This window comes from Ictalurus punctatus, chromosome 21 (genome assembly GCF_001660625.3).
Source record: "Ictalurus punctatus breed USDA103 chromosome 21, Coco_2.0, whole genome shotgun sequence".
Taxonomy (NCBI): domain Eukaryota; kingdom Metazoa; phylum Chordata; class Actinopteri; order Siluriformes; family Ictaluridae; genus Ictalurus; species Ictalurus punctatus.
The window spans coordinates 15,202,827-15,347,005 of NC_030436.2; the positions used below are offsets into that span (position 1 = coordinate 15,202,827).

General features: G+C 37.7%; 6 protein-coding genes and 1 pseudogene across 31 annotated transcripts; 3 read left to right on the top strand and 4 right to left on the bottom strand.

The window, feature by feature from the left end:
* The first annotated feature begins 9,353 nt into the window (after positions 1 to 9,353).
* On the top strand, positions 9,354 to 37,934 carry zmynd8 (zinc finger, MYND-type containing 8). 5 transcript variants are annotated; one of them, XM_053674217.1, is made up of 20 exons: positions 9,361 to 9,486; positions 16,128 to 16,198; positions 17,774 to 17,925; positions 19,132 to 19,353; positions 21,297 to 21,410; positions 21,545 to 21,637; positions 21,733 to 21,820; positions 22,712 to 22,767; positions 22,868 to 22,945; positions 23,377 to 23,492; positions 23,583 to 24,073; positions 26,446 to 26,583; positions 26,747 to 26,902; positions 27,501 to 28,052; positions 29,793 to 30,257; positions 31,306 to 31,508; positions 31,715 to 31,795; positions 31,888 to 31,966; positions 32,128 to 32,367; positions 33,069 to 34,951. In XM_053674217.1, the coding sequence occupies exons 1-20, from the start codon at positions 9,473 to 9,475 to the stop codon at positions 33,122 to 33,124; spliced, it is 3,465 nt and encodes a 1,154-aa protein (XP_053530192.1). In that variant the 5' UTR covers positions 9,361 to 9,472; the 3' UTR covers positions 33,125 to 34,951. The 5 variants fall into 5 exon arrangements, with proteins under 5 accessions (XP_053530193.1, XP_053530192.1, XP_017306394.1 ...); XM_017450905.3 differs by lacking the exon at positions 33,069 to 34,951 and adding an exon at positions 35,972 to 37,934 and having other exon boundaries at positions 9,362 to 9,486; positions 19,210 to 19,353; XM_017450903.3 differs by lacking the exon at positions 33,069 to 34,951 and adding an exon at positions 35,972 to 37,934 and having other exon boundaries at positions 9,363 to 9,486.
* A 3,877-nt stretch (positions 37,935 to 41,811) lies between these two features.
* Positions 41,812 to 67,254, top strand: dido1 (death inducer-obliterator 1). Of its 18 annotated transcripts, none has more exons than XM_047149594.2 (19): positions 41,812 to 41,946; positions 47,812 to 47,899; positions 48,737 to 48,831; positions 48,914 to 49,071; positions 50,256 to 50,348; positions 50,696 to 51,539; positions 52,336 to 52,750; positions 54,711 to 54,932; positions 55,366 to 55,603; positions 58,177 to 58,759; positions 58,973 to 59,132; positions 59,225 to 59,341; positions 59,538 to 59,699; positions 59,888 to 60,041; positions 60,137 to 60,641; positions 61,064 to 61,211; positions 61,302 to 61,391; positions 61,524 to 61,719; positions 62,909 to 67,254. In XM_047149594.2, exons 5-19 carry the CDS (start codon positions 50,270 to 50,272, stop codon positions 66,727 to 66,729), a joined length of 7,734 nt encoding a protein of 2,577 aa, XP_047005550.2. In that variant the 5' UTR covers positions 41,812 to 41,946; positions 47,812 to 47,899; positions 48,737 to 48,831; positions 48,914 to 49,071; positions 50,256 to 50,269; the 3' UTR covers positions 66,730 to 67,254. The 18 variants fall into 18 exon arrangements, with proteins under 18 accessions (XP_047005550.2, XP_053530190.1, XP_017305684.2 ...); XM_017450192.3 differs by lacking the exon at positions 41,812 to 41,946 and adding an exon at positions 44,825 to 44,885; XM_017450196.3 differs by lacking the exons at positions 48,737 to 48,831; positions 48,914 to 49,071 and adding an exon at positions 44,172 to 44,276 and having other exon boundaries at positions 41,851 to 41,946.
* Positions 67,255 to 68,313: 1,059 nt separating this feature from the next.
* Positions 68,314 to 71,751, bottom strand: LOC108254842 (opioid growth factor receptor-like protein 1). The gene is made up of 8 exons (XM_017450208.3): positions 71,571 to 71,751; positions 70,825 to 70,905; positions 70,310 to 70,348; positions 70,163 to 70,220; positions 69,994 to 70,072; positions 69,609 to 69,690; positions 69,067 to 69,215; positions 68,314 to 68,975 (listed from the first exon to the last, which is right to left on the bottom strand). Exons 1-8 carry the CDS (start codon positions 71,652 to 71,654, stop codon positions 68,660 to 68,662), a joined length of 888 nt encoding a protein of 295 aa, XP_017305697.1. The 5' UTR covers positions 71,655 to 71,751; the 3' UTR covers positions 68,314 to 68,659.
* A 1,784-nt stretch (positions 71,752 to 73,535) lies between these two features.
* On the bottom strand, positions 73,536 to 79,841 carry LOC108255127 (opioid growth factor receptor). 3 transcript variants are annotated; one of them, XM_017450824.3, is made up of 8 exons: positions 79,410 to 79,841; positions 78,370 to 78,441; positions 77,619 to 77,660; positions 77,435 to 77,492; positions 77,259 to 77,337; positions 76,475 to 76,541; positions 76,175 to 76,323; positions 73,536 to 76,064 (listed from the first exon to the last, which is right to left on the bottom strand). In XM_017450824.3, the coding sequence occupies exons 1-8, from the start codon at positions 79,629 to 79,631 to the stop codon at positions 74,210 to 74,212; spliced, it is 2,544 nt and encodes an 847-aa protein (XP_017306313.2). In that variant the 5' UTR covers positions 79,632 to 79,841; the 3' UTR covers positions 73,536 to 74,209. The 3 variants fall into 3 exon arrangements, with proteins under 3 accessions (XP_017306313.2, XP_053530040.1, XP_047005405.2); XM_053674065.1 differs by having other exon boundaries at positions 79,427 to 79,595; XM_047149449.2 differs by lacking the exons at positions 77,435 to 77,492; positions 79,410 to 79,841 and having other exon boundaries at positions 78,370 to 78,447.
* A 3,083-nt stretch (positions 79,842 to 82,924) lies between these two features.
* On the bottom strand, positions 82,925 to 87,970 carry LOC128628671 (opioid growth factor receptor). 3 transcript variants are annotated; one of them, XM_053674067.1, is made up of 8 exons: positions 87,602 to 87,970; positions 86,545 to 86,616; positions 85,794 to 85,835; positions 85,610 to 85,667; positions 85,434 to 85,512; positions 84,650 to 84,716; positions 84,347 to 84,495; positions 82,925 to 84,237 (listed from the first exon to the last, which is right to left on the bottom strand). In XM_053674067.1, exons 1-8 carry the CDS (start codon positions 87,641 to 87,643, stop codon positions 83,535 to 83,537), a joined length of 1,212 nt encoding a protein of 403 aa, XP_053530042.1. In that variant the 5' UTR covers positions 87,644 to 87,970; the 3' UTR covers positions 82,925 to 83,534. The 3 variants fall into 3 exon arrangements, with proteins under 3 accessions (XP_053530042.1, XP_053530041.1, XP_053530043.1); XM_053674066.1 differs by having other exon boundaries at positions 87,585 to 87,970; XM_053674068.1 differs by lacking the exon at positions 87,602 to 87,970 and adding an exon at positions 86,928 to 87,325.
* Positions 87,971 to 89,703: 1,733 nt separating this feature from the next.
* LOC108280998 (opioid growth factor receptor-like protein 1) lies at positions 89,704 to 94,720 on the bottom strand. Its single transcript, XM_017496521.3, has 8 exons — positions 94,541 to 94,720; positions 93,447 to 93,527; positions 93,228 to 93,257; positions 92,749 to 92,806; positions 92,520 to 92,598; positions 92,138 to 92,204; positions 91,643 to 91,791; positions 89,704 to 91,551 (listed from the first exon to the last, which is right to left on the bottom strand). Exons 1-8 carry the CDS (start codon positions 94,655 to 94,657, stop codon positions 91,077 to 91,079), a joined length of 1,056 nt encoding a protein of 351 aa, XP_017352010.1. The 5' UTR covers positions 94,658 to 94,720; the 3' UTR covers positions 89,704 to 91,076.
* Positions 94,721 to 99,312: 4,592 nt separating this feature from the next.
* Positions 99,313 to 104,287, top strand: LOC108281049 (potassium channel subfamily K member 15-like; annotated as a pseudogene).
* The last annotated feature ends 39,892 nt before the right edge of the window (positions 104,288 to 144,179 follow it).

Below are 144,179 nucleotides of genomic sequence, written 5' to 3' on the forward strand. Positions count from 1 at the left end.
ACAAGAAAATGAGCTGTTTGTGTGTGTGTGTGTGTGTGTGTGTGTGTGTGTATATATATATATATATATATATATATATATATATATATATATATATATATATATATACATACATAAAATTGCCCTATTTCCTCGTTTTGCCTTGAACAATGTAACAAGGTAAATTAAAAGTGAATCGAAGTGAACTGAGTGGTAAATAGAAAGAAAAAAAACTATGGCACCAAGGGCGATCCCCAAACATGTGATGATTGTTCATATCAATACTGTTTATATAATGGTGATGAGATTTTTTATTTTTTTTTAAAAAGAAGAATAAAATTTCAACCATTTATACATTTAGACTGCTGTCAAATCAGAATAGGTGTCATGAGACAGTTTGATGTTTTAGGTCAAGCCTAGAACCCTAGAATTGTGTTGTAGTTGTAGGAGTCTATAACAATGTTTCCTTATCAGAAAGGATTCCAAAGTAGAACCCTTTTAAGAAGCTGAGAACCCTTAAATATACCAAGGAATCTTGAAGAACACTTTTTCTAAGAGGATAGGGAATGTGTGATGCAGAATAATAGGTAGCCTCACATACTCACACTTTTGAAACATACAAAATATGAGTGAGTGTGCCTGTGTGTATATGTGTGTGTGTGTGTGTGTGTGTGTGTGTGTGTGTGTGTGTGAGAGAGAGAGAGAGAGAGAGAGAGAGAGAGAGAAACACCTCAATAACATTCCTCAGACACCCAGCAGAGGCCCATAGACCTGTTTGTACCCTTCCCCCATGTTCCAGCAAAAAAAAGACCCTTAGCAAACCCCCCCTTGTGAGTGAGAGATGCGTTCCATGTAGACCCCCCCCTCCCCCCACACTCACACACACACACACACACACACACACACACACACACACACACACACATACATTTCTTTCTGCAGCCTTTGAAAAGGACAACAGAATGGGGTTTGAAAGGACAGGAGATAGCCCCTAATCATGTGTGTCTATAGATCGTCTACCTGCAAGCATCCAATCACCCGTCTTCTTCACCTCAACACCCACCCCCACCCACTAACCCCCCCCCCCCCCCCCCCCCCCCCCCCAAACTCCGGCTGAATGTTTGAGAGTTTCACATCTAACCCTGATAGATACGTAGAATAGATTTGTGCATCCAGTAGGTAGCAGAGGATTATTGTTGGAAATAAAAGTTTGCTGCCTGTGTGTGTGTGTGTGTGTGTGTGTGTGTGTGTGTGTGTGTGTGTGTGTGTGTGTGTGTGTGTGTCTGTGTGTGTGTGTGTCTGTGTGTAAATGAAATATTGCAACCATCATCCTCTGTATAATTTTATGAGAGCCATGCCAAAACCTTTGGCCACCTGAGATATTTGACAGGGTGTAACAGAATTGCACTTGTCCTTCCTTTTAAATGGCAAGGATTTAACATTATTGATATCCAGAAAAATGACTTCTTCAGACAACACTTGATGTCATGATGTCATTTTTAATATAGAGGTAGGTAAAACGAATATTTCATTTATCTGTATCCCTGGTATAGAGTCTTCCTGTGTGTGTGTGTGTGTGTGTGTGTGTGTGTGTGTGTGTGTGTGTGTGTGTGTGTGTGTGTGTGTGTGTGTGTGTGTGTTTTGATTTATTAATGCAGCAGGGAGTCTCATAGACAGCTGTCCTCCACAAACACCACACTGACAGAGCCGACAAGGTGAACAGCTTCCTCTAGTGGTCAGGTTATAATATGAGCAGTCCCTCAAGCACAAATCTAGGCTGTTGTGTAGTAAAATTGGATGAGATTTATTGTGAAACATGTATATAAATGTGCTTGTCATGATCAGCATGCAGATATAAAGAGAAAATAGTGGACTGATATCTTTATATAGAGGAAACAACAGCTGTCAATGGCTGAATAAAATTCATGTGATAGGATCACACGGCCTACACAAATGTTTCCTAGAGTTGCACAACTCGACAGGGAGACACCATCAGGTCAATGTTTAATTGTAGTAATTGTTTTAATAATTGTTTAAAAAAAAAAAAAACCTTAACTGAAATAGAGTTTGAGCGAATTCATTATAAAAACATCTCAATAACCATGATGCCCATTATTTTGCCAAACCATGGTTATACCTTGGTTATTATGGTGTCATAGTTTTATGGCTATGACTATAGTCACAATTCAAGACTTAAAGGTAAGTAATGATTGCAGTTGCCTAAATGTATAAATCTTTCATTTATATTTTAATCTTGCAACACAAAGTACATTATATATTTGAACAATGGTACATATTTAAAACAACATATTTGTAGCAAGTTAGCCAAAAATATGTTAAATATTCTAATAAACATGGTAGAAATGTGAAAAATTATGGTCATCAGTATATTAACTCAATATCTAACGATGTCTTTCAACAGCAGCCTATGGTATGTCATCATAATAATAACAATACTATAACAGTTAACATGGGAACCACAGTAAAAGCATGCCAATATCAACGTCAATAATATAGTTATGATATTAAATTTGATAACTGTGTCAGTATTGTAGCTAAATATATAATAAACAGTTACAGTGCCCTCCACTAATATTGGCAGCCTTGGTAAATATGAGCAAAGAAGACTGTGAAAAACTGTCTTTATTGTTTAACCTTTTGATATTTTGTTAAAAAAAATTCACAAAATACTCTGCTCTCATGGATGTCAAACAATTGTAAATACAACGCAGGTTTATAAAAAAAAAAAGTGTGACTTGGAACAGAAAATTGTTCAACTATGACTTCCTGTTTCACAGGGGTATATATATGAGGTAACACATAGGCCAAATTCCCATAGTCATTCATAACAATGGGTAAGACCAAGGAATATAGCTGTGATGTGCGGCAAAAAGTTGTTGAGCTTCACAAAATGGGAAGTGGCTATAAGGAAATAGCACAAGCATTGAAAATGCCCATTTCCATCATCAGGGAAATAATTAATATGTTCCAGTCAACTGGAAATGTTATTAATCAACCTGGAATTGGACGTGTGTCTGTACTGTCTTAACGCACTGTGAAGAGGATGGTTCGAGTGGCCAAAAAATCTCCAAGGATAACAGCTGGAGAATTTCAGAAGTTAGTTGTGTCTTGGGGTCAGAAAGTCTCCAAAACTACAGTCCAAAGTCACCTATATCACCACAAGTTGTTTGGAAGGGTTTCAAGAAAAAAGCCTCTACTCTCATCCAAAAACAAACTCAAGTGTCTTCAGTTTGCCAGACACTACTGGAAATTCAATTGGCATCAGGTTCTATGGTCAGATGAGACCAAAATAGCTTTTTGCCGATAAACACCAGAGGTGGTTTTGGCATACACAGAGAGGTAATTATATGGAATAGTACCTCATGCCCACGGTTAAATATGGTGGTGGCTCTTTAATGTTTTGGGGCTGTTGTTCTGTCTATTTGACTGGTAACATTGAGTTGAATCCATACTTCACTAACTCAAAAATGATCCAGCCTGTAAATAACGCCACCGTGGGCCTAATGTGTTCTGTTGGTGGAAAGAATAAAATGTTATAAGGCAACACTAAATATTCAAATTCAAATAATTAGCCTAATATTTGAATAGTTACATAGTTTACAGTTAAAGGTGTCCCTTGCTACAAAACTTTATTTATATCTCTACCATAAAACCTTAGCAACATTGTCGTTAAATGTGTACATAATCTATAAATGTGTAATAAACATATAGCACCATATAAACCATGATGGTATTGTGATTTAACATGTGCTGCCCATTGTAGCCATAAAGTACCACAGTAAAATGATTATACTAGCATGAGTTCCAAGCATATCAGATAACTTGGAAATAAATACAGAGCTGCCAAATACAGTTTTCTACCAAAAACGTAACTATTAAAATATTAGGCTTCATATTTAAACGTGTGCAATCATGATCTGGTTATTTATTACAGCCATAAAACATTTCATTTTTCCAACTTAGCACTGACAGAACACATTAGATCCAAGTTGAACTTGATTTTTAGTTATGAGTTTTGGATGAATCCCTTTCACTTCCAGTTGGAACAATAAAAAACACTGGGTTAAAAACAACCCAAATTGGGTTATTTTTTTAACCCAATGGTTGTGTAAATATTGGACAGAACACATTTTGGGTTAAATTAACTCATCAAGTTGGGTAGTTAATTTGAACCCAACAAATGGGTTGATTTTCAACCCAAAGGACAGTTTAATTTTTACACCAACCCTGGGTTAATTTTATTTCATAAATGAGTTAATATTTTCAGGGTTATTTTTACCCTTAAAAATGTCAAATATACCACATTATAAACAAATATGTCAACACGATATCTCCTTTATTTATACACAAGGTGTTCAGAAATGTATTGCTAGAGCTGCTAAAGTGGTGTTTATATATAGACTTTGAAGTAAATTACTCAAATAAGTCATATATTTAGGACGAAAACATCAGATTTTGATCAAAGGGGACGTTTAATACATCCGAAAAACTGAGTAACCAACTTACGATCCAGTGGGCATTACAAAAAAGTAAGCCAAAGTGAACAAAGATAGCAGTGCATTTAATGTCATGTAAATTGGACTGTTATCACACCTTTTTGCTTTTTGTTGTGTACAGTAATGGTTTTATGGATAAATGTATTGATACAAACCTTCACTAAATCATGTGTTAACTTTTAATACACCTACTTGTCTAGTTAAGGACAACACATTTTGTGTTGCTTTTAACACAATCAGTATGTTATGTACATTTAACACATGCTGTGTGTTAAACCTTTCCACACAAAGATGTGTTAAGAATAACACACAAATAACACAGAGATGTGTTGTTTAAACTTTTTCCCTACAATTATCCCAAAATGCAATTTGTTTGTATGCTAAAATTCTACTAAAAAGCTCATAAAATAAACAAACAATTGCATGAAATTCAGGTGACATTTATTAAAATCATTTAAAAAAATTTGACAGATGTAAGAATTGGAGTTGATGCATTTTCTTACAAATCTCCCTGCCATCTGGGAAGACAAGAGTCCCACTCCCTTCCATCTGAAAACCTGTAAAAGAGAAAAATGAGTGTTGGTTAGTTGTTAGCTACAAAATATAGACAAATGCATTTGGGCTTTAACTGAGAAATTGTGTTACAGAATCCCAAATTGTGTAATTGTTGAAATGTGACCTCTACTCTCCTAATGAACCAAATGGCGCTGAAGACTTACCAGGAAAATCTAGCTAACTTGTGAATATTTATTTTCCAGCCTTTAGCAACTCACCACCCATTTTTTGCATAACCAAATTAAGTCAACCAACATTACAGAGATAGTGGAAAGCATTACAACCTACTGTAACTCCATCTTCCCTTTTTGTCACGTTAACCTTGTGAAGAACTTTTGGCCTCCGCATTACTGAGCTTGCTAAGTTCCTTTAGCCACTGACTGTCTGCACCTGTTAACCAGCATTAACATTCACCGAATGCATGAAGAAACATGGCCCTAACCCATCTCCCGAATGCTAATTACTACAGCTTGCCTTGTTCAAAACACTTGCTAAATAAAGTTAATGTTAACCCACTCTCTGTATTACATCATGGTGAGTAGCTGTAATGCTAGGTTATTGTTAACGCTTAAAAAGGTAAAGAGAATGTCTAACATTACTGCGAGCTGTATACTAAGCAATGTTATTAACTCAAGTGAGGGTCTAGGTTAGCATCACTCATACTTTTATTGGTGGCAGCATCCAGCTAGCTAACCCAAACTTGGAGCCTGGGATAAGATGCAGACCCAGAGAATGATAGAATAACCTCAGTCCATTGACTTAACTGTCAGTGGAAATGACCCAGCAAATAACCCAGTGTTTGGGTTACACAAAACTACCCAAAAACTGGGTAGAGACTGAATAAATAACCCAATTAAATGACCCAAAAGGCTTAACCCAACTTTTGGGTAGAAAAAAATAACCCAACATTTTTTTTGGAGTGACGTCAAACAGATTAATAACTCAATAATAAATATCATATTAATTTAATAATAACAATGGGTTGTGATTTCCACCACAAACCCCGACCATGCTTCAAGGACCCCACTTTGCGAACCACTGTTTAGCCTATTATCCGCTCTAACCCAAAACACTTTATGCTTTTTATCCTTTTATGGTTGCCTTTCATGTTAGTGGTTTGTTGAAGTGATGACCTGAACTTAGCTATAAAAACAAATGAGATTAACAGAATTATCTGAATTATTTGATACGTCTCATATATTGTGAAGAAAACAATCTTTACATTTACAACTTTGCATGTACTTTCACTAACAACCAATATCTAATGTTAGAACCTTACTCATAGCTAGTATCCTAGGAGAGTTCTCCTCCCTCAGTGGTTTCCTAAAAGGTTTACAGTGGGGAAAAAACTCATATGATCACACAACATATTTATTTTGTGAATATAATAAACCAATTTAAAATATTGGCATACAATCACCATTATATTTATATATTTGGAAGCATTAGAGCTGTTAACTCCAGAAATTTCCCACCAGAACCCAAATCACTAACACTGAAAAACAGTTGATCATATTTACAGGACCTTTTCTAATTTTAAATTAAAATTAAAATCAACGACATTAACATGTACATAATGTAAGCTTATTTTTACATTATTAAGCTTCTAAAATAAACAGCTGCCTATGACAGTGTGATTGGCATAATTTGATTATTTCAATTCATGAATTAGAGTTATAACCAATATACTCAGAGGGGACAACTTAGAGGACCAGGCACAAGTGTTGCAGGTTGACTAAATGCCTGAAATAAGACCTCAGCTCTACCCGGTATTGGACCGATGACAACGGGTGGTGTCTGATTATATTATGTTATGTTGTGTTATGACCATTTGTGATGTTTACTATATTTTTGTAATGCACAGATGTGTAACTGACCAATTATTTTTTACTGACAAAAATTTTTCTTGATACAACAAGATAAAAAAAGAAACAAACAAATCCGTTCTTGTTCATAAATTATCCAGAAGAAATCTGTTAGTGACTGTGATTTCTCTACAGAGTCGTAGCAGATTTTTACAAAGTTGTTCTCCACTGACTGTAACAACTTTTAGAGTAATTCACGGTGATCAACGTCATCAATTAAAAAAAAACTTCCCAGTTTAAAAACTATACCACACTGTCATGGGCCACTGGGAGTCACTGACCACTAATGGTGTAAACCTCAGGCATCCACATGATATGATACAATTTCAATTCATCAGGCAACAATTTAATATTTGACGAAACAGTGCAACCGAATCTGCGACAGTACAATACGATTCGATTTAGTAGCCTCAGATCAATATACGACCAACATTTTTATGGCCTATGCTCGCAAATGATGATGAAGTAGAGAATTCTTATTTTGAAAGTATCAGAGATACGGGAAAATCAACTTGCTAGAATATTTAATTATTTATATCAGTTTAAAAATACATCTAAAAACAAATCTTTGTTCTTTTTCGATAACAACTCTGTTTATGATTGTTGCATCAAGTTGCCTTTTAAATTGTTGCATTTCGTCAGATCGTTATACCCCTACTGACCACATAGCTAGGTAGTGCAACATTCACCTTGCTGGCTAGTTTAGCATAATATAAACATCATTGCCAAGTTTACATTTTTTCACAATTTATGAAGTCGTGTCCAGTAGGAAGCCAGCTCCTTCTCTTCTCTTGCACAGTGTTTCTGTAAAGTTATTGCTGATCATTGAAATTTCACCCAGGCTAATTGTCATGTCTGATGCAAATAAGCTATTACATTACGAGAGCGCTTTAATTAAATTCAAAATGCATTGTTTTTATTGTTTTAATTTTATAGACAATACATTGGTTGGCTGCACAACCGTGACAAAAAGACACCAGTCAAAAATTAGGTCTGACTTTGGACCTTATGGAATCCATGGCCTACAGTATTCATATATTTGTCCAGAATTTATTCACTGTGATTTATCAAGACACCCTCAACACACTCAGGTACATCTCAGTGTGCTTTAACGTTTCAAAATAGCACGTGTACTCTGCAAGCTATTTTGGTACATTAGAGACACAGATACAGTTACATTAGATACCACTTTAGATACATTACTGTCCAACATGGTGGCAACAGTAAAAAAAATAATCTTTAAAAGCCCACTTTTATACCACTTTGTCTTCATTAATAAACATTTTGAAATGTAATCCACTTATCTATTGTAGTCTACTCTGTTACCACAGGATAGTGGATATGCTTTGGCACTGTACTTTTGGAATCATTGTCAGTAACATTATATATAATATACTGTATTGATCTTATATTTCCGAAATAAGTTAAAATCAGTCCTGGATGTGGATAGAATATAGGCATTGTCAATCTGTTACAGCGTCCTACTTCCTGAAACATAGCTGATGATTGATGGCCTACTATGAAGTGGTTGGACTCCTTATTGTATACGTCTAAAATTCAGTAGGGTCTTGTTTATATTGGTTTGTTGATGCTCCCTCAACATTAGTGATTTCACATAAAAGTTTGGCTTTTTATTGATTATGTGTCAAGGATTTCATATTATAGTGGAAAGTAAATAGTACAGTAAATCTGGTTTATGGAGATTTATAAAGATAATGATGAGAATTTACCTAATACAATATACAAACTTTTTTTATTTAACAAAATGCCATAATAGTGTAACATTTTATTGACCATTGTTCTTTGCCAGTGTAAGTGTTGTTCAATTTTGCAAATTAATAAATAGTCAAAATAAAATCGAAAGGTTAAGGAACAATAGGGATTTGGGGGGCCTACGTGGGATAAAAGGGCAAAGTAGAGGGGTAGAATTAGGTTATAGGTTCCTGTATATTTGAGGTGGGCATTTAAAGGGTTAAAGATTTGTCTTCCATAAAATGACTAGTTCTGTCATCCAAGAGCTGTGGGCTGTGAAATGCTGAGAGTACTAAAAAACACAAAACATTATGGTGTAATTAAATTATTATAGATAAATGAACACTATTTGATGTTTTCTTGGTGTCTTATTTAACCTGGGACTGTGAAACAATTGCCTTTTTCACTGGATTGCTTTGAGCTTGTGTCAAGGATCCCCTTTTTTTCTTTTCTTTTTTTAAACTTAAACTCAGCCAAAATTATGGTTAAAAAATTCCCTGACAGTTCAGGTCTTGTTCCCAGATCAGTTGTGGTTTGTTCAATATGGATTCCTTGGTCAAGGCCTAGCTCTTCTTGTCGTGTCTGTAACCCAGCTTTGGCTGAACAAAAGACACTTAGCCAGGAAGCGTTTCGGCCAATCAGCTGCCACCTTCCAGCTTGCCAGCGAGCATTGTCCAATCACAGCACGCTTTTGGCTCGGCTGTCTCGGAGTGCCGAGGCTGTGCTTATGCAGTGAGAGAGGGCTGAGGGTTGTCCTCCATGTTTTAATAAGCACTGACATTAGACTCAAGTCTTTTCTAAGCCATGCATCCACAGAGGTAAGTTTGCTTTCTATGCTTTCACTTTCTGTTTAGCAATCCTGCTAATGTTGTATAAGTTGTTAACACAGAAAGATTATATTTTTATTCTGAGGTGGGGAGGGAGGTGGCAAAATCCTATTCCAACAGCACAGAGCTGGATCCTGACAGGAACAGGACTCCACAGTAATGTGTCTCATTTTCTGTCTGTCTCTGCTGTTTTTATAACCCCTTGTTAAGCTGTTAGTGTACCCAGGACAAGAATGGACTTCTGTGCTTTCTCTCAGCTGTAACATTGATCAAGCAAGGAGAGGAATACAGGAGTGGTGTAGGCCAAGACTCTCAAAATGGAAGGCCCTGTGTGTGTAAGGGGAAACCCAGGCTGCAGAATGGCTTGCATTATAAGCACTACTGCAAGTAAACAGCCGTTTATTGCTGATCTAGTCTTTTGGCCTAGTAATACAAAAAGAGGAGCAGTGGTTTGCTGAACTGATAACAGCCTATATGTGACACATATAACTGTATCTAGTGTAAGGACTTGGCTTTCTGTACTGTGCATTGATGGCACTGTGACACTGTTTTGTTTTGTTTTTGCATGGAGAGGAGTTGGCAGCCATTTCAGGTAGCTTCCCTTTTTATAGTATAAGCTTCCATATAGTATAAGGGCCTGGTCCTGTATACTTCACACACTCAGTGAGTTCAAGAAGCTGGAATATTTTGCTTAGAAACTCTATTATTAAGCTGAACTAGAGTGGCCATGAAGAGGCATCTTATGTGTCACAAATTAAAGAAGTATTACATTCAAAATGTATCACACTATATTGTGTCTGGACTTTGGAATCAGCTAGGATTGCAAAATATATAAATTGATAATCACAATTGGAAGTTTTTAGTTCTGACATCCTAGGCTGCAACATGCAACATGCAGTTCTTAGTTTTGTTGTGTGCTGAGAACATATTGACGTCTTGTTTGAGTATTTTTTAGTTGAACATAACGGTGTATTTCAACGAATCGCGGCATTCATGTGCTCTAAGATACAATTTCGGTTTAAAAAGAAATAAATAAATACTGTAGCCGAATCAAAATCACATCAGCAATGTGCTTTTAAGATACTGCTAGGAATATTGCAATATGTAGAGATAATACTGGATTTTGTACACATTTTGTACCATACATTGTAACATAAGGTATGTTCATATGGAAAGAGTTTGGAATGATTTAAACCTCTCTTGTCAGAGCTCCTGGTTCGAGGAAGCAGATACGAGTTGGTTATGTGTAGTACTCTGCTGAAATAATGTGAGTCTGGATACATGTTCTTCAAGAACAAAATCCTGGCTTGAGATTTTTTATGTATTCAATCCACAGATGGCCAAGCTACTCAAATTCATGTCGGTTGTTTGACAACGGCTGAACTGCCATAACCGATGAAAGCCTTCTGATTAATTCTACTAATATTCTGACCTTACCTGATTAAAGGCTGTGTTTATTTGCATGTCAGATCCTCTCAAATGTAAGCAAGGAGTTGATTAATTGCTTAATTATTTGAGGTTGTTCACAGTTGTCTGGATTTTATTAGTGATCCACTCAATTGACCCATTGGCAACAGTGATAGCACAACATTCAGTCTGTACAGGAGTTTTATTTGTGATTGTTGCGGGCAAAAACGGTTGATTTCGCTGCGGATTTTTTTTCAAAATGTGAGTTTTTTTTGTGCTTTTTTTTGTGGGAAAATTTGGTAAAATTGCAACTGCACAAAATGGTTAGTGGTTAGCACGTGTGCCTCACACTTCCAGGGTTGAGGGTTCGATTCCTGCCTTTGTGAGTGGGGTTTGTGTGTTCTCCCCATGCTTCGGGGGTTTCGTCCCCCAGTCCAAAGACATGCATTGTAGGCTGATTGGCATGTCCAAAAGTGTTCGTAGTGTATGAATGGGTGTGTGGCCTGCAGTGGAATGGCACCCTGTCCAGGGTGTCCCTGCCTTGTGCCCCATGCCCTGTGGGATAGGCTCCAGGTTCCCCGCGATCCAGTAAGGATAAGTGTTACAGAAAATGGATGGATAGGATAGGTTTTGCACGGACTTTTGCAGTGATGTTTGTTAGTAATCGAGTCCTTTTAGCTGTACTCATGTTCGACGCATGTGAATTGAAGAGGGCTTTGGCTGAATGCGCATTGCGATGACGTCACATGACGCGTCTTGGCCAAAATCTGTAGAAAAAAGTTTCCTTGATTTTGCATTAATTTCCGCGATAGCAAAATCCTGGAGAGACAGCAATATGTTGAAGATAATTATTATACAGTGCAGTTTGGGCTGCATCGATTATTCAACAAAATCAGTGATCAGTTATGAAATGTCATCAGCATAAATGTTTATTGTTGATGCTTTGTTGTATTTAACAACAACACAAACGCTCTACAATCCGAGACTGAATACTTACTTTTCTGTCGCTTTACAGTACAATTGGATAAAATATCATGTCAGTAGCATTGATAATATTGCTAATTCTGCCTACATTCTTTTCAGTTGTTAGGTGCTACGTCATGTATTTAGTGCTAATGTAGCACTATGGTTACCCTGCGTGTGGCTTCAAGGAGAAAAAGAAAGTGGTTTCACAATATTTTGGCTCGTTTGTAGCCCCTGGCAAAACGGTTTCAAAATATTTGTAATACTAAGGATCGGTCATGTTATAAGCTTTTACCAGTGGTCGATTCAATATGTGTGTGTGTGTGTGTGTGTGTGTGTGTGTGTGTGTGTGTATATATATATATATATATATATATGTATATATGTATAATAAATAAATAATAATCTATCTCGAGTGCTGATCAGAAGTGTGTGGGCATGTCAGATTGCTAATGGATTGACAGCGGTGACTTCCCATGAACAGCTCTAATGATGGAAAAGTGTGGAATGACTGAGTTGAGTTTCCAATATATATATATTTTTTTAGATATATGCACATTTATATGAACGTTGCACGACGTGTTGATGTATTTTCTACATGTATATATTGCTAGATCCAAAATGATTGAGGTTTGTGTGTGCAGACATTGATACTTCTACTTCAAAAATAACACATATGTACCAAATATGCAGTCAATAGTAAATTCACCAAAGAAGCTACAGCTAACTATAGTACTATAGATATTATGGAAAATAAGTCGACATGGGCTTTAAGTTGGAATATTACTTCCTCACCTCAGAATATTATAATGTTTTTCTATTCTCATGGATGCCTTGTAATTTTCTTGTTAGGTCCGTAGCTTTCGAGGAACAAAATAAATGGGATTATTGTATAAGCTTCAAATGATTACCATTGTCATTGAAACAGAGAAATAATCAAGTCTGTTGATTAAATGAAAATGAAGTCTATTTCATATTACATATAATCTATTAAAAAAAAAAAGCTGTAAAGCTGGCATTCATATAGATACCATGTGTATTTATTGTATGTGCAGAAGTCATCTGAACGAATGATAATACTGGGTATTTTTCCTGTAAGGCAGGTTACATTTTCCTTTTGGTTCTTTGTCTCTGTGTGGGAGTCAGTGTGTGTGTGTGTGTGTGTGTGTGTCCGAGGCCCTCACTGCATTCTTGCGGGCTGCTCTGCTGGCAAAGCTTGCGTTCTCACAGTTGCCACAGAAAGCTCTAGAAAATGGATGCCTGTCACTGCTCTTAGCAATTAGACGAGGCAGAGGGAAAGCAGGCAATCCGAAGCGATTGTCCTAGCTCTACAGAGAACATGTACATGTTGCCTTGTCAGTGAAGGCTTAAAGAAGAAGTGGAGTGTGATTCGGAGTGTGTTTTTGATGGCGGATGGCAGCAGCAGCCCTCCCTGCATTGCAGCAGTGGATCAGAGCAGAGCGGAGAGAGCAGGGAGAGCCAGCGTGCCACACAGCACCGAGCGCCCAATCACACGCCTCCGTGTGGCTCTCAAACCAATCGGCAGCCCACAGCTGAGGTTAAAGATTGACAATTGCACCGAGAGCGGCAGGGAGAGAGAGCAAGGCCCTTCTGGAAAATTCTGCACCCATCTTTGTCTCATCCCTTACCAGCTATTATAATTGAAGGGGGGGAAAAAATAAAAAAAAACAAGGCCCTGCCTGAAGAACCTGTTCACTGTGCACATAAAGAAAAATAAGGTATGCTGTTATTATGCATCACTTGTTTAACTTGATTAAATGCGATGGTTAGTGCGATGTCAGTTTTTTTTGGACGATAAAGAGGGTTACATGTGTGTCATGCTGCCTTGCCGTGTGAAGGGTTTGTGCCAGATGAAGTGGTGCTATTGATTTGCGAGGGGAAATGGCTGTTGCTGAGGATGGATGGTGCATGCAGGGTAGACGAGAGGAGGCCAAGATGGCAAGTGCACAGCCTCTGCAAATGCCGTCTTGTGTGTGTTTGTGTGTGTGTGTGTGTGTGTGTGTGTGTGTGTGTGTGTGTGTGTGTGTGTGTGTGTGTGTACTTTCATTTTTCTCCCTCAGAAATGCAGAGGGGGAGAAAAAGGAAGAATCAAGGCAGCATAAGAAGGCAAAATATTGCTGCCTCAACAGGAAGATGCTAATCCTTGAATTGGAGTTCTGTAGCTTAATTGTATCCAAAAGATCCTTATAATACCATGTTATTAACATTAATCGAATGACATTTTAAAAATTCGTGAGCCATGGGGTGCAGAATGTGTAGAAATACATGTTGCATTGCATTTTGTTTTTTTTTCCCTCTTCTTATGTTCAGACTGGACGAGTGCACAGGCTCAGCTGATAGCAGATGGTGGGTTTGTTTTGTTGATGGAAAGATCAGGGCATGGTATGGAGAGGAGGAAAACAGCACAACAGCAATGGCTGACTGTCATTTCATAACCTGTGAAGTTATAGAGACAACACCATTACGATCATGGTTCGAACCATTATAGTGGTCTGGGAATCTGATGCTCTGTATAGTAATAATATAGCTCGCTACATATGTTCACGTATAAGGCCTTCGTTTACTTTGCGTGTAATACGAAAATATTTGTTCCCAGGAGGCCGATTCAGTGTTATATAAACTACCTTTGTTTTTCTCAAGCTGTCCTTGTGACTAGCCTGTGTGTTGGTGGTGTTCTGGAGTGAGGGAAGGCAATATCACCCCACCCTCTGGATACATTATTCATTTTGCAGAGGCAATCGTTTCCTCCCTTGTCCACTGTCTGTTTACCTCCTACACTGATGATAGTTTTATAATGGTTAGTTGAATTTGCTCATTTAAGCGTGCAAATCCACATACAAACATGGCTCCACTACAGTGTCTAATTCTCAGGAATCCACATGTGTTTTTGTGTGGCATTCGAATAAGTTTGGCATCAGAAATTGTCCTTAATTTAACCAGAGACCAATTAAAGACTTTCTTGTCATTTGTAGCCTATGCATTTTTCGATTTCGACCTGATTGCAGCATGCATTTTGTCAGTGTGTTTGTCCATGGACTGCATACCTCTCTTGTTTTGAAAAGGCTCCTGCAGTGACACTGAGAGAGACCCTTTCACTGAGAAACCTCTCTCTCTGCTACACTCAAAGCAGTGGAAATAGTATACCGGAGAAGATGAAACCTCTTGGTTGAATCAAAGCTTCTGCTAGCTGTCCAACCACCCCACACTTTTACACAAGCTGTTCAACCGGTCGATTGAAAAATTTCTATGAAACTGCTAACAATTATGGCTGTTTCTATGCAGGCTTCATTTGTTTTAATAAGGGATAAGTAAAAGTACATGTTTTTGGTACTTGTTGAAACCGATACTGTTACCGAAATGATTAACCTACTTAGTATTAAACAATCCGAGGCGTCATGGAACATTTTATTTTGCTCTGTATATGTTGGTTGCGCCTATATGCTGCTAGCAATGAACATCTTGTATTCTGTCATCTTTACACATGAGGTTTATGTTTAAAATCTTATGATTAAACAGTATCTTTTAAAGCGAGCACAGGTGCATTGACCTTAGTGAGCATGGTCGTTCACAATGTGTGCAAGGTGCCGTGAATTGCACATTGACTCCCAAGTAAATTGCAGACCCCGGGGAAAGGATGCGTTCATGTCTCAGTGCGCACAGAAATGAAGTGCTCTCATGCACGACATTTCTCTGTATGCTAAGACTTGATAGCATTTTTGGTATCGATAACATCTCTAATTATAATCATAACGATTTCCACACTTATAACAAATCCCATTGTTGCTTCTCCCATGTTAGCACGCTTGCCTCAATACTTCCGGGGTTGTGGGTTCAATTCCCACCTCCGCCTTGTGTGCGCGGAGTTGGCATGTTCTTCCTGTGCTTTGGAGGTTTCCTCAGGGTACTCCAGTTTCCTCCCCCAGTCCAAAGTCATGCGTTGTAGGCTGGTTGGCATCTCTAAATTGTCCATAGTGTGTGAATGTGTGTGCGATTGTGCCCTGTGGTTGAGCTGGCACCCCATCCATGGTGTGCCCCGAGTTCCCTGGGATAGGCTTCAGGCTCCCTGCGACCCTATGTAGGATAAGCTGTACAGAAAACGGATGGATGAATCTCGTAGCAGTGTGGGAAACTAGCATTCTTGAGAACGCACTCACCCTGGAAAATGGCATGATCATGACTTCCATAATTCCCTACGTTCTGATCAGTATAAGTAATAAGTAAACATTCTTTGTGTACGGCAGTTTAGCAGAAGAGGAAGTGAAGACAGAGTCGGATGTGAATGAAGGAATGGAGATTGCCACACGATCCAAAGGTATGAAGAGCATAACATTTTATAATTTATTATATACAGAGCTGTGAAAAAGTATTTGCCCACATCCTGATTTCTTCAGTTTTTTTTATATTTCATACTAAATTGTTTCAGAAATTAATACAAAATCTAAGATAAAACAAAGGCAATCTGAGTAAACACAAAATACAGTTTCTAAATGATAATGTTATTTATTTGAAGCAAAAAATTATCCAATATCAACTGGGCCTGTGTGAAAATGTATTTGCCCCCGTACTTACTAATTCCCCAAATCTATGAAACTGCATTCATAATGGGGTTCAGCTGGACTAGACACAACCTGATTACTGCAAACCCTGTTCAATCAAATCAACACTTAAATAGAACTTTTTAAACAGCATGAGGTTGGTTAAAACGTCTTACCCATTAACACACTATGCCAAAGTTGAAAGAAATTCCAGAAATGATGATGAAGAAGGTGATTGAAATATATCCATCTGGGAAGAGTTACAACGCTATTTCAAAGGCTCTGGGACTCTAAAGAACCACAGTGAGAGCCATTATCTCAGCACAGTAGTGAACCTTCCCAGAAGTGTCTGACCTTCCGAAATTCCTCCAAGAGCACAGCAACTACTCATCCAGCAAGTCACAAAAGAGCCAAGGACAACATCAAAGGACCTATAGGCCTCTCGTGCATCAATAAAGGTCACTGTTCATGACTCCACTATCAGAAAGACACTGGGCAAAAATGGCATCCATGGAAGAGTGGCGAAGTGAAAACCACTGTTGACCCAGAAGAACATTAAGGCTCATTTGAATTTTGCCAAAACACACCTTGATGATCCTCAAACCTTTTGGGAGAATGTTCTGTGTATTGATGAGTCGAAAGTGGAACTGTTTGGAAGACAGGGGTCCCGTTACATCTTGCATGAACCAAACACCAAATTCCACAAAAAGATCAAGCATGGTGGTGAAAATCCTAAAGGAGAATGTCCGGTCTTCAGTCTGTAAGTTGAAACTCAAGCACAACTGGATTATGCAGCATGACAATGATCCAAAGCATAGGAGTAAGCCCACCTCTGAATGGCTAAAAAAAAGCTTTGGAGTGGCCTGGTCAAAGTCCTGACTTTTAATTGAGATGCTGTGGCAGGACGTTAAACAGGCAGTTCATGCTTGAAAACCCTCCAGTGTGGCTGAACTAAAGCAGAAGAGTGGGCCAAAATTCCACCACAGCGCTCTGAAAGACTGATCTTAAGTTATCAGAAGCATTTGGTTGCAGTTATTGCTGCTAAAGGTGGCACGACCAGATTTTAAGTTTAAGGGGGCAATTAGTTTTTCATATGGGTGATGGGTGTTGGATATCTTTTTTTGCTTCAGTTAAAACACTAAAAAATAAAAACTGTATTTTGTGTTTACTCAGGTTCCCTTTGTTTAATGTTGTATTTCATTTGAAGATCTAAAACTATTTAGTATGAGATATACACAAAAACAGAAGCAATCAGAACGGGGGCAAATACTTTTTCACAGCACTGTATGATACTCACGGCATATCAGTAGACCTGCATTTTTTTCTAATTGTCTGATTTTTGCTTTATGCAGTGTCTGATCCAGGGTCAGTGGAGCGCACCGCCCCAAAGCGCAAAGCACCCAGCCCACCGCATTCATCCAATGGACACTCTCCTTCAGAAACTTCTCCTAGCCCAGTCAAAAAGAAGAAGAAACCGGGAGCGGTCAACAGCAGCAAAGATCAGGTTCAGTGCTTTCTTAATCACTTCTCAAACCCTAACAATAGAGTAACTTACCTCTGTTTTTACCATGCTTTTTGTAATGATAATCCTGACATCATGTCATCTTGATTGTCATTGCATATCACTTATGAAGTATCTTAATGCTTTAAGTGGTTCCTCTATCTCCATGTTAGACCCCTGTGTCTTGATTTTCAGCCTACAAATTCAAACTGCTATAATAATAATAATAATAATAATAATAATAATAATAATTATTATTATTATTATTATTATGATTATTATTATTAATAAAAAAAATACCCAGAGAGTTACTGGAAAATCATTACATATTTAACAGTATTGCACCTTAGTTGATTTATTTTGCTTCATAGATGGAGTATCTTGGTTTTATCTGTGGACAAGAGTTGTATTGTGAAATGGCAGGTCAATTCCTTACCCACTCAAATAAGATAATGTGATACGCCTGCTCCCGATTTATTTTATCTGGCTGAAGAGCATAGTTGTGCTTTCTTTGATACTGACCAAGTGAAGCACGCAAAGTTTGCACAATACAGCAAGTGAGGTCAGCCGTTACTTTTGCTGGCATTTCCAAATTGTCCGTAGCGTGTGAATGTGTGTGCGATGGGTTGGCACCCCATCCAGGGTGTCCCCACCTTGTGCCCCGAGTTCCCTGGGATAGGCTCCAGGCTCCCTGTGTACGATAAGCGGTACGGAAAATGGATGGATTAAATGAATACTTATTCGAATCTGAAGATATTGTGAGCTTGCTGTGTCCTTCCCAATGTTTTTTCCCGAAATCCTTTGGTTATAAGAGTAACTGACGTTAGTTTAAGCTTGTATCGTTAGTCAAAAAATTATTTGCGCTTGCTTTTGCTCTGCAAACGTTAGATGCTCGCTGGGTAGATTAGATTGCTTATTTGATGAAGTTCAGTTAGGAAACATTTGCTCTTGTGGTATGTAGATGATAAGACTTTGGTCTTTAAAAAAAAAACAAAAAAAAAACCCCACACGTATGAAAAAGAAAAGAAAAAACAATCACTACAATTCAATGCAAGTGTATAGAGAGTGTGCACTTTTGGAACAGTGGCTTCGGTCATCTGTCCAGGTGTCTAATATGTACATATCATCAGTGTTACCTCTGTGTGTCATGAGCTGCAGTGCCTTTCTTTTGAAACCCCCGCTCTCTTGTTTTTCTTGCCTGCATTCCAGTCCGAACTAAGACATGGTCCCTTTTACTATGTGAAGCAGCCCGCACTCACCACAGACCCTGTTGATGTTGTACCGCAGGACGGCAGGAATGACTTCTATTGCTGGGTGTGCCACCGCGAGGGCCAGGTGCTCTGCTGTGAGCTCTGCCCACGCGTCTACCATGCCAAGTGTCTCAAACTGGCTGCTGAGCCTGAAGGCGACTGGTTCTGTCCCGAGTGTGAGGTACTGGCGCACACTAACACTGCCACCAGAATGCGAGACAAAATGTGCCTTTAAGCTATTCAGAATTATTTAATTAAACACTACTGTCTTATAGGTAGTTTGCGAATTGTAAATATTTAAAACTCCAGGCAACACGGTTACAAATGTTAAACCAAATTTTGGAAGAATGAGATATATCTTAAATAGGATTGAATTATAAATAAAAGTTACAAACGTCCTATTTTTTCGCCAGATCAGAAGTGTGTGGACATTACAGATGATTGACAGTGGTGCCTCCCCAGAAATATAAAGAACTCAACAATCAAGTGCTAGAAGAGTGTGTAAGAATGACAGAGGGGCACTTCCACAGTGCTTTTGTTTTCACACGTCTTGAGTCATTGCGTGGAATATTTGTGTGTTTTGTACATATTTCTAGCCACGCTTGCAGAAAGCAGCAAAATGACGTAAGATTATAAGTCTGTGTGCACTCCACTGCTACGGCCCGTCTTCCACCTAGCTTTAAAAGCTACAGCGGACTCGAGTGACACAGCAGGAAAGCATTCACCCTGTCGTCAATCTGTATGGGATTTGGTGGAGCTTTTTTGTGATTGTTGCAGCCAAAATTGCTTGCTTTTGCTGCAGCTTTTCTTGAAATGTTGCAGAAACTGCTCGAATTGGCTGAATTGCATTTGCACAAACTCGTTTCGCAGTGACGTTTGTTGGTAAATGAGACCTTTGACCTGTACTCATGTTCGATGCACATCACTCGAAGAGGTCAAATCAATTCAAAATCGGTGGTAATTTTGAAAAATCGCAAGCTCCTCAATTTTGCATTCATTTCTGAGAAATCCTGGAATTTGAATTACTATGATGTCACATCCATCTGTTGCCAGGGAACCAAATTTGGCCGTGCTCACTGGATGGGAGGGATGCGCTCTAATTACTCTCTCTCCTGTCAATCAGAGCTAGCCAATCATAGGCTTCTGTTAGCTCATGTATGTGGAAGAGGGCAGACAGCGCTATCCTCTGAGCGTGTTTGAACAGTTTAAAAAGGTGGCTGACTTGGAGGAAGCTCGTGCTCACCTTCGTCCTCACCAGTTGATAGCTGTCACGTGATAGTGGAAAGGCATGGGTGGGTGTGAAGTGGCAAATGACCAATGGCATTGCATCATTTATAAGGCGCACACATTATGTGTTGTGGTTTAATAAAATAGATTCTGATCAACTTTGGTGTCCTCTCATTTTTCTGCCTACTAAACACAGCATCAATCAGCTTATTTCTTTAGGGTCGCGAGTACAGCAAGATCAGACGAACTATATCAGGATTTGATCATGCATGAAAAATGTTCTGTAGCCTTGGCTTTTCAATATACCCAAGTGTAAATAATGAGCATAATGGGTTCATTAGACAAAAATACACTTACAGGCATTACACTTTACAGGCACTACTAGGCTGTGATGATCTCAACCGCAGTGCATTCTGCTAATACTTGTTCCTTTCAATGTTTAAAAGAACTACTCAGCATTACAACACTATAAACTACTACAAATAGTAATATACGGTAATATATGGTAGTAATATATTAGTATATAATCAGCATAGTGTACATAAAGTGAAGAACATTCTAACTAGATGCAGTTTTGCTCACAATTGCACCGACACAAAGAGGCCAAGTGAGCAGGTAGAAGTCAGTTTCTGTGGTTGGGGTAAATGATCAGAAATTGGTCCTCAGAGAGACCTGATGGCACGTCTATGAAATATTGTCCCTCTCGACTGAAGAAATCAGAAAACAAAACTCACAAAACAGAAATTGTTCTCTTCTTTGCAATTGATGGTAAATTTAGAAGCTATAGCTGATGGTATACTGACAGGGGCTTTGATGAAACATTGTTCATTTCTGAAAATATATAAATGCATTTATCTATAAATAATGCATTTTAACAATGCATCTACTTTTTTTCAGAAAATAACCGTTGCAGAGTGCATTGAGACCCAGAGCAAGGCAATGACCATGCTCACACTGGACCAGCTGTCTTACCTTCTCAAGTTCGCCCTCCAGAAGATGAAACAGCCGGGTGTAAGTGCTCAGCCGAGTTCGAACCGTGGAAATGTGCTCATGCCAGGTCTTTTCCTGACATAAATGTCAGCAGTTATCGGTCTGGATCTCTTTGTCTCTGTTTTACTTCTTTCTCACTCTCTCTCTCTCTTCAGACAGAACCGTTTCAGAAGCCAGTGTGTCTTGAGCAGCATCCGGATTACGCAGAGTATATTTTTCATCCCATGGATCTCTGTACGTTAGAAAAGGTAAACAAGAAACTTTCAGAAACTCACCTTGTCCTAACATGTCGTTTGCTTTGGAATGGAGATGTTTGAGGATTTTTTTTTTCATTTCTATTTAGAATATCAAAAAGAAAATGTACGGCTCTACCGAAGCTTTCCTGGCTGACGTGAAGTGGATTTTGCACAACTGCATCATTTACAATGGAGGTTAGACACAAAACTGATATATGTACAGCACCCTCCACTAATATTGGCACCATTGGTAAATATGAGCAAAGAAGGCTGTGATGAGTGGCTTTTTTTCTTGAAACCCTTCCAAACAACTTGTGGTGATGTAGGTGACTTGTAGTTTTGGAGAGTTTCTGACCCCAAGACGTAACTAACTGATCCAGCTGTGATCCTTGGAGACTTTTTGGCCATGCAAACCATTCTCTTCACAGTGCGTTGAGACAATATAGACACACGTCCAATTCCAGGTTGATTCATAACATTTCCAGTTGACTGGAACTTATTAATTATTTCCCTGATGGTGGAAATGGGCATTTTCAATGCTTGTGCTATTTTCTTATAGACACTTCCCATTTTGTGAAGCTCAACAACCTTTTGCCCCACATCACAGCTTTATTCCTTGGTCTTACCCATTGTTATGAATGACTAAGGGAATTTGGCCTATGTGTTACCTCATATTTATACCCCTGTTTCACAGGGGTATACATTTCCAGTTGAACAATTTCCTGTTCCTAGTCACCCAGATGTATTAAAAAAATTAAAACCATCTCATTCTCATATGAATTCATAGGGGTGCCAATAATTGTTGCACAGCTATATTTAACAAAAAAAATTTTTTATTTGACAAACCAGTGGGTTTTTTTTTTTCCAATTATTTGATATCCATGAGAGCAGAGTATTTTTGTGATTTTTTTTTTTTAACAGAAGATCAAAAAGGTTAAACAATAAAGACAGTTTTTCACAGCCTTCTTTGCTCATATTTGCCAAGGGTGCCAATATTAGTGGAGGGCACCTTATGATATTTTTTTGTCATTGTTGATTTGTGTGAAATAAAAAAAAATATATAATATACTTTCTCATATTTTCTAGGTAACCATAAGCTCACCACAACAGCCAAAGTTATCATAAAAATCTGTGAACATGAAGTGAGTAAAACAGGGTTTAAAAGTTTTTAGAATAATGCAGACATTAAAATGAAAATACAAAGTTTGGCACCAGCTTTTTCAGATGTTTTCTGTCTTTCAGATGAATGAAATCGAGGTCTGTCCAGAGTGCTACCTTTCAGCCTGCCAAAAGAGGGACAACTGGTTTTGTGAGCCGTGTGTAAGGAGCACTTTCTATGTATGGAGTTAAATTTGTGCCAAAAGTATTGAACGTAACTTGTCAAGAAATGACCAAAAATATATAACCAGAAAGAAGAAAAACATTCTGAAACTGAACACTCATTTAACTCTTCAAATAAACAGCGTTTTTTTGTTAAGTTTTCTAAGCTTTATTTTCGCTAATCATCGTTTAAGATTGCGCTGCCCGAGTTTTTGTTTATGCTCTGCAAGTTTTCAGTTTCAGAGTGTTTTTCTTCTTTCTGGTTGTATATTTCTGTTCGTTTCTTGAACGGTTACGTTCAATACTTTTGGCACAAATTTAATTCCATAATTGTGCAGTATAAATATGTAATTATTAATGTATTCAACATTAATATTACTCCAATCGTGTGAATTTACAGTCTCTTTTGTTTGACTTGCTGTTTATTTTAGAGTAACCCTCATCCCCTAGTGTGGGCCAAACTTAAGGGCTTTCCATTCTGGCCTGCCAAAGCTCTACGAGACAAAGACGGACAAGTAGATGCTCGATTCTTTGGACAGCATGATAGGTATGGAGTTCTGTCCCCAGAGGTCTTATCGTCTTCGGTTTGGCGTTCTATTCATTTACATTACATTCCTTTTTTTTTTTTTTTTTTCAGAGCCTGGGTCCCAATCAATAACTGCTACCTCATGTCTAAAGAGATTCCTTTCTCTGTAAAGAAGACCAAAAGCATCTTCAACAGTGCCATGCAGGAGATGGAGGTCTATGTGGAGAACATTCGTAAAAAATTTGGCGTCTTCAATTACGCCCCGTTCCGCACACCCTACACGCCGGACAACCAGTTCCAAATGCTACTTGACCCAGCAAACCCTGGGGCTGGCTCGGTCAAACCTGAAAAACAGGAGAAGGCCAAGTTCAGCGTTGATATGACAGCAGCACACGTAGGCAAGGGCATGTTGTCGGCCGGGATGTGTGGTGGAGGGGCTACTGGTAGGCGGATCTCTATGCCGGACATACCGCGATCACCAATGAGCACTAACTCTTCTGCTCATACCGGCTCTGATGGCGAGCAGGAGGGTGGAGAAAAGAGCCAGACCAGATCACTTCTGCAACACCACAGCACAGGAGAAGAGTCTCTCGACAGCACAGGTAGTAGCGTTATGGTACAGTGCCACCGCACATGATACTTGATACGGTCACTAAACGGATAGTCAGATAATGTTCATTAAAGTTCTCATATAAAGTTCTCATTTGACATGTGTTCATCTTTGAAAACATGCGCAGTTGTGCGCTTATCGAACATTCCTTTCAATATTTATTCTACAGCATTTTTAGGTTTGAATTGAGAAATAAATTAAAGCATGAGTTTCATCTTTCTTTTAACCATTTGCAGTCTATGACTCCTTCCAATGGAAAAAAAGTAAATAAATGATTGCGATGATCATTTCTACAACCCCAATTCTGAAAAAGTTTGGACAGTATGGAAAATGCTAATAAAACCAGAGAAGTGATTTGTAAATGTACTTTGATTTGTATTTAAACAAAAAACACATAAAGACAAGGTATTTGATGTTTTACCTAATCAGCTGCATAGTTTTTTGAAGGTAAATGTTTATTTTGAAATTGATGCATGCAACATGTTCCAAAAAAGTTGGGACAGGGTAATTCAGGACTAATAGCAATGTGACCAGTTGAAATAAGAGGGTGATGTGAATCACATGAGGTAATCGTCTAATCATAGTATTTAAGGAGCTTCCAAAAAAGACCTAGTCCTTCAAGAGCTAGGATGGGTCGAGGCTCGCCAACCTGTTATTAATGCAGAAAGATATGTACACATTTTGGAGCAACATATGCTGCCATCCAGAGCAGGACAACACCAAACCACATTCTGCACAGATTACAAGTGCATGGTTGCGTAAGCATAGAGTGCAGGTGCTAGCATGTCGATTGAGAATGTGTGGATTTATGAAGCAAAAAATAAGCCAACGGACACCGTGTACAGTTGCGCAGATGAAGAAATGCATAATGGTTGAATGGGGGACAATTCTGCTTGATAAACTTAACCATCTAGTGTCTTCAGTCACCAAATGCTTAATAAGTGTTATTAAAAGAAAAGCTGATGTTACACAGCGGTAAACAGTCGACTGTCCCAACTTTATTGGAGTGTGTTGCAGTCATCAGATTTGAAATGAATATATATTTTCGAAAATAAATTAAATTCACAGTAAAACATCAGATAATGTGTTAATAATGGGTTTTCAGTATAGTACAGGGTGAACTGAATTTTCAAATGACTCTTTTTGCTTGTTTGTTTTTTTGCATTTTCCATACCGTCCCAACTTTTACGGAATCGGGGTTGTATTTATTGGACACATTAGAGCTTTTTATTCCTAATGTTTTCAGAACTGAAACCAAAACCATTATTTTTAAACTGTAGATATGATTTTTCGATTGATGTACAGTCAACATTGTTTATACTTGTTTTGATGTTATCGAGATTTCGATTTAGCCCGACTGTGCGGATTGTTGATGGTGATCATTACTGTACTACCATTAAAACCTGCTGGCTACTTTGAGAACCAAGGACTGCTGTATCCTTAAAGGAGTAAAAAAATAAAATATAGATCTAAAAAAACATGTGTGTCAATAAATGATGTGCTATTAGATCACCCAAATTGAAATGCTTATAATAAGCATTATTATCTAGTTGGGAGTAGCTCTCGATTTTAATTCTCGATTTTAGTTCTATGTATTTTTTTTTTTTGTTTGTTATATCTTTCCGGCACCCACTTGACTAAGCCTCCTGCATATTTGAGTTGAGTTACAGTTATTCGTAAACTTACATATCTGTCTGTTCAGCCTGGTCTGCGTCTTCTGTATAGAAGTATTATTGAGCCGGTTCTTAGGTATTGTGCCATTTGTTTTTTCCATATGCTAACAGTTACCAATAAGAACAAATTAAAGATAACTAATTTAGCGAGGAAAAATTATTGGTATTCCCACCCCTAATTTATCGGACTGTGTCATTTCTTATACGCTCCAGAAGACACACAAAATTTTAAATGATCCAGACCACCCACTTTATAAATATTTCAACCCCCTTCCTTCTGGCCGCAGGTATAGACTACCCATGTGCAGAAAGGCCAGCTATGGTAGGAGTTTTGTTCCTATGACTATACGAGCGTTAAACACATAGGTAATCAGCCATTGTGATGCCATCTTATGCTCTGGCATTTGTTGTATGATCCTGATGTTTTCTTTATGTCCCCTTCTCCCCTTTATTTCTGTGGTTGTTTTTGATGGTTAATATGTATGGTGTTGTGTTTGTTTTTCTATGCACCCATGGTGTAAACAAATTTCCTCTTTGAGGACAAATGAAATTATCTTATCTATCTATATCTATCTATCTGTCACATTCGAACAAAGAAAGCACTTTAGTGCTTTTGTTTATCGTTACATTTTTAAGTGACGTAGTCCTTTTATAAATACATCCAAATTAAGCAGCCTGTTTGTGTCCACAGCATCCCCCGCTGCTCCGCGAGCTGGTCCTGCAGGCAGCACCATGGACAGCCCCAAACCATTTCACTCTACAGCCCCAAACACACCTGTTAAACAGGAGAAGACCCCCGGCACAGGCAGCATCTTAAACCTTAACCTTGGTAAACTGTTTCTCCTCTAATTAAAGCTGTATTTGAGTCAACAGTTTATAAAAGAAATCAGTGTTGCCCATGGCACGCTTTATAAAGTATAAAATAATAACATAATGTGCCGATCCCTACATGGTACGACGTAAGTCCGATGCGTATCCGTATCACGTTTCAGACCGCAGTAAGGCCGAGATGGACCTAAAGGAGCTGAGCGAGACGGTTCAGCAGCAGCAGGGCGCTCAGGCCTCACTCACTTCCCCTAAAAGGCAGATCAGGAGCCGCTTCCAGCTCAACCTTGACAAGACCATTGAGAGCTGCAAAGCACAGCTGGGTGAGCTTACAAACACCTGAAAGTCTTCTTTTTACATCACATTTTAAATATCAAAAAAGTAATAATGAGGTTATTTTAATTGATAATAATAGTACTAATAAAAAAAATGTAATCTGTTTGAGGTTTTATGTAAAATATCAGACACTATGTAAATAATAATCCGTTCAATTCAATACATTTATTAGAAGAACAAATCACAAATTTGAACAAAGTCAGTTCCCAAATTCACACAAATTTGCGTTCCCTTTCTTCTTTTCACCAAGGAACATGGGCAAACTAAAGCTAACCTTTTTATTTTATTATTATTATTATTATTATTATTATTTTTAGCTAGCATTATTACTCTGTTGATACAAACTAGCTGGTCAGATATTTTATATACGAGAAAATATTTAAAACATCAAAAGTAAACTTTTTTTTTTTTATCGTCCATTGTTTTTGGATGGGCAAGTTAAGTCACTTCCAGGAAAACTTAGATTTTTATAGTAACCAGTCTGTTTACTGTGTAGAAAGTATTCTTTTCTTTCATGGAAGATAACGTGGAAAAAAGAAGTCATACCTAAGAAAATGTGCTACTTGTTACCTCTGCTCTAATCAGGTATAGATGAGATATCAGAGGATGTGTACAAAGATGAGGAGCACAGCGACTCGGACGACTCTGACAAGTCTGACTCCAGTGACAGCGAGTACGCCAGTGATAACGACCAAAAACCAAAGAGCACCAAGGACTCTGCTGCTGCTGAAAAAACAGAGAAAGAACTATCTAAAAAGAAGCCCAAACCGCCATCCCCTGCTGGCGAAGACAAGGACAGCAGCACAGAATCCTCTGGTACATCTAGCTCAATGACCAAAGGTGAGATCGTGCAGAAAGTAGGAAGCAGCGTCTCTCAAGCAAAAGAGAAGCCAGCCGCTGAGACCGACAAAGAAGTGCCTAAAGCAGCACCAGCATCTCCCGGTACAAGAGACAAATCCAAGGTAGCAGAGGAAGCCAGGCAGCCTGTGTCTGTCGACGTAGACATGGACTCCGACTCAGAGCGAGAGCTGGTGATCGATTTGGGAGAGGAACCTGGAGGAAGAGAGAGGAAGAGGCGCAGGAAAGACTCAGTCGCCGTCACCGCACTCAAAGAGCCCACAGCCTCCAAGACAGAGGGTGAGTTACTGTCTGAACTGTTTCTGCATCAGTGCAACATCCAAAGACTGATCTAGGCATGTGTTCCTATCACGTCTAGATGTTACGCCATGTCGAGTTGATTTATAAAGCACGTTTAAAGAAAGACCTGCTCTTGGTGAAATGGTGAACATTTCATCACAGTGATATACAGTTCTGAGATGCATTCAAGTCACGTACTACAATTGTAATGGTTTTCTTATCACAATTGATCCTTTTTTTTTGTTTTTGTTTTGTTTTTAAACTCTTAAACCTACCAAAAGGTCTGAGTTTTTTTGATATGAGATTCAGATCATGACAACAGTCACAACAGCAGCTGCGCATGAAATCACTAAACATTGTTTTGACAGATGGTTTTGGCTCTGACATTCCTTCTAGTGGACCCTGCTTTTAATACTTCAGATGTACACAACCGGTCAAAAGTTTGTGGATACGCGACTGAAATGTTTCTTATGATCTTAAAAACCTTTTGATCTGAAGGTGTATGATTAAATGTTTAAAATCGGTGTTGTAGACAAAAATATCATTGCGCCAACATATTATTGTCTTTCATTGGAAAACTAACATTTTATTTACAAAAAAAAAAATAAATAAATTTTTTTAGCAAAATATTCCGCGAAATATTCTGGAAAAAGCAGCCAATAAGCATGCAGCGTAGGTGTGAACTCCTTTAATACTGTTTAAAAAGCATCTCAGGGGGATTCCTCAAGAACTCGGTTGAGAAAATGCCAAGAATACATTTCTGGAAATTTTAGGCAAAAAAGGCATCTACTTTGATGATGCTAAAATTAAATTATTTTTATTTATTTATTTATTTATTTTTATCACAACATAATTCCCATGTTCCATTTGTGTTGGGGGGGGGGGGGGGGAGTTAAATAAATAAAGAATGAGTGTCTAAGTGTGTACATGAACAACGCAGTTTGCGTAGCAGCTGATACTCATACACGTGAGAGTGTAACATATGTAAAGGACGCAGGATGTGAAAGACACACATTTGCTTGCAGTCGTGCTTACTTCCACTTCACACTGACTTCATCTAGGCGAACTTTGACCTTTGAATTCACAATCCTCAGTCTTGTGAGCCAACAGAAACAAAGCAGGCGGGACGTCATGTTGGTAGGTAAAAAAAAAATAATGGAGCAGCTGCTTTAATGTTAATGTAATGACTTTTGCCTTCTAGTACACCTTTTTTTTAGTAAAAGTAACATTTTCTTGTCCACAATTTTGGCATCTCTGAGAGTGACATCAAATAAATTGAAGCAAAAAAAAAAAAGTAAAAATTTGTTTTTAAAAACATCTTATATTTAATTTTTTAAATCTTAAATTTTATTTAAAAAAAAAAAAAAAAAAAAAAAAAAAAAAATATATATATATATATATATATATATATATATATATATATATATATATATATATATATATATATAGTAAATAAAATGTTAGTTTTCTAATGGAAGAAATTATATTTTTGTTTACAACACCGATTTCGAACATTTAATCATACACCTTCAGATCAAAAGGTTTTTAAGATCATGAGAAACATTTCAGTTGAGTGTCTCCAAACTTTTGACCAGTAGTGTATATACATTCTAATCATTTTCAAATCATTATTTGGTGTATGTTACCAGTGTGGTAACTTTTTTTTTTTTTTTTTTTTTTTTCCTTATGCTTTATTATACATGTATCTAATGTCTTTTTTGATATATTTGTATCCTCTAGCTAAATTACCTCCCGCAGGAAGTCTTGCTCCATCTCAAACCCCTTCAGCACCCTCTTCCACTCCAGGCCTCAAAGACCCCTCGCAGTCTCCCATGGCAGTTCCTCTAAACGTAGTCACCATCCCTGCTGTCCCTAGCAGCGCAGCCATCGTCTCTTCGTCTCTGCCTAACTCAGCTCCTCCTACAGCCCTGCCCTCCTCCACCCCCACCAGCACAGTGAAGAAACAGCGTCCCCTGCTGCCCCGCGAGAGTGTCCCGGTGGTGCAGCGGGCGGTTGTGTGGAACCCTGGTGCCAAGTTTCAGACGTCGTCTCAGAAGTGGCACATGCAGAAGGTTCAGCGGCAGCAGCAGAGCCACACGCAGCCTCACGCTCCGGCACAGACGTTACCGCAAGCACAGCAGGCGTCATCTTCACCGTCTTCTTCCACTTCCAGCACTCGATATCAAACGCGACAGGCTGTCAAGGGTAGGTAGGCCACAGCTGGGGTTAAGATCGATCACATTTAATTGCACTAAGGATTCTGTGATTAGTGTGAATAAGAACAAATCATATTTGAAAGAAATTAAATTAATATCCTTTGTTTTCAGACAGATACGGTCTTGAGGTTACATATTAGACTCGTAAGTAGCGGAGAACGCTAAAACATGCCGGCAGTTCAGATAAGTTGAAAAGCAACTGTTCACTTAAAACACAGTTGTAAATATACAGTAGTAATACGTGAATAAAGTATTGCTACCTGCCCTTTCTTCTTCTTCCTCTTATTATTATTATTATTATTATTATTATTATTATTATTATTATTATTATTAGAAAGAACTAATTGTGTGCAGGCTCTCTGAGCTGATAAGCAGCATATGAAAAAAGGAAGTGATACTGATAAACTCCTGATACACATCCTCAGTCATGAACTGATCATGTATGATAAAGATAGTGAGGCTTGAGATGCAAATTGAATTAAGATACTTCTACAATCTGTTTTGTTTTATTATTTTTTTTGCAGATTTTTGCACATTTGCTTAGAGTGACTTTCCTTGTTATCCTCATCCTACTCTGAGCCTCAGACTCGGGTTTAATGGGTTAGAGCATGTCTGATTTATTTGGTACACTTTTCTGGCCACGATCTTCAGTTCCCATCGGATTCACGTTCCGGTTTTCAGCAGGAAAGCAAACACGATGAGCATTTTGTAGCAAGGGGTAATCACTGAATTGAAAAAAAAGAATTTATTCAGTGCCGTTCTGTCTTTGAATGGTGTTAATGAGTTTTGGGTAAAGTGCTTAATAGTGAGTAAACGAAATAGTCTTGTGTGTTTGCTGGCAGTCTACAAGAAAGGATCTGTGGTCAGTCAACTCTTGCACCAATCAAATAGCCTCTTTCTGTTGCTTGTCACGTTTATTGTCCCAGACCCTCTTGCCAGACTATTCTTATCCATGCTCTAATGGCTTTCCCACTTGCACACTGAAGCTCGGCAAATCTTTCGTGGTACCAAATCTTTTGCGGTTTTATTTCTCGTAGCTGTGCAGCAGAAAGATTCCCCACACAGCACCTCGACCTCGGCGGTCACTCTGGTCACCAGCACCCCTGTGTCTGCAGCCATAATGGCAGGTGTCACGGTTAGCTCTTCCTCCTCGTCCTCATCCTCCTCCATGGCTGGAGATCTACAAATCCCCACCACCTCTGCCGACGTGGCAGCTGACATCGCTAAATATACCAACAAAGTAAGATGCCAGATCTCTTCCAGACTCGTTTAAATCTTTTTTCAGATTTAAACGAGTAAATCTGAATATTATACTTTGTGTGATCACTGTTTGTGTTTAAGATCGAATAGTAGATCAATACTGATAATACGAAGGTCATAAAGAGTTATTAATGCATTATTGAGATGTCACTGATTTGAGCAAATTATTATTTTGTGTATGGACAGATCATGGATGCAATCAAGGGGACAATGACCGAAATATACAATGATCTCTCCAAGAGCACCTCAGGAAACACAATAGCTGAAGTATGAAATCCTGAAAAAGGAATACAGTGGTATTATAGCGATATATTTGCCAATTTCAAGAACCAGTGACATATTCTTATTTTGCCTTTTAGATTAGGCGGTTACGGATTGAAATCGAAAAGCTGCAGTGGCTCCATCAACAGGAATTATCAGAGATGAAACACAATTTAGGTTTGTCATTTTCAGTCCATATAGCTCACATCGACCAATTCTGCATCAGTGCCCATTTGTGTCTTTTCTCACACAGGGAGTGCCGTAAAAATAAGGCAAAGCAAGTTACCCTAGGAAAACGTGTTTATTTTTATATTGATCTGTGTTACACTCGATCTCAGAGCTGACCATGGCAGAGATGCGGCAGAGTCTGGAGCAGGAGCGAGAGCGGCTGGTCGCAGAAGTGAAGAAGCAAATGGAGATGGAGAAACAGCAGGCTGTTGACGAGACCAAGAAGAAGCAGTGGTGTGCCAACTGTAAGAAAGAGGCCATTTTCTATTGCTGCTGGAACACAAGCTACTGTGACTACCCCTGCCAGCAAGCACACTGGCCAGAACACATGAAATCCTGCACGCAGTCAGGTAGGATAAAGAGCACCATCACACGCATTTACAAAAATGTGTAACCATACATTTTCTACAACTGTTGGTTTCTCAGGTTTCAGGGGTGGACAAATCACAAATCTATTGACTAGCCCACAGGACGAGCGTCAGTGGTTGGAAAACTATTCGACTAGAATAATATATACATATATATATATATATATATATATATATATTATTCGAATATATATATTATTATTATTTTTGCGTTAATAAGCTGAACAACATTGCTGTTATAACAACATTGCTGTATATATAAATTCTTTATTCTAATATTTTCCATGAGCTGTAAACCGTAATCTCATATATATATATATATATATATATATATATATATATATATATATATATATATATATATATATATATAATACATACACACACACACAGGTGCAATCTCAAAAAATTTGAATAGTGAATTTGAAAAGTTCATTTTTTCCCATAATTTAATTCAAAAAGTGGAACTTTCATATATTCTAGATTCATTACACATTAAGTAAAATATTTCAAGCCTTTTTTTGTTTTAATCTTGAGGATTATGGTTTATAGCTCATGGAAATCAAAAATCCAGTATCTCAAAATATTAGAATAAAGAATTTATAATACAGAAATGTCGACCTTCTGGAATGTATATTAATTTATGCACTCAACACTCGGTCGGTGCTTTAATATTGTTGCAGGAATTACTGCATCAATGCGGCGTGGCATGGAGGCTATCAGCCTGTGGCACTGCTGAGGTGTTCTGGAAGCCCAGGTTTCTTTGATAGCGGCCTTAAGCTCGTCTTTATTGTTGGGTTTGGTGTCTCTCATAGATTCTCTATGGGGTTCAGGTTAGGTGAGTCGGCTGGCCAATCAAGCACAGAAATACCATGGTCAGTAAACCAGTTACTAGTAGTTGTGGCACTGTGGGCAGGTGCCAAGTTCTCCAAATCTCCATAAAGCTTGTCAGCAGATGGAAGCAAGCTCTCTAAAATCTCCTGGTAGATGCTGCATTGACTCTCAAGTTCAGAAAACACAGAGTACCAACACCAGCAGATGACATGGCACCCCAAATCATCACTGACTCTGGAAACGTCACACTAGACTTCAAGCAACGTGGATTCTGTCTCTCCACTCTTCCTCCAGACTCTGGGACCTTGGTTTCCAAATGAAATGCAACATTTACTTTCAAGAGGACTTTTGACCACTGAGCAATGGAGTTTTTTAATAAAAAGGTGTTTTGCGTTAATTAGCTGAACAACATTGCTGTGTTATAATCAACATTGCTGTATATATAAATTCTTTATTCTAATATTTTCCATGAGCTGTAAGCCGTAATCATCAAGATTCAAACATAAAAAGTCTTAAAATATTTCACTTTATATGTAATATATGAAATTATGAATATATGAAAGTTTCACTTTTTGAATTAAATATGGGAAAAATTTAACTTTTCCCCGAGATTCAAATTTTTTGTGATGCACCTGTATGTAATATAACATAATAGCATATGGTGAGCTAGTTGTAAGGTAGTTGAGCATGAATACAGACTAAGGAAAACGAACAAGTACATGATCACTTAGGAAATTGCATTTGCACACTTTGCCTAAAATAAGTCGGCCAAAGTTTCAGCTTTTAAAAGTGTTTCCTCTTCGCATTGCATGTATAAAATACGCTGTAAATATTTACTGTAAAATGTACAGTAATTTTTCTTCATATAGGATAAAATAACACATCCAGTAAATCTGCTGAAGTGATTCACATTTGAGGCTCAAGGACCTTACTCTTGCTCAAGGACCCAACCAGCTTGGATTCGGATTTGAACAGGTGCTGCGATTTGAACACATGACCTTTTGACCTCTAACTCAAAGCCTTAACCACTGAGCAACCACAGTGAGCTCGACCGGCTTGCATTGGTTCAATCACCTCCACCGCTGAATTAACTCGCACTAAACGACCAGTTTCAGTTCATTACTAATACTAATCTAAAGTTTTTACTAGCATATAAAGTTAAACTCAAACAGGGTTTGTATTCGCCTAAAATAAAAAATATAAAGAATGTGGTGAAGGAGACATGTAATTGTTTTTGTTCAAATGTTTTGGTGTTTACACACATGTTGTACATGTTGTGTCATTTATTGTGACTTTGCATTGCTGCTACCTTGGCCAGGTCTCTCTTGTAAAAGAGATAATTCGATCTCAATGGGAAGTCCTGGTAAAATAAAGGTCAAAAAATAATTAAAATTATTCGCTAAAATAAAGGGTGCGAAAATGATACACCAATTTGCAGTTTGTCGACTCAAGGATAATTTTTACTATTCACACCCCTGACTATGCATTGAGTTTTCTGGCATTGTAATTGCCTAATCGTTTCCAGTACAATCCTCTGTAAAATAATAAAACTGTTACTGTAAACTTAAAGCAATTTTTTTATGTACCGGTTAGCATTTTGAGCAACTTTACTGTAGACTTTATATTTCACAGTTTGGTCAATATTTCCCAAATCTGTAGGTGCGTCTCAATCAGCTCCCTAGCTCCATATTTTGTGAATCGGTATATGGCAGGGGTGTCCAATCTTATCCAGAAAGGGCCAGTGTGGAATAAAAACCTGCACCCACACTGGCCCTTTCCGGATAAGATTGGACACCCCTGGGATATGGTGTACATGAGTTTGGGCACTGGTAAGGACCCTGGATCGCTACACATTAGGACACTGATGACTCAATTTCTGGCGACATGACTACAAACTTGCGTCGTAAAACGTCACGACTGGCATTTATCAACAACAGACAGAACTGAGCTCTTTCTGACATTATACGTCATTTAAATTTGTTCGCTTAATCACACGCGTTTCTGTCATGGTACTTCAAGCAAGATCGTAGGCTAGCTAGTGGATTTTTAAAAAAAATCATTAAACACTTAAAAGTCGTAGACTCAACGAAATGTCAAATAAAGTAAAAAGAACATCGCTAACGTAAGTAATCATTTGAGAGCTATAACAAGCTACTTACATTTGTAGATGAAAGTTGGCTGAGAGTTCGTTCGCCAATTTTTTTTCTCCAGAAAATATGATGTCATTTCTAGTAAGGAAACATAGTGGGCATCGATGTTCCCTGGTTTTTGCGGTGCATTGTGGGATTTTTTTTAAGGAGTGAACGTTCCAGTGCACTGGAAGTATTTTGCGATTGAGACCGCCCTTAAAATGGCCGACTCCCTGATCGGTGCCCTGACCACTGAACTATGGAGCCGATTGTGTTTTCAAGTGTGGAAAGATGGTCCGTCATCCTTTCACGCGAATTAATCCACCTAGTACAAATACTTTTACCGACAAAAGTTCACAACTAAGCCGATGTGTGTAGTGCTGATTACGAATTCATTTGTACTGTAGTTATATCATCGGAGTGCGTCACTCATCCAACATAGGCTACACCCCAGATAAGAAGTGGATTTCTTTCTGGTTGTAGAACCGACTTGTCCTAATTAAAATCAAATAGGCTGGACACGACATCTGCTTGACCTGCGTGCCCACTACTGATTTGTCCACTCCTGCTTTCACCATATCATCTGATTTCATCTGATAACACCCTTTTTTTTTATTTTGTAGCAACATCGTCACAGCAAGAGCCAGACACAGAGTCAAACACAGACGGCATTACTAAGGTTTCTGGCCATCCGAACAGCAGTCAGGACTCGCCTCGAGAGACTGCAGGAGCTCCTCCGACAGACAAGGGCAGCGATGTGGACAAATCGAAGGACAGTGTCACTGTCAGTATGTCCTAGCTCAAGACATACTATACTAACTACTGTAGAACTGCACTTAAAACTGCACATATGTACAAAACATAGTCAAGTTCCGTCACTACAACAAAATACTTTTCATGTTGTTGTCTTGCCAGGATCTGCTTTTAACACTTTGGGAGGCTGATTTAATTATTTCTATCAATGACAGCTCCATGTTCCGATCTCAGTTCAATATAGCATTAAAGACACAACCAGACCTCTTTAGTGACCTACTTACTTTACTCTGGTTTTTTTTTTTTTACTTGATTCTTACTTGAAGTCCATAACATTTTGTGATTGGCTTATTCATTTATCACCATAATACCAATGTCATTACAGCGTAGAGTCCACGAATGGGCCGCTGCAGGATTTCTACACAAAGCAGTAATCCTTTGGTGCTCAGTCCATATTTGTGGGGATTTTGTACAATTATTCAAATCCTATTTGGCTTTCAGTGCTGCACTCAAAACAAGAAGCTGTTTTCTCTCAAATCGTCTTACACAGAAGACAGAAAACCACTTTTTTTTTTGGTCACATCATTTTAAACGGTAAGCCTCTCGCCAGCTAGAGTGGAGTTATGAAGATGTAAACGCTTTAGTGATCCGAAAGTATCCTGGTAAATATGGTTTAGGCGTCATAACTGAAACATCCTGTAGGTATCACTGATATCTTAAAGACAGAAAACGATGAAGCGATGTTGTTCACTGTGTAAAGGCTCATTCTGAAACGGCAGTCATGTTGTGTTACATTTTTATTGCAGGTTGTCTATTTCCTAATATATGTGTGTATATATTTATATATAAGCTTTATATGGGGGTTGGGTATAAAAATGTGAGATTTTGTTTTTATTTTTTAATAGTTCACAAATTGTAAAGATGAATATTTGTTTATATTTAATTCATTCAACTTTCTGTTTGGTAATATGAAACTCAGAAGATTACATTATATTTTATTTTCTCTATGCATCCATTACTAAAAACATTTGCAATTTTGAGGGACAAAATAATAATAATAAAAAAAGCTTGACTATTGATCTATTAGTAGTAGTGTTCCGAAGTGTTGTTGTTGTTTTTAAACAATATTGTTTTTTGTTTTTTTTTATGAAAGTGTTTTAAATATGGCATGGTATGATACAGTCTCAATGTATCACAAGATACCAGGCTGATTACTGTTAAAGAATCACACACTTTATTTTAATTTTCATTTTAACACCTTTGCCTTCACTCGCACTTTTAAATGTGACCATTAAATTATTATTTTTTTAAACATTAATTACATCTGACCAAGCTATTTTGTTCTTATGTTTTGTTTTTTTTTTGCATTAAATTCAGATCAGTAATAATATTTTCATCTCATTCACTATCCTTAATACAGACTACAGAGACATTTCATTACTGCTTTTCTAATCGATGTTTATGTACTGTTGACTGATCATTCTGTAATCTTTCTGAATTTACTTTTTTATTTTCTGTTGGAACAGTTACCTTTATGTTTATGTTTATAATCCCCCTGTCCGATCGACAAAAATATAGCTGCCCAGCAAAGTTACCAAAGCTGAAGCTAGAAGGTCATAATTTACATCGTGATGCATTATAACAGGTCATTACAGTACAGAAACACCATTTGAGCAGCCTCCCTAATATTTACACTGACTGTTGACTGTTCAGTACATTCTTAGCGCTTAAAAAAGAACTGCTGTGTATATTACAACTTAAAAATAAAACACACAGACACACACACACACAAATGTTTACATATTGTACAGAAATAAAATTTGGTGGTCTTAATGTGTCTTTATTTATTTTTTGGGTTGGTGTCTGGTGCAAGATGATATGACATGAATGTCTTATGGCAGGTTATGTCACTATAAATGGTTAAACGTATGTTGTGTTGTTCATTAATGAATTAAGAATTTGGTGCTACTTTTGTAGGATATTTGATGTGTTTCATTACTGTTGATTTCTCAAATTTGCACGGAAAACAGGAACATAACAAAACAAGAAACATAAACAACGACTAGGAACTGGGAGCGGAAAAACCAGCAATGAACTAAACTAACATGGAACATAACATGGACAAAGACTATGACTATGACTAAGGTAAACTATCGTAAGGAATCTAAACTAAGTATCTTAACTATTCTAATCTATAATATTCCGCCCGTGTGCTGGGAGGCGCGCGGTATATATACAAACATAATCAGCGTCAATTGCTGACGGCTGACACCAATCTAAACACACGTGAAATAACTGCCAATGACAGAGCAGGGAGGACACATAACAGAAACATAACAAAAAGCACGTGTCCAATGTACACAATGTCACGATTGTCAACAAATGAAAAGCAGGTGCTCGCACACACATGCTCTCCAGCTCACTGCTTACAGGGGAAACCGTGACATAGTCTAAGGACAATAATAAACAAATTAAAGAACTGATGTTATTTAACAAACAAAAAAAAACATGTAATCGTTGATATAGTGAAGTTTTATATCAGGCAACAGATTTATTTATCATTTATGGATGGAAAGAGTCTCCAGTTTCAGCAGCCTGTAACAGTCAGTGAGTTTTGCTCCACTGGAAAGTCTTCAGGACAGATGAGTTTATGCAGCTGATTTTTTAAAATTATTAACTTGACTATTAAAAAGAGAGGCTAATGGCGGAAACATTGCTTATAGCTGTTATAAAGTAAGTGATGACAGGAACGAACTTGTCTCCTTGACATTCCACAACATTAAATATAACTATAAATGGTTAAACATGTTGTGTTGTTCATTAATGACTTAAATATTTTCGTCATCTGCAGATTGCTGTTTTATAAGTGGAATAAGACACTTCAGGATTTGCAGTTATTGGAAAATCAACTTTGAGGTGGTAATTGTAATGCCGCTTTATTATTGACCGCATCACTTCATACAGTTGATTACATTACATCCCAAAGTGTTTTATTTCTTAGATATAGCATTTGATCTCATGTTGATCGATTGTACAGCTGAGCAAACTATTAGTGAAAGGATATAACCTATTATAAGGTCCAGCACATTGGTCAGAGAGATAAACTCCTTTATAACACTGCAAATAAGAATAACATAAGTGGTTTATTTGTATAGTACTGTTCTAAACCTTAATTACAAAATGCTTTACAGTTCTTAAACACAACGCTTTATATGTCTTACTAAAAATAAGACACGAATACAAGTACACATAGGAGATTTATAATAAACAAAGCTACTACTAATGGCTTTTAAATGCAAGAATATAAAAGTGGGTTTTAAAATGTTGCTTAAAAATCTGGGGACCCCCAGGGGTCAGTGGTTATTAATATATTGTTACAGCAGTGGAAATGAGTTAACAAAGATATTACATTTATTATTGAACTCTTATAGTTATTTGTCTGTTTGACTGGTCATGTAAGTTGAACAGGTTTAATTCAAACCTCTATAACTGAAAACCAAGTTGGCCTTTCAAAAACGTTAACAAGTTTAGGAATAAAGAGCTATGGCTAAAATCTGTGGACACCTGACCATCACATTTATACAGTGAATCCCGAAAGTATTCACAGCGCTTCACTTTTTCCACATTTTGTTATGTTACAGCCTTATTCCAAATTGGATTAAATTAATTATTTTCCTCAAAATTCTACAAACAATACCCCATAATGACAACGTGAAAGAAGTTTGTTTGAAATCTTTGCAAATTTATTAAAAATAAAAAACAAACAAACAAAAAAAGCACATGTACATAAGTATTCACAGGCTTTGCTCAATACTTTGTTGAAGCACCTTTGGTACCAATTACAGCCTTTGAGTATGATGCTACAAGCTTGGCACGCCTATTTTTGGGCAATTTCTCCCATTCTTCTTTGCAGGACCACTCAAGCTCCATCAAGTTGGATGGGGAGCGTCGGTGCACAGCCATTTTCAGATCTCTCCAGAGATGTTCAATCAGGTTCAAGTCTGGACTCTGGCTGGACCACTCAAGGACATTCACAGAGTTGTCCTGTAGCCACTCCTTTGTTATCTTGGCTGTGTGCTTAGGGTCATTGTCTTGTTGGAAGATGAACCTTCGCCCCAGTCGGAGGTCCAGAGCGCTCGGAGCAGGTTTTCATCAAGGGTGTCTCTGTACATTGCTGCATTCATCTTTTCCTCAATCCTGACTAGTCTCCCAGTTCCTGCCGCTGAAATACATCCCCACAGCATGATGCTACCACCACCATGCTTCACTGTAGGGATGGTATTGGCCAGGTGATGAGTGGTGCCTGGTTTCCTCCCGAAAAGATGCCTACCATTCAGGCCAAAGAGTTCAATCTTTGTTTCATCAAACCAGAGAATTTTGTTTCTCATGGTCTGAGTGTCCTTCAGGTGCCTTTTGGCAAACTCCAGGTGGGCTGTGGCTTCAGTCTGGCCACTCTACCATACAAGCCTGATTAATGGTGTTCTGCAGAAATGGTTGTTCTTCTGAAAGGTTCTCCTCTCTCCACAGAGACATGCTAGAGCTCTGTCAGAGTGACCATCGGGTTTTTGATCACCTCCCTGACTAAGGCCCTTCTCCCCCGATTGCTCAGTTTGGCCGGGCAGCCAGCTCTAGGAAAAGTCCTGGTGGTTCCAAAATTCTTCTATTTACGTTTGATGGAGGCCACTGTGCTCATTGGGACCTTCAATGATGCAGAAATATTTCTGTACCCTTCCCCAGATCTGTGCCTCGATACAATCCTGTCTCAGAGGTCTACAGACAATTCTTTGGACTTCATGGCTTGGTTTGTGCTCCGACATGCATTGTTAACTGTGGGACCTTATATAGACAGGTGTGTGCCTTACCAAATCATGTCCAATCTGAATTTACCACAGGTGGACTCCAGTCAAGTTGTAGAAACATCTCAAGGATGATCAGTGGAAACAGGATGCACCTGAGCTCAATTTTGAGTGTCATGGCAAAGGCTGTGAATACTTCTGTACATGTGCTTTTTTTGTTTTGTATTTTTAATACATTTGCAAAGATTTAAAACAAACTTTTTTCACACTGTCATTATCGGGTATTGTTTGTAGAATTTTGAGGAAAATAATGAATTTAATCCATTTTGGAATAATGTTGTAACATAACAAAATGTGGAAAAAGTGAAGCACTGTGAATACTTTCCGGATGCACTGTATGTGCTTGTTGAACATCCCATTCCAGATTTACTCCCCATTTTACTATTATAAGAACCTCCATGCATCTGGGAAGGCTTTCCACTAGATTTTGGAGCATGGCTCTAGGGAAAATCTTGGCAAACCGTGTCTTCATGGAGATTGTTTTGTGAACAGAGGAGCAGGTTTGGGCCCCTTAGTTCTATCCATCCATTCATTTTCCATACCACTTGTCCTCCACTGTGTCACGGTGGGCACAGGGTGAGGGACACCCTGGACGGGGTGCCAACCCATCGCAGGGCACAATCGCACACCTATTCAGACACTGCTGACAATTTGGAAATTCCAATCAGCCTACAACGCATGTCTTTGGGGGAGAGAGAGAGAGAGAGAGAGAGAGATATTTTAATTATATTGTGCTGAAATGAACGAAATGACTTGAAAAAAGATTCAATGATCCGAACTTCCCATCAATAATTATGGTGTGCTGGAGGACCACATGTTTATTTCTAAGTATTGCACGCGCCTCACTCCAGGCCAGTAGGTGGCGGTGTTGCGCCAAATAGCGCGGTTCCCAACCGACATTAAAATAAATAAAGAAATAAAATAAAAATAAACTACTGCAAGTGAACGGCGAGGGCTCAGAAAATCCAAGCGTCCAATTCTTCCAACTTGTAAGATTATATTATTCGCAGTTTTACATTCATGAGAGTATAAATATCAGCCTATCTGTCGTTACCATCTTTTAAACGGCACCGAGCTGAGCTTGTTTATTTAATTTTGCATTTAGGCGAATTACAAGGTGGTTAGTCAGACTGTCTACTGAGAGCACGCGATGCGTAATTATAAACGTAGTGTAATTAGTTTATGTTTATGTTTAATGTGGTTTTACATATTGTACTTTTGGCGCATTTGAGAAATGGGATGCACTTGAACATTGAACACTTCTGGACAAGGCCTAGTCGCTTTGAATAACAACACCACTATAAATTAAAATAAACCTAATACATTTAGATATTTTTGGTGCACTACACCAAAGCTCAAATGTGTCTAGATAGATGGATACAAAACTTTAAAAAGTCACCAAAGGAAGAAATCTTGAATCTTATTCGGTATGGTATATTTCGTTTTTTTAAATAGCCTTTCCAAGTATATTCCATTTGACATGTACGCATGCGCGTTACGACAACATGCAATACCTCTCCTGGCCTACAAGAGTCAGTACAGAGCAGCAAAGCAGGTTTTCTGTGTGAAGAACGACAAAGAAGAATGCTTGCAATCTCATGCCACGATTAGCACACATACAAATCCGTATACTCTTTAAGGCTAAAATTATACAAATGCGGGTACTTTCTAGCCAGCACTCGTTTCCGTCTCTTCTTCGACTACCTTGAGAATCAACGGCCCTGGGTCACTGCTGCTACCTTGTGGAACAACTAAATAGTGCAAAAGAATTAAATGCTAGTGTGCGACCTGCACGTACCGTACGCGCATACTTTGCTGATAACAAAATTTGCGTCACGCTTACTGCACGCGGTTCCCAGCGTACGCGTAAAAAGTGACGCATACTTTCTGCTTCACTCAAATGCAGCTGCACTATATGGCTTTTAAAAAAAAAAAAAGAAGAAGAAGAAAAATCAAACAACCACACAGCTTCCCCATACTCGGTTTTAGTGCATTAAAGGCGCAGTAGTAGTTTTTTAAAAAATGTATATCTCTTACTTACAGATAAACGGTAAGATACATAAACATGATTTTAAAATAATTGTTTAAGCCAGTGGTTCCCAAACTTTTCCAGGGCAAGGCCCCCCCAAATGGAATTAACATTTGACAGAGGCCCCCCTTTTGCAAGATGTCTTTAAAACACATTAAAAATACAGACTTCTGAATATATCCCCCCCTTTTTTCTATTAATAGTTACATCTTGCATCTTTACATTACATTAGATTAGGAATTGATTGTGTGTGTGGTTGTCTGAGAGTGAGAAAGAGAAAATCATGTATTTATTTATTTTTCACACCAAATTGTTCCGGCCCCCACTTTGAAAACCACTGGTTTAAGCCATGGCCTCAGCATAAGTGTATTAGGTGGGTAAGAAAACCTGGGCTGGAATGCTTGTTTGCTTTTGGATGGGCCTTCATTTTTTATAAACAGTCTAGGGACCACCAGAGACCTAATCTTGTCAGAGGAAAAAAACGATTTAAAGCTACATCCACATTAATCCAGATTAATTTGAAAACGCATCCTTTTCTGTCCACACTGTCTGGCGAAAACAAAGCTTTTCGAAAACAGCCTCCCAAGTGGATATATTTGAAAAATGCAGTTTTCACATTGTAGTGTGGACTGAGAAAATAGAGATATTCAAAAATTATGTATTTTTAAGTCTAGCAGCCGTCACGTGACCCAGTCAGCTCAAAAACAAACAAGATGGTGGATGATGTACTGCAGTTGTTGTGCCTGCATTCCAGTTTGATAGCTTTCTTAAAGATGAATGTCACTTTGTACAACCTTCGGATTGCATTTTTAAATAAACGCCTGAGGGAAATGACGCAGGGCAAAGCTTATTAAGTTTTTTTTACGCATGTGCATTAGAGGGGTGTAAAGCAGTGTTTTCAGACATTTGAGTGTGGACGAGCAGTTTCTGGAAAATGTTTGCAAACGCCAGTGTAGACGGAGTGCGTTTTAAAACAAAAATGCAATTTTCAGATCTATCCGGATTAATGTTGAGTAATCTTACCTAATTCACCTTTACGTGAAACCCTTGTGTGTTTATGCTCTGTGTTTACATGCAAAACTTTTGACCAATCCAAATGAATTCACTGTGATTACAGGTACACTGTGTAAACAAAATCTGTATAAAGCCCCTGTTTACATGCACATTATATGTAATCCGATCCAGAGTTATGTGCACGCCTGGAACAAGTATAATGTGGATCAAGTCTCAGCAAAACCTCACCTATTGTTATTATTAAACGCACAGCGAGGAGAAGACTTGTGATTGCAGGTAAAAAAAAAAAGTATTCAGCATTTCACATTTGTTCGACAGCCCCGAACAAGGATGTTTTTGGAGTTGTTGAAAATAACATCAAATGCACACATCACGATGCATTTTCCTCATCAACATTAGGATTAACTGCACCAGAAATAAATGTTTCATCAAAGTTTTCAATTTTTTAAATAAAATATTCTAGCATTTTGCACAAGGAGCACATCGTTCAAACAAACGTGCATGTGCAAATTCTGAATGTGAAAAGTAATCAGATTCAAGTTTACATGGGTGTTATTCTTTTATTTAATGGATTATTAATAAAAGGATTACCCACTTGAATCGCTTGATAGAAATCTCACTATGATTGTCTTCAAGAGGTGTGTGTGTGTAGCTGTATCTATATAAATATCTAGATAGAGATTTAAGCTGCATGTAGCTATTACAGTTGTTAGCGCTGGAAGTGTAATTCCTCCCCAGTCCTGCGGTGGCGCTGTAACCTGCATCTTCACTCACAGCGCGTGCTTTCCTAGTACAGGCGTGCGCGCGCTACATATATCCCCAGCGAGAAGAGAAAATGGAGGAAGTCATTACGTTGACCGCGTTGCAGACTACCTATATTCCTAAGTGAGTATGCATCACTGAACGTTTCCGATAACAGCTAGGTAAATAAAAAAATATATATATATATTTACGACAGCAGGTTTAATCGGCTAACATCAAATTCCTTTAATTAAACCCTTGCGCGAGCCTAGTCACCGATAATGGCGTCACGGTCGAAGGCCACCATATTATCAACATAACGCTGTCTGCAGAATGAAAAGCTATTGTAAGTAAAATAATGCACAGGCTGCATTTATGGGTAATTCGCTCGTCCTGCATACTGCATGCAAATACACGGAGGTGGTCGTGAACGCGAGGTCTTCGTTGTGTGTCGCTATGGTGATTAGCTAACTAAGCTAACGGAAGAGAAAACTAGCATGGCGTTTGACCGTGTGGCTCGCGCACAGTTCGGGGTTGGGGGGAGTTTAGCTAGCACGAAGCCTTTTGGTCAATATTTTATATCTGAGGTGATGTACTATACATTGTAGTGGTTCTGTAAGTCAGCATTGCTTTGTAAATTTATTTCAATTTATCGAATGTTTGTTTAGCCGTTTTAGCAAAACTAATGGGTGTTGCGCATGCGCGTTGACTCGTTAGCGTGTCCCATAACAATAGAAAAACAGCGCGAGTGTTGTTAACAATTATAATAACGTTATTGAGTTATCACAACGATTTGAGTTTTTTGGGGGGTGGGGGTTAAAATATAAACTTATTACAGTACATCGAATTTTATTCTCTCGAGAAGATGAGCAGTATGTTTAGCTCGCTAGCATAGCTGTGCATGTAGCAGGTAGTTAACGGGTTTATGTTGCGTTCACGCGCTCCTCGGATTGTACGAGCTTTCATTTGCGTCCAAGTCGTATTGTTAGTCGTTAGCCTGATCTGTTTTGGTTTCCTCTTACCGTTCTCATCTATTGAAAACAAAATGGGTTACATGTATAAGTTGCTGTATGCGGCTTAGTGAGTACTGAAACTAAGTGATAACGTTATTCATTAAAAAACACATTACTTACGACTATTATAGTTCGTCTTTGGATGAAAGTGCAAAAGTTAACTATGGTTTAAAAATCATTTCTGACGTTGAAATTCGCTATTACGACTTCACGTGTAACGTTTAGGTCAGTAACTCTTGTGTAAAAGATTTCCGACCTCACATGACCAGACATGCCCTGAGCTCAATAACACAAAACAGGTCTATAGGTGAAGCCAACAAGTCAATAAGAAACTCGTGTGCATTCGGTAATATGGCGTCCCATCAGGACTACCTTGAGTTCTTCTTCAGAGGAAATTCATTTTCAAATTCTGCCTAAAATGCCTTTGTGTTTCAGTGGTCTCTGGGCGAGGTCACACGTTTCCCATAATGCTTCTGTTGTATTTTTGAAGTTGGTAGTTTTCTGGTGGAATAAAACACCACGGGGGCGTGATGCTCTGAAAATAATCACTGACCCAAGACTTGATGATTTCCTATATCCTATAAAAGCATGACAACTGTCTTGTGTTTTTCTTAACGAATATAGTTGTTTTTTTTTCTGTTTATTAAAGAATGACATCTTACTTTTTATTCGGTTTATGTTTACATTTAATGTTGTGGAACGTCCACGGGACAGAATAGTCCCTGTTATGAGTTACGGCTATAAACTGACCATCATATAAACACCCTCTTGATGCGAGAAATATGAAAGACAACTCATAACATAATTTGTTTCTGGGGATGGACAAGACGGCAGCCGAGGTATTCTGTTTTGTCTTCAGATAAAAATTTCTCTTTACTCAAAGCACAAAGTCCTCTGTCTGGACCGGTTTCCCCATGGCAGAACAGCTTGTCGTATAAATCCCTCAGAGTTAGCAGTTACCATATAGTCAGTACTATTGTCAGAGCCGCTGTTATAGAAAATTAATCAACACCTGACTGAAGAATTCAGCAGCACTGTGATATGATTTTGCCATGTGTCCGTCTGAGATTTTGACATTATGTAGGGAATACAAGTTATAGTAATTTTCCTAGTGGGGTAATATTGATGTCTTTCACATAAATCTGTTTTAAGTAAAAAAAAAAATGTTTCATAATTAAAAAAATGATTGCCAATTAGTTTGTAGGACACTTGATGATTGTACAGTCACAGATATCTGCTGCATTCCTTCTTTATCTTAGTGTATAACACGACCTGCTCTTCTATTCAAACAGCCGTATATGGGGTCAAAGCAAAGGAGAATGAAATGTAGTAGCCATGATAGTCATTCATCCTAATGCCAAGTTCATTCATCCAGACTGAATATTTTGGTTTACTAATAAACAAACAAATGTCATTGTCATGAATGTTTTTATTTGTTTATTCATTCATTCATTTTAATACATGAGCTATTTTGTCTATTTGGAGATCTTGAGATTTTGAAACATTTCAAATTGTGGATGTATGCCATTTTGCATCACACTGTATTCAATGAGATCACTGTGTCATGAGAATTGCAATCAGATTGCAATGGAATTAAGTCGATTGTGGGAAATTGATATTGATGCTAAGCAGTTTAAACATGTGTGGTTTTGATCTCCAATGTCTGTTGTGTTTTGAGTTGGATTTGATCTGTAAAAGGAAAAAGATTGATTCCAGTTTGTTGACACAAAGCCAAACGATACTGGTTTAGGGCAGGGGTGATCAGTCCAGCTCTGTGTTATTCAGCATCTTTAGCCAGATTTAACACTTGATCTGGTGAATGAATGTGTCGGAGCATCTGAACAACATATTAGAGGTAGAACCAAGTTCTACTAGTCAGCAGCTGCCCAGAAATTATTCAAAATTATTGAAGGACTTTACAAACTTTTCACACTTTGGTCAAACAGTATATTTGAGTATAGATGATCTTTGCTGTCTGATTTAAAAAATATATATATATTTTTTCCCTAGCTCTCAAGAAGTGTGGTGGTTGAGTTTTATTGTATTTTTCCTCTTAGATATCTCATTGTGATGTGAATGGCTCAGGAACTGCTCGTTATTAAACACTATTCCCAGTTCAGCAGAGCCTGAACGGCACCCAAACAGGTACTGAACTCCATTCTTGATTAAGGGTTTCTCAGGTGGTGATGTAACAAGATTGTGGTTTTAAGAACCATTTTGTTTGATATAAATCAGTTTGACATGTATTGATCCATCTTATTAATTTCTTTTATTTTCGCACAGTGTCAAATTGTGTGTGTGCTAATATAACCTTGTTTCCTTGATGCCCGTGAGAAGTTGACTTCTCAGTTGCGCTGGCATTTCACATCATGAAAAGCATGTCACTGTTTAATTTGTCAAGAAAAAGGGTTCACTAAGCTCATAAAAAAATCGTAACTGCCATCTACAGCAAGTAGTGCAAACAATGGGTCTTTTAAATAAAGAATATTTAAAGCACACCTATTATGCTTTTTCAGATATTACCTTTCATGTAGTGTTGTATAGCTGTTTGTGAATGTAAAAAAATGTCTGCAAAGTTTCAAAAATCAAAATGCATGACAAATTGAGTTATTGATTCCCAAAAGAAACCCGATTTTGAGCAGCTGAAACGAGTCTTCTGTAATTCCAGACTTACTTCCTGTACAAACCTGTAGGTTTGTAACCAAAACCCCCGCCTCTGGTCTTCATTGGCTTTTAGCGAACGTGTACTTTGACCCACTCTCAAACACTACACTACAGTAGTTGCGTCATGAAAGAGTTAGGTTCATGTCTAGAAGACGTTGGTTTCTGCGCTGCAGAAGTAAAAGCACTTTGCATGGACTCTCAGAGGATGAGGACGTAAAGCGTCAGTGGTTAGAGTTAATTTTTAAACTTCTCAGCGGTTCAGCTCTGACCTTCATTTGTGTTCCCGTCATTTCACTGACGACTGCTTCTCACATCTAGCTGAAGTCAATGAGGGATTTACGAAATGATTATTCCTTAAAGATGGGGCCGTACCCACTTTATTTGGACCATTTTGCGCCTCTGGATCACAACCTGTAAGTATGATTGGTTATTCATGTATATATTTTCTACTGAGTGTTCCAAATGCGTAGTTTTGTGGTGTTTATATGTGTACAGCCAGTGTACTGCTGTAGGCCTCTGTTAACCGGCTAACTCACATTATTGCCAAACTACCTACAAACCTACCACTGAGAAACATTCTGTTCTCATCGTGCTTGTGATGGTGGTTCGGGTTGATCTTCCGACGTATCAGACTCGGGGCTCAAATTGATGAGGTAAATCCGACAACATTATTACTGAGCTGAAATGATATAAGATATGATAGTGAGGGTTTCATTTCCAACGCGTTGTGAGCGGTATAACAATCACAACAGACTTGGGCATCTGACCAGTCAGAGCAGAGTAGACTCTCTGTAAGGAGGAGTTTAGTGTGAACAGATCCTTGAGCGAGTCGTTTGTAACCCTTTGAACAAGAGGTGATGCTGCAATGTAAATTATGAGAAAATTTGTGTTTTTTGACCTTGGATGCATGTAAACCTTTTGTTTGAGATTTCTAATACAAAATTAGACACTTTTATACAGCATAATAAGGGCACTTTAAAGAAAAGGTATTTAAAAAAAAAAAAAAAAAAAAACCTGTTTGCACTATTTGCTGTCAGTATTTTTACACCTCTGCATTTTCCAAAGTTCATTCAAATAAAGTGTTGAAAAATTAGTTTATTTGTAAATGCGCTATGTCAGAACAAAAATGAAATCATAATCACGAATCGTCAAAACGTTGAATTTTATTAATTTTTTTTGCGATATCGCCAAGCCCAAGATCGCAGCGATCTAATTCAATGATGAACTAATTAAACTAATAAAATTCTTGCTCAACAAGAATTTCTACACTTTTATTGCAGCGGGAGCTGATGTACATCTCATATGCCTCATGTTTTAAAGAAGTATAAGGTTTAATTAGGAAACATGCATCAGTTTTCCAAGAAAGCTTGCATTTCGACCTCATTATCGTGGACACTTTGATGAAGGGTGGCACAATAAGTTTATAATTTTATACTGTAGCGTTTATATCAATCATTTTTCTATCTGTGTGTTACTGTAATATGTATATTGTTTGTTGCTTCTTTGGATGAGCAAAAAGGAGTTCATCATTGACTGATGAATTTTAGCTTCTGGGTGCAGATATGATAAAATGCGTTATAGTGGACTGTGTTCCACTTTCAGCATGTACGCGTCGTATGTGTGTGTAATATATAATTAGTACATATATTTTTGGTGTTCACTCAAATATCAATTACAGAACTGTTCCCTTAAGTAAATCAACTAAAATGTTCAAAATAAATACTCGTCAACCTGTACATGGACCACGCCACCTTAACTGAAGTGGTGAAAAGCTCAACTCTGCATTGTATGTGTTGTGCTTCTCTCTTAACTATGGATAATTCTGTTTGAAATCTAGCAAGTGACTCCATCATGGAGGAGATTGTGAGCCCTGAGCTAGCTCAAAGTCCTGAGCCTGAGTCCAGCCAGGATTTGGATTCCAGTTCACAAGGTACCACTGACCTTGGAGCGCTGTATGAATGAGAGCTTCATTTACCTGGTTCGCAGCAGCTTGGTGGAACTTTAATCTGGCTCTGAATCAGTTCTACTATTGAACTTATTGTTGCAAACTGGTGTCTCAATTCAAATCTTGCACTCTAAATCGATTCGGGGAATCATTTCAATTCTGCTATTGGATCTTGGCCTCGCCGAATTCTGTATGGCGAATCTAGCCGATGAATGCCACTTGCTTAGTCACGTTTGCTTTTGCCAAATTCAGCTTGATTTTCCTTTTTGATTCTTTCAAAGTTAAGGCAAAAAAATTTCAATGTTTCTAATTTCCTTGCCACCATCTCACAGCTCCAGTTGTCGTGGCAGGGGAGGAAAGGGACCGTAAGGGTGACAAAGGCCAAAGTGATGCCGCTCGTAAAGAACTAGAGGACGTAGAGAAATCGGCCAAGAACTCTGGCGAGTTTAAGAAGACTTGGCGCTTCCGCAGGACCACTATTGAAAAAAGAGACATGACTGGAGAGACGGCAGGTATAACAGAGAGTCCTGGAGCACCGGTCCGACGAAGCGGCAGGCAGGCCAAGCGCACTGATAAGCTTGAGGAGTTCCTGGTGACAGTCAAGCGAGGGAGAGGAACAGGGAGACGTAGCACGCCCGCTCACCTGGAAAGTGGAGATCCACCGTCTGAGACCGCATCAGAGGCCAGCTTTGATGGAAACACCGAGCCTAAAGTGACTGAAAGCAAAGCGCCATCCCCAGTGAGGAGGACCAGAGGGAGGGGCAGGGGAAGGGCGACCCCCAAGCCCAAAGCGGACATGGCTGACTCGGCCAGTGACGACGATAGTTCCGAAAACGAAGAGAGCGCCACGAAAGAGACACAAGAGCAGCTTGAGATCGCGACTGGTGCAGAGGATGCCAAGTCGGAGGACGCAAAGGAAGAACTGAAACAAGAAGAATTTGAGAAACCAGCTGAAGAGACAAGCAAGGAGGAAGTGCCTGCCAACGCAAGGCCTTCAAGAAGCCCTTTGAAAACAGGCCCCAAAAGAGAAGCTAAGCCTAAAGCAGGGGGATGCACAGAGAAGGATGAGGATGAAGAGGAGGATGATGAGTCGTTGTCATCATCCAGCGAGTCTGATAATGACGGTTATGATCCAAATGCACTTTACTGCATCTGCAGACAGAAACACAACAAAAGGTTAGTGCCTTTTATAAAAACAAATAATTGTGTACACTCACCACCCACTTGAATTTGAACCCCTGCAAATTCCTACAGTTATCGATCAGCTAATCTTGTGGAAGCAGTATGATGCATAAAATCATGCAGATGCAGGCCAAGAGCTTTGTGCTGATTTTAAGTATTTCAGAAACTGCTGATCCGGGATTTTCATACATAACGATTTATAGAGCTTGCACAGGTGCAAAACCTTGTTCATGATTTGAAGTCGAAGGACCTGTTATGGCCCATCCACCTCTAAGTCTTTTCTGCTTGCCACGGTTGTAAAGAGTGGTTATTTGAGTTACTTCCTGTGGACTTCATGTCAGGGCAAACCATTCTGGCAGTTTTCCTTTGACATCTTTCATCAGCAACGCTTTCCCCCTTCTGCTCATTGGATGTTTTTTATTTTTATTTATTTATTTATCCCCCCCCCCCCCCCCCCCCCCTTCCCCCATCTCTCACTTGTGTCAACTCTGTAGACTGTGTGAAAATCACAGGGAATCGGCAGTTTCTGAAATATTCAAACCAGCCTGTCTGCACCAACAATGCAGGAAGACCTGTGTCTCATGATTTTATGAATAATTGCGTGAATGAGCTGGGATACAGGTGTTCTTATTAAAGTGGCCACCGAGTGTATTTGTGACCCTTTAAATATTTTGTAGAAGAATGTTGAATAATTTTTCCAATAGCAGCATCAAAAATGTACCTTTATTTGTGTTTAATATATTGACCGAATGAGAGAGCATGCTGTCGCTGTTTGTTAATGTGGCTGAAGCATGCAGTGTGTGCTCAGGTTCATGATCTGCTGTGACCGCTGTGAGGAGTGGTTCCACGGGGACTGTGTGGGCATTACGGAGGCACGCGGCCGCCTAATGGAGCGCAACAGTGAGGACTATGTGTGCCCCAACTGCACCTGCAGGAAAGCCCAGGGCGCCAAGCCTTCCACATCTACAGCAGGTGCCGAAACTGGCAAACGGCCTGTTACTCCCACTACCGCTCGCAAGTCAGAGCCCAGTCCAGCTCTTTTTAGCCAAGCCAATGTACAGACACCTACATCTGCTAGCGGTCTGCCTCCAGCTGCTTTTCCTGCTACTGCAGAAGAGAAGACCGGGGAAGAATTCGGCATCAAGGGCAGGATTGAGAAAGCTACTAACCCAAGCGGCAAAAAGAAAATAAAGATTTTCCAGCCGGTAGGTTGTTGTATAGTATCTGAGTTTGAGGTGTAACTCCAGTTGAGACCCTTTCAAATGACAAGTTTGGTTTAATGCACAAAAATATCAAAACATAAAATTGCCTTTTATATTATGCTATACAGTTAATCTGAGTAATTGGCTGAAACAGTTATTTAATTTATATATATGACTTGTAGAATATTTATAAATTGATTACATAGGCAGTATTGTTTTACGTTTCTAAGTTTACTGTAAGCACACTTTGTCAATGTTAGAAATTGCTATTGTTAGGTACTATAATTACTTAAATGTATAAATACTATAAACTGGAACAAAGCCTTTTTGTTAAAAAAAAAAAAAAGCTGATTACTTTCTGAGGGTGTATGATTGTTAATGTTGTGTTTTTAAAAAATGTTTTTTGAACTTGCATTATGAAAGTGTCGTGATTTTGATGCACTTCTTATTCTAAGACCTGCCTGGATATTTAAAATATAATTTTGTATTTATGCTACTTTAAAGACAACTGCCTTTTAAATTGATCATTTCTAAGAGGGTTTAAATTGTTAATCAAAGACAGGAAAAATTGCCCCATACCGTAACGTAGACCTTCAGCACATGTTGTTGGTTATACTATAAAGCAATGTAATGTGTGTGTTTGAGTGTGTGTATAATGTGTATATATAATTCCAAGTAGAACAGTTTAATTTGCTTGTTTTTAACACACCATTAAAACCAACCACCATGTGAAGTGGAAACCATTTAATTCAGTAACAAAAATATTATTTGCATTATGGTTATCAGGATAACCTACATGGAAACATTTGGGCACACCTGGCAAATGAAGCCTAACCTTTCCAGGTAATAATATGGGATGGATGTAGTTTGGTATCTACTAAATAGCAATGCAAATTATTACCATGAAATTAGCACACAACTTAAAGGTAAATGAAGAATATATATATATATTTTTTTACCAGCAGTATGAATTTAACAGACATGTTATATATAGAGTCCCTTTAAATTAGGGCAAGTAGTGACATTTCATTTATATAAAAATTTTATATAAAATATCCTGCATCAGGGAACCGGTGTTCACGATGTACACCATGTTATAATTTGCTTTTTATTTTAAGGGCAGTTCCAAAGAACATAGGCTACTAGGGTGTGACGATGTTGACATATCAATATTGCGATAAAATAATTACGACACACTTACCTGAGATCGTTGGTATGGTGATGTGCTTTTTATGTTTTTAATACTAACAAATTATATGGTGCAAAATGGATGCTGTTGATTTGATGTTATTAATTTTTATCTTTTGTCTTTGTAGGCATTAATGAAAAGTATCGTCAAGCTCAGTTTAACCTTTTTTTTTTGTTGTTGTTTAGTTTACTGTTTTGCAGACAGTTTGTTAGCTAAATTATACATCGTGATGTTTATCGTAGAAATGTCCTCAAGTATCATATGATATTTTTGTCATACCGCCCAACCCTAGATACCACAGTTTTAATTAGCTTACAGAGAAAAAAAAGGCTTAAGAGTAGGATGCTATTGTGACTTTATAAAATATTGTAATCGGGGAAGACCAAACTACAAAATGACGACTTTAAAACTCGCTAATGGTCATCACTAGACTGAATCTCGACTTTCTCGCTGTAGCCTGTTTAATAATTGCAGGTAGTGGTTATGAAGTCATTTACATCTCTCATTTTCATAAAGATTTTGAGGTTTTATTGCAGGTGATTCTTATGTACAAGTTGTTGCTTAATAGTCGCAAACTTGCCATTGTTGTATTCTGTGCTGCTACGTTTACATTGTGTTAGCAAGCCCTGTATTAAGAGCACTAGTGTCGTCTTGGGTATGTTGACATGATCATATTTGATAGCATTGCTTTAAGTGATAAAAAGGTGCACTGACTTCTGATTGGGGCTTTAATAGTTCCACAGCCTGATAGGTCTGACCAACGTGAGTTTTCAGCAGGTGATGGCGACTGCAGAGGAATCCTCTCTCCCTAAATGCATTGGTCCTGGCTGTGAGAGGGACGCTCTTCCCGACTCGGTCTACTGTGGTAATGACTGCATCCTGAAGCATGCTGCTGCTGCCATGAAGACCATCACTACTGACAGCAAGGAGACTAAACCCAAGGAGAAGCCCAAGCCGAAAATCCTGAAAAAGCCTGCAGTCATATCTACAGTCAAGGTATTAATTTCAGGACCGATGTATTAGTGAAGTTTCTAAAGCATCAACAGTGTGTATATTTTTATTGCTCGGTAAATTTCAACTCAAAACATTAACATAAACTGTCACTTTGATGAATGGAAAAATTGTAAAGGTGGTTATAGCAGTGATTTTTCTGAGGAGACTGATTGAAAATGAGGTATAGTATCTTTCTTTCCTTTTGTGTAAACCTTTTTGATTGCCAGACGCTTTTTTTTTTTTTTTTTTTTTTTTTTTTTTTTTTTTTAATTATGCGTAGGTTCCATATACCCCATAGAGAGGTGGTTTCTATAATTTTGAAAACGTTGGTTTGTGTTTGACGTCCATATACCATAAAAGTGGAGCTGTTGGGCCTTGTTTAGTCCTATCAATTTTATTAAAAAAAAATTTTTTTTTATGCTCGTTTCTTTTGAAGAGTTCGGGTCCCGAGCGAAGGAGCAGCAGGAGGTCCACCGACTCATCCAGCAAAGCTCAAGAGGAGGCCTTGGAGTCAGAAGGCCGCGAAGATGAAGATGAGGAGGATGAAGAAGACAGAGTTGCAGAGGAGCATCCGCCACCCCCAGCCATGTCGTCCTGGTCCAGCGACCATAATTACATTGCAGTAGCGCCAGAAAAGACTACAGCAATATCACCAACTGTGTTAAACAAAGCGTGTATGTATCTTAAAGGTTTTCCACACTTTAATCTTTGGTCTCTCTGTGACTTGTGGTGTAGAACTCATATGAGAAATGAGATGGCGTTCTGGCCCAGAAGCCCTCAGGCTGTTACACTAGAAATCTGAATGAAGCATATTGCCCGAAGACCTGAAATATTTGGCCGTGCAAGAAAGCATGTGTATTTGTGGAAGTTTTTAAATTGGTGGCCCAAATGAACACCTTAATTTATACAGAGCAATACAGAGGTCCTGAACAGGTAAGTATACATGCACATATAAACAGAAATGGTATTATGTACGTCAGGTTGTATAAAGGGGTCTGCTTTTTAAAAAATAACTTTTGTTTAAATGTCCAGTTTTCTGGGCATTGGCAAAGCCAACACCTAGACTTGAATTTTCAAAGCCACACTCCTCTTGTTATTTAATTAATTTAAGAGTTGGCTGAATCTGTCTTGAGAGATACCATCACAAGAGGTTTAAAGAGATGTGTAGTGCCTTGCCATGATGCTGTTGATCTGACATTTTCTGTCTGTGGAATATATAGTTTTGTATGAAAACTAAATTTTAATTGTGTGTATGAATGTCAACATTGCCTCCAACTTCCACTCTGATCTGGGAATAGTATCTTAAGAACAGGAGTACTGACCGCTCATCTGAACAGGTAGGTCACGGTGTCTTTTTCTCCTGCCACCTTTTCACCAAGAATAGAGCAGCGTTTCTGATCACATGGTGCCCGGCAGGGATATTCTCTGCGAGCACCGCAACCCTTTCTGTTACCACTAACGTTTTATGTTTTTTATATATATATTTTTTTTTTCTGACTTGCATGCCTTGCTTTTTATGAAATCCTCTTTTGCGAATAAGTGACTTCAAAATAAAGTGATTATTACAGATAAATATTCTGCTGCCCCTTGCTTCAATTTTGAGCAAAGTCTTGTTTTCTTTTGGGAGAGCTTTGGATATCTTGGCCTCTACCTGCTTTGGCCATCACCATCCAGCCAGCAGCTGATCAGCACAGATATTTGCACTCGAGAGAAAAAGGCCTGACACTCTGGTTGTGAAGTTTGAAGCCGCGAGGACTACACAAACTGGAAGACGACAGTCTGACAGACAGCACCCAGAAGCAGAATTCTCTTGTCATTAGTACAACACACAGGAAATGCCATGCCATAATTAGAAGAATATGCAGATAGCAGGCTTTTTTTTTTTTTTTTTTTTAAATAGAAGTTTGCTTTACAATCAGAAGTTAAGCCAGCGTTTGGTTTGAGCCTTGTCCATCTTTTGATGTGTTGATTATTGATTGATCAGGTTTTATTGCTTGACTTATTAAATAGAGGAATCCTAGCTATTCAGCTTAGGATGATTCACTTACAAATTCATTATTCATGAATATAAGCCTGCATTTTTGTATTCAATGTAGGAGGCTATGCTGGGAATAAATCTACTCATTAGATTATTTTTGGCACAAACAAATAATTTTCCTTCCTGACATTTTCATGCCAAAATGTGTTTTCTTTGTGTGTAGTAAATATGACCAATTTCATCTTTGACAAATTCAAGAATGACACAAGAGCCTTGTGGATCAGTCTAATACAGCACCACTTCACAATGAAAACACAAGCTTAATAAAAAGCAACACATGGAGGAGGACTGGAAATATGGATTCTTCTTGGATCAGTGCTGTTTGGGTCTTGGATGACCCTGTACTGTAGGAACTCACTTGGATTGGGATACTGCACTTTTATTTAGCATTAACAAACACAGTGAAACATTTGAATGTGGTTGCTCTTAGAGCATATAATCACATGCATGTCCTGTGATCATAGGAGCACTTGGGGTTAAAAAAAAAAAAAAGATTACACCTGTAAAATTAACAATTTCAGTGAATGGAAAAACAGTTGGGTGTAATAGAGATCCTTGAGCATGATCAGCAACAGGTAGGCCTGCCAGTTTAGTCTTCAAGACCAGCAAATGAACCATTTATTTTAGAATGCATCTGGTAGATATATGATGGTTGTTTCCAATCATTTTGAATATTATGGCATTTATCACTTGTTTGATGCATGTGAATGACTGTTGTAAATGTTTCATGCCATTGAAGCTTGTGGGTTAGAACTGGTTTCATACTAGTACACTCCAAATACTAGTTATATATAACTCAAATTTGGCTGAATTATATTTTTCTATTTGTCATCACATGTCACTGTAAATTGTTTATAGACATGGTCATTATGTTCATCTGTACTTTGTATGGCAACTGAATTTAAAACAAACAAACAAAAAATAAACACTTGATTTTTTTCAACTTTTTAGATTTGTGTATTTTTTTCCCCTCCAACTAATCTCATAGTATATACAATTGTACAAATTTAAAAAAAAAAAAATTTCCCCTTATTCGGAAAAATTATTAGAAACAGAATCAAGGCAAGGCACACATTTCATTTAAAAAACCAGTCCCTAATTAATCCTTTCATGCAAACATGCGATTGTTCTTTTCTATTTGTCCGTTTTAAGAGTTTAGTTTTTTAATGAGATTTTTTTAAAAATGTGTATTTTGCGTTTTGTTTGCAGCAGCTGCTCAGAAGGATGAAGAGGAAAAAACAGAACAAACTGAACCAGAAAAGAAAGAGCCAGCTCCTATTGAGAAGAAACCTCCTCCTGCAGCAACTATGTCTCCTAAAGGAGGCAAAAGGTCCCCAGGCCTGAAGATGGCCAAGCCTGCTCCAGTCTCAACGTCCAAAGGCAAAACAAGCACTACGTCCTCAAGTAGTGCAAAAGACTTGAAAAAACAGTCTCTATCCCAAGTGGTCAAATTGAAAAAAACAGGACCACCACCTCCTCCTCCCATTCCAGTCTTCTCTTCTTCTGGTCCTCCTGGATCATCACGGCTGCATCCCACTGGAGCTCTGAGTGTTGGCAAGAGCACCTTTACCATCCCCAAAAAGCAGCCACAGTCTGGGGTGAAGGAATCTCTTAGTTCTGGTTCCTCTCTGGCCTCCAGGATGCCTTCTGGATCCATGCCCACTAACTCCCAGAGCCAGCCACCGGCATCCAAGCCAGTGCTACCAGCAGCACCTCTCCCTCCACAAACACCTCCAAACAACCAGATGAGGTCCAACATTCGTCGTTCGCTCACTGACATTCTGTACAAGAGGTGAAAAAATTGCTTGATTTTCTCAATTGACTTGTGATTTTTATTCTGCATTTTATAGTTTGAGAAGAAAGTATCTGTAAAGTTTATTTACAAATGTGCACATTATGTCTTATTGTAACGTGTAGGGTTGTAAACACTGTACAAGTAGTTATTATTTAAATCTGCTTTTGAATAATCAATATTCACTACATGGCATGCTTACCTGTACTGTAGGGTGAGCGACAGTGATGATCTTTCCATGTCTGAGAGCGAGGTGGGCAAACTGGCTGTTAGCATTGAGAAAGAAATGTTCAATCTGTACATGAACACAGACAGCAAATACAAGAACAAGTACAGATCTCTAATGTTCAATCTAAAGGATCCTAAAAATAAGGTTGGTCAACAGTTCTTCGAGTTTCAGTACCACTGTATATTTTTGGACAGCATACATGAGGAAGTTGTTTGTCTGCTGTGTCTGTTCAACAGGGCTTGTTTTATCGTGTGATTGGTGGAGAGGTCAGCCCGTTTCGGTTAGTGAGGCTCAGCCCCGAGGAATTGCTCTCTAAAGAGATTTCTGATTGGAGGAAACCTGGTCACTCTGAGGTAATACTTCAGCAGTGAGGCATTTATAATGGATAAAGATGTACTGGAACTTGATTACTTGTAGAAGAGTGCAAGTTGCAGCTGGTCTCCATAAAAAAAAAACTTGTATAATAGCTCATTTTATTTATTTTTAAATTTATTATTTTTATTTTTTTTAATTCTTCATATTTTATTTATTTATTTCTTTAAAATAAAGTTTCTGGATGCTAGTGGAAGGACCCATCCAGGGCAGTCAAAAGCTGGATCCAAACAGGACGCAGCTCCCCCTGATGTTGACATGGAAGAAGCTCCTTCCATGTCTGATGGAGATGTATGTATCTCTGCTACTTCCCAATCTCCTCGCTTGGCTTCTGGGGCAGTAAGTGGTGGCTTTCTGTCTCTGGCTTTTTATTTATTTATTTATTTTTATTTATTTTTTAATCTTCTGGCTTTGTTCACTTTCCTTCTGTTTCTGCTCTTATGATTTTCAAAGTAATGTGTTTGTAAGGTGCTAATAAGCTTTTGGGGAGCCCTTCAGTTTGACCTGCATACTCTATCATTTCATAGGATCATCAGGAGTCCCACCCGTCTGCCACACCTCAGAGTTCTGCTTCAGCAGGAAAAAGCAGTGCTGTCCCAGACATCTTGAGCAACATGCTGAAAGACACCACGGCAGAACACAGGGCTCACCTGTTTGACCTTAACTGCAAGATCTGCACAGGTAGCACCTTTATTGAAATGCAGTCTGAATAGGTCTATGGACTTGTATTGTGTTACTGGAGTTTTATAATTACTCTTTTACATCATCTCTTTCAGGTCAGAAGTCAGCTGATGATGAGCCAGCAGCTAAAAAGCCCAAAATGTCAGCTCCTAAAAGACAAGACCCTCCCGAAAAACCCAAAACAGAGCAGCGAGCCTCCAAGTTGCCGGCAGACCAACCTAACGTCTCTTACTCTGCCAGTGACGTGTCTGTGCCTCATCAGCCAAGTAGCACAGACGACCAGAGCAGCATAGTGCCTGTTGTACAAGCCCCTATGGTCACGCCGGCAGTTTCTTCCGTCACTATAAGCCGCCGTGACCCTCGTACTGCCAGCCACCGCTCCTCTGCACCCCTCACTCAGACAGAACCTGATGTCAGTATGCCTGTTGGCGTACCAGTCAGTGTGCCTGTTGCCACCCCTACACCCTCTGAAGCTCCTGTGGTGGACGTGAAGGGGCCGTTGCCTATGCCGCCTCCAGCTCCAGTATCTCTGCCCAAACCTGTGATGCCAAAACAAGTCACTTCAACAGAATCACGGAACTACGGGACCAGCGCATCCAGGTAGGCTGCGTCTCAAATTTTCATGCTTCATAATATGCTCTTCAAATCCAGGAGATTTGTCAGTATGTCGTTGTTCATGTCCACAGATTTTTCTTTGTTATATGTTCTGTGTTAAAATGGGGTGCAGTTGGCATGCTGGTGTTTTCTGATTTGTACATTTTCAAAGGTGAGAGGGAAAGTTATTGTTGTACGTCACTTTTATCCTCTGGAACATTTGTCCAATTATAATAAATGTATACTGGGGGAAATGTACTCTGATGGCGGTATACACAAATTTAAAGAAAGCAAGCTATTTGAGACTTTTTTTTTTTCCACTATGTAAAATTTTGGGGTATCTGGTTACTGAGATTTGACTCCTTTGGTTGCTGAAGAGGTAAAACCACATTTAATATCGGTAATAACACATGGTGTTTTTTTTGCAGCATTACTGAGCCGCCTCCTGAAGGCGAAACAGCTCTGTTCCTGTCAGGACAGGAGATTATGTGGAAAGGATTTGTCAACATGCACGCTGTTGCCAAGTTCGTCACAAAGGCCTACCTGGTCTCAGGATCCTTTGAGCATCTCAAGGAGGTTTGTTCCTTGTGCTACCTGCAGTGTGTGTGATTGCTGGTCAGTAATTGTAAATTACATGCTAAGACCAGTATTTCTCCTTGCTTTTAGGACTTACCCGATACCATTCACATTGGTGGCAGAATATCACCACACACAGTTTGGGACTATGTTGGTAAACTGAAGACTTCACTGTCGAAAGTAAGAGACGTTAATAAATACTATTAATATCGATAAGTTGAGATAGCATAAGTGAAGACTGAAGTTTAAATAATTGCACATTCGGATTCATTTGTTGATTTGACAGTATCTTTGTGTCCTGTTGCTTTTCAGGAGCTTTGTCTTATTCGTTTCCATCCAGCAACAGAAGAGGAGGAAGTTGCATACGTGTCCCTGTTTTCTTATTTCAGCAGCCGCAAGCGGTTTGGCGTAGTGGCCAACAGCAACAAACGCATCAAAGACCTTTACCTCATTCCACTGAGCTCCAAGGACCCTCTGCCTGCTAAACTCTTACCTTTCGATGGACCAGGTAAGCTTGTGCAAGAAGATGGGGGGAAAAAAATGCTGTGTGCATTAGCTCTTTTGAAGTATTAATTAATAATGCAGGTGTGGTCTAATCCTCAGGTAAGTAATGCTTCTAGTCCCCTTTAATGGTGCCAGTATTGTGCATCAAAGGAGGGCTTGTTCCATGTCACCAGTGGTTTCTGCAAAAATGGGTTGTTTAGTTGTTTTGTTTTTTTAAACTCCAAAGGTGTATATATGATTGTTTAATTTTGGGTTGTGTTTTTATCTTATTGTAATCTGTATCATGTCATTTGTGTGTTTCTAATAAAGCACATTATGCATCCAAAATTGGTGCAACCAGAGATATTTGTCTCAGCCTTGTTCTTAGCTACACCATGTTTTGTAATAACTATTTATTCATGGTTAATCAGAGAAATTTGTTTAGATTTTAGTGCCATTCCAATCTGCACATACTTGCATAAAATTATAATCCATTATGTAGAAAAGAGACATGAGGTTATTGTCTTTGGTTATCGGATGTATAAGCACTGACTTAATCACTGCTGGATGCAGCTGAAACACCATGGTATCTATGGTAAGTCATCTGCTGGACCCAAGTGTTGGAAAATCATATCAAGTGGGACCAACTTGCAGAATCATAGAATTATTCCTTTTCTTCACATTGGGCTGCTTATCCATCGTTTCAGGTTCAGATGTGCTTGTTATAGAATGACTGACAACTGTCGCGCTGTAACTACAAACATAATGGCCTTCTATCTTCAGTGGTAGTATCATTTTGGTTGTGCCAAATTGTATATGAGGAGCGATAGAAGAGAAATTGTTATACATTTTACTGATAATATGAGATTATTTTATATATACACCGATATAAATATACTGATAACTTGTGTGGATGCTTATAGGTTGATTTGAAAATACATGGATATTATTTTACTACTGTTTTAAACTATATTACTACGTGTTTCTGACTATACCAAAGGAACACAATCACCTTGACTGCATTTCTCCAATTATATCTCCAGTGATACCGGTTTATACTTATTACATAGATAAATGGAACAAGCCCTCTTTTCACAAGTTATGCACATAAGTTTAGCACATAGAACAGTCCCTAGAGTCTTTTTTTCATTGATTTAAACATCAACAGGTGTTATCATTTTATTTTTTTAACAAACTATTTTTTTTATTGACAGGTCTTGAGCCAGCTCGTCCGAATCTCTTGCTTGGGCTGTTAATTTGTCAGAAAGACAAGAAACGTGCTGGAGCCCCTCTGGAAAGTGAGGAAAAACGTTCTAAAACCCAGAGAGATGAGGAGACTGGCCTCCCAAAACCAATCGTTGTTAGCAAAACTGACAAAGCCATGCGGCTCAATCAGGAGCCTATAAGCACAACTCCTCCTGGAACTCCGCCCCCTCTCAGCAGTTCAGAGTCATCAGTTGGTCCGTTTACATCGTCAGTGTTTTCCATCTTGTCCTCCATCAAGGCACCTGGTGTCTCCACAAGTGCAGGCAGTAATTCCCCATCAATTACGGCCACCCCAGCTGTTCTTGCCACATCTGCCACTCCACTTCAAACCATCCTGAAGACTTTGTTTGGTAAGAAGAAGGATTCTGATGCTTCTCAGTCCCCTTCAGATCGAAGTTCAACAGATGTTTCTGTTCCTCTGCTGGATCCGATAGTTGAGCAATTTGGCATTACAAAAAGTAAACAAGTAGATGAACAAGAGGATGATCGACCATATGACCCTGAAGAAGAATATGATCCCAGTGTTTCATATGGTAAAGAAAAGCCTAAGGATCCTGTGGTCTCTAAAAGCATCACGCAACCCGAGGTCAGAACTGCTATGGTAGATGATGTTGCATATGACCCTGAAGATGACTCTATTTTTGATGAGGTTAAAGGTGATCCAGGTTCCAGGAAGCAACTAGAGGAACAGGACCAGCAAATACCTGATGCTAAATCTCTCTTAGCCAACAGCCAGTTGCTTCAACTTGGTAAAAAGGTGGAGCAGATGGTTGCAAAAAGCACAACTATCGTCCCAGTTATAAATCAGAGAAGGGATCCCAGGCAGAGTAGGGATCCTAGGCAGGTAGCTGCCAGTCAGAGGCTAAACTCGGATGACTCTGTAGAGAAGGAAGAGGCTCCTGCTGTTACGTCTACTATTACTACTACTTTAAGTAACACTGATGCTACAGCTGCTCCTACTACAATAACAGACAATCCACCCGTTGACATTGCTGCAATACTAGACACATTAACATCACAACAGCCTAAAGTCATAGATACTCCATTATCGGATTCCTTAAATGTAGAACCAACAGAATCTTGTGCAACCACAGATGTGCCGCCATCACAAGATGACACGAACGTTGACAGTCAGCTGTTGCATCCAACTGATCCTGAGTTAGAGTCATCAAAGTCTGAAGAGGAAACAAAGAGTGAAGAGGTGCCTTTCCTAGATGCAGATAGCACAGAAATTCCACTTTTAGGGGAAAAAATAGACCCTGATCTTGTAGAAAGTTACCTGGACACAGAGCCTAAAGAAAGTCCCAAAGAAAATGATGTTCTGTTTGAATCAGAAAACAAGAGTTTTGAGGAAATTTGGCCTAATTCTGCCACCATTTTAAAAAAAGAGCCAATCTCTTCTGTTGGAGAGTCTACAGAATCTTCTACAACGACATATTACAACATCACAACAATTAGTACACCAATATCTTCTATGGGGAGGCCACAAGATGTGACGCAAGTTAGTTCATCTTATATAGATTCACATAGCTCTCATATGCCACACATGACTGGACCAAACTCTCAAACAGATTATCGAGGCCCCTCAGACATTCCACCTCCAATGTCTTTCCCTCTGCCGGTTGGGCCTCCACCTGCTCTTGGTCCACCACCAATGACTGTTCCACCCCCCATCATTATTCCACCTCCAATGTCAGGGCCACCTCCCATTTCAGGACCACCTCCAATGCAGATGCCCCCACCAATACAAGGCCCACCTCATGGGGAAAATGACCTGTCACAATATCCACCACCTGGCCCATATACACCTTACCAGAATCAGTGGGGAAGCAGTCCACAGTTTGATGCTTCAAGAGGACCACTTCCTCCAATGGTTACACCCAGAGGGCCCCCACCTTCAGTCCCACCATTGGGTCAAAGAGGACCTCCACCTCAAATATTTAATAACAACATGCCCCCACATCATATAGGACCTCGAGGGCCACCTCCTGGTCCTCTGCCACCTGGCCCACTACCCCCTCCTTTTGATGGACAAAGATTCAATGGGCCTCCTCCACCTTTCAACTTTCCTGGACCCAGAGGCCCACTACCACCATTTGCAGGCCCTCCCCCTGGTCATTTTGACAGCAGGGCACCACCACCATCCCACTTCCCTGGGCCAAGAGGTCCACATCCCCCTCACAACATTGGGGAACCTGGACCACTGTCTAACATCCCAAGAATCCCTGCTGACAATGATGGTGGAAGTTCTTATCAGTCAGGGATTGAGCAACCCCAGGTACAAACAGCCTCACACAATTACAGAGACAATCAGGGACCCTCACATGGACCTCCCTTTAGGGGACCTCCACCAAACCACTTTGATGGACGAAGAGGCCCACCTGGTTCTGCAGGAGATATTCCAGGGCACCGATTTCCTCATCCAACCCAATTTCGTGGTTCACCTCAGGATCGAGTACCCTTTGAAGAACCGAGAGGAGGGTCATCCCAAGATTTGGAAAGACACAGGGGTCCTGCCCCTCAGCATTTCGGAGGGCCAAGAGCTCCACTGCCAGGACACTACTCTGATAATGATTCTGGAGGTCAGACAGCACGTTACCAGCTCAATGACCATTTAAATGACATAAGACCTGTAAGGGGGCCTCTGTTGCCTACTCCTTCTGAAGGTCCCATCCCAGTACCAGGCCGCATGGGCGGGCATAGCCCAGAGTCCCATCGTGAGGACCACTGGAGAAGACACTCCCCTGAAATAAGAAGACGCAGCAGCTCAACTAGAGATGGTGCTGAACCTCAGGAAAGAACAAGCCGGTTTGACAGTGGCCCCCGTGACCGAGACGGCCCTTCAAGGTTGTCTGAAGAAAGGCAGCGAGATGTGTCTGAGGACAGGAGGAGAGACCGAGAACGGGATGGGCTGCATGGAGGCCGATCATGGGGCTGGACCAGAGACCGTGAATGGGATCGTGGTAGGGAGAGAGACCGTGAAAGAGAAAGGGAGAGAGATAGGGAGAGAGACCACAGCAGAGATAGGGAGAGAGACCACAGCAGAGATAGAGACAGGGATCGGGATCGCAGCAGGGAAAGGGACAGAGAGAGAGACCGCAGCAGAGAGAGAGACCGCAGCAGAGAGAGAGACCGCAGCAGAGAGAGAGACCGCAGCAGAGAGAGAGACCGCAGCAGAGAGAGAGACCGCAGCAGAGAGAGAGACCGCAGTAGAGGTAGAGACACTGACCGGCACCGAGAAGGCGATGGGGACAAGAGGAGGGATCGGGAACGGGATAGAGATCGTGGCAGGGAGAGAGAATCTGACAGGAAAGACCATGAACGAGAAAGAGGAAAGAACAGAGAAAGGGATAGAGACCGTGAACGAGATAGAGACCGTGAACGAGATAGAGACAGTAGAGACAAAAGACGAGAACGCTCAAGGAGCCGTGAACGGGACCGTGCAAGAGATAGACGAGATCGGGACAGAGAGCGAGACCGAGAGAGGGACAAGGATAGGGACAAGGACAGGGAAAAGGACAAGGATAGGGAGAGGGACAAGGATAGGGAGAGGGACAAGGATAGGGAGAGGGACAAGGATAGGGAGAGGGACAAGGATAGGGAGAAGGATAAGGACAGGGAGAAGGACCGGGACAGGGAGAAGGACCGGGAGAAGGACCGAGACAAGAGACAGAGGAGCAGAAGCAAAGACAGGAAGGAGGAGAAAAAAGACAGACCTGAGACCTCAAGAGACACTGAGAAGTCTACTGATAATGAAGTCATGTCCTGATTGCCCCCACCCCCACAGTGGTCATGGCATCCTTCATATTTGACAAGCTTTGGTACTTGGAATTCTTTTCTAAATGGATTTGCATGTATGTGAAACTATTATCCATGGGTAATTTAAAGTCCATTTTGAACATTTTTCGCAGCTTCCATGACATTTTGTGCTTTTGGTTACATTCAAGGACACTGAGCTTGTGAAATTCCTTTAAAGATCTTATTAGAGGGATAATGTCATACCATGCTACCCATCATCTGGTAAAATATATTTTAAAAGTACATAAAAAAAAAGACATGTAAATTTGTACTTGTGTATATACATGTATGTTTTTAACTGTTTTTTCTAGTAGATAAGTGAAGCCATATAGCTTAAAAGAAATTAATGTAAGAGGGATAAACTGTGCCCTTGATGAACAAGGTCTTTGTATGGTAAAACTTGTTTAGCACTCAATAGATATGCCCACAGGCTATCGTCAGTCAGATGTTCTGTAAGCTTTATCAGGTTTTGTTTATTAAACCCCTCTTTGTATGAGATTTGCATCTCTCTGATTTTTTGTTTTTATATTTTATATTATGTATGGCTCAAATTTAAAGTGGAAAATAATGTGTATTTGTGTTTATATGGCATTATTTATTACCACGGAAAACTGTTGGCTTGAGACCTCCACCTTGTGGCTGAAAAAAGAATGACAACCAATAAATCAGCCTATCAGTAGATGGTTAATGATGAAAAACTTCTTGTACAACATGGTAATCAGACATTAGTGAACTACTGTTGCCACAAAGTCTTATTAACTTTGGAATTAAAGTGCAGAATGTTAACTTTATTTATAATTATTCATACATCCATAATGGGTAATCAGTATTAGTTTACAGAATTGTTTATAAGTGCTTGTATGATGTGGCTAACAATTACTTATTTTTAAATCTAAAAACAATGTATGGGGTGCTGTTGCAGCATCCAGGTGAACTCTGATCAGCATATTGCATACACCATGTATTTTGAGTTTAAAGCATTTTCATCGCATATTAAACTTCATAGACTTATTGTTTCTGATGATTAGCTTAAGCTAGTTCAGAGGATCTGCTCTACCTAAAATCAATATAAAGTAGCTATTAGTTGAAAAGATAAACATTCTTTTTCAAATTGGCTATAATTGAGTTTTTTATTAACACATATTAGCAGCATGAGCATAAACAAGTCAAAAATGAGCAAAGTCATGTTTTTAATCTGTACCGTAGTAAAACATGATCCTTTTAAAATGTTGGTCAACCAACAATAGAAATATATTTTTAAAAAATGTTAATTCTTGTGTATATTGTACATCACAGTTTGGATATTTTACTTTTTCCAGTTCCTCCATCACTCACAAACCCAACTACCCCAAAAAACCCAATACGTCTTTTTTGACCTAAACAGATTTTCATATACTGCTCTCTGAGAGTAACTTTGTTTAGATATTTGTTTGAATATTCATCATAATTTAGCTTTTATTTCTTTACGGCTCCATGATTGTAGACATATCTTCAGTTTGTCTTAATGTGGTGATGTGGATCGTCTTTCCTGCCAGTTTATTGGTATTTGCTTCAGTTGTATTTTTTTTTTTTTTTTTTGGGTGATTTTGCATTTCATCCTCTTGCTTTCGGTGCTCATTCCCTCCAGTTGGAATCTGCTGGCTGTTTTCACTGGTAGTTTGATAATTATTGTACATTTTCAGCATGATGTGTGACCACATTTAGACTGACAGTAAATTAAAAGGTTTGTTGGAAGCTACCATTTTGATGCACTGGCCTGTGAGTATCTTTACTACTGTTCTTATCTGTGGATTTTTCTATAGTATGTTTCAAGTTCATCTCTGTTGTATACATTCTAAACCTTCTGAACAGTTGAATTACTTGCCGTTCCCTCAATCCCTAGCCTGTGTTCCACTTCATTTTTAATAGTGCTCGGTTTGTTTCTCTGCACGCTCAACCTCCTTCAAAAAATGAATTCGAATCCTCGTAGGACACCACACAAATTTCTCTTTTGGCTTGAAATAACACAAGGCAAATTTGATCAACTCTTTTCTTTTAGACTTGTCCACTACTGCGAACATAAAGTAGTCCAGAACGCTCTGTTTTACTTGGGGAAGTGTACCATTCACCAGAGTCTCCACAAGGAAGAAGTGAACCAGTGGTGCTTGATAGTGATGGAACCCCAGTAATCCCAGACACTTCAAAATGCGGGTAATGCGAAGATTGTTGTGTGTGTTTCTGTAATATTTGAAGAAAAATATCAACTGCAGCATTAAATTCTTTTGTATAAACTGTTTAAAGAAAATTAAAAAGTAAGAACAATATTTACCTGTTTAGGTTTTCAAATCGCTCTTTCCAGTTTACTGAACGTCTCACCTCTCCGGTTTCCTCGCTGACAAGTTCTATGCCGTAGAAATCCAACATGAGCTTGTAAGATGTCAACAATCTTTTCTTCATCACCTCATCCCTATGGAACAGCTGCAAAATATGCGGTTTTAACTTTACACTTCATACATTTTTCCTTCATGCTTTGTTGGATCATTATGATCACATGAAAAAAAAAAAAGATAAAATAAAAGATCTAAAACTGTTCTATAGCCGTATAGACCAATCTTATCCGGAAAGGGCCAGTGGGTGCAGGTTTTCATTCCAACCAAGCAGAAGCCACACCTGTGCCTATTGAAAGCCAAGATCAACTGATTAAACAGGTGGACTCAGGTGTGGTCCTGCTTGGCTTTTTTTTCCTTGTGATTTTGCTCAAGTATATTGACTTTATTAATAGGTACTGTTTCAAAGATGATCAAATATTATTCCATGGGGTGTACTTATTTTTTCACTTGACAGTTAGAATTTTAATATTTCAATACTTACCTTGATTGCTTTTGGGTTAAGCACATGCGACAGGTTTTGCACAGATGATGCATTCATTCCATTCTCCTGAGTCGGAAATAGCCTGTGAAGAAATGTTTAAAATGTCTGAAAATGTTACACTTGTGCACAAAATGTTTTCTGTTCATGAAATATTCACACCAATCAACATAAAACATTTCAATCCATTTACATGGTATGTTCACCATGGAAACAATATTCTACTAGACCAGACATATTCATGTAAACCTGTGATTTTCCGTGCAGCTGTCAGAGCTGCTGTTATAGAAGATTTCTTTTTCTGAATGTTCCCCATTTCTTTCCACTCTTTAGGTTTAGGACCACTCTTGGTTTGCTGAGCCAAAACGTGTGCCATTAAAATATTTACCATTGAATGTAGGAGTGCACATGTTCCAACTTCTTGTAATCACCAAACCAGCACATGTGAAAATCCTCAATGCACACGCCTAAAGACCAAAAAACAAATGCTAAACCTCCTCAAATAAATATAATTGTGTTAAACAACTCTATCTTCACTCATAAGAAGTATGTTTTACCATCAGCGTCGAAAGGGATCTTATTTTGGTAAAACCACAGATTTGGCAAGTCTTCATCCTGCAGCAACAATTAAAGAACGTTCAGATTAATAAAGCGATACAAATATGAGATAGGAAAAGCTAGAAATAGACAAATGTAATACTCACATTGTCTACATCTTGACCTTTCACATCATCAAGTTGGCTCTAAAGTGAAAATGAAATGCAGATGCTTTTCCCCCCAGAATAATTTATACAAAGCAGAATCCAATCCTAGCATTATGGGTTAAGAGCTTTGATCAAAAGCCCAGAAGCCTTCCAGTCACTGGCACAGAAACTAAAGTTTGCAGCTATCAAAACCTACTGACCACTCAGAAAATATCTGACTTTCCATAAAATCCACAGATTGATAAAATATCTGACTTTGTGTGCAAACTCAAAGCAAACACAAAGATAACTTTATGAAGTGAGGTGAATGTTCCTCATTACTTTCATGTGTTCAAGATAAGGGCCAATGTTGTTTTACTTTGTCGAAATCTCAAACTGTAGCATTAAGACTTTTACCATTGAATGTATGAGCGCACATAGTCCAGGTTTTTGTAATCACCAAACCAGTAAGGTTGGATGCCATTCCAAAATAAGTCTTAAAGACAGTAATGTATATGAAACCTGTTGCAACTTACCCGACACTCGCGTCTGTAGTTTCGCATGTCTTCTGCAGCATGTAGGTTTCTTTTTTCACGCCATGGCCACTGTTTAGAGAACTGAAAAAAATGCATGGTAGAGTTTATTTGGTGATGGTTTGTTTTAAACGTCACTGGATGTCGGTTAGTGTTTTGAACAAGGTAGACTAGCATTGTACTTTCCAAGGATTGCATAGAAATAGCAACTATGGCAACTGGTTAACACATTTTCTGTTTAGGTTTTGATTAATTTAAGTACAACTGAGCGACCCCACTTGTTTGATACAGATACAGGATATACACTTTCTGAAACTCTCAGTTGTGGGGTTTTACAGTGAATCTTAACTGTACTGTAATAAGAGTTCACCCAGAGGGACTCTATAAGGGTTTTAGATTTAAACATAATCATATTTTGATTTCATAACGCAAACAGTAGTTAACATTTAGCTTTACTACAGAAATGAAATTTTGAATTTTGAAATGAAGGCATTTCCCTTTTTTTATGAGACCCATTTCAGTAACCCTGCCCTACAACCCCCCCCCCCCTCTCTACATATATATATATATATATATATATATATATATATATATATATATATATATATATATATATATATATATATATACACACATATATATACACACATATATATATACACAAACACAGCACAAAATATAATCTATCTATTTATCTATCTACAGGTATATCTGCAATGCATAAACATAACGAAACCTAGTAATTTTACCTCTTTAGTGTCCTCACACACATCTTCATCTTCCCATGTCGAGTCATAGTCACTTAAAGTGTTTTCTGAGTTACCCATAAGCATGCCTTATCTCACAGAATGTCAAGATATATTGCACAGAGCCGAAAAGACAAGCAACGAGTAAGAAAAGAGGACAAGGAAGTCTAATAAAAAAGGCTGAATAGCAAACTGAAACACGCCCATTGTTTTCAAAGTGAAAGTAAAAGTTATTCTCGGACCACTTTTTATTTATGAATAGCTAAACAATGTGCCTACATATGATCAAACAAAGCAACCTAAACGAATTATGCACAGTTAAGCAGGTATCAAGGCAGCATGAGTCAAATCTTCAATCAAGCATGCTATTTAGATGTCATGTTGTTTAGAGTGTATCAAAGCGTATTCGCTTGTAAAAACGTGTCACGTGACATAGATCAAATTACGTGTAATCAGCTAGCTTTAGCATATACAGTTTGCACATTGCCTCTATTGCACAATACCTCATGTAAATATGACCCAGAGTGACCCTTAATATGCATATATACAGATGTATATATTTTCTAGACCACTGATATTTATACCGATAGGTTTACATTCATATTTCTGCGTCCATACTGTATTACAGTAATACAAAAAAATTATTATTATTATTATTATTATTATTATTATTATTATTATGGTTACCTCTATACTTTAAACACTGTGTTAAATTTACTTTATTTACTTTATTGAGCGTGAAAGCTAAGAATTGTTTGTACCTTGTGTATGTGACAGTAAAGTTCTTGAATCTTGAATCATAGTGGAAGCATTGTGAGCATTCTGGGTTTCAGCCACTAGGGGGCATTATAGGCCTCAGCCTTGAGAGGAGTTTATTGCGTTTTGATATACGTGTATATGTATCTGTAGCGTTGCCATGCAACTGATATACCGCCGTGCTAATCTTAAGAACCAACTGCAAATTATTTCAAAGCCCTTTTAAATGTCATCATTGGTGAGTCTGAATATTGTTTTCTTTAAATATGTTTTCTTTAATATGCAGCATTCATGGAAGATCTACGAGCGCTCGATGTCAAGTGGGATGATGTGGAAATCGACGCTGCCGACCGAGCCCGCTGGCGAATGCTTGTTGCCCGATGCGCCCCGCTGCGCGGACGGAACTAACTAACTAACTAACTAATATGCAGCACCGACTGCATTATATTCTTTACTGTACTGTTTTTAAGGGCTAACGCAGCGCCGCCTGCTGGACTGTTTGTTGAAGGGCTAACGCAGCGCCGCCTGCTGGACCGTTTGTTGAAGGGCTAACGCAGCGCCACCTGCTGGACCGTTTGTTGAAGGGCTAACGCAGCGCCACCTGCTGGACCGTTTGTTGAAGGGCTAACGCAGCGCCACCTGCTGGACCGTTTGTTGAAGGGCTAACGCAACGCTGACAGAATGTTGTTGACCATAGGCTACACGTAGCGCTTACTTGCACTAAACATATTTAAAATGTGATTATCCCTTAGTGGTTTGTGTGTGGGCATTTTCCAATGGTCTCTTTACGCAATGACCCGATGGCCTCAATTCCCCCAATGATAGCAAATTATCCTTTCTGCATATATATTCTAAAAAAATATGGTCCAAAGCAACCATTTATGCTACTTACAGCAAGAAGAAACCCTGCCTCAATTCCACTGAACACCTTGGGGATGAACTGGACCTCCTCACCCAGCATCAATGTCTATATATATATATATTTTTAATCTTGAAGAAGTTCAATATTTGAGCAAATCTAATGATCAAACATCTCACTGCAATATCATGCTGTTTGTTCATTTAAAAACTGCTTTCAGGGGACAGAGCAGACAGCTCTGATAGGACACCCATGAAGCATGGCTTATAGAGCCCCTTATGACCTAATCTTTTTCTAATTGATGAGAATAGTATTTTTCATTATGTCATATTTTGAGGTGAAGGGAGACAGAGTCATTACTTCATCCAGTGTTTATTAAGCACATTCTTTGACAGGATCAGAATTCCTACATTGTTATCACATCATTTATCACATCCACAGCACAAAAAGTTATTATTTCTATAAATTTTTCTTGTTCAGTTTATTAAAATAGGCTACAATGTAATGCCGTCCCATACAGGGTGTATTACCACCTGTTCTTGGAACAGGCTCTGGATTCACCATGACTTGGAAAAAAAATAAAAAAAATCTAATTAAATGTTTGCAATAAAAAACAATCATATTAAATGTAAGAACAAATTTCACAAAAAAAGAAGAGATTTTTTGTATTTTCAAAAAACAAGCAAAAGCATATCATCCCTTAAACATCTCTGGTCAAACAATATTTAAACCTCACTTTTTGTCAGTTCCTCCATCTCTCACACACCCAATTTCTGTCTTTTTGTCCTCAACAGACTTTTCTTTACTGTTCTCTCCTGTCTCTGAATCTTTACCAGGAATAACCTGAGATGAGTTAACATCACTCCTGTGCCTTGTGCCTTGTTCAGATTCAGTGTACTCTCTATTATTATCTTCTGTTGAATCTGAATTATCATTATTGTGTGATGTGACAGCATTATTATGCTCTTCAGTAAGCCTGTCTTCGGTATTATCTTCCACAGATTGATGTACTGAATCATCTTTTTTGTCATACGCTTGTTTCTTTTGTATTTGCTTCTGCGGTGGTATTTAACATTTCATCGCCTTGGTTTTGCTGTTCACTTCCGTTGTGCGGATTCCCCATGTTTTCATCTGATTCAGGCGTTTTCATCAGAGTAGTAGAATCTGGATTGGGACCACATTTAGATTGAGCATCTTTGTCAGGTTGACTTCTGCTGAAATTTGCCATGGACTTGGGTGCATTAAGCAATTCAGCTACTTGACCACTCTCTTGCTGCTGATGTTCTATGTTTCTGTCTGATCCAGGCGTGTGTATCCTTTTACTACTTACCGAGTTTTGATCAGAAGCATTATCCTGTCCAGGAGACGTAGTAGTATATTTATGACTATTCTTATCTGCTGATTTTTCTTCATCATAGCATGCAGAATTTGTCTCAGTGTTTGTGCCAGTTCCAGTCGCCACACTGTCTTTTGGTGATTCATGGCCACTCTTATGGATTTCTTCTGAAACAATTTCTTTGGAATCTCCATCAGTATACTGTGATTTTGTCTTATCTTTATTGCCTTGCTCAGCTTTGTCTCCTGGGTTTTCAGATTTGTATTTTTGGAATTCAGATTTGTCTCCTTGGTTTTCAGATTCGTCTCCTTGGTTTTCAGATTTGTCTCCTTGGTTTTCAGCTTTGTCTCCTTGGTTTTCAGCTTTGTCTCCTTGGTTGTCAGATTTGTCTCCTTGGTTGTCAGATTTGTCTCCTTGGTTGTCAGATTCGTCTCCTTGGTTTTCAGATTTGACTTTTTGGATTTCAGATTTGTCTCCTTGGTTGTCAGATTTGTCTCCTTGGTTTTCAGATTTGACTTTTTGGATTTCAGATTTGTCTCCTTGGTTTTCAGATTTGTCTCCTTGATTTTCAGATTTGTCTACTTGGTTTTCAGATTTGTCTCCTTGGTTGTCAGCAGTGTCTCCTTGGTTGTCAAATTTTTCTCCTTGATTTTGTTCCACACTCCCTGAGTTTCCCCCTGATGCAGGTGTTTCGTTTGCAACATTCTCGATTCTGGAGCTCTGATTAGAAGTTTGTGTTTGCTTTTTATTGGTGCTTTTATCAATGGCTGTGCTACTGTCAAAGGTTTCATCACCACTCAGAACTTTTGACTGCTCGGTAGAGTCAGCATATTCACTGCCATTCTCATCTGATTTATTTGTACCATTTTGTACAGAATTCGGGATCTCCTTATTTGTTGCTGTCTTGTCATCCTTCTGGATTGCAGCGTTACCATCTGAATCTATGTAAGCCTCATGCTGAGAATCAACTCTTGATGGTCCTTCTGTTCTTTTCTGTTCTTCATTAGTGACAATCGTATTTGCATTTCCTACAGCAGGGACAGGTGAAGCTTGTTCCTCAGAATCTTGACTCTCACCTGACACATTCTCATCATTTCTGCTTTCACAGCGAAGAGATTTATTATTTCCTGTGTCTTCATTAGTATCTGTTTTGAATTCATTTTTCTTGTGTACTCTGCTGTTCATCAGATCATTCTGTTCACTTTGAGAGGTTGAATCACTTGATTCTCCTTCATTGGAACCAGCATTTAATTTGTGGCTCACTGTTTCTTTTTCCAATTTATTACGAATCCTCCTAGGACACCACACAAAATCCTCTTTTGGCTTAAAATGACAGTATGCATATTTGATCAGGTCTTTTCGTTCATCTTTGTCCAGAACTGCGAACATAAAGTAGTCCAGAACGCTGTACTTTACTCGTGGAAGTTGGTTATTGACTAGAGTCTCCTCAAGGAAGAAATGAACCAGCGGTTTTTGATAGTGACGAAACCCCAGTAAACCCAGGCACTTTAGGATGCGTGTAATGCGAAGATTGTTGTGTGTGTTTCTGTAACATTAAAGACAAAATGTAAAACCACAAAATTATAGTCTCTTATATACACACAAACAATTTTATGTACTAAATTGGAAAAAAAAACAGTGAAGTGCAATATTGACCTATTTAGGTTTGCAAATTGCTCTTTCCAGTTTTTTGCACGTTTCACTTCTCCACTGTCCTCGCTGACAAGTTCTATGCCATAGAAGTCCAACATGAGCTTGTAAGACGTCAACAATCTTCTCTGCACCTCCTCATCTGTACGGAACAGCTGCAAAAGAAAACTAATGTTGCATTTTAATTGGACACTTCATAAGTTTTTCCTTTAAAAAGAATCTAAAAGTTTTGTTGGATGACATGACATTATGATCACGATAGTAAAAGGTGACAGCTATTTAAAAAAAATGTATTTCGATACTTACCTTGATTTCTTTTAGGCTAAGTTCACGTGATGCATAGTTCATTCCCTTCTCCTGAATTGGAAACAGCCTGTAAAGAAATTTGTACAATGTCTGAATGTAACACGTACATACAAGATGTTTCTAACAGATGTTAACAGCAGGAAACCCATTTTAGTTTGCATGAAATATTCACACCAGTTAACATAAAATCTGTTTATGTGGAGCATCCGCCATGCAAAGCCTTTATTAAGCGTTACCTACTGAGCTCTTTAGAAACGGAATGTTTATAATGTAATGTTTTATGATTACAACATTGAGGACGTTGTTGCACTGAAAGCTGATATGTCAGCTAGCCAGATGCCATGAACTAGTTTAACTGAAAAAATAAGCTAGCTAAAAGTGTCCATTATTGGCAACTGCTCAGTGAGAATATGACCTAGATATCTAGCATTAAATAGCTAGTTTATTTATGTAGATTCAAGCCAAGCTATGTAGGCTTGTTACAGCAATATAAGTTGGTAATTTTTCTATTTAGAAAGCTAAGCCTGTTCAAATTTTATTTAACTTTACTGATATAATGCTTAGCTACTTACCAGAGGTAAAACAGGCCCTGCAAAGGTGGGTATTTTTTCTTTCTTTAATTTTTCCAATTCTGACACCCAATAGCAATTTAGCAATTTATAAAATTTGTTGGCTAGTTCTCAAAAATCACTATAGTCTCCCGCAGTGTTCCTGATGTGTCTCACTCATGGGTCTATAGAAACAATAACGTATTAGACAGAATGGATTAATATAAACCTTTTACCATTGAATGTAGGAGTGCACATATTCCAGCCTGTCGTAGTCACCAAACCAGAAATTGTGAAAATCCTTAATCAACACACCTGAAGACAAAGAACAAATGATAAACCTCCTCAAATGTCTATTTGAAAATGATTATATTTAACATCTATATCATCACTCATCAAAAATGTGTCATACTATCAGGGTAGAAAGGCATGTTGTTTTGGTAAAAACGCAGATTCGGTAACTCTTCATCCTGCACGTACAACAATTATAGATCATACAGATCCACCATTAATAAAGAGGTACAAACGTATGAGATCAAAAATGCTGGGAATATGGCAAAAGAAAATAATGTTATATAGACTAATGTAATACTCACATCCTCCAAATAATCATCTGTACTGTCATCATGTTGGGTTTTCTGAAGTAAAAATGAAACGCACAGCTTTTATTAATTTTGCAGGTGCTTTAATCCGGAGTAACATGCAAGAAGCAGAATCTGATCCAAGCACACATGAGCAGTTAGAGGTTATAATATCTATTATTATAGACCATGGCTATGACTACCACCATAAAATGTTGAACTACATGTTTTGTTTTTTAAATTCATTTATGTGAAGCTTTTGCCATACAATTTCCTTTGTAAATTGTCTACTATAGAGTTGATTACGTATTAGAACAAGTGTATTAATATAAAACTGTGAGTTGGGTTGTAGCCTGAACTACAGTCTGAGGCGTGCTGTTATAAAAAAAATAACAGTGTACAAAATTTAGATATAGAAAACCTTCTGATCAATTAGAATTGAGAATTCAATAGTGCTGTCGTATGTAGTAATATTTTTTTCTCATAAAATATCTAAACTATATGTGCTAACAGATAACTCACTTTATGAGGTGATACTGTTCCCCTATTTCTGTCATGTCTTTAACATTTGGGCAGTGTCGCTTTGCTGAAAGCAAAATCTCAGATTTCAGCTCAGTGACTTTTACCACTGAATGTAGGAACTGCGCACAGTCACTTTACACATCCTTACTTTACACAGTGGGTATAACTGGAATGCATAAAGGTAACTTTGGATAGCAAAAAAATCTCAAAAATTCTATTGTATACCATGTGTGTTGCAACTTACCCGAAACTTGTGTCTGAAGGTTTGCATGTCTTTTGCAGCATGTGTGTTCCTGTGTGACCACTGCATAGAGGACTGAAAAATATGCATGGTTAGTTAGGTGATAAAGCTTGTTTGATTTAAGATGCAGTAGGCATAAAAATGTCACTACACATTGGTTAATGTTTTGAACAAAGTAGACTAGCAGTGTTCTTTACGAGTATTGCTAAGAAATAGCAACTACAACAACTTGGCTACCAAGTTTTTGTTTTATATTTCTGTTTCTACGTTATATAAGCTGGTGGCCAAACCTTAAGTTTTCCCTGTTTGTCTGTTTTGGTATTAAATTGTGTCAAAATATCATCCGATTCTCTTCTGTTAAAGATAAACAATACATTAAAGTACATGATGCAAGGCTTTTCAAGTACTCTTTGAACATTTACGAGTCCCTGCAGAGAGACAACCAAATCTACAAGATTTTTAGAGTTCGATCAGTTGTGCAACAGGGTGGAGCCCTCCTATCCGTTCAGAGAAACTGAAACTTGGCACAGGGGTAATTCAGAGAGACAGTCCCATCCAGGCTGAATTCCCTCGTTGTGCCCAGTGTTCCCGATGTCCCCGGTGTAGACTCCAGATAATAAATAAAATTAATCTGAAATTTATTTTACAGTTAAAGTTAGAATTTATTTTGTGCATTCACTTTTACACCAAGTAGGTCTGAAAAAACTTATGGGAGCTACAGAATTTACTGTGAGTTCAAACCTTTTAACCAAGCCTAATAAACAATTTCTCTGTCTGTCTGTATGTTTCCATTAGGGGTTAAATTCGGTTTGGTCAATTCTGAGAGACAAACGCTACTTTTAAGAACTTTTTTTTTTTTTTGATAACAGAAATGAAGCATGATAAAAACATTTGAAAGTATTCAGAGGTCACACAGAGGAGAAAAGGAATATTCTATGTACAGTATATCTCGTCAGTGACAAGGAAACGAAACGTTAAGATCGCTTGTATCATTAATATTACTCGTATACTTCGTATAATATAACCTCGAACAAAATTTTTACCTCTCTAGTCTCCTCACCATCACTTTCGTCTTCCCATGTTGAGTCATATTGCTCGTCATAGTCCTTGGAAAAGTTAGGTGTGTTACCCATAACCCGGTCCTGTCTCAGAGACCTCCGAGATCTGTCCATAGCTTTGAACCGCCGCGCAATGAAGGAGAAAACACGACCAGGAAGTATACTGAGAAATAACAGAAGGCGAAAGAGCAGCTGAAACACACCCATAATTACTGTTCAGAGAAAACGAAAGTAAAAGCTCTTCGCGCACCAACTTTTATTTACGAACAGCTTAACAATCCGCCTGCAAAAATAACTCATAATAGCAAACACAGCAATCGAAATGAATCATTATCCCTTAAAGAGGCATGACCGGAACAGGAGTAAGATCTTCCTGCAAACTGTGTGTGTGTGTGTGTGTGTGTGTGGAACAAGTGTCAAAGTATCACGTTTATACGTGTCACGTGACAAGGCTCATTTTTTTTTCCTTTTCTGTGCTCAGATTTACTAGGAAGTGTTCTGAGTAGGGGTGTAAACGATACATTCCAGTCACGATTCGATTCACGATACTACGATTTGATTCTCAGAATATTTTGAACAACAATGTAAAGCACACCTATTATGGTTTTGAAACGTGTCTAATTTTGTTCTAGGGGTCTCATACATAGATTTACATGCATCCAAGGTCAAAAAACATTTTAACGTGCTCATAATTTAAACTGCAGCATTACCTACATAGGTTTGTTCAGAAAGTAAGTCTGAAATTAGTAATGACTCCTTTCAGCTGTTCAGAATGGGTTCCTTCTTTTGGGAGTCATTAACTCCATTTGTCGTGCACTTTGATTTTTGAAACTTTGCAGACTTTTTACATTCACAAACAGCTGTATAAAACACACTACATGAAAGGTAAAAAAACATCACAGGTGCACTTTAATGAAGAAAAAAAAATAAAAGTCTCCTTTTTATTTATGAATCATAAACAATGCCTTTACATTTATGGCATTTGTCAGACGCCCTTATCCAGAGCGACTTACATTTATTTAATTTATACAGCTGAGCAGTTGAGGGCCCTGCTCAAGGGCCCAAAGGTGGCAGCTTGGAGGTAAAACAACCTTCTGATCAGTAGCCCAACATCTTAACCACTGAGCTACCACTGTCAATGCAAAAACACTGTGTATATTGTTTGTACAAATAAATAAATACTACAAAATTTTTATACATTAAAAAAATTAAATATCCAAAGCCTCAGATCCTGGGAAATGATCGGTTGAAACGTAATGAGCTCTGTAGCAACAAAGTCAGCTAAAGTACCCAACTTCTGCAGCCTCTTTCTCAGGCACTGTAGATTGTAGTGGTGGTGTGCTGGTGTCATTTTAAAGTGCACAGGTATAATGTGGTGGTGTAACTATATAACCTGTAACGCGTGTCCGTCATTGTGATACGGAGCTGTCGGTTACTTCACAAATGCAGATAATTCCTGGTAATGACACAGACTCTCCGTCAAAGAATGCAATCATTTGACTAGTGTTCTCTCTATACAGAGCTGTGAAAAAGTATTTGCTCCATCCTGATTTCTTCAGTTTTTGTGTATCTCTCATACTAACTTGTTTCAGAAATTAAAACAAAATCTGAGATAAAACAAAGGCAACCTGAGTAAACACAAAATACAGTTTTTAAATGATAATGTTATTTATTGAAGCAAAAAAAAAAACTTATCCAGTACCAACTGGGCCTGTGTGAAAATGTATTTGCCCCCATACTTACTAATTCCCCAAATCTATGAAACTGAATTTATAATGTGGTTCAGCTGGACTAGACACAACTTGATTACTGCAAACCCTGTTCAATCAAATCAACACTTACATAGAACTTTTTCAACAGCATGAAGTTGGTTAAAAGGTCTTACCCAGTAACACACTATGCCAAAGTTGAAAGAAATTCCAGAAGTGATGAGGAAAGTGATTGAAATTCGTCAGTCTGGGAAGGGTCACAAAGCTATTTCAAAGGCTCTGGGACTCATTATCACCAAATGGAAAATCTTAGCATCATAGTGAACCTTCCCAGAAGTGGCCGACCTTTCAAAATTCCTCCAAGAGCACAGTAAGTACTCATCCAGCAAGTCACAAAAGAGCCAAGGACAACATCAAAGGACCTACAGGCCTCTCTTACATCACTAAAGGTTAATGACTCCTCTATCAGAAAGACACTATGCAAAAATGGCATTCATAGTAGTGTGGCGAGGTGAAAACCACTGCTAATCCTGAAGAACATTAAGGCTTGTCTGAATTTTGTCAAAACACACTTTGATGATCCTCAAAACTTTTGGGAGAATGTTCTGTGGATTGATGAGTCGAAAGCGGAACTTTTTTGGAAGACAGGGGTCCCATTACATCTGGCGTAATCCAAAGACAGAATTCCACAAAAAGAACATCATACCTACGGTCAAGCATGGTGGTGGAAGTGTGATGGTGTGGGGATGCTTTGCTGCTTCAGGGCCTGGGCAACTTGAAATAACTGAGGGAAACATGAATTCTGGAGAATGTCTGGTCTTCAGTCCGTAAATTGAAACTCAAGTGCGACTGGATTATGCAACAAGACAATGATCCAAGCTTAGGAGTAAGTGAAAGACTAATCTCCAGTTATCGGAAGTGTTTGGTTGCTGTTATTGCTGCTTTGTTTTACACATGGGTGATAGGTGTTGGATAACTTTTATATGATTCAATAAAAATAATAATAAAAACTGTATTGTTTGTTTACTCAGGTTGCCTTTATTTTATGTTGTATTTCGTTAGAAGATCTGAAACTATTTAGTACGAGATATACACAAAAACAACACTGTATATTTTAACTCTATGGGTTGAGCAGACTGGGTCTTCTGGTGTTCATACAGTGCAATTTCATTAGTTGCATAATTAACAGAGTGCTGATTTCCATAATGTGCATCGCACATTTCCATTATACACATCTTCACATTTTTGCATCGCAATGCAATGTTACATGGATTCGGTCCATGTACTCTGTTATGCTGTAATTTTAGGCATGGTGTGGGTCACTTGTTCCCTTAAAAGGAAGAGTCACTGGTGAGGACCTTCACACAGCTCCTGTTAGAAAAAACACTAAAAAGTATGTAACTTTTTATTTATTTATTTTTTTAAATCACTTATTCCTTGCAATAGCTACCTCAAGCTTCATGGGATCCAGATTTGAGAATACAACAGCACTCTGGCGGTTGCTTTAAAGCTGCATGGGAAGTTCGGCTTCCCCTTAAATTTCATTCAGGTGTAAAAATGAAATGTTTGTTCATCAATCTCGATAAAATGCTATATTTTATCTCATGGCCATATCATGCTGTTTGTTCATTTAACACAAACAGTTTTTGGTGTACAGAGCAGCCAGCTCTGATAGGAATCCTGTGAAGCATGGCTTCTAGAGCCCACTATAGCCTAATCTTTTTCTAATTTCTGAGAATTGTATTTTTCATTACCTTCATATTTTGAGGCGAAGGGAGACAGAACCATTACTTCATCCACTGTTTATTACATTTACATTTATTCATTTAGCAGATGCTTTTATCCAAAGCAACTTACAAATGAGGAAATACAAGCAAAGCGAGAACAATACAACGATATCAAGCAGAGAACAATACAAATAGTGCTACAACAGAACATCTTTTAATTGAGTTCTAGAAAAGCAAAGTGTGCAGAGTAGAGGTGAAAGTGTCAGAGTAGGTTTTATTTATTTATGTAGTTATTTATTAAGGATAATGTGGGGTTTTCATTTTAGGGCTTAGTTAGGTGTTCACGGAAGAGGTGGGTCTTTAGCTGTTTTTTGAAGATAGTGACAGATTCTGCTGTCTGGATTGAGGTTGGAAGTTCATTCCACCACTGAGGGACAGTTATGAAACACATTCTTTGACAGGATCAGAATTCCTACATTTTATTTAGTCATAAAATACACACTCTGATATCAACAGATTTGCAGAAAACACAAAAACATTATTTCTATTCATTTTTTCTTGTTCAATTGATTAAAATAGACTTCATTAAGTAATTCATCCCCTCAATTGTTCTCTTTCTGCTCAATTTCTACGTTTCTTATCCAGATGTTTTGATCATAGGTTTGTTCATAGGTTCAACTTGATGCATTGGCCTCTCCAGGAGAGAAAGTATATTTAGAACTATTCTGATCTGATGATTTTTCTGCATCATAGTGTGTAGAATTTGCCTCAGTGTTTGTGGCAGTTCCAGTCGCCATACTGTCTTCTGATGATTCACTGTCACTCTTCTGGATTTCTTTTGAATCATTTTCTTTGGAATCTCTTTCAGTATGCTGTGAAGCCTGTTCCTCAGAATCTTGACTCTCACCTGACACATTCTCATCATTTCTGCTTTCACAGCGAAGAGATTTATTATTACCTGTGTCTTCATTAGTATCTGTTTTGAATTCATTTTTCTTGTGTACTCTGCTGTTCATCAGATCATTCTGTTCACTTTGAGAGGTTGAATCACTTGATTCTCCTTCATTGGAACCAGCATTTAATTTGTGGCTCACTGTTTCTTTTTCCAATTTATTACGAATCCTCCTAGGACACCACACAAAATCCTCTTTTGGCTTAAAATGACAGTATGCATATTTGATCAGGTCTTTTCGTTCATCTTTGTCCAGAACTGCGAACATAAAGTAGTCCAGAACGCTGTACTTTACTCGTGGAAGTTGGTTATTGACTAGAGTCTCCTCAAGGAAGAAATGAACCAGCGGTTTTTGATAGTGACGAAACCCCAGTAAACCCAGGCACTTTAGGATGCGTATAATGCGAAGATTGTTGTGTGTGTTTCTGTAACATTAAAGACAAAATGTAAAACCACAAAATTATAGTGTCTTATATACACACACACAATTTTATGTACTAAATTGGAAAAAAAACAGTGAAGTGCAATATTGACCTATTTAAGTTTGCAAATTGCTCTTTCCAGTTTTTTGCACGTTTCACTTCTCCACTGTCCTCGCTGACAAGTTCTATGCCATAGAAGTCCAACATGAGCTTGTAAGACGTCAACAATCTTCTCTGCACCTCCTCATCTGTACGGAACAGCTGCAAAAGAAAACCAGTGTTGCCTTTTTTAATTGGACACTTCATAAGTTTTTCCTTTAAAAAGAATCTAAAAGTTTTGTTGGATGACATGACATTATGATCACAATAGTAAAAGGTGACAGCTATTTAAAAAAAAAATTATTTCAATACTTACCTTGATTTCTTTTAGGCTAAGTTCACGTGATGCATAGTTCATTCCCTTCTCCTGAATTGGAAACAGCCTGTAAAGAAATTTGTACAATGTCTGAATGTAACACGTACATACAAGATGTTTCTAACAGATGTTAACAGCAGGAAACCCATTTTAGTTTGCATGAAATATTCACACCAATTAACATAAAATCTGTTTATGTGGAGCATCCGCCATGCAAAGCCTTTATTAAGCGTTACCTACTGGGCTCTTTAGAAACGGAATGTTTATAATGTAATGTTTTATGATTACAACATTGAGGACGTTGTTGCACTGAAAGCTGATATGTCAGCTAGCCAGATGCCATGAACTAATTTAACTGAAAAAATAAGCTAGCTAAAAGTGTCCATTATTGGCAACTGCTCAGTGAGAATATGACCTAGATATCTAGCATTAAATAGCTAGTTTATTTATGTAGATTCAAGCCAAGCTATGTAGGCTTGTTACAGCAATATAAGTTGGTAATTTTTCTATCTAGAAAGCTAAGCCTGTTCAAATTTTATTTAACTTTACTGATATAATACTTAGCTACTTACCAGAGATAAAACAGGCCCTGCAAAGGTGGGTATTTTTTCTTTCTTTAATTTTTCCAATTCTGACACCCAATAGCAATTTAGCAATTTATAAAATTTGTTGGCTAGTTCTCAAAAATCACTATAGTCTCCCGCAGTGTTCCTGATGTGTCTCACTCATGGGTCTATAGAAACAATAACGTATTAGACAGAATGGATTAATATAAACCTTTTACCATTGAATGTAGGAGTGCACATATTCCAGCCTGTCGTAGTCACCAAACCAGAAAATGTGAAAATCCTTAATCAACACACCTGAAGACAAAGAACAAATGATAAACCTCCTCAAATGTCTATTTGAAAATGATTATATTTAACATCTATATCATCACTCATCAAAAATGTGTCATACCATCAGGGTAGAAAGGCATGTCGTTTTGGTAAAAACGCAGATTCGGTAACTCTTCATCCTGCACGTACAACAATTATAGATCATACAGATCCACCATTAATAAAGAGGTACAAACGTATGAGATCAAAAATGCTGGGAATATGGCAAAAGAAAATAATGTTATATAGACTAATGTAATACTCACATCCTCCAAATAATCATCTGTACTGTCATCATGTTGGGTTTTCTGAAGTAAAAATGAAACGCACAGCTTTTATTAATTTTGCAGGTGCTTTAATCCGGAGTAACATGCAAGAAGCAGAATCTGATCCAAGCACACATGAGCAATTAGAGGTTATAATATCTATTATTATAGCCCATGGCTATGACTACCACCATAAAATGTTGAACTACATGTTTTGTTTTTTAAATTCATTTATGTGAAGCTTTTGCCATACAATTTCCTTTGTAAATTGTCTACTATAGAGATGATTACGTATTAGAACAAGTGTATTAATATAAAACTGTGAGTTGGGTTGTAGCCTGAACTACAGTCTGAGGCGTGCTGTTATAAAAAAAATAACAGTGCACAAAATTTAGATATAGAAAACCTTCTGATCAATTAGAATTGAGAATTCAATAGTGCTGTCGTATGTAGTAATATTTTTTTCTCATAAAATATCTAAACTATATGTGCTAACAGATAACTCACTTTATGAGGTGATACTGTTCCCCTATTTCTGTCATGTCTTTAACATTTGGGCAGTGTTGCTTTGCTGAAAGCAAAATCTCAGATTTCAGCTCAGTGACTTTTACCACTGAATGTAGGAACTGCACACAGTCACTTTACACATCCTTACTTTACACAGTGGGTATAACTGGAATGCATAAAGGTAACTTTGGATAGCAAAAAAATCTCAAAAATTCTATTGTATACCATGTGTGTTGCAACTTACCCGAAACTTGTGTCTGAAGGTTTGCATGTCTTTTGCAGCATGTGTGTTTCTGTGTGACCACTGCATAGAGGACTGAAAAATATGCATGGTTAGTTAGGTGATAAAGCTTGTTTGATTTAGTTGATTAGTATTTTGAAATTAGACAATTAGACAAAGTAGACTAGCAGTGTACTTTACAATTATTGCTAAGAAATAGCAACTACAGCAACTTGGTTACCAAGTTTTTGATATTTCTGTTTCTGCTTAATATAAGCTGGTGGCCAATCCTTAAGTTTTCCCTGTTTGTCTGTTTTGGCATTAAATTGTGTCAAAATATCATCCGATTCTCTTCTGTTAAAGATACACAATACATTAAAGTACATGATGCAAGGCTTTTCAAGTACCCCGTAGAGAGACAACCAAATCTACAAGATTTTTAGAGTTCGATCAGTTGTGCAACAGAATGGAGCCCTCCTATCCGTTCAGAGAAACTGAACTGAGGGAAGGCTGAATTCCCTCCATGTGTCCTGTGTTCCGATGTTCCCGGGGTAGACTCCAGATCCGGTGCATGCCAGACCTGGATAAAGTTCTTACTGAAGATGAATGATGAATAAATAAATGAAATGAATCTGAAATTTATTTTGCAGTTAAAATCAGAACTCCCCCACTCAGCAGTCTATGGGTCCGTATAAAGGGGTCTGTTATGGGTTCCTCCAAACAGACAACCGAGCAAACTTAACGGGTCAAGAGAATAAAATTTTTTAAAATGTATTTTGTGCATTCACTTTTACACCAAGTAGGTCTGAAAAAAAAATTATGGGAGCTACAGAATTTACTGTGAGTTCAAACCTTTTAACAAAGCCTAATAAACAATTTCTCTGTCTAAACTATGTTTCCATTAGGAGTTAAATTCAGTTTGGTCAATTCTGAGAGACAAACGCTACTTTTAAGATCTTTTTTGATAACATAAATGAAGCATGATAAAAACATTTGAAACTGTTCAGAGGTCACACAGAGGAGAAAATATAATCGTATAATATAACCTCATACAAAATTTTTACCTCTCTAGTCTCCTCACCATCACTTTCGTCTTCCCATGTTGAGTCATATTGCTCGTCATAGTCCGTGGAAAAATTAGGTGTGTTACCCATAACCCGGTCCTGTCTCAGAGACCTCGGAGATCTGTCCATAGCGACTAGGAAGTATACTGAGAAATAACAGAAGGCGAAAGAGCAGCTGAAACACACCCATATTTACTGTTCAGAGAAAACGAAAGTAAAAGCTCTTCCTGCACCAACTTTTATTTACGAACAGCTTAACAATCCGCCTGCAAAAATAACTCATAATAGCAAACACAGCAATCGAAATGAATCATTATCCCTTAAAGAGGCATGACCGGAACACGAGTAAGATCTTCCTGCAAACTGTGTGTGTGTGTGGAACAAGTGTCAAAGTGTCTTGTTTATATGTGTGTCACGTGACAAGGCTCATGTTTTTTTTCTGTGCTCAGCTTTACCAGGAAGTGTTCTGTAGCATACACATTGCACCCTGAATACACATCAAACAAACATGTATACATCACACACTTAATGAAAGCAAAATTCTTTTATTCTATATTTTAATTATTTTAGCCCATTTTTTCCCATCCTATTTATCTCAGTTACTTTCTTTCTTTTTGAAGTGAGTGGGTTCTCCCCAATTTGGTCATCTGCCAGTTCCGGGTCTCCAGGTTTCCTCTTCCCTCCTAAAAACATGGCAGTAGGTGGATTGGCTCCACTAAGTTGGCCCTAGGTATGAATGAGTGTGTGATTAGGTGTGTATATGTGTGTGTGTGTGTGTGTGTGTGTGTACGCGTGCATGGTGGTATGCGATGCACTTGCACCCTATCCAGTGTGTCTTACCACCTCATATATAATGAATAAATGAGTAATTGGGCCACATTTTATTCATGAATGAGTAGAGGCCTACCAAAAATGGCAAATTTCTAAACCAACTAAAAAATGAAGCCAATAAGAATTTTTTTTTTTTTTAACATACTAGATATGTAGGTAATATTTAAACTGTACTAGGGTATATTTGATCTATTTTTGAAATGATGGGGTGTATTAGATTATTAGAAATCTTATTTATAAATGACGTGGAAAATTTGTTCTATTACACATGAATGTCCCATAAACAGTCATTCATTTTGAAGTTTTATGTTGAATACCTTGGGTTTCTTCTGCTTTATTACAGTTTAATCACTGTTATTGCCGCAGACATTACATAAATAATTATATATATATATATATATATATATATATATATATATATATATATATATATATATATATATATATATATATATATATTTATTAAAAGGAAACCTTAATATTTGTAGAACTTAATGGAAGGCAGGTGAACATGAAGGGTGAAAACTGTTAAAGCTATAGATAGAAGACTCACCTAATATTAGCAGTAAAATATACAGCACATACAGTATATGTGTGATGTGTCTAAAGTGTCAAATTATAGTGATCCATTTTGGCCTTTTCTAATTAGATTAGATTGAGACGTTCCCAATTTAAAAAAAAACAACACTTATTTCTAACATTTCTAAGTTTATAACCCTCCTATTATGTTATGGGTCAATGTGACCCATTTCCACATTTGTCTGAAATAATGGTTAATTTCTCCTTGTCCTCATTTAGAGTCATGAACTTATATGCAAATACTTCTTCTTATGGCTTTTCTCAGACAAGCCGTAATAAAGATTTACTGTTTTAAGCCGTTCTTTGTTGTTTTTGTGTGTATTTATACTGTAGAAGTCATTTTGACCCATAACATAATGGATGTAACTTTTTTCCAACATAACAGGAAGGTTAATAATAAATATTCTTCCGTTCACTACCTATTGCTTAGTAAGATTTTCAAATCTGATTATTTTAAATAAGGTCGTTTAAAACAAAAATGCTAAATGATATAAGCTTTTGGCACTGTATTGGCAGTGTATGTAAATCTGTATGTCAGTTTTGAATCTGATTAATGTGGAGAAAGGATGAAACAGAGCCATATCTCACCTTTATAAAGTGATAAGGTCAACATGAAAATTAACCACAAGAATATAAGTGAGAATTGAGATTTGAGAATTGGCAGTAATGTGCAGTTATTCCACTTTATTAATACATTGGCTCATTAATAAAAGGTCCCTTCTGGAAGAACTCATGACTATTGTTAGTACATAAAATTAGTTTATTGTTTATTTTAATATAACTAATCTACAGTAATTAATAGCATTCATTTTATTTCTCTATTCCATCTTTTTTCATCTCTGTCCTCTGTTCTTCTTTTCTCATCTCTCCAGCTTCTCAGTCCCCTTTTACTCATTCAATAGAAATACTGTAGTGTGATCATAGAACTTCTCCAGAGTTTGATACACTGTCTATCAAAATATTGTTTTGATATTAGTGCACAAAAAATACACTGCACTTAGAGTGTAAACAGTTCACTCTAACAGCTCTTCACTACCACGTATAATGAATGAATAATTATAATAATAATAAAAAAAAACAGTACAGTGTTAGGTATTTGAAAAGACTTGCATCTTTTCATTTACTGTTTAATTACAATACCACTGTGTGTGTGTGTGTGTGTGTGTGTGTGTGTGTGTGTGTGTGACATATAGGCTATGTTTTGCTTTCTGATAGTGATGCAAATTCTCCTTTTCAGTGAGTCATCATTTGGTTCAGCTCGCCAGTAATCCACTCCCAAATGACTCAATGCCATTTTTTTTCAAAATTGGACAAGTAATTATTCTTCTATGCATAGCTTTGGCTAAAATTGTTTATTTGCAGATCTTACTCTACCTTCTAATTAAAGGGGCATTTTCTTTTTTCATAGTACAAATATTGTTTGTAAAAATAGTTTAAGCCATCAAATCAAAGGTGAATGTGCTCTATCCCAATTCAACACCTACATTGCTACACAGCTAAGTCTTTTATTCACACAGTGTAAAGAGACAGTGAGATTCAAAATGATACCAAACAATAGGAAATAATTCCCTCAGATAATATTTCATTCTTTAAAAAAGGCTCCCTATGACTAAAACTGCACTGCAATTACAGTTAGTGTTGACTGTTATCTAAACAACCATTGGTTTCAGCATACTGAAAAACTTCACCATTGCATCACAGCTTGTTGATATAACTGAAGTGCACCATTCACATGGAGTTTTGTTATAAATATGGTAATCACGACCGCTGTTGTACACAGGATAATGCTAGCTCACAGGTTAGACACACTGTCTGTCAGGAGGTGTTACTGTAAGTCACTTGGACACAAGTAACCATAGGAATGACTTTCATTTTCTATCTTTATCATTAGTTTGCTAAAGGATAAAAATTAGTGGACAAACAAGCTTGAATTCATGTGAGCTAACATTAGCTTAACTGTGTGCTAAGCAAATAAATGACACCTAAAATAGATTAGTTTTTACTGTACATATTGAGTTTGTTGAGTTGCTTATACTGGCAAGTTTGCCACCATAATTAAATCCACCAGTTCATACTGGTCACTCATGTTCTAGTTCTATGACTCTGCACTCTGTTATTCCCGTTATAGTTCTGTGCTGAACGATGAGCGTTCCTAGGATCTATTTTACTTTGGCCTGCATTTGGTACCTTACTGTTCCTTGAACTATTTTGACTTCCAGAGTGTGCCACCTTCACCCTTGGTTTAGAATATGGGTGCTGGTTCATTATGGGTGTGATTCTTTTCAAAAGCATTCTTTGAATCCTAATAGGGCACCACACAAATTGCTCTTTTGGCTCAAAATGGCAGAAGGCAAATTTGATCAGCTGTTTTCGTTCAGACTTGTCCAAAACGGTGAAGATAAAGTAGTCCATAACGCTCTGCTTGACTTGGGGAAGGTTGCCATGCACCAGGGTCTCTTTGAGGAAGAAGTCAACCAGCGGTGCTTGATAGTGACGGAAGCCCAGTAATCCCAGGCACTTTAGGATGCGAGTAATGCGAAGATTGTTGTGGGTGTTTCTGGAACATTAAAGACAAAAAAATAAAATGAGCATTCAGGTTTCAATGCTAAAGTGAGATAAATGATCTAGAAACAGAAGACAGCATTAACCTGTTTAGGTTTTCAAATCGTTCTTTCCAGTTTCCTGCATACTGCACCTTTCCAGTTGTTTCACAGACAAGTTTTATGCCATAGAAGTCCAACATGAGCTTGTAAGACTTTAACAGTCTTTTCTTTACTGTGTTATCCTTATGGAAATGCTGAAAAATAAAACACTCATTCAATTAACATTTCTTAAGATTTAGCCTTCTTCTATAGGTTGAAAAAATGATGAAGTTTGGCCTTTTTTTGTAATCAAAATAATAACTTTGCAGTATGTACAGTATATAAAGCTTACATGTTGTTTTGCATTTGCATTACAACCAATTCTTCAGAGTGTATTACATTAAAACTATTTCAAGAGAGAACAGGAAACCTAACCTTTACAAATCTAAACTATTAATAATGGCAAAACTGTCTTGACATTATAAATACCATTAACAGCCATGTTGCCCAGTTCAGGTAGTATATATCTAAAACCTTTCTCATAAAAAGAAATTTGCCTACCATAATTTCTGTTGGAGTAAGGACATGTGCACAATAATTTACCCCTGGCTCTTGAGTTGGAAACAACCTGTATAATGTAAAGTGGAAATAATTATAATATCTGACGGGCTTTTATATTTTAAGTCAGAAGTTACATCCATGAAAATCCATGTATCGTTTGCCACGTCCACTGATGATGTCGCTAACTCTACTGTAGTAACCGTTTCAGTGGGACTGCTGCTAGAAGTGGAATTTTACATGCCGAACACAGACGAGCAGAGTGATACAAACAGTGAAACGCCCCAGTGTGGTTATACTAAATATAAGCATTCTTGGCATGCCACTTGATCAATCAGAGGAGTGGACTACGTACAGTAATACATGACTATTACTATTCACTTACCACTGAATGTAGGAGTGCACTTTTTCCAGCTTTGTGTAATCACCAAACCAGTGTTTGTGAAAATCTTCAATATATACACCTTGGAACAAAATTATAATTGCAGATAAAAAATCATGAATTACTATTTAAAAATATTATAATTGCAAACAAGTAGATACATGAATGAAGGAATGAATGAATGAACAAATAAATAAATTCATTAAATTTATTTATCATCAGTATACCATACCATCAGGGCGAGATGGAGTTTTATTCTGATAGAAATCCAAATTAGGTAAACGAGATTCCTGCAAAAACAAAACAATAATGATTATATTTATATATATTATAAATATAAATAAAAAAATGCTTTTTCAGTAGTTTTTAGTCATAATCATTTATAACAGTATATATAACAATAAATAACTTCTTTGTTAAATATAGAGCTGCAACAATTATTGGCACCCCTGTGAATAATATATATATATATATATATATATATATATATATATATATATATATATATATATATATATATATATATAAGTATATATATACACAGACATACACACACACACACGCACACACACACACACACACACACACACACACACACATATATATATATATATATATATATATATATATATATATATATATATATATATATATATATAGTGTTTGAAGTACAGTACTGTTTTATGAACGTGCAAGTAAGTGAATACTCACTTGACCATGCTGATAAACTGGTCTGTTTTTCTATGAATAAAAATAAACAAATCATTGTGGCAGAAAACACAAACATTCCAAAGATGTCTTCCAATCAAAGGAGTGTGTATTGTACTAGCGTGTGACAGAGCAATGAGCAGTAGTCCTAGGATTTAGGATCTGGGCTTTAGAGTAGGTAACCTCTCCTCGATATGAGGGTTGTGATGGTGTTAAACTTACTTCACACCTATGCCTGAACATTTGCATATCTCTAGCAGCCACCAGGTTTCTTTGTGTTGTCCGTGTCCGATGCTTAGTTACCTAAAGTTAATACAGAACAAACATGCAATCTGAATTCAAAACAAAACTGAATTGTGAATGAGTTGAAGGAATCTTGTTATTGGTCAGACAAATGCATACTCTCATTATCTTTGCTAAAAGTACTTATAATAGCACCTGCTAGCTCAAGTGCATTATAGATATAAGACCTACTACAATTGTGAGTGTGGCAGGAGACTTAATTACTTAATTTTATCAGGGTGTATGAATTTGTATTATTTATTATTTCAGTTATTAATTGATCAATAATAATGTTTCAGATTTATTGACATAAACAAAAATCTTTTTCAGCTCAAAAGTCTTACACAAAATCAATACCCTGATAGAAAAGTCACATGAATTTTGCAAACTTTTCCTATGCAGGGCATGTGGTTTTATTTTTCCAAAGTTAATTAGTTTTCACATGGTTTTATCACACAACTAATTTATTTCCACATGGTGTGTACACACACACACACACACACACACACACACACACACACACACACACCACCCACTTTAATAGGAACAACAGTACACCTGCTCATTTATGTAGTTATCCAGTCAGTCAATCATGCTGCAGCAGTACAATGCATAAAATCTTGCATATACAGTTTAAGAGCTGTATCAAATGCACCTTCACAGGTTTTGCACTTGGGATTACATATTACTCATATTAACACGCAAAAACAAAAAACAAACCACATGATCACACATGAAATGAGATATTTGCACTAAAGCACAGGTTCCAATTCCAGTCCTACTTGTTCTGGACTACACCTTGTGTGCAAATTCGCTCTCTGCTTTACTTTCGCTTTAGACAGTGTCTAATGATAGAATTCTGTTTACTCTTCTGTTTACTCTAAGCTTACTCTTAAAAAACCCTACAAAATAAATAAATAAGTCTAGCCAACACTTTTATGACACTTTTGCACGTGATTGTGAGCGATATTAGAAAGTCAAACATGACATGAATATATAAAATAAATAAAATAAACAAGTACACATTACTCTACCCTCATCATGCTGAGCTTCTGATCTCCATACTCATCATCCCATGTGGAATCATATTCGTTATCAGGGTCCTCCATGACACTTCCCTCACAGCCCATTTTACAATCCGAGTAAAACATAGATCGCTACTCATAGAGCTCCAGAATGAACTCAAACAAGAAGTGAACTCACAGTGATGTATCAACGGCAGCTCACCATACTAGACCACACCCACTTAAAAAAGTCAAGCCTTACCTTTAAGGTTAATGAATAACATGCATTAAATTCATATTAAACAGCCACATAGAGTAGGACTCAGGGACTGAAATGACTGGTGAATACTGTAAATTATTTATTTAATATAATTATAGAGTATACAGTAGGCTCCAACTCTCTTAGGGGTTTATTTTTATTTTGCAAAATGTACTGTTTTGTATAGTGCTGGAGACAGGAAAGATGACCATGAATAAGTGAATAAATTAACGAATTAATAAATAAAAAATAGGTAGATAGATGGACAGATAAGCAAATAAATACAACTTAAAAAGTGTAAGTAACATTAAACAAATTCACACCATAAGGGGATCTAATTCATCTTAATCTATTCACCTTAGAAAATAAAAATGAAATAAAAACTGCATATATATATATATATATATATATATATATATATATATATATATATATAGAGAGAGAGAGAGAGAGAGAGAGAGAGAAAGAGACACACACACACACATACACACAGTGTTGCTGAAAAGTCTGAGACCATAGAAAAAATGCTTAAATCTTTTTTAATTTAGCACAACAAATTTCATTGAGACCTGAAAAGTAGAATCTTTGAAACACTGACATTTGGTCTGTCATCCCCCAGCCCCCCAAAGACTTTTTTTTTTTTTTGCTTTAATCAGTTCCTATAGGATTTTGTAATCTCAGAAATTAATGCAAAATCAAGGAAATCTGCAATATTCAGAGGAGCTTACAAGTTTTAAAAATTACCACAGATTTTCCACAGATTTGGCCCAAGACATGTCATGTGACATCATCCCAGCGCACATTCAGTCAAAGCCCTCTTTGATTCACGTGTGTTGAACATGAGTACAGCTACAAGGTCTCATTTACCAACAAACATCACTGCAAAAGACCGTGCAGAACAATTTCATGCAATTGCAATTTTGCCAATTCAAGTAGTTTTCCATAAAAATAGCACAAAAACTCAGCAAATATTTTAAAAAGCTGCAGCAAAATCAAGCTTTTTTTTTGGGCCGCAACAAGCACAAAAAAAACTAAGCAAAATCCTGCATGGACTGTTTAAAGACATTGTGCACTCATTAGCATTTGATATTAGCATTTGACAAGTTTGTGTAAAACCTTATGATCCATTTTGGATCTAATCCATCAGAGTGTCGTCTGAACTATGGTTCAGTAGAAGATAAAATCTGTCTGACCTTTTTTATAAAACAGGTAACATGGTCAACATCACACATTTGCTTACATTTAAATAGGGACCTATAAATAGTGCAGAATCTTCAATATTAAATATTCAAATTATTTATTATTATTTGTTTTAAATATTAAAAAATGTGGCTAGTCTCAGTAGTGTAACTATATTTCTTTGTTTGAATGCATTCTCGGGTAATCTTGAGCTGTGTTGATTTCGTTGCTTAGTTTCCTTATACTTAGCTTGTTTCTCCGTTGCTTTCATTGTTTTGTTTCTTCATACATTCATGTTTGCTCAATTACATCACAGTTTGACAAGTAACTAATAAATTCATTTCGCAGTTATGATTTTCTCTCATGAACAATTTCAATGATGTCTTGAATGAAAGTACAGTTTCATGGTGTAACATGGTAAAATGCAGTCACACTCACATGTTTTTGACATGTGAGCACATATTTACGTGTGAAATGTACAGTGTGTCTTTTTCACTTTTGGAGCAGATCAGTAAAGCATGCACACATAACACTCAAACACTAGTTCAGGTTTTCTCAGTAAGCAATTTACAGTAGCAGGTTGTAAAACCAGCTCAGTTTCCTGCATTTTTTGGGCAATAGGATATAGAACTGGTGGTTTAGGTAGTTTAGTTTAATATTGAACTGATAAGTGCTCTGATATGAACCCATTTTCACCATTCAGCAATAGGGAAGTGAAAGAAAAAACTGAGAGAGGGGATCAGAAAATCCAGCAGGCTTGTAACAGTAGTTATATCCAAATGTCTTGTGTTTACTAATGGTGCCACCCTTTTATCAATTAGTTTGAGAAAGTGAATAAGTAGATATGAACAAAGATTAACAAATACAAATGTAATAAATCCTTCACACACAGACACCTTAATTCATTTCTAGTAGCATCTGTGGCTAGTTTGTTTCAGCAGTGTAACTATATTTCTATATTAGAATGCATTGTACTGTAATCTTGAGCTGTGCTGCTTTTATTGTTTTGTTTCCTCATACTTTGCAGAGTTTCTGGTTTTGACCTAGTTTCTGTCTTTTGAAATATAACTCACCCGAGGCGTTCATGCTTGCTCTTTTACTGCACATTTTGATAAGTAAGAAATAAAAAAAACTTGGGGCATACTGTTATAGGAAAGTAATTAACAGCAGCAACAACAACAACAACAAAAACACTGCTTGTCATGTTAGAAAGAAACCAGAAAGTGTGTCTGTCTTGAGGACTTTCCCATGATGGAAAACTTACTAAGAGTTACAATGCACTGACACTGGAGACTCCTTCCAGAAATGTTAAATGAACATCTCCTTACGCAAAGTTTCAGCATGTCAACAATTATACACCTCTGTTGTAAATCTTTCTGGATGACCATCAAAACACTGCAGTTTCATCTGAAGAAACAGGAGACCAAGAGCCAGGTTATAATACAAAGAAATAGTTTACTGCATGCATGAAGACAACCTGGGCACTTTTTATACTGATGTGTATGTGCAAGACGGCCGTGCCAGACAATACAAATAATGTCCAAGGCTAAAATAGAAGAAAAATATGGGCAAAACCTACATAGATCATATTAAAGTGACTCGATCTTAAAATGAATAAATCATGTCTTCATTAAGCATAAAATGGATATAAAGCAGAATATATTAAAAAACAGTAAATATTAAAAATATATATATTTTTTAAAATATATGATTTATTGTTAGACGTACATTATGTGGCGCCTTCGCCATACAAGTCCCTGTGAATGTGCTGTTATTATAGAAACCATAACATTTAGAACGAGTGCATTATTATAAACCTGTGCTTTGAGTTACAGTCGGTTCTACTGTCAGATCTGTTGTTATAGAAAATTAATCAACACCTTCTGAGCAGTTAGAACTGAGAATTCAACAATGCTGTGATATAAAATATAATCAACGCTACATGAAAGTGTATATCGAAGCCCCAATGCTTCCTTTCCTCAGTCGTCTATTTAGACAGATACGAGATCGACAAAACTGTGACTTCTCACTTGTTAAGTGAACCAGTTTAATTAAAGTCTGTTTAATTAAGTGCAAAGAAACCAGTAAGACAAATGAAAAATGGAAGTTATGTAAAACTGGGGAAGGTGTATCATTTAATTAAAGGATATTGGAATGATAATTAGTTCAGAAGTACCTTGAACGTTACACATTACACATTACATGTCATTAGGAAATACAGCAAACAAAGGTCATGGTGCCTCGTGTTGGAAAATACCATATTTGTCTCTGAGTATGTATTAGGTTTTGCAATCTGTAGTATGAGTGAACAGCTTATTTGTTAACCAATTCCTGTTTCCCAAGCTACTGTACCTACCAGAAGTGCAGCTATCATCACATTACAGCTCTGTGTTTCTGTGTTTTGGGCCTTCAGATTTTCACAGAAAGCTTGACCGTTCATCAAATAAGCCACACGCTGATCAGTCATAACATTAAAAAAACTGACAGTTGAAGTGAATAACATCAATTATCTTGTTACAGTGGCACCTGTCAAGGGGTGGAATTTATTAGGCAGCCAGTGAACAGTCAGTTCTCGGAGTTGATGTGTTGGAAGCAGGAAAAATGGGCAATCGTAAGGATCTGAGTGACTTTCATAAGGGCCAAATTGTGATGGCTGGATGACTGGGTCAGAGCTCCTCCAAAACTCTAGGTCCTGTGGGGTGTTCCTGGTATACAGTGGTTAGTACCAGGGTTATTGTAGTTTTTGAAATATTGCTAGTTTTTATTTTTTATTTTTTTGTATTTTGGTTTTCAGTTTCATTTTTGTTTCAATTAGGTTTAATGTTGTATAAATAGTTTTGATTTCATTTTTATCTTTCATAAATCGTTACTTTTAGTTCATATTTCGTTTTAGTATCATTTTAGTTTTCAATATCATGGTAACATCGTACTAAAAAATCCCAAATTGGACTGTCTTTTTATGCCTACTAATTTTGCCATTAGCATTCCAATGCTACTCAGTCGCTGCTGGACCAAGGATTTCCAATACACAATATTCTACCATCTACTGGTCATTTATGATTCAGCAACGTTGCTGAATCCACTTCGATCAGCCTCTGTTCTTAAGTCAGACCACCCAACATTTAAAATGCGAAAATGTAGGTTTTATTCTCTGAAACTGTATTTCATTTTTGTTCATATTGCAGGTGGACATTATAGTTGCAGTTTAGTTCTTTTTTATTTGGAAACTCACATTTTTATTTTTATTTTAAAAATATGCAAATGTTTTTTCACTGATAGTTGTAGTTTTCATGATAGTTTTCCTTGGTTAGTACCTGACAAAAGCGGTCCAAGGAAGTACAACTGGTAAACCAGTGAGAGGGTCATGGGCTCCCAAGGCTCAGTGATGCGTGTGGGGAGCGAAGGCTAGCCCGTCTGGTCCGATCACACAGAAGAGCTACTGTAGTGCCATGTAGTATTACTTTTTAAGGAAGTAACCAGGATATAGTCAAAGCCAGTTTGGTTTAGATACTCTGAGTATTAAAATGAAAACAATATCAGAGATGTATATTTTTATTAACTTTTATATCTTATATTTATATATTATATTTTTAAAAAACTTTTTTGTTGTTCGAGCTGCAATGGCTCCTTTAAAAGATTATTGAATGTCAGTTATTCAATCAGCGTTCTTCTCATGTCTGCATGGGTTTCCTCTGGGTTCGCCGGTTTCCTTACACCCCCAAAAACATGACAGTTTGTAAACTGTGTACTGTAAATTGCCTGATATGTGAGAGAGTCTGTAAATGTGTGTGTGAGCATGGTGCCCTGTAATCAACTGACGTCCCATTCAGGGTGAATTCCCGCCTCACACCCAGTGTTCCAGGATTAGACTCCGGATCCACGCTGGGCAGATTTTATGAATCTTGTAGTCTGAGCATGTTGTGATATTTAATTCCATGCACAGGTTCCTACATTACAGCCATGCTTTTATGTTTGACGTGTGATTTAGACATTTATGTCTCAGTGCGGATCTTCACTTCCACTCTCTCGCAGCTCTGCCTCTCATGTTTCTTCCCAAGTTACCTTTGTTAATGATAACGTCCACGAAGGAGGTGCTACGGGCGTCTCATAAAAGGTCATCTCTGCCAGTTCTCAGTGCATTAGCTCATGTCATTAGCTGTGTGTGCAGTCTTTTTTAACAGTTTAACAGACTACATGCCTCACATGCAAAATAGTCAGCATCGCTCTGGACAATCGGAATCTCTTTTTCTATATTCAGTCTCTCCAGGATTTTGCGATTGCAGAAATGAACACAAAATCAAGCAAACTCAAGCAAACTCAAGCAATACTTTTTCAGAATTACCACAGATTTTCCATAGATTTGGGCCAAAATGCGTCACGTGACGTCATCACAACACGCATTCAGCCAAAGGTCTCATTTACCAGCAAATATCACTTCGAAAGACCGTGCAAAACCATTTTGTGCATTTGCAATTTCGCCGATTCAAGAAGTTTTCCGCAAAAAAAAGCGCAAAAAATCTAAATCAAGCATTTTTGGCCGCAACAATCACAAAAAAACTCCTCGAAATCCTGTACGGACTGAATATTGAAGTGGAAATGATTTTAAGTAGCTTCGTATGATATAATGTTAGATTATTGTTTGCATGTATACAGTTTTTATTATATAAGTTACCATTAATTTACTATTTTAATTTGACTGAAATAATAATTTGGATCATTGTTTTGATTGTTTATATAGTTTTCCTTGGTTTGATATTTGGAAAAGTTGCAGTTTAGACTGTTACTTGGTCAACTGAAGCAATTTTAGCATTATAAAACCACCAAAAACAACAGCTCAGGATTGACTGAGCGTAATAAAACATAATTAAATATTGCACGTGATGCAACTGGAAATTTCCTGCTTGCGTCCAATCAGACGACGCGAGGTGTCCTTCAGCACTATGTATTCTGTTGTTTCACAGCCTCGAGTCAGAAACCGAGAGCATCAGAGCCAAAGGTGTTGAAGAGAAACAATTGATGGTGAAATGCAAACACGATCTCTCACGATGATTACAACGAAATCGAGAAGCTTGTCCTATTGGCTAAAGCTCATCGCGAGTGGAAATTTTCTGGATCCTTTTACTTTGCCATGACCATCATAACGACGATTGGTAAGTTGTGCATCACTGTTCTGCAATTGACTTCACCTACAGGTCACTTTTTCCTGTAAAAAAATTAAATGTACTAAATACTAATTTAGTTAACAGGAAGTAGCCTTCACCTGGTCTCATTGGTGGCAAAGGATGGCAGCCCCTTGAAAAAAAGTCTTATCTTCTCACTTGCCACTATAACTCTGTCCACACAACACATTTCTGAGGTTTTATTACTCCTATGTAATTTGTTGTAGAGTTTAACCCTTAGACAGTATCAGTCCCCAGTGACAATATGTATGCAGACGATGAGAAAATGAACTGAGCGCTGCAGCTTTAACTTGATTATCAATGATAATATGTTTCTTTGTTAAAGATGGAGCATCTTTAAGAAGTGAAAAACTCTTTATTATCCAAAGAATCAATAAGGAACCCATTTTCTAGCTTTTCATTCAGGGTACATGGCCAAAAGTATATGGACACCTGGCCATCACACCCTTACGTGGTTCTTCCCCAAACTGTTGCCATAAAAGTTGGAAGCACACAATTATCTAGAATGTCTTTGTATGCTGTACAGTTCCCATGCACTGGAACTAAGCGACCCCAAACATGTTCTGGCATGACAGTGCCCCTATGCACAAAGCGAGCTCCATGAAGACATGGTTTGCCATGGTTGGAGTGGAAGAACTCAAGTGACCTGCACAGACCCCTGACCTCAACACTTTTAGGATGAATTGGAACGGAGACTGTGTACTGGCCTCATCACTTCACATCAGTGCCTGACTTCAATAATGCTCTTGTGGCACAGCCACGCTTCAAAACTTAGTGATTTAGTGGAAAGCCTTCCCAGAAGAGTGGAGGTTATTATAATAGGAAAGGGAGACCAACTCCATGTTAATGGCCACCTTTGGCCATATGTGTGTGTGTGTGTGTGTGTGTGTGTGTGTGTGTGTGTGTGTGTGTGTGTGTGTGTGTGTGTGTGTGCGTGTGTGTGTGTGCCTGGCACAAGTGTCCACACGTTTTGTATTCACACATTTTGTAGACTTACAGCACTTAACTAAAATAGATTTATTTGAATTTATATTGTATGTGTCTAAACAAAATAACCTAAAAATTATTTTGAAAGTTCGGTCTGGTTACATAGCACTGCTAACAGATGCTAACTTATAACACTAATCTAAGCTGGTCAGTGAAACTGTAAGGGTTTTATGTGCAATTAAACTTACTTTAGGCTTTGTGTCTGCATCTGAAAGGGTATCTTGTCCCACAAGGCTATTTTTACCATTTCAAAAAAAGAAAACATTGTTAGTCACTCTAAACTAAATAGGAGTAAAGAGGAGAGGGACCATCTGGCTTTTTATCAGCACTCAGTTCAAAATCCTGCATCTCTGATGGTATGGGAGTGCATTAGTGCCTATGGGCAGCTTGCACATCTGGAAAGGCATCATCAATGCTGAAAGGTATATACAGGTTTTAGAGCAACATATGCTTCCATCCAGATTCCATCCCATCTTTACTTCTGATTGACTCTGCCTCTCTAAGATACTCTTTTTATACCCAATCATGTTACTGACCTGTTGCCAATTAACAGAATTAGTTGCGAAATGTTCCTCCAGCTGTTTCTTTTTAGTAACACTCACTTTTCCAGCCTCCTGTTGCCCCGTCCCAACTTTTTTGAGACCGGTTGTGGCCATCAAATTCAAAATTACTTTATTTTCTTATAAAATGTATCTTAAAATGGTACATTTTAAACATTTGATATGTTTTCTATGTTCTATTGTGAATAACATATGGGGTTGTAACATATGAGATTTGCAAATCATAGCATTCTGTTTTTATTTACATTTTACACAGTGCCCCAACTTTTTTGGAATTGTGGTTGTAAATATCATTGATGTTATAGATATTATAAAAGAGAAAACTTTTTTTTTCAGCTTAGCTAACAATGCAGTCATCCAGCTGTTACTGAGCATAGCCAGCCAATATGGTAAGATTAAGTCAAACAATGTTTTTTTTTTTTTTTTTTTAATTTTATTTTTAAATATCAAGTTATATATTGGTAAAGGTAAATAGGCTACTTTCTGTCATAACATAAAATTGCCACCAGAGGCTGCTGTTTAAAAAGAAATCTGGTTCTAATTTTCAGTTGCAGATTTAATGAAATACTAACGTCCAGGCATTTTGTTCAACATCCAAGACTAATCAGCCAATAGTAAAATGTTGTAGCTAATGACATCCTATAGACAAAAATAGATCTTATTTCTAATAAGCCAATTAACATTGTATTTCATATTCATTATGTTTCTGTATATTATGACAGGTTATGGCCATTCGACACCATGCACTGATGCTGGTAAAGTGTTCTGCATGTTCTATGCTCTTCTGGGCATTCCCCTAACACTCATCACATTCCAGAGTGTAGGGGAGCGCATGAACACATTCATATGCTGTCTGATGAGGTGTGTCAGCAAGTACATAGGTGTGTGTGGTGTGTCGATGGTAAAAATGGTTTCAGTGGGCTTCTTGACCTGCCTTAGTACACTATTTGTGGGTAAAGTGGCGTTCTCTCATTTTGAAGGATGGATCTTCTTCCATGCCTTCTATTACTGCTTCATCACGCTCACCACGATTGGCTTTTTAGAATTTGTTGCTCTTCAGAAGAAGGAAGATTTGGAGAAAAATATTCTGTATGTGGCTTTCACTTTCCTGTATATCCTCATCAGACTGAGCGTGAGTGGAGCATTTCTGAATCTTGTGGTGCTGCGCTTCCTCACTGTAAGATCAAAAAAGGATGGAAGGGAGACAGAGAAACAAACAGAGCGCCCACCGTATGCAGACGAAGGACACGGTGAGTGCAGCGCCATCTCCTTGCCCATGGTTGAAGGTAACAGCTGCACCAACCTCATTGCCACCCCGTGTGAAGACCTCAAGACGACGGCTGATACTGCCTTGCTTCCTGTTTATCACTTCTGTTCTTCCTGTTCTTGGATGTGCTATGGGCTGACTTGCTGTAACAGCTTCAGGCTGACTTCATCAGACTTCTCAGTGCTTCAGGCATGCCAGTCAAACCCTCTCTTTTGCAATTCTGTGTCTTACAGTGTGGAAAGGACATCATTCTGCAGATTTGGATGCAGCTCAACTGCGAGTTCTCTGAACGGACCTCCAAAGCCTGTTCAGAATGGTTCCTATTCAAGAAGGCAGTCTATATAGATTTAAATCTTAATAAATAAGAAATTCACACGAGTGCAAATAAAAATTTGAATAAGCCGATTTACATAAAAAGTTAACAGTTATGTGAGTGTTTTTTTATTCAACTATTTATACCAAAAAGTCAAAAAGTTCATTTTCTATAACATCACAGCTCTGACAGCAGTGCCGTCTGTAATCTCGATCACAGGCTTGCATTAATGCACTAATTCTAAGTTAGTGTTTCTATATTGAACAACTCACTCACAGGGACTCGTATGGTGGAAAATCTGCATAATCTAAGATTAATAATGAACACGTAAAAAAATAAAGTGTTGCTGTTTAACAAAGAAAAACGTTTTAGCATTGATATGGTGAAATGTTTATGTCACATTCAAGGAAGGAGTCTCCACTGCGAGTGCTTTGTAACAGTAAGTTTCTCACCATGGGAAAGTCTTCAGGACAGAGGACTTTGCACTTTCCGGTGTTTCAGTAACATGGCAAACTGCATTTTTTTGTTTTATTAACTTCAAGAGACGAGACAATGGAGATGGAATGTTTTTTGATGGAAACTTTTTTCAACCAGGCCATACTCTGACTGATCCTTGTGGACACATAATATAACATAATACTGTATATAATGTATGATAATATATAATATTATATATATATATATATATATATATATATATATATATATATATATATATATATATATATATATATATATATTTATAATTTATAAGTAGTGTATACTAAATGTTTTCTAAAACCAACAGGGGTCAAAGTGTAATAAATTTTAAGTTCAGTATTCAGCTGTTCACATTGCTTTAACATTAACAGTGACGTTTTTTTGTACATCGACATGAACATTTCACATTACACACTGACATACACATTACATTTTATTTATCAGTGTTAAACTTAAAATTTAACTTTGTTTATTTATCCCATGAATGTTGCACCCAATGTAAATAATGTTAGCTCTAATAATGACACTGTGAACAGAGATCACTCCAGAATGAATACCTAGACTAGCAGTGAGAGAGTTGTGAATGCACATGACTAAGCATATAGGTATATTTAAAAACAACAACAACCAAAACCAGTAAGTCTGCGTTTCTGAATTTCAATGGGCCTAAAAACTGTATTTAACATATATTTTGAAATATTTAACAAAAATACCACTCATACATATAATTTAAAAATTTTTTTTTTTTTTAAAGAAACAATCCTACGGAGTAATTATGTTATTATGGCACTGACCACAAGGGGTCCACAGACCCCTGGTTGAGAAACACTGGATTAGAGCATGAATAATTACTAATGAGATTATTTGGACAGCTTCATTACTTTGAGTAATGAGGTTAAAGGAATAACAGATTCTCAGACTTATTCTCTACTACGCATGTATTCATGAAGTCTTCTACCAGTAGCTGAATCATGTCATACAAATGGGGAGTTACACTAAAATCTGGATTTTAAGGATGTAAAAGGACTTTCCTGAATCAAATCTTTATAGCTATACAACCTGCAATAGCAGTAAAAAAAATCTAGAAAGATCTAGAAAAAAATCTAGAAACTAATCCAGGACAGAATAATTACCAGACCTAGACAAAATATACATCCGACATATGCGGTTCGCAAACCTTTTACAACCAGTGACCCATTTGTACCCAACTGTACAATAAATAACACTGACCCCTCAAAGTTAGGAACAGAATGAGTCTGGAAAGATTAAGAATAATTATTAATATGAAGATTTTCCTCACAGTTTAAAGTCTTTACATATGCGGAAATGTTTTTTTGTAACATATTGTTTGCAATATCACTTTCCAAACTGAAGATGGTGATAGTGGTCTTTCTATACTATCTGTCTTATATGATATTTTTCAGTGGAAAACAAATTATAAGTGTGGCTGTTATAGTGAGAATCATTGCTAGTTGGTGGCAGATCTAGCTGGAACCATGAAATGTAATTTAGTTCTTTTGGTATCATCAGTTACAATATGTTTCCAAGGGTAAGAAGTCACTTTGTCAGTATTGTACTGAATCTTTAATCCAATTGCCTCCCTGTGCTGGTCAGACAATTCATGATAACATAGTAAAATGAAGAAAAAAAAAAAAATAATAAAAAAATCTGATGATATTACACCATTTATACTGCCATGAACTATGTTTTGAATGTTTATGAATATTGTTTTGCTAATAATTTTACTAATGTTACCTCATTTGGAGACCCACTGTTTGAATGTTCAGCAGCCAAACACACAGCTCTGAAATGGAGCTCTGAACATGACTCATATCTGAAGACAGCTATATAGAACAGTCATTTAGGAACAGTCTCATATGTCTATTGCAATGACATCTATTTCAAAATGAATCCCCATCCACTGGACCTTTTTTCATGTGGTTTATGTGATGCTACGCTATTGTGTGAAGTACATACAGCATTATTTTATATATATGGCTCTAAGTATATATATACAATTAATTAATATCATAATTTTCAGGAAAAGAACATATATGCCATAACCATAACTGATCAGCCATAACATTAAAACCACGGACAGGTGACATGAATATAAATGATTATCTAGTTACAGTGGCACCTGACAAGGGGTGGGATATATTGGGCAGCACATGAACTTAGCAACTTTGACAACCGCTGAACCGGCAACGGGGTCATGGGCACCCAAGGCTCACTGATGCGTGTGGGGAGCAAAGGCAAACCCGTCTTGTCGGATCCCACAGAAAAGCTACTGTAGCACAAATTGCTCTGTTCTGCTGGGAAACCTTGGGTCCTGGCATTCATGGTGATGTTACTTTGACATATACCACCTACTTAAACATTGTTGCAGACCAAGCACACCCCTTCATCTCTAATGGCAGTGGCCTCCATGGAGGCCCCACCTAAGAAAAGCAACTCAGAACGCATGAGTCAAACCTTGATGCAAATGATCTGCAACAGCAGAAGACCACATCATTCCACTCCTATCAGCCAAGAACAGGAAGGGTACAGGTTCTGCGAAACTGGACAGTTGAAGATCAGAAAGAACCAAAGAATAAAATAGGAGTATCTGCATTAGTGTTGTCTTGACAGGATTTGGGCTTAAGTGGTGCCTCATGCAGCATTTGTCGGTATTTTAATGAGCAAAAGCCATTGAGTTGACATCGATGCAAATACAGTCGATGTGAAGTGCTACAATTTCATACCATATCCTCACCCTAAGCCTAAAATTATCTAATGAGAGTTTGATATTAATTCAGATAAATGAGTGTGGTTGGATTTTGTTTGATTTTATACAAATGGTGTGAACATATTCCCTGCCTTTAATCTTAACCTTGTTAAGACCTGTCTTTTCATATGACTTGAGTTGTTCAAATTGTTGCAAATTTGTATATGACCATGGTGTCAATTTGACTACATCCTGCTATTTTGGGGACAATTTTGCCTGTACTGAATGTGTCTGTAGGAAATGCATCTTTGAATATCCAAGCTCATGATTTTTTCTTTCAGTCTGTTTGTTAATGGAATGATGCCTAGCTGTCACTCACTGCGGTGTGAAAAGTGCTGTGTTCAGAAGTCATGCTGTTCTTCTTTCATTTAATGAAAGACCACTTTTTTTTGTCAGCTATAGTGAATTTACTTCTAGATGCACAGTATAATTGGGAAAATTACCTTCAAGAGACCATTTCAATCAAATAGCATTACATTTAATTGGTTGCTTATCACATTTATTTCTCTGTGGAGAGAAAATCTGCTTCTGTGGTGGAAATTTGAATAACAAGCAACAGCCAGGGAGGATTAAATTCATTTAAAATTTTACAAAGGAAACCCAATGCATTTTTTGGTCAAATTTTAGAAGTAAACCCAAAGAGCTGAAGCAGCGGTAAACAGGTTCTTTCCAGGACAGCAACACACAAGTAGAGAATTATTCTACTACTATGATGTTTTGTTAATGTGGGAAAATCCACATCTATAGTGCATACTGCTAAATAATTCAACTTTACAGTGCCGGTTTTCTCCCGTTATCTTTTTCGCTCTGCGACAAGCATCAAATTCTTTCAGTGGTGTTTTGTCATCACTGCACAGTAAAGTTCTCTTTAACTAAAACAGTGATAAACAAACTTTTCTCAAAATAGAGCATATCTTGTTAGCATTATGACTCGAATCAGCGTGAAAAGATAATTTATTTAATGCTCTCTGTATGGGGTTGAATAGGTCCATTAATCATAGGTAGAGATTGTTTAATCATATGCTATATGGAGATTGTGTAATCATCTGGCTGTATGTTTATTCAGTATGAATTTGACTCTAGATGAAGCAGTGTAAACAGTCTTGTGAGGCAGGCTGGAAAAACTTGATGTCGCTGTGGCTAAATTCTGGAAAACAGCCCAAAATTTAATGAGATAAAAATCATTAGAATGATTAGAAGATTGTGCTTTATCATTTCTCCTCATTATCTATTACTGTATCTGTTTCCCAAGGCAATATTTAAAAAACAGTCATTAGTATCCGTTATTAGTATAACACACATGAGCCAGAGGGAGCTATGAAACAAAATTAGAATAGCTGTCAGAAAATATTATTTTAAACACTACAAATTACAAAAATTTTCCAACACTCATTTTTCATTGCACACTCATTTTCAGTAAGCACTTTATCCTGATCAAGGTCCTGGTGGTTTTGGAGCCCATCCTAGGAGCTAGAGGTCGACTGGTAGTAGATTTTACCGATACGGATAATTAAGTTGGGCGGTACCTGCCGATAACCGATTAATCAGCTGATAGTTTTTAAAATTGATACTGAATGAAAACACTTGAAGTAAAATATTGCTGAACTTTATTAAAAAAAAATAAAATGTACTGACTGCACCATAAAAATGTACTTTACTTTTTAAAAATTAAATAAGTAGATAAATATTAATATATATTAACTATTAAATTAAATAAAAGATATACCTCCAAACTGAATGAAAAAGTAACATTCCAAATAACAAATAAAAATAGGCATCCAAAATTAATCAAAAAACACTTCAAATAACACAACAAAATTTGTCAATGATGGTTTTTATTTCAGCTCTACAGGACGCTCTCGTACTGTATAATGACCCTTCTCAGCCAGTACTGCAACGGACACAACCGGGGAAAGCTAACGGTGTGGATTTTTGCAGATAACTGATACAAAACCTACCTCTACTGGGAACATTGGATGTGAGGCTAGAATTAACCCTGGATGGGACACCGTTCTACTACAGATGTTTCCAACAGTTTAGAATAATAATGAGGAAATGGCTGGACCAGATTTGCACGGAGTAAACTTGAGCTTGTCTGAGTGAATTTGAACTTGCCAGGCTGGCTGACATTGCTTTTGTCTGGTGTGTTAATGTAAAATGTTAATAGAGGATAAAAGTTTGTGATAAACTCTCTGTTGTCTGTGTTTCCTGTGTTTTGACAGGTAATAATGTGTGAACATGTAAATTGATATTTTGTTTACTCACTGGTGGATGGGTGCCACCACCTGTATTTTTGGCTTTTTGGACAAAGCCTTTTGTGTATGTGATATTAGTGTATATATAGCTGGTTTCTCTATATAGTAGGAGTTGCATATTTCTGTTTTATTTTCTTTGTGTCTCCACAGTCCAGGATTATGTCCCGAGGTGCAAACTTTGAGTCTGTAAATTTGGTCTCATTCACTTGCATTCCCTCTGAACCAAAAAAAAAAAAAAAATCCTAATCTCTGTGTATTCTCTGTCCCCCTATGCTCAGTCCATCCTACCTTCAGCTTTCCTTTCCGAGACCCGACCTGTGGAGGTGTAACACATGCCATCAGTTTTCTCTGACATGGCCTTTATGGTCTTGTAAACATTTAAAAATGGAAAGGTAATCTATTAGCAGTTCTGGGTCTGTTGTAATTGTGATAAAGTGAGTTGTTTTAGTGGCTGGTTTGAAATTCCTGTATTGGCATCGAATGGAGATGCTTTCTAGCCACGTCTTGAGCATGAGAAAGTGTGTGCGTCTGTGTATTTTCCATGCGGATGGCAGACAATCCCTACTTACATAAAGCGGTTCATGAACGAAAAAGAAGAACTTTAATGGGGTGCGAGTGTACTTAAAGTTCCTTTCTCTTTGACTGATCTCTATTGGTTAATCAACACGGACTGAAGAGAAGGAGCAGTTGTGTGTTTTGGAAAAGGCAAATATTTTTTGCACAGAATGCAACATCACACTCTGATTGTGCACGTTATACTGCTTTCATTAGACATTAGTTATACTGCTTGTGGCGGCTCATCCATGGGGCAGGTGGGAGAGAGCACCACCATTTATATCAGCCGTTCAACAAATATTAATCTTCATAAAGTCCTCATTCACAACCACGTGCATTGTATGTTTTTCCCCATTTAACTCCTTAAAAATATTATTGCATCTAGTGGTCAAAATGGGAACTGCAACAAGCAGTAATAGAGGCCCACTGGGGCAGGAATCATTTTGCCCCAGCATGAGCATGAGCATGACCTTGTTAACATTCTCCTTGGATGAGGAGCAGTGGACAGGACAGGTTTATCAAGGTCGTCTTTTTTTTAATGCCAGATTAGGCTAGTTTAAAAATACGTTGGTCCACCACGACCTTGTTTAACAGGAAATATTTGGAATTAAATCTAATATAAAGGTAAAGTGTAAGTGCAGACAGTGTGTCTAAGATATATAGGGCCATTTTTATGTAAAATATATTGCAAACGTGGGGGTGGGGGTGGGGTGGGGGTTATGGATTGGAAAATATGTGTATATCAGAAATGCATGTACACCACAGTGACTTTGATTCCCATTCAAAGGCTGAGAAAAAGAAAAAAGTGTCTTCCTTGTCCAATTTTTTGGGCTCGTTTCAGGTCTTTTATGTGGTTTAATTTGAGATGTAGTTGGGTTGGAAACTCTGCTGAAATCTGGCAAACTCACCTACTGTATTGAACACAGTTGAACAAAGATATGTCTAAAACCACTCAATTCGATCTGCCATACTGTATAGCATAAATCAAGTGTAATAGTCTCTTGACTTAAGGTTGCTTGAGGCTATGTCATTATTAATGTTATCCTTCCCCACCAAAATCTATGGTAACAAGCTCCTGCTGCACATTTGCTACATTTGTTTGATTACTAACTTTTTGGAATCTATGGGAATCCCCAAACCAATCTCGTGGATGTTCCTATAGCAAATCCAGTGAAGTCTCTTAGATAACCCTTGGAGAGATGAGCGATTGGCATCATTGCAGACCAGTGAGACATATTGTGATGTGATGCAATTTCCCTTTCCAGATCAGCAAACAATGTCTGTAGCCATCTCTCGTTTTTTGTCCTTATCTGCCTCTCTCAGTCTCTCTATTATCTTGAGACACTGTATCTGCAAAAACTTTATTTTTCATAGAGTACTTTGTGTTGTGCTGGCTTTGGAAGTATAATTGACTTGACACTCATACAACATAGTCGGCCATAAAATGTGCTTCTTGTATAATGCTTGGATCGCCATATGGACTTGTCATTTGTCCTTAGAATGAAGTGACCAGTCAAACAGGTAGACCAGTTCCTCTGCGGTAACAAAATATATAAATAAATAGATAGATAGATAGAAAGATAAATAAATAAATGGACTCCATGGCTATACTTCATTGACCACTGGGGTCCCTGCACACCACTTTGAGAGCCATGGCTCTGGACTAATAATGTTTTATCACCACCACCAGTGGGTCATTTGGGTTTATTTCTTTTCTTAATGATAAATAGATTTTCCAAATTCTCAGTGGCAGCCCATTGGCTAATAAACCATGGTATATGTTTTTGTGCAGTATGTGTGCTAATCAGCTAGTGGCATTAATGTGAGAAATAAGGACATTCACTGAGGTTAATATGGGCATATGCACTGCGAGTGTGTGTGCTACACTGTGAACAAATGACCTCCCACCATGGAACAGCACTCTTAGCTGCACTTGTGGGAGTCCCTCAGAGTGATCCCCCACTGGGCCAATTACCTCTAACAGCTCAAAAACGGGGGAGCCAGAAGAGTCTTTCTGCTCGACACCACTCTCTCTTTGTGACATTTATTCCTTTATCAGAACTGCTGTTTGTCAGAGTGCCAAAAGAAAAAAAATCGAATGGGTTCTCACACTGTAGGCGAACTCTTGCTGATATGTTGGAACCAGAGAAGAGATTCTGGGTAACGCTGACTAGCATGATTATATGTTATTAGATAGCATTTACGTGTTTATACTTGTATCACGATATACCTACTGTACCGAGTGCAGTGCAGCATGAGAGATGGCAAAGATGTATAATCTACATAGGGTGTGAGTTGCTGTCTTTCACATGATCTTGATACGTAGTATGTGATATGATACGATGCAAAAACAATACAGTTAAACAAGTTAACGAATCGACACATGTCAATTCACTACTGATCTGATACAATCTGGATTCCCAATCCAATAGTCCCAAATTGGTTCCATTAAATCTAAGTCTTACATAATGGGGAAATCTTCAGGACAGAGGGGTTTACACTTTCCTCTTTCTCACTAACATGACAAGCTGCACTTTTTGTCTTATTAACTTCAAGACAGGCTGTTGAGGGAATGATTGATTATAGCATTTAGAGCTGGCCTACAGTATAAATGATAACACCAGCTAACCGTTTCACTGCTGTTGGCAGAACATTAAACATAACTAAAAAAAAAAAAAATGAAACAAAAGTACAATGTGCCATTCATGAATCATTACAATTCTGTCTATGGCCAGTGAGAACACCCATGAAACAATTTTGGGGGTGACTACACACACACACACACACACACACACACACACACACACACACACACACTAATCTCCAATATCGTGCAACACTGAGAAGTTAAAAGTTTAGGTTGGTTACATCTAATTTGTGGTTGGTACCTCTGTGTGGCAACCTGGGAAAATCTTTCACACAGTGAAATGTATTTTTTACTTATTGCTCAGTGGTGTTCATAAAGCTACTGTATACACATGCCTACATATTCATATGAAATGAAATAAAAGGACAATAGAAGAGCTATACATTTTTTTGTAAGATGGGAAAAAAGACCAGGCGATGTTTGTCCAATCTTCAACCTTACAACTTTGCTAAGCTTGTTCTCACTGTAGCTTAAGATTCCTGTTCTTGGCTGACGGGAGTCGAACCCAATGTGGTCTTGGGCTGGTGTAGCCCATCTACCTCAAGGTTCTGCATTCTGAGACGCTTTTCTGCTTAGCACGGTTGTAAAGAGTGGTTAATTTAATTACTGTAGACTTCCTGTTAGTTTTGACCTTTTTCATTTCGCACCAATCTGTGTAAACTCTAGAGTCTGTTATGTATGAAAATCCCAGGAGATCAGCTGTTTCTGAAATACTCAAACAAGTCAGTCTGGCTTTAACAAGCATGCCATGGTCAAAGTCAAATTTCTTGACATGCAAAATATGTACATGATTTTATGAATTGTGCTGTTGCCACAACACAAGATACATGTGTTCCTAATAAATTGGCCAGCAGACTAATAAAATAGTAAAATAACTGATGTCACAATGGTGTGATCTGGCCCTTTGGGGAAGGTAATTTTTCAAATTACCACAGATTTTCTACAGATTTGGGCCAAGAGGTATCATGTGACATCACAAATCCCTCTTCGATTCACGTGTGTCGAACACGAGTACAGCTAAAAGGTCTCATTTGCCAACAAACATCACTGTGAAAGACTGCAAAACAATTTCGTGCAAATTCAATTATGTGAATTGGAGTTATTTTTCCACGAAAAAGCACAAAAAAAGTTACAACAATCACTAAAACACGTTGTGAAATCCTGTACAGAAAGTAGAACAAACATTATTAATATATGAATTCATATATCATATGAATTACAGCTGGCACTAGTATCAGAAATGCTTCCAATCAGATTTGAGAATTCAACAGCACTGTGGTTTAAGTATTAATATACGTAGCTATGTAAGATGTATATTTTTGTGTTATGTTATTTCGGAGAATTTAATTCTGACAATGCAGTATAAAAATGGTCTTAAGTACATAAAGGGCATCAATATTATAAAATGGCCTGATAATTTCCAGTGGTTGGTATTGAATATTTCTTTGTGTGTGTGTGTGTGTGTGTGTGTGTGTGTGTGTGTGTGTGTGTGTGTGTGTGTGTGTGTATGTGTGTGTGTGTGTGTGTGTATGTGTGTAGGTGTGTGTATGAGTGCACACTCTCTGTATGCTACCCCATAGTGTGAGCTCAGTTTTCTTCTAATTAAAGACATTATTTTGTGCTTGAGAGCAGTTCTCTAAACCACAGCACACACACTCTCCCAGTCTAATGTGAGATTAATGATGATTATTTAGCAAGATAGAAACCGTGTTAGAGATTTCTTTCCCCAAATAGACACTTGATTGCTGATCAGCATCTACTGTCATTTAGCAAGCTGCATTTTTAAAAGTGTTTTGCTCTTAATTAAGATTCCTTGATATACAGATTACTGATCCATGTATCAGTATGATTTTTGTCCTCCATATTTAAGAAACATCCAATGGATTAACAATGTTTTTTTGTTTTGTTTTTCAAAACTAGTATTTGCTAGGATCTGCTGCTTTAAGCAGCCTTATACAAAATGAATCATGTGACAGCATTTTTAGGATGATCGTTTATACAGGATATGACATGGGGAATGTTATGTGCTGTACATAAGTGCATATAATGTATAAAGTGTCTTCTCTTTTGATATAAAAGTCTAGAGTATTTTACATAGAAATCTAGAGTTATGCTGAAGTAATTCATTAAGTTCAGTTTCCGCTTTATTAGGTACACCTACTTTGTATTTCACTGTATTCACTCACCGGCCATTTTGTAATTCTTTATAGTCTGCAAACAGAATATATCCATCTAAGAGCAGTGCTGTGGACAGAAACTGATGCTGATGATAAATAAATAACAAAGTAAAATGAAGTAATAAAGTGTCCCCTAAGAATACAGCAAAGTTTACTAGGTTGCCTCATCAATAAAATAGGATGATCTCAAACAATAAGGTATAAAACACAATGCAGCATGCCGTTATAGTAAAATAATCAATGATTATTTGGTGTAATGGTGTGTTAGCACATAAAATGTGAATATTTTCCAATAACAGAACATCGCGAAGTGTTAACAGCCAACAATTTGACAAATATTGCATTTTTATTGATTAAAAAACAATACATTATGTGTTTTGTCCATTTAGAGTTATAGTTTAATGTTGACACATGAGACAAGTTCCTGTTAGCACTTTCATTACAGCAGCTATAAACACCTTTTTCTTTCTTTCTTTTTTTTCGCTCTAGAGAAACCACAAAACTCTAAATCCTAAATAGATTTACCTCTTAACTGTTACTCCTTCCATAAATGCAAAATAACCATATCCTCACAGAAAAAGTCACCATATCGATGATTACACACATCCATTTATGTGGAGCGTCAACCATACAAGTCCTTCTGTAAGCTGTTACTATATTACTCTTGCAGCCAAAACTACTGTTTTTGCTGCTGTTGTAGACAATTAACCATTTCTGACTGATTGTAATGAAGCATTGAACAGTGCCGTGTTATAAATTATAAATAATGCATGAGAGAAAGCATATAAAAAAAATTATGGCTTCATTCGGCATTCATTTTCAGTGCAGTGTTTCCCAAACCAGTTGTCAGGGCTCCCTGTACACGTTTCTGCTTTTACCCTGGCTCCTAACACGCCTGAACAGATGTTCAGTGTTCTTGATTGCTTGCTTCAGCTGTGTTTGGAACCGTGATAGAACAGAAACACATGGGGGTTGATTTGGGAGTTGATATTTTTCTGTTATTAATAAGTACACACACACAAAATAAAGCAAAACAACAACAACAACAACAACAACAATAATAATAATAATAATAATAATAATAATAATAATAACAACGATGATGATAACAATATAATAATAATAATAATAATAATAATAATAATAATAGCACCACGTTCTCCCATACAATAAGGATTCAATAAGGAAAATTGCGATTATAAATGATTACAGTGTACAGGTGTACAAAAGTTAAGACAAACAGTACTAAGTGTGTTGAAAGGATGTTCGATTCAATATGAGCATAGTGTGAATAATGGTCCTGGGATAAAAAGGAAAGTCTTTATGATTACAGCAGAAGGTACACATCTACTTCTTGTCTATGTGTGTACATCCTAGCCTATAAACAATTTGTTTTTTTTGTTTTTTTGCTAAGCTTTCATTAACATCAATAGCTAATTAAGAAATCCACATCTAATCAGTGTTTATCTGTCTTTCATATAATTCATACATGGTTCAACCTGGGGCTGTGCATTGTTTCAGATTGATTGAAAGATCGTCAGGTATAATTGCTGCACTCAAGTAAAATACCTATGTTGCTATTGATTCCAGAGCTACAGAAAGGCTGATTATGAAGGCTGCGACGAATTAATAGGCTAGTGTATAACGGTGTATTCGTTCACAGTATATTAATTAGTTTTTGAAGTTTTGCCTTTGTGTATTTTCACTCAATTCACCGCTGCAGATTCATAAAAATGAGAAAGAGCCAAGCTAACTCATACGAAATCTTATGGTGCAGTTAAGCTAGAGGGGTTGGCTGGTGAGAGATTAGCAGTTATGAAGTATGGATGAAATCACGGTAGCTATAATTTCTACAAATTTCTCATGAGACTGGTATTACTATCGAAATACCGGACTAGAGAATCATCCCTTATGGATGCACCACAGTGGTTGCATTTCTGTGCGTTCGCTTGTTGGAATTCCTACAGTTGCTTGTTTGAAGCCACGTTGGTTTAATTGCAAGAGGTGGTAACACTTTACAATAACAGTAGATGAATAGTCATGCACTAATACCTGAATAAATCCTCACTTCCACTTTCTTCTATCATTCCCTGTTCTTTTTTATACAGTTCTACAGTTTTTCCCCTGTTTTACGATGTCATATGTATATGTATATGTACATGTGTATATATTGTGTAAAGTGACCTTGGGTCTGAGTAAGGCGCTTTATAAGAGAAACTTCTTCTTCCTCTGCTTCTTGTTCTTCTTCTTCTTATACTTAAATATGAACTAATGATAAGTTAAGGCACGTACTAATCAAGAACTAATGAAGAGCTAACCTTAATTACAACACGAGTCTTATGAATTCATGTATGAATAACGACCAAGTACATATTAGTACATGTAAGTACACATTAGTATGTGTTTCTTAGTTCAATTCGATTCAATTCAATTTTATTTGTATAGCACTTTTTACAACGGTCATTGTCTCAAAGCAGCTTTACAGAAACATATAAACACAGGATACAGATGTTAAGTGTCTGGATTAAGGAAAAACTCCCTAAGATGATATGAGGAAGAAACCTTGAGAGGAACCAGACTCAGAAGGGAACCCGTCCTCATCTGGGTAACAACGGATAGTGTGACAGTAAAAGAAAGTTCAGGAGAGATCGTTAGGTATGCTTACTATCCTGTGATGGATATGACTGTGTACTTTGTGAAAAGAAAGTCTATTCATGGTAAGCTTGAGTAAACAAATACGTTTTCAGACTAGACTTAAACACTGAGACTGTGTCTCTAGTTGATGTTGTTAATTTTAGTCTAGTTATTAACGCGTAGGGGTAAACTAAGAAGAAAACTAAGTAACTAAGAATATGAATTAAATGTGAGAGTTGAAGAGAAATGGATGGAGAACAAGGCAAAATGGGTTGAGATGAAATGATTGGTGTTTATTATTAGTGCGTCTTTCTATGCTCGATAAGAAGGATCAGTGTAAATTATGAAAGTTAGAAAAGTACGCAACTACATATGGCAAGTTGTATAGAACATTTTAAGTTATGCACGTTTACTTCATATTCTTTCTTATACAGCGTGTTTGATGTTGTTTACCCCAACGTGGGCGGCTGTGGATCAGGCAGTAGAGCGGGTTGTCCACTAATCATAGGGTTGGTGGTTCGATTCCCGGCCCACGTGACTCCACATACCAAAGTGTGCTTGGGCAAGACGCTGAACCCCAAGTTGCTCCCGATGGCAAGTTAGTGCTTACTACCATTGGTGTGTGTGTGTGTGTGAATGGGTGAATGAGACACAGTGTAAAGTGCTATATAAGTGCAGACCCTACATGTCAATTAATACATTCACTAACATACTTAAAGTGGTCGTTCATTATCCAAGCATGAATTTATAAGACTCGTAGTTGTTGAATTCATAAGATGTCGTAGTTTAGTTTAGCCCTTGATTAGTTTGTGATTAGTACATGCCTTAACTCATCATTAGTTAATATTTTAGTAAGTAGTAATTCAGGTATTAGTGCATGATTATTCATGTTCTTTTATTGTAAAGTGTTACCCAAGAGGTCACTTTTGAATGAAGAGCATTTCAGGGCTAAATATTTCTTTGTAACTACTTTTTTTGTTTCAGAGAAACATGCAGTCAATAAACAAGGAAAATCAATAGGGCAATACTCAATTTCAGCTCAGGGGCAAATCCAGCACTTGTTCTGAGAAAAAAAATGCACCTGCTCTATTTTAATACCTGCTACTTAAGCCTTGAGGGAACGAATGAGCAGAAGCGCAAGAACGCTGTGACATTGTGCAGTATGTGGATGAAATCAGTAATCTCATTCTGAACCCAGAGCCAATATTTTTGTTTATGACTTTATCACAGACTGTGTGAAATGTGTCCCTGGTGATATTTATTATGTAAAAACATGCGGTGTAGTGACAACAGTACATCTTTCGTATCAGTTGTGGTGTTAAGTTTCGAACCTCACCTGTCACCTAACCAATTATCCCGCGCTATTATATGTCAGGTTTATGGGCAAACACTGTTAAACACAAAGGACCAGACCTCTGTGTGGTATTTATATGCTCTTCATGGATGCAAGTCTTCGCATTATTACACACACACACACACACACACACACACACACACACACACACACACACACACACACATACGCACACACACACTCATATTCACTCTCAAATTATCCCTGTGAGGTATTTCCACTTTTGCAATAACATAGCTAAATAAGGTTACACTTACAACTATGCAAACCCGAGCCTTAACCTCCATAATGAAACACATTTTTTTGGTCTATTTTACTTTTTCAGATTAAACGTTACATATTTAGTTTAAAAAAAAATCTACACACACACACACACACACACACACACACACACACACACACACACACACACACACACACACACACACACACACATGCGATTCTGTTTTTGTGGGATATTTCCATTCTGACATTTAACAAAAACTTAGATAAAACACCTAAGCTTAATTAATAAATAATTAATGGAAATATTTTGGCTTTTTATTTTAAATAAAAAAAAAATTCTCATGCACACATTCAGTCACTAATAAAAATATACATAGATCAGCTGCAACATTAAAACCACCTGCCTAATCTTATGTAGGCCCCCCTTGTGCCACCAAAACAGCTCATTGTCAGATTACCGATAACGCTTTGCCGCACTCTTGCTTTATTTACAGGCATTGAATAGCAATAAAACTGGATTTAAACATGGTATGTCAGTACTCCACAGTTTGGGGTTCGATCCTGAGTTGAGGTTACCATCTGTGTGGATTCCTTCAGGTTCTCTGGCTTCCTTCCATCTCCCAAAACCTTGCCAGTAAGTAGATTTGGCCCTAAGTTTTGAAAGAGTGTATGAACGTGTGTATAATTCCATATGCCGGAATGTCTCATCCAGGGTGTATTCCTGCCTTGTGCCCAATGTTCCTGGGAAACTACCATGAGCCATGATTTTGAGTATTATACTGTGTGTAATGGAAACCTGCTGTCTTGATTGGCAGATTTCACCTTTTTATTGAACATTATGGGTAGTGTTTGAACACTGGACCAAACTTTTAATACGATCTTTATTAATGATCAGACATCCAGCAAAATATGCAGTACATCTAAGCAATTATCACTGCAAAAATCCGTTCTCCACTTTTCCACCCTCTGACTACTCTATTCTTTAATCTTCCTTCTTCCTAACTTCATTGTACTTCATAGATGAATTAGCTGATGCCTCTGATGTATTATTTTCCTTGGTTTCTCTCCCTTTCTCTCTCTCTCTCTCTCTCTCTCTCTCTCTCTCTCTCTCTCTCTCTCTCTCTCTCTCTCTCTCTCTCTCATGACAAATCTAGCCCTGTCTGCAGAACATCATAATCAAATTGTTTCAAAGGTCATTTAACATCAGCGTTCAAGGGAAAGTCTAAAACCCAGTCTCTAGAGGCCTTGGCTCCAAATGCAATTTATGTGTCAGAGATGAAAAGATGAATGAAACATTTATTGTAAAAATGAACTGGCCAGTTCTCAGTTATGACTCTGTGTGGCAGTTCATCTGCACACACTGGCCTTTTAGATTCAAGCTTCCCATACTGGAAAGATTGTAGCTACTGCTACCTGCTAAGACAGCATACTGAAATGGTCAGGGTTATTCAGATGACAGAGAGACAAATGTCCCTTTTGAAAATTTGTTTGAGAGTTCGTACATGGACCGAAATCAGACAAGCATTGAATTGGCAGCACAAGTATTCTGGCTGGGTGACTGTTTGGAACAAATAGTTACAAAGTGACTTTTGTTTGGGAATTAGGTTTCCTTTATAATTAGTGGCTTTTTTTTTTTTTTTTTTTTTGGTAAAGTAATTGGCACTATCAGTGGTTATTATGTTTCAGTAGAAAAACCGAATTAGATTATTTCAAATGAAATTAGCTGATGCATCATTTCACTCCAGTAAGCTTTATTCCTGAAGCTTTGATTAATCATTTAATTATCTGCATATTGATATTCAGCTCCCTCATACACTAATGAAAACAAAAACAAAAAGCACAGCTTCTCATTTGTAAACCAGACATCCACTTGAGCATTCAGGCACAAGACACTGCTCCTTCATATTCATGGAGTACAGCAATTAGTTTATTAGTTATTGTTCTAGATGCTGAACTATTGAGTCATTTTATTGTTAATTATTGCAAATAACAATGTAAATAGCCTTTTAGCTTATGGAAACTGTATAATGGTATAGTTATGTATACCATTATATTTAGTAAAGTTGTGTGTAAATGTTTTCCTAGGACAAACCGAACTAAAAACTTACTGCCAGATGTACAAATATGTGGCAGTGTTGATTTGTGTATTTTCTACCAATCACCAGTAAATTACCAAGCACATTCACAGCAAACCTGATTGTCTTCTTGTCTTCACGTCTTCTTAAAGCAATTTGTATTTCTTAAGTGGTACTAAGTGACAGCTTGCGCAACTTAACGCTGTCCTTCCGTTTCCATCGTAATAATGGAAAAAGACACCACATGCTACATCTTGTACTTTGTTAGACTGCCATTAAAGAAAAGCTGTGATGCCTGAGGTAAAATGTAAATGCTTTTTTTGCCCTCAGTCCAAATCTAAGTCTCTCTCTGATGCATCGGCTCTAATGGAGTCCATTGGTCTTTCACCTCTTCCTCACTGATCCCTCACCAAAGTCCAGACCATTCAAACAGGAGCGAATCAGAGCAGGAGGAGAGAGAGAGAGAGAGAGAGAGAGAGAGAGAGAGAGAGAGAGAGAGAGAGAGAGAGAGAGAGAGTGTGAGAGAGAGCGCTGAGAGAATGCATCATGTTCTCAGTTAATCTTGAGGTATCCCTGAAATGAAAGTGAACAAAAGAAGCCAATTTGTCTGCTTGGCAACAGCTGAAAATGTACTTGACTCACCTGCTTAATCAGACTGAGAGCCAGAAGTGGCCCTGAGAAGAATCACATGAGTTTGCTCTGGACTGGAAAAGATGTGCAGTGAGGCTTACAATCAAGAGTGCTTGAATTCTCGAGTACCGCTCTAGGGCAAATGATTGGTACTCGATTCCTGGCGCCTGTCACCTCCACATGGTCCTGGACAGCTTGTTAATTTGTGCCATCACCGGACAGCTCAGGAACCTGACCGACAGCCAGCTTTCAATAATACCTGCACGCTATGTAGCATCTTATACATTATACAGTTTGTCACTACAGTATAGGGTAAGATTAAGTGTAGAACCCTGAAACAGAGAGAGAGAGAACCTTTCAGGAAAGATGACACAAAATTAGAGCTGCTACTAATCCAAAGAACCCTTTGTTGATCCTCTGAGTGAAACCCAATCCTGAAAAAAAATATATAGGAGATTTGTTTCATAGGCTTTTAATAGAGTCATAGGAATAGCTACACTAAAACATATTTTATCCTTTTATTTTGTCCATTTAGGGCAGCTGTTTTGAACTTCGCGAGTTCACGACAGAAACACGACGCATGCGTGTTGTTTTGACGCGAGAGCGGAGATCTATGTGGAAGTGAAGATTTTGTGAATAAAGACTTTTTTTTGCGCACACAATACATTCATATCACTTCATATCATGTAGTGCAATTGGGATTAAACCTCTGTAGTCACATTGATTACATTACGATGCCTTTATGAACTTTTTGGAGCTTAATGGTTTTGGTTACTTGGACTGTAAACAGAAGGACAGAAATCTCCCAGGTTTCATTAAAATACCTTCATTCATGTTCTGAAGATGAACGAAAGTCTCATTGTTTTGGAACGACATGAAGGTGAGTAATTGATGACTGAATTTTCATTTTTGGGTGAATTATCCCTTTAAGGCAACCAATAAATAATAGCACCAAGTGAACATGTATTTCCCGGGAATAGAGAAGGTTAAATTGTTACTGCAAGTATAATAAGCAGTTCAGGATTATGAAAAAGGTCTATCAACATTCTTTAAACATGCCCGAGAATGCAGAAATGCCAGTACAAGTAGCCGCATACCTGTGTATTCGGTTCAAAACCAGACCAGACTGAAGCAAAAAAAGAAGGGAAAAAAAAAGAAAACTAATGAGTCTTTTTAAGACTCACTCAGTTTAGTAATTTGCAAGTACTTGAAATAATCACAATTTTCTGAGTGCCATTATTTCTGGGAACTGCTCAGAGTCTAAAGTAATCAATCAATACACTCATTACAATTGAGGAGACATAGTCTTTAAAAAGTGAAAATGGAAAAGAATTATATGAATAACACTGAGGCCAGCTGAAAACGCTAATGAGAATCCTCTTAGAAATAACATGTAGTGCTGTATTGACCATAAACCTCTCTCAAACAATGCTAACTGCAGACATTTAGCCTTAAACTAGTTATTTAACCTCAATCTAGTTTGCTTGTGCAGTGTTTTTGTAAATTTGCAATTGTAAGACCATGCAACCATACGGCATCTGAAATCAATATAATTTTTAATCATACGCTTCATATTGAATATTACAAGCCTTGCACACCTATGCATTTAATTACCATCATTTCATTTCATTCCCATTCTACTGAAACACTTCTGCATATTTATGTTCACTCTGAGGATAAGATTTTGTTTTGGTTTTATACAGATATAACAACTTCATAACTCTGGATACCTGCTTTGATGGCCAAAATGCGCCTGCTTTCCATGTCATAATTACATTCCTCTAGTTGAAATAAAATTAATTTCCCAACAAAATTGCCTGTGCCACTTTTAAAAAAATCAACCGTAATAGACTATTGCTCTCTCTCTCTCTCTCTCTCTCTCTCTCTCTCTCTCTCTCTCTCTCTCTTCGTTTTCTGTCTTCATTTAATAGTCTGTTCTCTAGGGATGCAACCAAACACAAATACATGGAATGAACAGATGTGTTCTAAACAAATACAAATAGGAGACACAATATATATATATATATATATATATATATATATATATATATATATATATATATATATATATATATATACACTTTTACACAAGAGTGTGCATCCAGACTGCGATCCCATGAGACAGAACAAAAAAAAATCATGCAAATGAGAGCTTTTTAGTTTCGTAAGAGCGCGAGCGGGTGGTCAGATATAAAACTCGCAATACAAACAAAAATGCTTTGTGTCTTTGCATTTACAGCATCCTTAGTAGCTGCCTGGTCAGGGTCTTGGTGGTTTAAATAGTAATAGTCTGTTTCTTTTTATGGGAAACAGACCTGAATAAATGTATGTATTTATTTATATATTAAATATGGTCGCGTCCAACTGGGACATTTCACCACCACGCCACCAGAGGTCACCTTCCCCTGAATCCTAGGACACTTCTTCTATTGTCATGCTCATTTCCTGTCTCAAAGTTATATAAAACACATGTTATAGAAAAAGTACATACTTTTGAGTGTGTATGCAAGTACTGGGACATACTAATGGAAGAGAAAGTTGTTGCCTAGTTACACACACTGACACCATAACAAACTCCTCATTACATTTCAGCTTTTGGTTGGTTTCAGTATTATTCTTTATATAATTTATCATGCAGTGCCTTGAACATGCTTGAACAATCTGTGTTACCATAACATTTGTAATTCTGGCTGGAATTTTTAGTATGGTTTGACCTATGAAAACTTTTACACACAACTTTACTAATACTTTACGAAATAGTTAAGTTCTATTTTGCATCTTCGCAGCTTAGACTTCCTCTGGCTGATTTCACTCGTGAAACAGAGTAGGAACCATATATCCTTTTGCCGTATCTACTTTTCACTTGAATTAAGTAGATTGAAGGATTTTCATTACTTAAATAGTACTTGGTACATGACTATGATGCAAATGATGTGGTGCTATAGCATTATGATAATCAGAGTCTAGTTAGTGCAACTGCGTATTACTAAACACATAATAAGCATACTAATGACTGAAGATGATGGGCTTAATGACAGCCCCATGAATTAGAATGCACCTCAGCGTTATCTCTGGAAACCTACCATTTCATCACGTAAATACTATGTTACTGACTAAACCTTTATTAAGGTTCGGAAAATTACCCTTTTCAGCTTGTATTTTCAGGCATGGAAAGTGTGAAATGGGAGGAAGGATGTGTGGGAGGATGAGAGACAGACAGAGAGAAAGTGCATAACCTTGATAAAGAGTAGTGAAAAATAATAATAAAAAAAGTTATGCAAATAACATGCTGTTCAAAAAGAGGCCATATGTGCACTCATTTATCAAAACCAATTTCAGTGATCTGTCCTTTAGAAATGAGCACAAATTGTCCATGATTATTCAAACTCATGCTGTCTTCACAGCTATACGGCCAGGTATAATGAATTATACAGTAATAGCAATCACTAATCCATATAAAAAGTACTCCATGAAGTAGGTCTGTTCAGTGGCATCATATAGTGTTGATTAGTTTGCAAGATTTCATGAAATATCCAACTATTTGAAGTATATAAATAAAATAATATATATTTATACAAAAGAGTTTAACAAGTGAAGAAATGCAGTGCTAAAAACAGTCAGTCTTGCTAAAAATGTCTGACTCATTGCTAGCTAAGTGTGATTTTCTCACAGTTTGATCACGTAGTGCATACACACAAAGTTCACCATACCTATCCATTTAAGCAAATTTTCTATTTTTCTGAAACAAATGTGAATTCATTTACTTTTCACACAGAGATGTTCAAAGATTAGTTCAGTCACACCTAAATAGCACACTTTCCAATTATTCTCTCTGTTCTGCACCTGCATACTCTCCACACTCTGACTTCAATGTCTCAGGTTATTTATTATTATTTAGGCCTGTAAATCAAAAGCGGAGCTGGAAGTTGTTATTTATGGTTAATTAGATGGCTTATCCATATTTTTTCCTTTCTCTCACTTTAAAGCCGGCTTAAGGGCAAGTGATTTCAACAGTCTTTTAAGACTAAGATTATTACTTATGGGGGGCACGATGGCTTAGTGGATAGTACGTTTGCCTCGCACCTCCTTGGTCGGGGGTTCATATCCTGCCTGCGCCCTGTGTGCATAGAGCTTGCATGTTCTCATCGTGCTTCGGGGGGTTTCGTCGGGTACTCCGGTTTCCTCCCCCAGTCCAAAGACATCCATTGTAGGCTGTCTGGCTTTTCCAAATTGTCCATAGTGTGTGAATGTGTGTGTGATGTGCCCTACAATGGGTTGGCATCCTCTCTATGTTGTCCCCCGCCATGCGCCCCAAGTTCCCTTGGATAAGATCCAGGCTTCCCTGCGACCCCCTGTAGGATAAGCGGTATGGAAAATGGATGGATGGATGGAAGGATGGATGGATTATTACTTATCATACTGTACAAGATGATCTTGTGTTACCTATCTCAGCTTGAAGATCCCCTAATGATAGGCATATGATTGAAGGAAATTACCATGTTGTTCTTGATCTGGGGTCATGCAGAAAACAGAAATGGAAACAAGCCCTTGGTATAATAGTGGCCTGCAGAAAAGAACAACCCACTCTTCTTTTAAATCCTATGTTTCTTTTACATTTCACCATGACAACTAACGTTTTTGTAGCTGTCCCATGAGTTTTGCGTCATTTTTGAGTTTTGATCAAGAGACATAGCAGGAAAAATTACACTGGAAATTTTACTTTAAAAAAAATTCTCACACTGATGCTGATCTCACGAGCTAAGAATTCTTTTACAATGTGTGATTTTTTTTCAGTGATTTTACAGCAAAACCATCCCGAAAATGAACATGCAGAGGGATTCTGTTATGTTACGAGAGAGGCACTAATGTCAGTTGTTTTGACCTTTGTCATGGCACTAGGCTATCACATTACTCCACTCACAAAAGTAAATGTACGGTATTATAGTGGTGTTATTGTAAACGAATGGAGTAAAGATGCAGCACGGTTTTTTTGATCTGTAGTATGTGGTAAAAGGCAGGAAGTCGACACTTTAACCAACTATTCCATTCTGCAAAATGTCAACATGATAAATCCAGCCTTTACAAGCCCACTACGCAGGGAGCCAACCTGCTTCTCTGGACTAATGATATCTAGAGAATTGTTTTGCGAATAATTAATGTTGACTGGGCTGTCATGAATAAAACCATGTATGGTCATCTATAAATTCACTCCTAACACACTAATTATGGAAATGTATTGATGGAGTTTGTCTAGCTCAGCATTTCTAGCTGCAGAAAATAAGTCTCATACAGAGACCTGAATCGATCATATTTCAGCAAAGACTATTGTACATTTAAACACGTTGGGACTCATTTCTTGAGGTGATTTATTGTAAAATCATTACAGGAGCATTAACACAAATGTAGTGTTCAATGGGAATGTAGATCATTCGAAAAACATTCGTATCCTATGAGCACTCATCAGTTGGAACTCGAATGATAGACTGAAAAAAAAAGAGAAATCTCTTTATTGCAATGGGAATTATGAATCATGAAGATCTTGCATATTTAACCAGCTAGTATTATAAACAGTATACTGACCGCTTCCTATTTAAGGTTAATAACCATGGCATAATTGTTTATCATTGGCTCTCAGAGCTGTGAAAAATGCAGAAATTATAGATGATTATCATGTCTATTAAATTAGATGTCTAGCTAAAAAGAAAACAATGCCATGCCCCTCATTTAACATTAATATGTAACTACTGTGAACTTATAGTGTACCTATCTTTTTCCTACTCCCAGAACTCAGTGATTTTAACATATTAATAAAACCATATTCTGTCTCGCTTTGTTCCCAGACTGGCAGGGCAGTGTGAACTTTGTGATCTGTAATTTTTTTTATTTGGTAATGGGTTTGCAGTTGAATTTCATTATGGTCTATTATAATACCCTTGTTCAGAGGCACCAAAATATGAGACACACACTGTATTGTTCTTGAATACTTATCTATTTGATCCACCTTTATTTCTGGGTAAGACCCAGGTGAACACTTTATATTTATGTATGACCTGAAGTGTTTGTCATGTGATGGTGTTTTTCCAAATTTTGCCTTCGCTACCACTCATGTTCTCATCCTTATTTTTAATTTATCACTATCACTGAGCTGGTTTTACGACTACAGTTCTACTGAACTACATATTTGCAGATAGCTTTTCAGGTCTTCTCTCAGATCAGGTATGGTGAAAAGGAACCGGTGAATATCCATAATAGTTCTCCCATCCTCTATGCATAATGGAGGTCACAGAAAGAATTCTTTAGCTTTCTCATGCTTCTCTGTCTCTGATGCACAGCTCTGACATAATAAAAGCTTTCCATTTTTGGACCATTAGTTTTTAGAAGTGGCATAAAGGAATAGATTGGGAAGGGGACAGCTGCAGTGATTATAGACATGGACAAATGAGCTATGGAGATTTATCCATTATCTAGTTAATGGAATCATCAACGTCTGCCACTTTTTAAGCCAAAAGTGACTGGTGCTATGTTTAAAACCCCACACCATTCCCCCTGTACTGTACTTTATTAGTACATAGCTACCACTTTTCCAATATTCACTGCACTCACTGTGTAAGTTCTAACTATTGCTAATTTGTAAATATTCCCATTTACATTTATAACATTTAGCGGACTCTGTTATCCAGCGCATCATACAGAATGCTTTGTAATCTTAATCTATATAAACATATCAACTTGTCAAAACCATATTAAAAAGTCACCTTATAACCCCTTATGAGCAGATATGGTTAGGGAGAGGGAAGGTGTTTGACATCTGTGCTTTTATTACATTTATGTTTACAGCATTTAGCTGATGCATCTATCCAGAGAGACTTATTGAAGAGCTTAAATTCACAGTAGTCCAGTTTTGATATGACAAGGGACTGAACTACTTGTTAGAATGGATAGAAATCCCTGGATCTTCCTGATGTTAAAACTACATGACCAAATCAGGTTAGTAATGTGAGGTGAGAAAGATAGATCTTTGTCCAGAACTAGCCCAAAGCTGTCTGCAGTGACGGATGTGTGATCTGAGATTTGACCAGCGAGAGCACAAGATCTTGACATGGGGGATGTGTCTCCGGGGCTGTACAGTTTTGCTGGGATTTAGTTTCATCTGGTTAGCTGCCATCCATGACAAGATGTCTGGCACACATGCTAAGATCAGTGCAGAAACATGAGAAACAAAGGAAGAAAGAAAGAAAGAAAGAAGAGGATGAGTTGAGTGTCATCAACATAGCAGTGGTTTGAAAGCCTATGAGAGGATATGACTAAGACAGCAGGCATAGAGGGAGAACAAAAGAGGACCAAGCACTGAGCCTTATGGGACACCAGTGGAGAGTCTGAATGGAGAAGATCTGGCTCTTCTCCACAATAACCGTTATGACTTATGTGAAAATCAGTGTTCAATTTTATAATAAGTTCAATTCTATAATGAATTTAGAGTGAGACCGAGTTGAAAATCCACCAGTGCCGTGCTATATAGGGTGTCCAAAAGGTGTACCATAGTGGGTACAAGAGTTCTTGAGACTGTTCTCATCTTGAAGCCAATGTATCCTCATCTTGGCCTCGTCTCGATTTTGAGTCCATTTTGTTATGCTATAATTATTGGTACTGTTTTGATTTGAATTATTTAACTGCAAATCGAACATTTTCAGGGTTAGAAAGTTGTTCATATTTACATCTCAGTCTGACCAGATTTGAGTTTACTGTGACATATGCCATAAATTACATTGCTAAAGTATTGGCTTTAAAATATTATTTTACCATCAAATCTGACCATACACAACTTGAATAAGGGCCTCTGTAGTGAACAGGATGTTCCTTTTTATTCTAGATGTCTTTTTCCACTCTGTACTTTGAACCACACCAATGAGAATACTGCTCATGGCAGTAGTAAAATTTATAAGCCATTTTAAGATATGGTCTTTCATTCTGGTTATATGAAGTCCAATAACCTACATTTAACAATGCTGAAAAGATAGAGAGTGTTTGCTTAGCTCCCCATTATCAATAGCTCGACATTTTCACTTTATTTTATTTTCTCTCTCTCTCTCTCACCTCATGGTAAATCAGAATCAGTCACGGCTGCAAAAATAATAATGTGTGATTGATCTGTAGGCCTAGATAAGAAAGATGAAAACTGTCCTTCAAAAGACATGTTCATTGCTGAGAGTTAGTGAAATTGTAGTGCAGAGGCAAGGCCCCAGCTGGTGCCACATACTTCATGAACTGTAAAAGGTAATTTGCACTGTCAGCCTTCTCCCCATTTCCTCAACATTAACTGCACGATTAAGAACGCATCCATACTTATACACATTTCTCGACGCTCCTCTGCTGACGTACGTGCACACTTCTGCCGGCTGCCTGCTACAATGCTTTAATTAAAGTAATTAGTAGGGGAGAAAAAGATCAGGATAAAGTACTAGAGAAAGGAAATGCTGATATTTGTTTGGGCAAATTAATTGATCATTCTGATCTGTCATGCATAACAGTGAGGAATAAAATGCAGCACAAAGGTGCACACCTTTTTATAGGAAAGTAATCAACAAAGAGGTGGTGTGATGCATTTTATATGTCCTATAATGAAATATCCATCCATCCATCTGTTTTCTGTAATGCTCCAGGGAGCCTGGAGCCTATCCCGGGGACTCAGGGCACAAGGCCGGGGACACCCTGGACGGGGTGCCAACCCATTGCAGGGTACAATCACACACACGTTCACACACTACGGACAATTTGGAAATGCCAATCAGCCTACAATGCTGAGGTCGGAATCAAACCCCCAACCCCGGAAGTACGAGGCAAATGTGCTAACTACAACATTATAGCAGATATAAACAGTGGCTCCCTCACCGTCATCTCTTTTTTCCTCTCTCATGAAGTTAATAATTAAGAAACTTTATCCAGACAGATAGGCAAGTAAAACTTTCCTTTTAATTTCCCTGATAGGATACATTTAAGTACACAGGATGGGACAGAGAGTTTCTCTCTCTATTCCAAGGGTAAATACGCTGTTTGCACAGCCCGGGACAGTCATTAATGAACTGAACCTTGGTACCTGACAGCTTGGAAATCAAATATTAATGAAAATTGGGCTTTGCTGTTGTTCAAAACACTTTTCTCTTAGATCAGCCTGGCACCCCATTTTCAGAGCTGGTTTATAATGCATGGACACTGTGTATAGTGCACTCGTAAAGAGCAAAGTGGGAGGCGTAAGCAAAAATTTGCTCCCTAGATTACAAGGAGAAATAAAGTAGAAATAGGAACAGGTGCAGGCCATCCACCAATCACAGCTTGTCACAAGGTCCCGGAGGATCAGTCTATCAAGTTTCGAATTTCCTTTCATTTTATGTGATTATGATGACAGTGAGGGTTGAGTGGACCTGGGACTGTCACTGCCTCTCTCTTTCATTCGCAACGATCTCACTCCACAATAGACTGGATTCACGGTCTTGAACATCATGTGCTGAGACTAATTGTTCAGCGGAACAGTGACTTCTCTCTATCCTTTGCTTCTTCAGCTGTCTCTTTGCAGAACTCAGTGAATAATTTGGTTGGTTCCCCCCCCCCTCTCTCCTTTTCTCTCTTCCTTTTTTCCATCCTTCTGACTGGCTGACCCATCCTCTGTCTTCATCTCTCTCGCTCTCTACACTGGGCAGGGTGAAGGGTATGCCATGTCATGTGTTTGAATAGAGCTGGGACATTTCATTCTCCCTCTCTCTCTCTCTCTCTCTCTCTCTCTCTCTCTCAGCCAATTGTCCTCATAAGGTCAAAACTGTCAGATGTGCCTATTCTTAATTATGCCCAGTGTTGATTTAACATCTAGAGTGTTGAATATACACCCTTCAGTGTTTATATAGTCAAATTGGATTATATAAACACTGTGGGTGTTAAATCAACATTAGGAATTTTACTGTGTGTGGGGACATTCGGTCCCCTCCACCAAGATACAGTACAAAAAGATTACACACACAGTTCTGGTTCACCCTCTGTGTTTCCTTGTATCTTTGCGAGGTCTCCAGTTCCTCCAGTTTTTGTTTTCGCTTATTTGACCCTTGCTTATTCCCCTGGTTACGGACTGTCCTGCACTGCTGCCCGCCAATGCACTGAGTGTTTCCTCACTTATTTAACAAACAGAAGAGTTAGTGGGTACATTAATATGCGGCTGGGATTAGACATCCATTACAATACCGCTTATCCTACACAGGGTCACAGGGGAGCGTATTCCAAGGAACTTCGGGCACATCCTAGATGATGTCGCACCATGCAAACAATTTGGAAATGCCATTCAAATGGACTGGGGGAGGAAACCGGAGTTCTCAGAGGAAACCCCCAATGCATGGGGAGAACATGCAAACTCCACACACACAGTGTGGAAGCAGAATTTAAACCCACAACCCCGGGTGTGCAAAGCAAATGTGCTAACCACTAAACCACCATGCCTCCTGGGATTAGACAAGAGCTGACGCTTTTATCCTATTGTCTGATCTTTTACCTGTCACTCAAGTGGCTGATGAGAAGAAGGAGGAAAGATGCTGAGGACCTGAAGGTTAATTGGCAAAAAACGAAGAACAGATGGGCCAACTGGTATATACTTTAAATAGAAGCCTGTTAAAAAAACAAAAAACAAAATGGCCATGCACAATATTGTATTATGTTAAGTAAATCTGTGATTCATATGCTATAAATACCTGAAATCTAAATTCAGTATTGCTGAAGAGGAGACAGCTGTTCTAGGGTTAGCCCTCGGGTTTAGACAGAGTGAGTATGGTAAATATTATAGCTACATCTATTTATCTCAAATATTCTAGCACATTCCACAGCTATGTTTTATTGGCCCTGTTCCAAGAAATGACTGAGTAATAAATAAATAATAAATAAACAAATAAATAAATAAATGACAGCAGTTAATCAATAAGAGTAGAATAAATAAGCTTCGCGTTCAGCCTCTCTGCCTTTCATATGTTATTAGTTATTAAAAATGTCTCTGTATTTCATATCTTACGATTCTCTCTCTCTATCACTCTCTCTCTCTCTCAAATGTCAGCAACTTTTAATTATTTCAGTCTCTCTAGACAGAGCACTCTGCATAATCTTTTTTCTGCAATGTGCAAAGAACCCGCTGTTGCTTTATGATACCAAGCTGTATTAAAACTGCTTTATATTTCCATATAAGTTGGTCCAGTACTTGAGAGATTAGATTCTTTTTAACTGGAATGTTTAAGCACAGAGGAGAAAAAAAAATGAAAATAAATAAAAGCCCTTATTTGTAGGACATGAGAATTTGGTGCTGAATTTCAAGCTTTGACTTTAAAGGGCACTCAGGCTTATAAGAGCTTCTGCTATCTTGGATGACATTTTAGAGAATTTCAGTCTCTGAAATTAAAATTTTGGAAACTTAGCAGCCATAATTCAGTGGTATAGTATATATTTACTCCAAATCAGTATGGGTGGTTTTCAGAAGCTGGCTTTTGCTTTGTAAAATTCATATGACTCATAAAGTGATGGTTTGTTGTGATATTAGATGGGAGGGAGAAAATCTAATAGCTTTGAATAGCTCGACATTGAAGATATTATAGGATTGACCAATGCATTATATCACAAAGTCTAAATGATTGTTTAATAAGAATGATGTGGGGAAAACTTCAAATGTAATATACACTTTTTTAAAGTGTTTCCATTCTGAAATGCCTAGCTTACCTCTTTCATTCAAACAAACAAACAAACAAACAAACAAACAAACAAACAAACAAACAAAAACCTGCTAAACATAGTTCTGTCATTTGTCCATTATGTGTGATTTGTACTTTCATTGCATAACGTGCATAGTCTAGCTGGTTTAAATTTCTCCTCTAAAGGTATTTTGGGAGGGAAAAAATGATGATATTATGTAAATATTACACCTCGTTTACCCTCTTACACCCGCAACTATATTGCACATGCACCGCCTCAATAACTGTTACGGACGTGTCAGAGAAGCGGGTGGAAAAATGTTGACCCAAATGGAGTTCAAATCTAGGGCTCATTTCACTCTGTGTAACCATCTGACACGACAGTCACTGACAGGCTGCATGAATCTACAGTCTGGGCTAAAAAGAAATCAGCCTTAGCCTTGCTTCTTCATACCATTCTGGATATTTCACTCATGACTTAGTGGTGCTGTTGTTCTTGGTTCCACAAAAGCCCAACCATTTGTTTACAGCAAATAATCTTATGTGGATTCCGGAAATGAAACCTTACACTGATGTCTTCTTATCATCAAAAGACAGGAGGACGACTAGCCATTGGACTTATTTAAGCAAGATTGGAAATAATGCCAAAATTTGTATATGACATTCTTATGAATAAGAAAGATAACATTAAACTGGCTCTAAATGGAAAAACATGCCACAGGTTCTTTTGTACGGATTTCAAGCAGAGAAAGTGATTACAGTAATTGTACCTTTTTACAGCTGGGAATCAGAGAAATTATGGCTACATAGTGGTCTCCTGATTTCCTACTTGAAAAACTTTAAAGTCATTGCCAATTAAGATATTAGGAGCTTTCTCCGAAACCACATCTTTTGTATGCTCAATGCTGGAGTGCGGTTTGGAGTTTAATTGTGTGTATGTGACAAGGAAGAGAAGAGTGGAACCAATTTTGTACATCTTGCCCTAAAGATCTGTTATTCAAAACAGAAACGGAGGTGCAACAGAGAGAAAATGAACATCTTGGCTGCCCTTAACATTCTTTTGAAGAGGTCTTTCTTATTCTTTTGCTAATACGGTTTCACGTCATGGTCATTGGGTGCCACATTACAAATAACATACTTAGCAATGATTGCCCCTGTCTTTTATAATATTTTAATGATTTTAAATATTTTTAGGATAGATAGTTAGATAAAGAGGGATATTTTAACCATGAACATTTGATGGGGCTAAACATAAAATCATCATAATTATTTCTGGAGTGCTATATGTCCCTCTAGCACATCTCATTCCCCATGTCTGCGTAACTGATCCATTATTTTTTAGTTTTTTAAATATATACATAAAACAGGTATAAGTGTGTTGGTCTGTGAAAACCCATCGGATGTCACTGTGGCTGAATTTAAATGCAGCTTCATGTTTGAACACAATACTTTCAGTCACACTGGAGATGGCAGAGGTAGCAGGTGACAAAAATGATATTCTTCAGCAAGATTGGCAGTGCAATTTGACCATAATGAGCTGTACCGTCACTTACATCTCTCTCAACAGCTGAGTCCACTGCCGCAACTGTTTCCTGCTTTCATGTCCAAATCAAATAAAAGTTTGTATACACACACAAACAAGCATACACACAGAACAGGGTTGTGCCAAGCATGAAATAACTCTAAGAGAACACACACATTATAAGTCACAATCTTCTCATAAAGCAACAAGCTGGCTGTAATGTGCAGAGAGTAGAGGCAGGATGCAAGTGTGCAAACATGGTATAAGTTGTTGTTTTTTGCATAAATACAAGAATAATAATCAAACTCAATAGCAAGGATCAAAACACAGGCATAGTTAAACAATCATCCATCGATAATAAGGAACAAAGGGACTAGACCCTTGCATGTTCATGACCACAATTGAACATAGAACTTGGAAAACAAGGATCAGGCGTAAAATAACGAATTGCACAATAAGACTTTGCACTGGTATAGTAACACAACAGGGTATGCATAGGCAAACTAATCAAGGACCAATGCAAAACATGTGAACACCATTGGGTAGCAAACAATCATAGGACAAGGTGGAGATAGGACTAGAACAGAAATTAAAACACAAGCACATGGTGTTCATTGACATTTCTTTGTGTATACACGGTTGCCAATATAGTAACTTTATCCCTAGATTTAGTGACTTTTTAGACCCCTTTATCAACTTTATTTAAAATCTAGTGACTTTTTGAGCAAGAATTAGCTTCTGTCCTGCACTTGATACAGCTCTCAAGCTCACAGCTGCTGGTTATACGAGTTCAGAGAGGAGGTTCAGTAGACTCACCACCAGTGAGTAGTGCTTATGTGAGCATACTTGCCCAAACACTAGTCACAATTGAACCCAACGACCAATCACTGATCACCATTGAACCCAACAACCAATAACTGGTCACCATTGAACCCAACGACCAATCGCTGGTCACTATTGAACTCAACGACCAATCATTGATCACCATTGAACCCAACAACCAATCATTGATCACCATTGTGTCCAACATCCGATCACTGATCAGCACTGTGTCCAATGACCAACCACTGATCACCATTGATCCCAACAACCAATCACTGATCACTATTGATCCCAATGACCAATCACTGATCACAAGAAATGTTATAATCCATTACTTTCTACTATGATAAAATATTTTAAATTCTATTCTATTCTATTCTAAACATCTTCAGAGAACCTTTCCTTTTCATGTATTGTGTTTTTATATGCAAATGATCACAAAGATTCGATGAATCAGTCAGTGACGCCATCTTATGACTTCTAGCTATTTTTCCTGTGTACATTAGCTACTTCCCCTGAAAAGTGCTGCACATTCGTGAACGTTCTGTTCTAGGCACTAGAAAGTTGTGAGTTAAAATCCCAGGACTGTCAGAGAACCGCTGCTTGAATTGTATTCTACCTCGAGTTGTTATGGATCAAAGCATCTACAGTACCAAATGAATACATGTATAAACTTGCCAATTAGCTGTTGGAAGCCAGTTGGAAGCACACTGATTAGAAAGATTGAACAGGGAAAGGTTGAGGAAACATTTAGCCTCTGGTCGAGGCCAATTCCCCAAATATCTTAAGACTTTCCTCCATCAATTAAAGAATTAAAGATGGGAGATTCAACCATAAAGCAAGCCAATAGTTTGTGTGAGAAATTGTAAGACTCCAAAGAGTGACTGTACACTGTTTCTCAGTTACCCACTAGTGATCTAGCTTGGGAGTATTTTAAATTTACTTTCTTGACTATACGTGATAAACATGCACCTTTTAAAAGATTTAGGGTAAGAGGCAGAGATAATCCTTGGTTTAATGGGTCAATCTCTTCTTTTATTAAAAAAAGAGATGCTGCATGAGCTAAAGCAAAGTAAACAAATAATCATGTGGCGTGGACACATTACAGAACATTAAGACATAATTGTACAAAATTGATTTTAAAAAATTCTAAGTGTGACTATTACTTAAATATGATAAATGAAAATTTGAATGATCCATCTAAGTTCTGGAAATTGACCAAATCATGTTTTCATTAAAAACATCCACCAGTCTGCCTGATTATTTAAAAGTAAATGAGAGTGTAATCAATGATAAAATAAATATTGTGAATGCCTTAAGTAATCATTTTATTTCTGCTGGTTCAATTTCGGATTTTATCAATTTGAGGGAACATAAGATAAAAGGAAATGTGGAAGCCGTTTCATGTTGTCCTACTCAGATGTTCACTTTTACTCCTATTTTAGCCACACAAGTTTATGAAGCCGTATCAATTTTTAGATTGTAAAAAATCAGCGTGGTCTCATAAAATAGAGCCTTACTTTATAAAAATCGCTGCAGATCTTATAGCAGAACCTATCACTTCTATTTTTTATTTGAGTCTAACTTCAAATGTCATTCCTCCTTGCATGGAAATCAGCTATAGTTCTCCCTTTTCTAAAAGGTGGAGACCCCTTTGACGTAAATAACTATCGTCCCATTTCAAGATTGTCTGTGTCGGCAAAAGTACTTGAATCTTTTATAAATAATCAAATAAAACATGTTTGAACAGAAAATAACATTCTAAATGAATTTCAATGAGGCTTTAGATCAGGTCACAGTCCTATAAAAGCAGCCATGCTAGTTAATGATAATGAGTCTTTATTAATCACATATACATTACAGTTTAGTGAAATTCTTTTCTTCGCATACCCCAGAATGTCAGGAAGTTGGGGTCAGAGCGCAGGGTTAGCCATGATACAGCGCCCCTGGAGCAGAGAGGGTTGAGGGCCTTTCTCAAGGGCCCAGCAGTGGCAGCTTGGCAGGGCTGGGGCTTGAACCCTGACTTTGCGATCAGTAACCCAGAGCCTTAACTGCCAAGCCACCTTTGCCCCCTAATTACACATGAAATTATAAAAACTTTAGACAGAAGTCACCATTGTGCAGCTTTATTTGTTGACCCGTCTAAAGCATTTGATTCCGTAGATCACAAACTCTTGTTGCAGAGACTTAGTTTTTTAGGTTTTAGTGAAATGGCTCTAAATTCATTCAATAATTATTTCTCAGAAAGAAACATTGCGTCTCGATGGAAGATTCCATTTCAATAGGAATTTTTTTGGGGAAAAAGGATATTATTATGTAAATATTACACCACGTTTACCCTCTTACACCCGCAACTATATTTCACATGCACCTCCTCAATAACTGTTATGGATGTGTCAGAGAAGCAGGTGGAAAAATATTGAAAGGATTTTTAGTTAGATAGAGAGGGATATTTTAACCATGAACATTTCCATCCAGCACATCTCATTCCCCATGTCTGCGTAACTGATATATATATATATATATATATATATATATATATATATATATATATATATATATATATATATATATATATATATATATAAAACAGGTATAAGTGTGTTGGTCTATGAAAACCCATCGGATGTCACTGTGGCTGAATTTGAATACAACTTCATGTCTGGACACAATACTTTCAGTCACACTGGAGACGGCGGATGTAGCAGGTGACAAAAATGATATTCTTCAGCAAGAGTGGCAGTGCAATTTGACCATAATGAGCTGTCCTGTCACTTACATCTCTCTCAACAGCTGAGTCCACTGCCGCAACTGTTTCCTGCTTTCATGTCCAAATCAAATAAAAGTTTGTATACACACACAAACAGAACACCATTGGGTAGCAAGCCAATCATAGGACAAGGTGGAGACAGGACTAGAACAAAAAGCAAAACACAAGCACATGGTGTCCGTTGCCATTTCTTTGTATATACACTGTTGCCAACATAACAACTTTATTACTAGATTTAATGACTTTTTAGACCCCTTTATCAACTTTATTTAAAATCTAGTGACTTTTTGAGCAAGAATTAGCGTCTGACCTGCATTTGATACAGCTCTCTAGCTCACAGCTCCTGGTTATACGAGTTCAGAGAGGAGGTTCAGTAGACTCACCAGCAGTGAGTAGTGCTTATGTGAGCATACATGCCCAAACACTGGCCAACATTGAACCTAACGATCAATCACTGATCACCACTGTGTCCAATAACCGATCATTGATCATCATTGTGTCCAACATCCAATCACTGATCAGCACTGTGTCCAACGACCAATCACTGATCACCATTGTGTCCAACAACCAATCATTGATCATCATTGTGTCCAACATCCAATCACTGATCACCACTGTGTCCAACGACCAATCACTTCTCACAAGAAATGTTATAATCCATTATAAAATATTTTAAATTCTATTCTATTCTAAACATCTTCAGAGAATCTTCCTTCTTCGTGTATTGTGTTTTTATATGAAAATGATTAAAAGATTCAATGAATCAGTCAGTGATGCCATCTTATGACTTCTAGCTATTTTTCCTGTGTACATTAGCTATTTCCCCTGAAAAGTGCTGCACATTCGTGAATGTTGAATGTTGAATTGTATTCTACCTCGAGGTGTTTTGTTTCAAAGCATCTGCAGTACCAAATGAATACGTGTATAAACTTGCCAATTAGCTGTTGGAAGCCAGTTGGAAGCACACTGATTAGAAAGATTGAACAGGGGAGGGTTGATGAAACATTTAGCCTCTGGTCGAGGCCAATTCCCCAAATATCTTAAGACTTTCCTCCATCAATTAAAGAATTAAAGAATGCTGAGGTGGGAGTTTCAACCATAAAGCAAGCCGAGTGTCCACTAATCATTTCCACTCCCAATACAGGATCTTTTAAAGAGTCTAAAGCCCTGGCTCTGACTATTTGTCTTTTGCCGAACGAAGAATACAAGTGCTCTAATGGATAAATAATATGAATTGATTTGTAGTCAGCAAGAAGGCCAAGGTGAAAGACCCTCTCATGTCTTTGAAATGCCCAGCCAGGTCTGAAGAAACCTCTGTAAATAAAATCTGGATGATTACTTTGGGAAACTGGTACTCATCCTTGTGCTTCTAGAGAATATAAATTAAGGAGGCAATAAAGCTTCTTATTCTCTCCTGGAGATTGGGCGTTTTGCTAAAATAAACCCCCCCTGTTGCATATAATATCCATCTTATTTAGGCTGTTTCATCATTAATTTCATAGACACTTTGTTGTGCGCTCAAAACCTGGCTGCTAACACTCACACTGTTGCTGTATGGAAGAAATCAAGTTAATTGTTCAGGGTTGTACGTGCACAGCATGTATGTATTTATAACTTAATTAAATGTCAGTCTTGTTCTACAGGTGAAAAACAGTAAGTTTCTAAGTGCTGTCTTAAGTTTCTAAGTGCTGGCTTATCATAGCATCATTAGAGGTATAATAGGTTGCAGCTAAAAGTGGAATGGTGACAGCTACAAAACTTGTCACCTACACACCCTGTCTCTGGCGCCTATGGCAACATTACATATCAAAATAAATGCACATATAGAATGAATTTAATGGCAGGAACTGCTAATGAAGAGAAAGCAAGACAACGTGGCTACAGTTCTCCTTTCTCTGTCACTGTCACACAGACGGTCATTATAGAAAGCTACCTGCTCGGTGCTCTCAGAGCACGATGCTTGGCAGCACACAATTAAAAAAAGTCAGAGCAGAGACGGTTTCACTGCTTCAGCTCTGCGTCAAATGTCTTGCCAGATGTCATTATCAATCATTATCATGTGCATGTATCTGGCAGAATCCTTACAGCACTTACAGTACTAACACAAGCACCTGAAGGACACAGATATTTGTTTATCGAACACACTGCGATTTTCATATGAAACAACATTTCCTGTTTTGCATGAAATTGACTGTTTTGCTTTCCCTGACTGTGAAAAAAACTGATAAAAATGGCAAGGCTATGAAATTAGTTGTTCATTTGTTGGCCATTAAAATGAAGAGAAGGAAATGAAACAAATCAGTGATTTCAGAAACAAACTGAATCAGATTTTCTGAGATTGATCACATCACCAAAGCCCCCTCTAACCCCATCACCACCAAAATAACATGTCAGCTGCTGCGGCTTTACGTGTAATACAATTTCTGTTGACACACTCCCTGTCCATTTTAATTCCAGAATTTAAAATGTTATTGATGCTATTGCTGCAGGTAAGTCAGACAGTTACTAACAAGCATAAAGCACTTTGTCAAAACAGCATTAGGCCAGATGTATATGGAGGAAAACCCTACTTCAGATCCAGTATAGTCTCTGCAAAAAGAAACTGCATTACAACAATCTGGAAATGAACAAAGCTAGACAATCTTTCTTGGGCTAACACCACCAACAGAAACATGAACAATTTCCACACTTTGTTTCAGACATTTATCTTCAGTAAAAGATAAAATCTGTATCCTGTGTTTATATATTTCTGTAAAGTTGCTTTGAGACAATGACCCTTGTAAAAAGCGCTATACAAATAAAATGGAATGGAAAGGAATTGAATTGAATTGAATTGAGTTACTGCTTGATCCTGACCAGAGTCGTGGTGGATCCGGAGTCTTCCAATTGCTTAAAATCAGATTTATTACAAACAGTAAATGGTTCATTTGTAAATGGTTCATTTCAGTGAGTCACTGAAGACTGCACTGATAAAAACTCTAGAAAAAGAGTTTATTTTATACCCTGATATGCTAGCACAGTTTAAATTATGGCTGCCGCTGTTGTTCTTGATGGGGCTTATACCTTTTTAGTTTTGATTATTTGTATTGATCAATACGGCTAAGTACTGTATATACAAGTCTGTAAACCTCTTTATGATGTTAGCTTCTGCATTGTAAATACGCAACACAGATGACTATCATTTTATTTCCTGGACTGTACATGGTCTTAATGAGACAAGAGGATGGAATGCCTAGATTTCCTTAGTCCCATATTGCTTTTATTTGAGAAACTCATTTAAAACAGCAGGATGTGCAGGGGTACCAAAATAAACGTTACAAAATCATCTGAAAGTCATGTGCTCCTAATAAAATGAAGGGTGTTTTTAGAGCCATATCAAGAGAGGATTTCACTCTCAGATTTCATTATACAAATCATATCTTACATAGAATTCAATTTTGTTTAGCGTTGAAGTATGTCTCGAATATTTTGACCCCCTTTTTGCAATGATGACATATAAAGCAATATGCTGGCTTTATGCAATATGGTGATCATAATATGCTGTCTGGATAGATCCTACTTCTAGTCAAGCATGCTCAGCTAACCAGCTTTTATGACTGAGCTAAATGTGGTGGTATTATGAAACCAAATAAGAGGGACTATACTCTTTTTTTCTTTTCTTTCTACAGTAGAATTGATTTTCTTATCTCTTCTGGTCTGTTAAAATCCATTGAGGTCATTTAAAACCTTCCCCCTGTTAATATCTAACCCTTGCCCAGTCCAATTTGCATTCATTCATAAACTCATCTTATGCCATATAAAACATTTCAATAATTTTCTTCTCCGTGATTAGGAAAGATCTCAATTTTAAAATCCACCTCTTTAAAATAACACTTCAAATGTAAATCCTCATATTATCTGCGAGGCCATACAGTACAATCTGTAACCAAAGGCAGGTGTATGTATATCTTCTTCCTCTAAAACTGCTAGGGCCTGAAAGGAGAAAATACCCCCCAACACTTGTAGTTATTGCAGAAACAACATTATGATTCGAGTAGAATTTAAACATAAAGTATAACAAATGTGAAGGCATAATTCTTGGTATTATAAGCAATCTAACCAACCAAGCAGAGAGCTTTTATTGCTGAACAGGTTGTTTGTATAGATGCTATTAAAAATAAAGCTGAGGGTTGATATAACTCAATGTTTCCCCTGAGTTTAACTGAGAACTTTACAAATCTGAAGCACCAAATGACTGAACAGACATGCTTGCATTTATGGATCCAATAGACCAGTCTTCTTTATATAAAGCACAAGTAAAACAGCTAGAAGAACTGTTAGCTGCTGTCTCTATGAAGACGCACAAGTCTCTAGGATTCATAGGCGTAGCTAAAAAATACATGATGACAATTCCAAATGCTCATTTTTGGGTGGTTATGTACTGAAAACTATAACACACATACAACACAACTGCTTATATACTGTATGTGTTAGTTAACATTGTTTTGTGCAGCAATTGCTTTATAATGATGTTCAAATAATTATCAACAAAGTCATCAAAGTCAAAGTTTGATTCGTCCATATTTAACCACTGATAGATGTCAACTGTTTAGCTTGTTTAATCACATTTAATTAGCTATCAGCTACTATGCTGGAATTGGCATAATGTATTTTTCCAGATTATTATTTTTTATTATTCCATCACTGCTTCTACTACTGTCTGATATCCACACAAAATGCATGAGTGTGTCACACCTATCAGTTTAATTGTACAGATTGTACATTTATTAATCATCATTTCTCAAGCACATTTCCTCATACTCCCCTGACATTAAGTCCTGGCTACACCACGTCATGGATAAGATGGAATACTGCCATAGCTACTGCTGGAAGTATGGGATTCAGTTGGACCATGGCTAATAGATTCTACTCAGTAATCCCTGTGATTTGATCATATTTCACAGCCACTGAGAAATTTTTAGAATTAAAATAACAAAGGAGAAAGAAATGTTCAGTGTTTTGTATATTCAACATTCCAATTTTCCACCCCGCTTATCTTACACAGGGTCGCTAGGAGCCTGGAGTCTATCCCAGGAAAGTCGGGGAAGAATGCAGAGGACACCCTAGATGGGGTGCTGGAAAAGGAAATCAGTATCTCCATAAAGCTTCTCAGCAGAAGGAAGCATGAAGTGCTCTAAAATCTCATGGTAGATACTGCATTGACTCTCGACTTGAGAAAACACAGTGGACCAACACCAGCAGATGACATGGCACCCCAAATCCTCACTGATTGTGTAAACATCAGTCTAGACTTCAAGCAACTT

Excerpts from the sequence above, each read along its gene's own strand:
- zmynd8 (XM_017450903.3), top strand. Across the intron at positions 22,768-22,867 it reads TAAAAATCTGTGAACATGAA|ATGAATGAAATCGAGGTCTG; the intron begins GTGAGTAAAACA and ends TCTGTCTTTCAG. Across the intron at positions 23,493-23,582 it reads TTCTTTGGACAGCATGATAG|AGCCTGGGTCCCAATCAATA; the intron begins GTATGGAGTTCT and ends TTTTTTTTTCAG.
- LOC108280998 (XM_017496521.3), bottom strand. The coding sequence starts at position 94,657 with ATGTTTTACTCGGATTGTAAAATGGGCTGTGAGGGAAGTGTCATGGAG. Across the intron at positions 92,599-92,748 it reads AACTCCATCTCGCCCTGATG|GTGTATATATTGAAGATTTT; the intron begins GTATGGTATACT and ends TTTTGTTCCAAG. Across the intron at positions 91,552-91,642 it reads CGATTTGAAAACCTAAACAG|AAACACCCACAACAATCTTC; the intron begins GTTAATGCTGTC and ends TTAATGTTCCAG.
- LOC128628671 (XM_053674066.1), bottom strand. The coding sequence starts at position 87,713 with ATGGACAGATCTCCGAGGTCTCTGAGACAGGACCGGGTTATGGGTAAC. Across the intron at positions 85,668-85,793 it reads CAGATGATTATTTGGAGGAT|GATGAAGAGTTACCGAATCT; the intron begins GTGAGTATTACA and ends TTGTACGTGCAG. Across the intron at positions 84,496-84,649 it reads TTAGCCTAAAAGAAATCAAG|CTGTTCCGTACAGATGAGGA; the intron begins GTAAGTATTGAA and ends TTTCTTTTGCAG.
- dido1 (XM_047149594.2), top strand. The coding sequence starts at position 50,270 with ATGGAGGAGATTGTGAGCCCTGAGCTAGCTCAAAGTCCTGAGCCTGAG. Across the intron at positions 51,540-52,335 it reads AGACAGAAACACAACAAAAG|CATGCAGTGTGTGCTCAGGT; the intron begins GTTAGTGCCTTT and ends ATGTGGCTGAAG. Across the intron at positions 60,642-61,063 it reads TACGGGACCAGCGCATCCAG|CATTACTGAGCCGCCTCCTG; the intron begins GTAGGCTGCGTC and ends TTTTTTTTGCAG.
- LOC108255127 (XM_017450824.3), bottom strand. The coding sequence starts at position 79,631 with ATGGGTGTGTTTCAGCTGCTCTTTCGCCTTCTGTTATTTCTCAGTATA. Across the intron at positions 78,442-79,409 it reads ATGGTGAGGAGACTAGAGAG|TCCTCTATGCAGTGGTCACA; the intron begins GTAAAAATTTTG and ends CATATTTTTCAG. Across the intron at positions 77,338-77,434 it reads CATGCCTTTCTACCCTGATA|GTGTGTTGATTAAGGATTTT; the intron begins GTATGACACATT and ends CTTTGTCTTCAG.
- LOC108254842 (XM_017450208.3), bottom strand. The coding sequence starts at position 71,654 with ATGCTTATGGGTAACTCAGAAAACACTTTAAGTGACTATGACTCGACA. Across the intron at positions 70,221-70,309 it reads AAGGTCAAGATGTAGACAAT|GATGAAGACTTGCCAAATCT; the intron begins GTGAGTATTACA and ends TTGTTGCTGCAG. Across the intron at positions 70,073-70,162 it reads GATCCCTTTCGACGCTGATG|GCGTGTGCATTGAGGATTTT; the intron begins GTAAAACATACT and ends TTTGGTCTTTAG.